The sequence below is a fragment of the Sminthopsis crassicaudata genome, chromosome 2, assembly GCF_048593235.1.
Source record: "Sminthopsis crassicaudata isolate SCR6 chromosome 2, ASM4859323v1, whole genome shotgun sequence".
Taxonomy (NCBI): domain Eukaryota; kingdom Metazoa; phylum Chordata; class Mammalia; order Dasyuromorphia; family Dasyuridae; genus Sminthopsis; species Sminthopsis crassicaudata.
Window position 1 is genome coordinate 34,093,022 of NC_133618.1, and position 144,179 is coordinate 34,237,200.

Consider the following 144,179-nt stretch of genomic DNA (forward strand, 5'->3'; position numbering starts at 1 on the left):
CTTGATTTCATTCTTGGCCACTGACTCATCGATGGCTCCACTAATTCAGAATCAGGCCATGATTCCCTCCAACTGCCATCTAAAATCTAGTAGGGCTCCATGAAGGGATGATAGCCTTCTGGCTACACAGAAGAAATGACATACCTACTACTGGGGTTGTGGCAGTTGCCTGGCAGTCACTAGGGCAGGACAGAGAACTTATAATAGCAGGAATGACAGACGAGATGGCCAAACATTGTTGGAGTAGAGATTCTCATGGCATGAAGTCCTATAAACACCTTCTTCATGTCTACACCTAGGGCTGTGATCTCGTCAATAATTCATTAAACTCTGAGGAGGGCTGTGCAGAAAAGCAGTGAAAGGTAAGGTTCTGGTGTGAGTTCCTAGACTCTACATTGCCTGCGTTGTGAGCTGGACAGATGGAGCTGGACTTCCACCCTACAGCCTTTGGAGACCAGAGCAGCAGCATCTGGCAATGTGTTCACCTGAAAGATACCCAGCTGGGTCAGCACCACAGCCAAAAGCCAGAAGCCTTCTTTTGGTCTCCATGTCATAGCATGTAATCTGCTTAAGACCCAGGGCCATTTCATTATCCACACCCTGAATGTAGGAGCTGGAGGGGACCTCAGGAATCACATAGTTCAAAGGAGTCTCAGTCATACCATATTCCTACCAATGATTGTATGAAGACCTCCAAGGAAGGGGAATCCACCACCTTTCAGGGCTGCCCTTCCACTTTTGGATAGCTCTATGTCTAGAAAGCTTTTCCTGAAGTCAAGTCTAAATACATATCTTTAAAAACCACCCCAGTGATTTCTGATTCTGCCCTTTGTAGCCACACAAACTAATGGTCCCCTTTCCTCATCATAGTCTTTATATACTTGCAGAAATTTATCACATTCCCTTGAAGTCTTTTCTTCTCCAGGCTAAGTCTGCTCCCTTCAATGGCTCCCCATATGTTTAAGGATCCAAGGTCTTTCATCATTCTAATTGTTCTCCTATAGATTTTCCCAGAGTCTAACTAAAAATTAACAGAGGCTAAATTTGAATTCAATTCAGCTCATCTTACACATGAGGAAACTGAGGCAAATACGATTAAGTGACTTGCCCAGGATCATAATCAGTGTCTGAGATCATATTTGAACTCATATTTTCCTGATTTCAGATCTGGCACTGTATCTACTGTATCTTCTAGCTTCAATGCCAGTATAAGTCTGTATTCCAAAGAGATCTGTGATGGCCGTGATAGCACCCTGGATACCTTAGAATCAGCTAGAGTCAGGATAAGCAAAAGTCTTTATTCTTGGTCTTTAGTGGTAGAAGTGAAGAGAATGGATGTGTAGGATCTCCTTGACCTCACCTCCTTGTCTCCCACCCAGAAGTGACCCTGGCTAGTCTCACTCCACCTCCTAGTCCCTCCCACAATTCTCTGTATACAACAAATGATTGGGCTAGCACAGGATAGTGGGAAGGGCCATTTTCCAAGCATATTCTTATAGAGTAATTAGCCTCAAGTGCTCGATTGTCGGACCTCAGTGCATTAACTCAAGAGTTTCAGCCCTTTACAGAGACCAAAAAAAAAGGAGGGGGAAGACTTATTTGCATAAAAATGCTGATATCATTTTTGCAATTTCTTTTCTTTTTTCTCAATATTTTATTTTTCTAAATATATATAAAGATATTTTTCAACGTTCATTTTTGTAAGATTTTATGTTCCAAATTCTTCTCCCTCCCTCTCTTATCTCCCATCTTCCTAAGAGAGCAAACAATCTGATATAGATTAAACATGTATTAACCTCTTGAAGATATTTCTTTTATTTTATGTCATGTTGTGTAAAAAATAGTCAGATCAGGGGGCAGTTAGGTGGCGCAGTGCATAGAGCACCTTGAATTCAGGAGGACCAGAGTTCAAACAGATTTGACACTTAACACTTCCTAGCTGTGTGACCCTGGGCAAGTCACTTAATCCCAGCCTCAGGGGGGGAAAAATCAGATCAAAAGGGAAAAAACCATGAGAAAGAAAGAAAGAAACAAAAAATGGTGAAAATACTATGCTTTACTCCACATTCAGTCTTCATAATTCTCTCTCTGAATGCAGATGGCATTTTCCATCCCAAGTTATACATCTATTTTTGAGGTGACAAAGAATTGGAAATTGAATGACCATCAATTGGGGAATAATTGAACAAGTTATAATATGTGGTTGTGATGGGATACTATTGTGCTATTAGAAATGATGAGCACACAAACCTGGGAAGAGCTATATGAAACAGGAGAACATTGTACACAGCAATAGCAATATTGTAAGAAGGATCAACTGTGGAAGACTTAGCTATTATGATCAAGACATGACTCAAGATAGTCCAAAGGAATAATGATAAACAATGCTATCCATCTCTAGAAAGAACAAGTGAACTATGAGCACAAATTGAAGCATACTTTTATTTTATTTTATTTATTTTTTATTCATTTTTCCAAATTATCCCCTCCCTCCCTCCACTCCCTCCCCCGATGACAGGTAATCCCATACATTTTACATGTGTTACAATATAACCTAGATACAATATATGTGTGTAAATACCATTTTCTTGTTGCACATTAATTATTAGTTGAAGCATATTTGTTAGGATTACTAAGTGAGAACTCAGGTTGTCTGGATGGTGACAAGGTGAGAATTCAGGTTTTCTGGACAATTACAAGGTGAGAACTCAGGTTGACTTGATAGAGGGGGCAAGCTCATTGGCTGGGGTGGTTCTTCCCAGAAGCCCTTGCATTATCCCACGCCCATTCTCTGGGAGGATAAAAAGAGACAGCACTGGGCGCAGAGAGCAGATCGGCCTGGAGAAGGATAAGAGCTGGAGGAGATTCAGAGCCAGGATTCAAGAAGGAAGACTCTGAATTGCATCAGGCTTGACGGGGCTCTCTGCAGGAAGGGAAGTCACTTCTTTGGACAAGAGTTAACAGCAACTACCTGGAGACAACGGTTCACTACAGGAAGAAGAATCTGTCTAAGAGATTTGAGAAGACACAGCAGATCTCTTCCCAGAGAGTGATCCGGCAGCTTCTAGAGACAGTTCACTACAATTGGCGCCCAACGTGGGGCCAGGACCTTTCCTTATTCTGACAAGGACTTATTCTGAGCCTGACAAGAGGAGCTAGACCAGACCATAGCAATTTGGCACCCAAACAGGGACAGACACGGTCCTGATTCCAGTGGAAAAGCTTCCGATCTAGATCTCAGTCTCTCTGACCCAGAACCGTGAGTAACGAGGAAACTTTGTTAAAGATTAAGTGAGCGTGCTAATAGATAAATAAGGAACTTAACTTGTTAAGGGCTAAACCAGGAATCTCTCTATAGTGAAATGGGACAAACACCTTCTGTTCAAGGAAAATGTTTAGAGAGCATCATCAAGGTTATGAAAAGCCAAGGATTGATTATAATTTTAGAGGAGATTACTGAACTTTTAAGAACTGTGAAGGTCATATGTCCTTCTTTTTCTCTGGAAGAAGAATTGGATCCAGATGAATGGGAATTAGTAGGAAAGCAATTAGGTGAACACTACAATTCCAGGCCAAACTCAATTTCCAAAGATACAATTCATATATATAATGTAATCCAATTGGCTTTAAACAATGTTATTCTAAAGGAAGAGATGAAGGAGCAAAATGGGGAAGTGTCAACTAAACTAGGTGAAAAGGATGAATCAGATAACAATGAAGTTAAGTACAATTCTGAGCAACAGCAACAGGAGCACCTCCCATCTCCTCCCTCAATTAACCCTTCAGGGGTGGAGCAAGAAGGAGGAGAGGAAGAGGCAGAAACACAAACAGAATTGTCTGTTAAGCAGTCTAAGCCTATGACAAGATTAGAAAAAGCATTGGTTAAAGCTAAGAGAGAAGGACAGGATATAAGTGATTTTATACATGCATATCCTGTGATTGAAAATACTGATTCTGTAGGTAAAAAAAGGAGAAGATATGCACCTTTAGATTTGAATAAAATTAAGGATTTGAAAAAAGGTTGTACCCTTTATGGGGCTACATCAGCTTATGTCAAAATGTTACTAGATGGTTTGTCTTATGAAGTCCTAACCCCGAATGATTGGAAATCCATAGCAAGGACATGTCTGGAGCCTGGAGAAAATTTATTATGGCTTGCGGAATTTCATGAATTATGTAAAATTCAAGTCAGATGCAATTTGGAAATAGGAGTTAACACACAATTCACTTTTGAGCACTTAGCTGGTGAAGGTCAATATGGAGAGAATTCGGAACAGATTAATTATACCATGACAATATATGAACAAATTGCTAAGGCTGCAATAAAAGCTTGGGGTGTCCTTCCTGGACAGAAAGATCGTGGAGAGGCTTTCACTAAAATACAGCAAGGTCCCAATGAACTTTTTGCAGATTTTGTGGGACGTTTGCAAACTGCTGTCAAAAGAACTATTGGAGAAAATTCAGCTACAGAAATAATGACCAGACATCTGGCTAAGGAAAATGCCAATGAGATTTGCAAAAGAATTATATGGGGATTAGACAAAGATGCTCCTTTAGAGGAGATCATAAGACGCTGTGCTACAGTAGGAACAAATGCTTTTTACACCCGGACAATGATGAATGTGGAAAGACAGGGTCCCTCCTGGCAAGGGCCTTCTAGAGAAACTCGGCGATGTTTTCAATGTGGAAAAATTGGGCATCTAAGAGCTCAGTGTAGGTATGGAGATACAGTGAGAAGACAGGGTGAGAGAAGACCTAAAACCCCATGTCCAAAATGCAACAGAGGACTCCATTGGGCATCAGAGTGTAGAATAATTCAGGGAAATGGGATGAGGGGCCCAGGTCCAGGGCCCCAGGCAAAAAAGACTTGGGGCATGATGGCAGCTGATGTTACACCCAAAGAACCTTTAGAAGGCCAGGACTCTGATTTAATCAATCAGCAGAGAAGCAATCACATGGCAGAAAGGGATTACCCAATCAGTCAACCAAAAGGCAATCAGATTGCAAAAATGGATTACCCTTGGGGAGAATACAGGCCTTTTAAACCAATAGGGCTGTGTCCAGTGCAAACAATTCCAATGTAATTGCCAGATGATGAGAAGAGATTTAGAAAGTGGTAAATAGAAGGTAATTAGATAGGTTAAATGTCTGGGAGAGAGGGTTTGCTTGTATTTCTTCAGCAGGAGAAGGAATCAGATGGGTGCCAACGAGTCATATTCGCCTTGTCCACCAGAGAGAGACAGAAAAAGAGAAAGACCTCAAAATAAAGGAGAAGATCTAAGAAACATCTGACACTGAAAGAGCATGGATAATAAGAAGACTGTTAAAGAACTTTAAAAACCAGCAGGAATCATTGGACTTCCTCACACAAGATGAGACTAATGGACAATGGACTTATGGACATTTATAAATTTTCAATTTATGATTATGTTATATACTTCTAGCATGTGTTACGTTACTATGTTACTATGTGCTTATGTAATTTATGTAATTATCTGTAATACTTCCCATATTGATGGATTTATGTTTCAAGGTCATGACTGTCCTATGTTCTAAATCAAAAGAAAGGGGGAGATGTTAGGATTACTAAGTGAGAACTCAGGTTGTCTGGATGGTGACAAGGTGAGAATTCAGGTTTTCTGGACAATTACAAGGTGAGAACTCAGGTTGACTTGATAGAGGGGGCAAGCTCATTGGCTGGGGTGGTTCTTCCCAGAAGCCCTTGCATTATCCCACGCCCATTCTCTGGGAGGATAAAAAGAGACAGCACTGGGCGCAGAGAGCAGATCGGCCTGGAGAAGGATAAGAGCTGGAGGAGATTCAGAGCCAGGATTCAAGAAGGAAGACTCTGAATTGCATCAGGCTTGACGGGGCTCTCTGCAGGAAGGGAAGTCACTTCTTTGGACAAGAGTTAACAGCAACTACCTGGAGACAACGGTTCACTACAGGAAGAAGAATCTGTCTAAGAGATTTGAGAAGACACAGCAGATCTCTTCCCAGAGAGTGATCCGGCAGCTTCTAGAGACGACAGCTCGCTACACATACTTTTTAAAAATTCAATAGTATTTTATTTTTTCAATTACAGGTAAAGATAATTTTCAACATTCATTTTTATAAGATTTTGAGTTCCAATTTTTTCTCCCTCCCTCTCCTACCTTCCCCCTTCCCAAGACAGCAAGCAATCTGATGTAGATTATACATGTATAATCATTTGAAACACATTTCCATATTAGTAATGTGGTGAAAGAAAAATCAGAACAAAAAGGAGAAAAAAAACACAAGAAAGGAAAAAAGGTGAAAATACTATGTCTCGATCCACATTCAGTCTCCTTAGTTCTCTCTCTGAGAGCAGATGGCATTTTTCATTCTAAATCTATTCGAGTTGTCTTAGATCCTTGTATTGTTGAGAACAGTCAATTCTATCAGAGCTGATCATCACATAGCCTTGCTATTGCCGTGTACAATATTTTCCTGGTCCTGCTCATAGACTTTTACTTTCTTCTTTTTCTTACTTTTTGTGTTTATTTTCTTTTGCAAAATGGCTAATGTAGAAGAATTTTGCATGATGTCACAAGCATAACTGGAATCAAATTGTTTGCCTTCTCAGTGTATAGGGGGGAAATTGAAAGGTTAGAGAATTTGGAATTCAGAAAATTTTTAATGAATTAAAATTTTTTACATGCAACTAAAAGATATTTAACAAAATAAAAACATACTTAAAACAATTTATTTAACACCTATTAAGTGCTAGACACTGTTCTAACCACTGGGAATACAAATCAAGGAGAAAAAAAAAAAGACAAAAATTTAAAAAATAGCTTCTACTCTCAATGAACTTATAGCCTAATGGGTGAGATAAGAAGGGAAGGGAACAAATATGTAATAAGTGCCCATATGTATCACATCCTGGACTAAGCACTTTATATGGATAGAGTTCTTCACATAGATTAAGCTAGATAGTACTATGGATAGAATTTTACTCATAGATTAAGCTAGGTGGTAGCATGAATAGAGTGCTAGATGGTACCATGGATAGAGTTCTACTCATAGATTAAGCTAGGTGGTAGCATGAATAGAGTGCTACACATAGATTAAACTAGATGGTACCATGGATAGAGTTCTTCACATAGATTAAGCTAGATGGTACTATGGATAGAGTTCTACTCATAGATTAAGCTAGATAGTACCATGGATAGAAGGCTACATATAGATAAAGCCAGATGGTACTATGGATAGAGTGCTACACATAGATTAAGCTAGATGGTGCCATGGATAGAGTGTCACACATAGATTAAGCTAGATAGCACTATGGATAGAAGGCTACACATAGATTAAGCTAGGTGGTAACATGGATAGAGTGCCACACATAGATTAAGCTAGATGATACCATGGATAGAGTGCTACACATAGATTAAGCTAGATGGTGCCATGGATAGAGTGCCACACATAGATTAAGCTAGAAAGCACTATGGATAGAAGGCTACACATAGATTAAGCTAGATAGTACTATGGATAGAGTGTTCAGAGAATCAGGGATCCCTGAGTCCAATTCTTGCCATAGACACTTAGTATCTGGCTAATCCTGGGCAAATCATTGAATCTCAGTCTTTCTCAATTTCCTCATTTGTAAAATGGGGATAATAATAGCACTTACTCTTATGGTTGTTGTGAAGCACTAACAAAATATATTTGTGAAGGACGTTGTAAACCTCATAGTACTTACTACATGAAAACAGAAAAATAGAGACAGTTTCTGGTCTCATGGAGGTCACTTTCTAATGGGGAAACAACATTCTTAGGAGTCTTAAGTTTTGGAATGTTTCCATGGTACTTTGGGGCAAAATAGAAAACCACATAGTAATATAACTTCTATGATGTCATTTCCACTGGCAGAACTATATTTGTTTCTGATTTTGTGCTACTTTCAGGACCAAAATGATGTCAGGAGCTTTCTTTTCCAGGTCTTCAGTAAGGAAGCAGGAGCTATAGCTCCTGTCCATTGGTGGTAGTTAGTTGTAGTTGAAAGTAATGGTTGAGGATGTGGCAGGTGCTTGGCCCATCAGGCAAAGAAAGCTTCTTGTATCTCCTGCAGAAGCCCTGATGTTCCAGCTTGACAGGCTGGTGTGCCCCAAAGATGGCAGTTGATAATATGGCTGGTCCAAACCTATGGAGGTTGCTTCCCCAGATACATGGCTTCAGAAGTCTTTGTTTAGAAAAAAATTAATATTTTATTTTTCATAAGTTACATGTAAAGCAAATTTTAATGCTTTAAGTTCCAAATTCTTTCCCTTCCTCCCCACTCCATTCTCCCTACCATTGAGAAAGCACATATGAAGTTAGGGAAAACATTTTCACAAAGGTCATATTGCAAAAGTAAACCTAGATCTTCCCCCCCCAAAAAAAAACCTCAAGAAAAATAAAGTCAAAAAAGCATATTTCAATCTGTATTCAGACAGAACAATCAGTTCTTTCTCTAGGTATAGATAACATTTTTCATCATAAGTACTTCAGAGTAGTCTTGGATCATTGTATTTCTGAGAACAGCAAAGTCATTCACAGCTGATCAATCCACAATATTTCTATTACTTTCTCCAAAGTGCATTTCACTTTGCATAAACTCATGGAGGACTTTTCAGATTTTTCTGAGAACATCCTACTCATAATTTCTTATAGAACAATTGTTCCATCATAATCATATATCACAATTTATTCAGCCATTCCCCAAATTGATGGGCATTCTTTCAATTTCCAATTCTTTGCCCTGAGAAAATCAGGAGTTTTTCTACCTGGACCTATAGATATGGACCCATATGGAAGTGACTATAAAAATGCAGGATGAGTATCTTTTTGTTGCCATAGATGCTGGAGAATGTGACCATCTTGTTCTAGTCACTTTATGAGGCGCATCTGAAGAAAACATATTTTCTGTAACCTCGGAAAATTGAGTGACAATAGCAACCCATACTTGGATATTATTTATATGATTTGGGATTTCTTGAAGAAGGTGCTGGTGTTAACAAGACAATAGATCTTCTGGCTCTCAATGTTCAGATGCAATGTTATAGGTGACAAAGAAGTATTAGCCTTATCTGGTACCAATTTCAGTCTCTGAGATAATAGCAGAATACTGCCAATAAAAAGGTGAAATATGATGCTTGCTTGTTTTGGATAACCATGGAGGTTCCATGAAGACCTATATAGAGGAAGATATCAAGAGGGTGAGGGTGAACATTATAAGGACCCTGGTACTTTAACATCTAGACTAGATCCAGAGAAATTTAACTTCCAAAAATCCTCCAACTCTAGAGGAATAGAGGACTAGTCAATAACTTAGTAAGAAGACAATATGGTAAATTTTCTCATTCTGTAGGTGAGATGTGGGGCATACCCTGGGAGAACTCATAAGATCTAGCTTGCCAAGTCCAGACCATTCCAAGAAAGCTCTAGAAAAGTGCCTTTGTATGTGATGAATGATCTCAGAAAGGACACCTTAAGAATCCTTTAGGGTCATCAAAATATAAGAGTCCCAGTAAAACTTCTGAAGAAGGATGGAAAGTATGTATGTGTAGCCCAGGGATTTGCAAACTTTGTAAAACTTGGCAGGTGAGAATTTTTTCTATATTTTAAAATAAAGTTTTATTGTATTTAAAAACATAAAAAACAAAAACAAAATGACTTCTTAACTCACATATCATACAAAAAAGTTAGTGGGTTAGATTAGACTTTTCCATAGTTTGTCCAATCCCATGACTAGAGTGGATTGGTACATCATACCAAGAATCCAAGTTGTCCTACATCATCTGATAGTCAGCTGGGGGTAGGGTTGTACTAGACTTGTGAGGAAGAAAAAGATAAGAAAAAGATTGCTTTCATCTGTACATGTCCACTTGAGCCTAGATCCCAAGGCACCTTGGAGCCACTTTCCAAAGACTAGTTCCCCATTAGACTGAAAGCACATTGAGAGCAGGGATTTCTTTTGTCTTTTTATCTCTGTTGCTTAGCAGAATCCCTGGCGTATTAGGTACTTAATAAATGTTTATTGATTTTGAGTTCCAGAAAGTAGTTGCATATATAAACAATCTATGAGTGCTGGTATAGCTTGATGATTTCAGTGTCTTTTTTTTTTTTTTTTTTTTTTTTTTTTTTTTTTACTGAAGCTTTTTATTTTCAAAACATATGCAAGGATAATTTTCAACATTGACCCTTGCAAAGCCCTGTATTCCAAATTTTCCCCTCCTTCACCCCATTCCCATTCCTAGATGACAAGTAGTCCAATATGTGTTAAATGTGGTAAAATATATGTAAATTCAACATAGGCATACATATTTATACAATTAACTTGCTACACAAGAACAATCAGATCAAAAAGGAAAAAGAATGAGAAAGAAAAATTCAGGCAAACAACCAAAAAAGAAGTGAAAATGCTGTTGTGATCCAGACTCAGTCCCCACTGTCCTCTCTCTGGGTGTAGATGGCTCTCATCAGAACAAAATCATTGGAACTGGACTGAATCGGCTCATTGTTGAGAAGAGCTACATCCATCAGAATTGATCATTGTATAATCTTGCTGTTGCCAGATATCACTATCTTTAAGAAGACCCTGAATTATTGCTGAAAGTGTTGGATTGACCAACAAGGGGTTATTTACCTGGGGTCTATTAATTTGGTTTAAAAATAATTTGCTAACTATTTCATACAATTAGTTTCTATCACAATCCATTTTATGTAATTGAAAACACTAGGAATTAGAAGACTTTACCAGAGAAATCCTGTTCCTGAAGAAAATGACCTAATGCTTTCAACAGATAAGCATGAATCTTAAATATGTTGGTCACACTGTATCATAACAAGTAAGTCAAATATGTGGATCATAGGGTATTATAACAAGGGATAAATAATGATTCAGACCAGATAGATAGATAGATAGATAGATAGATAGATAGATAGATAGATAGATAGATAAAGACAGACATCCAGAGACACAGAGACAGACACACACAGAGAGAAAGAGAGAGAGAGAGAGAGAGAGAGAGAGAGAGAGAGAGAGAGAGAGAGAGAGAGAGAGAGAGAGAGAGAGAGAGAGAGACAGGGAGAGAGAGACAGGGAGGAAGAGAGAGAGACAGAGAACTTAATTAAGCACTTATGATGTGTAAGGCACTATACTAAGTACTGGGAATATAAATACAATTCGAAAAACCAAGCAGTTTTTGTCCTTAAATAGCTTACATCCTAATGAGGGAAGATCACACATAAAAACCAATGAGTAATGGTAAGAAGTCCACAGAATCAGGAATTGACCCAAGAAAATATCAATGCTGACTTGGACATTTGCTCAAATGGCAGTTCCAAGGAGGAATTTGCCTATCAGAGGAAGGGGCAGCTGTATCTTCCAGGGTAAGAAGGCTACTTAGAAAGGGATGAGAGTAGTTCTGACTTGACCATGTCTAAAAAACCTTTAAAACTAAGCATTTTGCTAGAATTGGGGAATGATACCCAATTTGTTAAAAGTTTGAATGGCCTCGTTCAAGAATATATAACTGAAAAGGTATAAAAAGATAGAACAAGAAATGTAGAGATAGAACTTGCCTGTTGAAAGCTCTTGGAACAGTCCTGTACTAAGAGAATAATGGTCACATGAAACCAATGAGGAAACAAAATTTTATTCACAGAGGCCCTGAGCAACAAAAATGTCCATTATTCTATGAACAATTTGTAGTTTTTACATATAACTCGAGTACTCACTGAAAAATTCAGAAACCATATGTATGGTGTGAATTTGCAATTTTTGTTGTTCAGCCATTTCAATTATGTGTGACTCTTTTGAGTCCATTTTTTGTATTTTAAAACATTAAGAATGAAGGATTTCTTGTGACCCCATTTTGGAGTTTTCTTGGCAAAGATACTGGAGTGGTTTGCCATTTCCTTCTCCGACTCATTTTACAAATCAGAAAATTGAGGTAAAGAGTATTCAGTGGCTTTCCCAGGGTCACAAAAATAGTGAGTATTGGGGCCAGGTTTGAACTTCGGAAGAGAATTCTTCCTAACTACAGACCACCTAATCATCATTTATAAATACACTCTGACAAAAATCTCTATATTCTAGACAATACTAAGGTGGATACTGTTTTTCTAGATGGATGACAGAGCTTACCAACTATAAATTCACCATATATGATCAGCCAGGGGACACTTTTTTCCAGAAAGTGACAGAATAGCCAAAGTAGAACAAACAAGGAATAAAAGCAGCAGGTAACAACCAAGGCGCTGGACTGCTAACAATTGACATCACAGCTGAAGCTTGAAATTTCCACCAGGCAGCATGCCAGTAGCATATGAGAATGTCACTTCATTGAACCAATTTTCTTTACATCCCCTGCCTATACGTGACTGTGAAAAATCTAAAAACTATGTGAGGAAAGGAAAGCCAAGAAGTGAAGGGGTGATGTCAAAGGGCTCAGATGCTAATTTCTCAAATGGATTTTATTGCTGAGACATTGGTAGGAATTGGAGCAGTCAACAGAGAAATAGTATCAGATTGTCACTGATACCACATATGATACCAGAAAGTAGTCGGTGCCTTCCAGGACATTTTGTTCCTTGGCCATAAAGGTTCTATGTGATCACTTTGGATGTAGTATTCAAGAAAGAACTCTAGAGCTCATAATTGATTTTATTGGTTTAAGATGGCAGCAGATGCCAACTTTACACATGTGAGGCTTTTGTTTGGTAGTGCAAAGAAAAATATTACCAATTACCTACTGTAGATTTAGAGAATCTAAGTATCCATAATTCTTTAAAACATCTGGATTGAATTTTTATCTCTGAAGAAATAGCAAGTATATGTCTAATAACTGACCACTTTATAAAATATACCTGAGGACAGTTTCCATAGTTGCTAAAAAATTGTGGGTGAAAGTGATTTTAAAAATTTTGAACCTCTACAAGAGCTTTATGCTCCTAAATTACCAGTATTTAATATGTGATAGAAAAGTAATCCTGGCTGAATATTCCTCCTGAAGAAAGCAAAGGAGAACTTGTCTAGCCATGGCTATCTTAGATCTTATCTTAGATCTTTGATCTTATCTTATCCTTTCCTAGAAGTCAATAGTAATATAACCATGGCCAGCTCCTACTCTCCACAAAGGCAGAAATCAGTCTTTCTTGGAGACAGGGTGGGGTAGATCTCAGATTAGATATTTATCTAGTTCACATATAAGCTAGCAGGTCTATATTAGATATTCTTTTCACACATCTTCCACATTTATATATAAGTATTTACATATTAGAATACCTGATCAAAAACATTGAGAGGCCACCATTCTAAGATATCAAGATCCTTTGAGATAGTTAGTCTGTCATCTGATCTATTAGCTAATCTTCCCAGATATGTGCCATCTGTAAATTTTATGAGCATGTCAGCAAAATTTTGCATCGAAAAAAACATTAAATGCATGGGGCCAAACATAGATCACTGGGGTACTGACCTCCCACCACACTGACATTGAATCATCAACAACTATGCTTTGAGTCTAACCATCCAACTAATTCTTGATCTAAGAGTATTGTTAAGTCCGCGTTTTTCCATCTTTATAAGAATATTGTGAAATTCTTTATGAAAAATTTTGCTAAAATCTACACAAACGATATCTAGAATATTCCCTTCATCTCTTAATTTAGCAATCAAGTCAAAAAGGAAATGGGATAAGCTTAGCATGAACTTGATCAAACTATGATGGCTCCTCATAAACATTGCTCCTTTTTCTAGTTCTGTGCTGATCATCTCTTTAATGAACATTTCTAGAGTTTCTTCAAAAGTCAAAGTCAAACTCATTGGCTCATAATTTAAATACTATTCTCTTTCCTTTTTTAAAAATCGGGATATTTGTTCTTTACTAATTTTATGGAATCTCTCCTATTTTCCATGATCTTTTAAATATTACCATTGGTGGTTCAACAATATTTGCCAGTTTTTTTTCAGGACCTAAGAATATAATTTTTCGGGGGCAGCTAGGTGGCGCAGTGGATAGAGTACCAGCCTTGAATTCAGGAGGACCCGAATTCAAATGTGATCTCAGACACTTAATACTTACTAGCTGTGTGACCCTGGGCAAGTCACTTAACCCCAGGCTCAGGGGAAAAAAAAAAGAATATAATTTTTCTGGGTCAGGTGACTTGAATTCATTAAGGGTAGGAAAGGCTGTCTTATCTCATAACTTATTTTAGGTATCAACTCCCTATTAGTCATTTTTATTCTGTTTTTCTCTAGAAAAGCAACGGTGAAATAAGAAATGGGCACCTCTATCTTCTCTCTGTTGTTAGTTATTTTTGACTCTATCCATTTTTTGGTTGTCCTTTTTTTTTTCCTCCCAGCACAGGCAAACAAATTTTTTTTTCTTTTCCTTAGCTTCCCTCACCAGCTTCAGCTCATTATATTCTTTAGCATCCCTGTCACTATTTTTTACAGAACCATGACAGACTTTTATATTCACTCTCTGCTGTTCCATCTTGCTTTCATCTTCTATGCATTTCTTTTTACTATATTAGTTGCTGGTAAGTTACTTGCTAATCCCTACCAGTCTTTTCAGACAAATCCCTTTTATCTTCTGTATTGAAATTTTTTTCTTTTTGTATTTTTAGAATTTTATTGTTGAGCATTATCCATCTATCCTAGAATAATTTGCTCTGTAGCATTTTAATCCATTGGGATCTTACCTCTCTTTCCTCCGAACCCTTTGAAATTTGCTTCCCCTATGTCAGACTTGAATTTCCTCTCATTTAACACAAATAGAAGGAAGTAAGGTCATTTCCCTTTAAGGTTTTCATCATTTCTACCCAAACAACTAGTTTTCCCCTTGTTATTAAGAATTATATCCAGAATAAAATTTCCATTTTTAAATTCCTCCACTTCTGAAGTATAACCCAAGGAAATCAATGCCCTATGTTGGCTGGAGGTATGAGGAGAAGTTGGGGAGAATGGGAGAGATCCATGCTTTTCAGGCTCTTCAGGCTGCTAGCTCCAAGAGAGAAGATGGACCATATGTTAGTTTTCAGGTTGCTGATGGGTGAAAAAGACTCTGAGAAGAAACTAATATGAAAGGAGCTACAAGTCTTCATCATGTCTCCATCCCCAGCTTTGGAGGAATTTCCCCTTTGAATGAAATCTGATACCCTCTTGGTTGCTTTGCTCCTAGAAGGAGAACTTTTCCCCATTCTATGTTGTGTTTTATATATATATATATATATGTGTGTGTGTGTGTGTATACATATATATATATATATTTTCATATGCATAATTTCTCTGATTTCTTTGTATAAAGTCTAAGGGACTCCATATTTTGATTTTGCTTTTAAATACATAAACAGCCAACCTGCAGGAAAGGGTATTGCCCTCATTAATCCCATTTCCCTGTAATATTGTAATGAAAGAGATGCTGAAGTAGCATTGATCCCACCTAATTATGACATGAACCCAATAAAAATACTTTTACTTTTATCCAAGGGCATGTTTTCCTTGTAAATGGGGTGGATGCTTTAAGAAAATTTGCAGGAGTCTCCAGCAGGACAAGATCTCTGGCAGAAGGAAACATCCACCAAATTATCAAAAGGGAAGGAGGGGGGCAGCTAGGTGGCGCAGTGGATAGAGCACCAGCCTTGAATTCAGGAGGACCCAAGTCCAAATCTGGTCTCAGACACTTCCTAGCTGTGTGACCCTGGGCAAGTCACTTAACCCAGTCTCAGGGGAAAAAAAAAAAAAAAAAAAAAAAGGAAGGAGGCCTTGAAGAATCAATCACTACGTGGAGCCCTTCCTCCACCTTTGCCTTGGCAACTGCAATTGCCAGGAACATCAAACCCAGCTACTGGTAGCATTAAATGAGGTTTCCTTTCACTGACTTCTGATTAGACTTTTGGTTTGATAAAAGAAGAACTGTGAAATTCTTTATTTCTTTCTTCCTCATCAACTCTAGTGAAGTTGGAGATTACAGAGAGAAAGACAGATAAGAAAAGGAAAACTACTTTTCTTCTTTTTCTCTGAGTTCATAAAAATTTGTGGTTTTATAAACTAGACACTAAAATATGAAATTCATGTAATACTATCACTGTAAACTTCCAAATTATGATTTAAAGATTCTTCTGGCTGATAAAACATCTTTGTGGAAGATTTTAAGTCCATTGAGATGAAAAGAATTTGAGAAACTTTGAAATTCCTGTAGTAATTTCAGATAGAAAGTATTTTAGCAAGTTATAATGTTTTGTTCATGCTATGTATATCCTTTTCCTCCACAAAAAACTTAATTTGAAAAAAAGTTATAATGTTTACCAAATAGAAAGTCTTAGAAGCAAATTAGTAGCATGAAATTATTTGAATATAGCATACTAGCATTCTGTCCTTGAAGCATTATTCAAAGCATTATTCATGTCCCAATCCTTACAGTCTCTTGGTCTCCAAAATGAGGGAAATAAGAAAGTGAGATCACTAATCATGAATCTATGAAAATTAGCTAGCTAAAAACAGTGATGAGCTTTTAAATTTAAGCTTATGGCCCTTGAGAAAATGGAGATTTTTAAATGCTACCATTAATAATTACAAATTAAGATTTGATTTGATCTGGTTGAAATTTGTCCTAAAACTAAATTATAATGTGGTCCCATTTAATGTGAGATGTATTCTCCTGTTAGGATAATTAGGGTAAATCAGAATTTAATGCAAAATACATTTGATATTTGGCAATAAGACTAAAATTTGCTTGATTTACTTGGAAACTATAAGGATCAGGAAAATATGAATTCAAATTGTGTGAATCTGAATAAGTCTTTTCACTTATTTATCTGTTTTCTCATCTGTAAAATGGGGCAATAATAGCATCTACCTCCCAGGGTTATTGTGAGGATCAAATGAGAAGATGATTATAAAATATTTATCACAGTTCCAGGGACATGGTAAACACTATACAAATGTTAGCAATTATGAATTTTTATTAAATGTAAGTCCTCTTTTTTTTTTTGGATATGGTTGAGAAAGAATGCCAAACTGATGAATGATGATTTTCTACAGAAGAAGATTTGAAATTGCTTTCAAATGAATTGATTCTATTTGATTAGCAAAAAATTAAAGTTTTGTGCTATGTTTTAAAAATCCCTAATATTGTTTATGTTATTGGTAGGCTTCTAACTTTCCTTCTATTATAAAATTTGGGAAATCTTTGAATACATAATGTTATTTTCTTTAAAAATAACATCCAGAAAGCTTTCAATTATATCATTAGTTGGTAGTTTCTCTTTTAATCTGAATACTATTAGATTATGAACTGAGCTGTTAAAGATTATAGTTATGAGAAGAATTCTGGGAAGATGGTGGAGCAGGTTAGTAAATTTCAAGCTCCACAAATAGAGCAAATTTTCGCCTTAGACGTGTGGAAAATAAAGATTTGGGGCAGAATCTGGATCTTTCTAATCTGAGAAGATCTGAAGAAAGGCCATGGGCTGCCCTGTCTAAGGGCAAACATCTTTTGGGCTAGATCCCCAGAAACATCAAGTGGGACCCCTTGAGCTAGCTAGGTGTGGCTGAAACCTCAGCAGGAACAATAGAGACTTTCACATACACCCCATACTGTTTGTGGAGTCCGGATTTGAGTCCTGGAAGACTGAATGAACCTTGGCTGACTGGGAACGAAGGGCCTGAGATGAGAAAGAGTTAGCACAAGTTTAAGTGCAGAAGCACTGGGGCAGGGACACTGCTGTATGTGGGCCCTTGCAGGAGGGTGGACTTCTTGCTTTTTGAGACTCCTAGATCAAAGAGAAAATTTTGCAAAAAACAAGAAAAAAAAACGATTCAAATATTAGCATACAATTAGAAATGAACAAGACTTATCAGCAGCTACAATAAAAAACTGCTGCAAGTGCTAAAATCATATCTATTAACAATCAAAAGAATTAGGCTTGTGGTCAAAAATATCGTTTTCAGCAAAATTATCTATAATCCTGAATGAGAAAAAATGGACATTCAACAAGCTTGCAGATTTTCAGGACTTTCTATCAACCAAATATGAACTTAACAGAAAATTTAACATATAAAAGCCAATATGAAAAATTAGTTATAAGAAACAACATGGACAAGATGTTTTAACATGCATGAATTATTTGTAAAAAGACATATACCTATATATATATATATATACACACATATACATACACATGTACATATATAAGATTCACATCAACAATAGGGTAGCTCAAAAGAAAGATTGGCAGAATTAAGATAAAAATAACAATCATTTTATACAAATGAGGTGCAGAGGAAGAATAGACTCAGAGGCATTAGAGTTCTAAAACCTTACTCACATTGAGAATGGGTTCAATAAGTAATATTACATATATACCATGAAGGATATAGCACCCTCCAAAATCTATAAAGAAATAAGGGGGGAGGAATGGGAGGATAGAGGAGCAAAGGATGAGGGAAGAAGACAAGGGAGGGATTCTTGGGTACTAATAAGTAATAGCAAGGCAAGTTATAGAGCAGAATTTAATTAAAGAGGCAGCAAAGATAGGAAAAACACTTGTATATGTGGGGTGGGGGTATGTGTGAATGTTGTATGTATCTATATATCTATATATGTATACATAAATATATCTTTTTTTAAATGTAGCTTGCTTGGGAGTGGTGGGGAGGATGAAAGGGGGGAAAAATAAAGTGAACAGCAAAAAACAATTTACAAGGAGGTAAAGAAAAAATGGTCATTCATGAATATAATTTCTTCTACTAATATAGTAATATTATATAATACTGATATAATAATACTAATATAACAATACTAATGAATGAGATGAGGTGAGATCTTTCAAGACAGTTGTGAAAATCGAGTAAGGCTTCATCTACTTCAGAGTTCGAGTAGGCCTGAAGGACTCTGAAGTTCGAGCAAAGGGCATTGCCTTCCTCTCCTATGACATCTCCCTATTTCATCCAAATATGGGCAACTATGTACTTATTGGTCAAGTTCAATTTCATGGGAGGATCTCCCGTTTAGAATGTAAGACTCTCAGCCAATGAGGATGAGGGTCAGTGTTGGGAGGGGGCGTTTTGCGTTAGGGATTAAAGGTGCTGTCCTGCCCACAGGAGGCGCTTCCTCTCTTAGATAGTCTACTCTAAGAGTCTACTCGCGAGAATGTACAATAAACTTTGCTTTTCTCTAGAGCTCTCTCCAGCTTTTTTTATTAAATGGTGTTCCCTCACCATTTCCGTACCACACACTAATAATACTTGATCTGGTAATTTGTTGTTATATATTTTGAATCCTCCCTGGTGTTCTGCTGGGCACATGACAATGTTCTCTTTTGCTTTATTTTGTTTTGTATTTCTTTTCTGTTTTCCTTTTTTTTTACTCTTTTTTTTTTTCAAATAAAAAATAAAAAGAAAAAAGAATAGTCACAATGTTTGAAAACTTAAATATTTAATTGAATATATTTTGCTTTAAAATGAATAATAAGAATTTACTATTTGGGGAAACAATTAGCAAAGGCCTCTTAATTGTCTATGTATTGGGCAGGGTCATAAGATCCTATAATCTCTGTTGACAGAATGTTGTAAAATGCTAAAATAGTGAAATTTGAAAACCGGGACCATTCCAATTGACAGGAGACTTAAAAGTTTATTTATAGTAAAGAGTGAATTTGATCTTAGATTATTTGATCACCTCATAAAAATTATCAAATCATATCTGTTAAAATAGTTTGCACTGAAATTACATATTTGAACCAACTTAGTAAAAATAGACCTCAAATTCAAAAATTTCATTTTCTTTTAGAGATTAATAAGCAGTTGGAAAGTTTATTGTTGTTAGCATTTGTCTATTGTTTTGAACCAATTATCATTTATTTGCTATATGCATAAAACTAGAGAATGTGATTATTCTTAATTTATAAATAAAAGGTAAATAGGACATTAATTGCTATTGCAAGATGATAAAAAAAAATAACAATAACTTATTCCTAAGCTATTATTAGTTAAACTTTGCTATTTGAGACAAAATATCTTGGGACTATAATTTGATATTATTCTAAATTTTGATTTCAAGCATAATTGCCAACTTTAAGCCAACACTCCACCATTTAAGGGAATCTCTGGGTTGCCCAAAGGGAATGTGGTCTGAAAACTGCTACTATCTGCAAAGGTGAGAGGACAGTCCTTTGTAGGTTTTGATTAGGTTTTCCCCATTTTCTAAACAGAAACATTTTCCACCTGGTTAATTATGAACCTGGCTCTGCTGTCCTATGAATAATGTGGAACTTTGCTGCATGATTACCTGTTTACTATAGAGTAATTATATCTAAAGATCGAGGATAGATTTAACATATATTTCTACCATGTTAAAAAAAAAAAAAAGAATGAGAACATTTTAAAAAATATTGGACAGAAAAGAAAAAAGATTGTAAGAGAGTACAGTTAGGGCCAATGATATCAAGAGAGGTGAGGGAATTCAGGAAGTTTTCCTAATCCTATCTGAGAATCTTGACCACAGAGATATACCTGAAAAACCGACAATAAAGAGCTATTCTTGGGGATTTCAGATCTGTCCATCCTCTTGATGAGATCTAGATAAGGTGTAACTAAATGAAATTAGGATTAATTAAGGTCTAGTGGCAGGTTCAGGGTACAGGAAGTCAAATGGAGCTCCCCTGCAAACCCTTTGGATTCGGCACAAGGATACAGAGTTAAATGAGGTCTAGTGGTGGTGCAAGAGTCCCCTGTAAAGGAATTTACAGACCCGAAAACCTAGATTGATAAAAGAGGTTTATTATGGTGTTTGGAAGTAAAGTTTAGTTAGTAAAGTTCAAGGTAGAGATAAAAGGCACCGGAACCAGAGTTCCAGTGGGCAGAAATCCTTTGGCATGGCAGGCATAAGGCTGCCATGTTTGGGACCTCTGCAAAGAGAAGGCTCCAGTTTGGCTCTTTATAGGGAGCTTTGGCTACAAGCTGAAGGGGCTTATGGGTGGAGTCCCAGGTTAGCTCTGGACTGGGTTTCAGCCAGGATTAGAATTTGAATTGAATTCAATGGATTTCGAGACTGAGCCAGATAAACTGTTTGTGCTTAGGGTGGAGACCCCTTCCTGAGGCAGAGTCCAAGAAGGATTTTTCAGAGTTTTGGGGTTTCCTTGTCACTCTGAAAATGAGGAATTGCTTAGAGAACTGGGAGCCTTACTAATCAAAGAAAGCATTCCTTCAGAGAGACTGAATGTCACAGTTAAATCCACAAACTCTATTTTGTCTGTGAGTACGATAGAGGCCATATGTTGCTGAAGACAGATACCATAAGTCTCAATTTGTCATTTTCTCTGAACATGAACTGTTTCCCTCAGGAGAACAATCCTAGACAAGGGTCAGATTGACAAGAGAGGGCCCTGAGCCCTCTGATAAAACTAAGAGATGATTAAGGGAGATAGCTGAAAAGGCAGGGTAAAGCCATGCAGAAGAGAGTCCAGTACAAGCATTAGCAGAGATATTTGAGGAAGAATGGATCCAAAGATCTCTATGCTACTTTTGTCTCTTAATACTGTGCAGAAAAAGGAGAAAAGTGTATTGCGTTTCTATTCATGGTAAAACAATATGTGTAAAGACTGATATGGATAGGCTCCATAGATGCTGAGAATATAAGAAAAATTACAGCATAGATTGCCCTAAGTAGGACAACATCATTACCAGTGCTGAGTCACAAAATTGAGACAATCAGGGTACCATCTTATATTCCTTGCAGGAGGAGAGGACTAAGGAAGTCAAATCTGGTCTCAGACACTAACTGTGTGACCCTGGGTAAGCTACTTAACCCTGTCTGCCTCAGTTTACTTATCTGTAGAATGAGCTGGAGAAAGGAATAGTAAACCACTTCAGTATCTTTGACAAGAAAATTCCAAATGGGGTCGTAAAGAGGCAGACATGACTGAAAACAACAGAAACTGAAGTTCACTGGTCTTTTTTCCTTCATTCTTGAAGACAACTATAACATCAGGGAAATGATGCAATGACATGCAAATGAACTGGATTGGAGTGAGGGAGGGCTGTGCATGGTCACCAGCCTCCCCTTCTCTTCTGGAACCATCTGGGTTCAGGGGCCAGATCAGAATGGTTAGAGATGGCCCTGGATGCAGTAGGAGAACTTAGCCTTTGTAAACCAAGGTCTTTAGCAGGTCTCAGTATGACAGAGGCAATGCCCATTAATGAAGGCTAAAAAAGAATTGGGAGTCAGGAGGGTTAGGGTTAGGGTCATATCGCTAGTGAGCGTCTGAGTGCTAATCTGAACTCAGTTCTTCCCTCTTCTAGGTCCAACACTCTATCAACTGTGCCTCCAGAGTGTCAATACATACATCTATTCTAAATTGGATTCCTGTTTGCCAGCAGTCAAATATAATGTAAACTTTAGAAAAAGCTGACATTTGCATAGATATTTATGGTTTACTATAAATCTGGGAGAGAGGTAGTTCTGTTATTCCCATTTTAAAGATAAGAAAACTGAGGTACTAAAAGGTTAGTCAGCAAGCATTTAAGAAATGCTATATGCCCCCTACTATGCTAAGAACCAAGGGATATAACTAGGAACTTCCAAGCAATCAATAGCACTCTTGGAAGGATTGTTGGAAGAGGAAGGCACCAGTAGCTGGGGGGAGGGGGGAACTAGCAAAAGGTCTGAAGTGCATCTTGAAGAAAGCCAGAGAATAATGGAGCTAAAGAGGGATGGAGCCTTCCTGGTCTGAGGGGCAATCAGAGTCCTTCACAAAGAGAGGAAATGGAGTGGGAGACAAGTCAGTGTTACTGAGTCATAAAACATGTGGAGAAGAATAAGAGGACTGGAAGGATGAGAAGGGACTATGGCAGTCATGAACAGCTTTAAGTACCATTCAAAAGACTCCATTTGATCCTCAAAGTAATAGGGAGCCACAGCAGTTCTTTGGGATAGTGTGACGAGGTCAGACCTATACATCAGGAAAAAAATCACTTTGGTGAATTGATTTGTCTAGGGTCATAAGGCTATTAAGTGTCAGAGATGAGATTCAAGGTCAACTCCCCTGAATCTAGTCTAGCATTCTTCCCATTATATCATATAACCTTGTAATTGTAAATTCACATTTGCATAGGAAGTTAAAGAAGCACTGGATGTCAGAGTTCTAAGGGACCTTAGTCATTCCCTAATCTAATCCTCTCCTTTAACATGAGAAAGGGGAATCCCAGGGCATTGGAATTCAGACCAGTTAGGACAGTTAGTTTTGTCCCCAATTAGGACAAAACACAACATTGTACAGCACATTGGTGACAAGGGTTTTCAGACACTGGTTATCATCACACGTGCTGGAAGTCGTTTGGTTATGTTCATTGCCGGGGAGGAGGGGGAACCCAACAAAGGCAAGACACCCAAGTGAAAGAGAATTCTGAAGCATTATTTTGAGTCTTGGGAGTAAAAGAAAAAGAGGCTTGTGAACTCCATCAAGGATGGTGGGGTTTAAGAGGGAGAGTACTTCAAAAGGTTCTAGTTCAGGCAAATTTTGTACTGAGAAGATAATATAGAATACATTCTATTGTGACTAAACTTGTTTAACCTGTGACTCAGATCCTTGCAGGCTTTGGGCTTATATTGACCAGGTCTAATTGGGGGGAAGAGTTCTTTAGCTCATTGTGCCTCTATTCAGAATATACTTTGGGAAAACCATCCAATATCATTCATGTCTAGGTCTCCACAAAATGGGTAAAAGAGAATCCCAAATCCCATAGAAGCATTCAAGGTAACAATAGTACTAGGTAGAAGGTAGCTTTTTGTCATCTCACAGAGGATGACTAGTAACGTAATCATCTATGTCAACTAATCAACACAATTTTCTTCCCTCTCTGGTGAGTCCTACAGGGTACTCACAGACTGTGTCATTTGGACTCCTGCTCCAGGAAATACATTTTAAAGCTGCTAGTCACTCAGGTGAGTACCTATTATTTACCGCCTTACTCTTCTCCCAAAGACTCTCTAAACACCTGGATTCTCCCAGGAGGCAACTGGGTTGCTTAGCAATCAACCTTTTGTCATTTTCCTCCCTGCACTGTCTGAATTTTTTTTTTTTTTTTGATCTGTCTTGTAAATTAATTGGTATAAGGAACAACCTAGTGAGGAAAACTTCCTCTACCAATGTATGTCAGCACCTACTCTGCAAATTACAGTCTTTGAAAATTGCTCAGAGAGTCTTGTAAGGTAACTCCCAAGAGTGGTAAAGTACACAAAGTTCTGGATCAGGTCACATGGAATGGTGGTTAACCCTTTCTGCTCCATGTCTCCCTGTTACTCTGATTGATGAGTGTTTCATAATTCATGTAGCTTTATAATCTTTATACCCTTCACTCACTTATAATAATAATAACTAAATTGTAAATATATAAGTATTTATATTTAAACATATAATCAAATATTATATGTTTATAGAATCTATAATAAATATATTAATATTACACACAAATTAAATAAAGTAATAAATATTATATATGTGATATATAAATATATAATATTAGATAATTAAATATTCATATGTTATATATTATAATCATTTTGATAATATTATATTTATTATCTATATTTATATTTTAGATGTATTTTATTTATATATATTTATTATAATTATATGTAATTAAATATTAAATAATATAATATGTAAATAGATATAAAATAAATAAAAATAATAGTAATAACTAAAGTCTTTAACAAATCCCAATTTGACAGAGGCAATGCCCATTCAGTAATGAAGGCTAGAAAAAAGAAGAATTGGGAGTCAAGAGGGTTAGGTTGGGTCATATTGCTAGTGAGTGTCTGAGTGCTAATCTGAACTCAGTTCTTCCCTCTTGCAGATTTCAGCACCTCTTATGTGCTGGTTTATGACCTGCGTTTGAGACTTCCACCTCCTACTACACCTGTCTGAGCTGTGAAGAGGAAATGCAAGAGAAAATCTTCTATGTGATTTCAATAATTTATCGGTTTTCCTCTCTCTGCCTTCCCACACCTACTCTATCTATCCTATGATCTCCAACCCCTTGAACCCTCTCAGCTCTCTCCCAGATCATCCAGTCTGCACTAGCCATTCTCTTTTCCCCCCCATCTTTATTCTTTGGTGAACGAGTTCAATTCTATATTGTCCCCTTCCCTTGAATCTCTGCCCCTCTTATTATTGCACTAAATATGTCCAGCCAGACTTCCACTTGGGCAGACTCCCATCTCTATGGATGGTTAGTCAGTCATCAGACAGATCTGTCTCTAGCCAGGCTGTGTTTGTTATTGTTTATTGAACCTCCGTTGTCACTTGGGAGAATGTGTCATCACATGCCCTATGAACAAAAGAGTAGTAAAATAACAAAATAAGAGAAAAATTTTAGTAACATAAAAGGAGGTATTATAGAAAAATTTGACTGTGGTCCCCTCTGAGATCACCTTTTTTTTATGCTAGTTATTTACTTGTGGTCTTCCCTATAAAAGTGAGGGTTCCTACTTTGTAGTTCTTGGGCTTAGAACATCAACAAATACATAAGTGATTAATAAACGTTTGTTGACTCATGGATTCTGAGTCAGGGGCATTACTCACACAAATAGAAATGCACTGACAATAGAATAATCTATCAGTTTTTAGGACAGAAGGATGGGAAGGTGGGAGAACCAGGAAGCAGGGCTGGGCAGGAATCGCTGTGTCCTACATACAGCTCAGTCCTCCCAGGCTTGGAAGCTAATTCCCCCAACATTGTGAATGGTGATCATTCAGTGCATTCAGAGATGCTGTTAGAATGTTTGGAGAGACAGGGAAAGATACAGGGAAGACTTCTTCAGGATAGAGAAGCATGGCTTGTGGGGGGAAAGTGACTTCCCTCTGAGATAAACAGCACAAAACTGCTTTCAAATCAGCTGTGTGATTCAAGGTGTAAAATAATATCAGTAGTAAGAAAAACAAATGCAATTGAGTGGGAAGGGAGAGTTAGTTACTATAGTGGCACAGATGGAGTTTATTAACAATGTGTCCATCTTGTAGTTTCCTATTTTAATTACTTATGCTTCTTAACTAGTAGCCAAATTCAATTGTTTCTATTCTTGTGCACTGGGCTTGGAATCAGGAAAATCTGAGTTCAAATGTTGCCTCAGACACTTTCTATCTAGCTGTGTAATTCCAGGCAGGTTGTTTCATCTGTTTGCTTCAGTTTCCTCATCTGTAAAATGGGAATCATCATAGCAGTTACCTTGCAGTGTGGTTGTGAAGATCAAATGAGATGATAATTGTTAAGCACTCAGTACAGTGCCTAACACATAGTAAGTGCTATATGCTAGATATTATTGTTGTTGTAAGTAAAGTATTAAAATTTTGTAGCCTCTAAATTTTAGTGCACTGGGTTGAAGCCCCTGTTGCCCTGCACTAGTTATAGCTTCAATTCTAGGTAGCTATTTCTTTTATTATTTTATTAGAGCATTTTCCTTATTAGTGGAGTCTTTCCGTCTGTGTGTGTGTGTATGTGTGTATTTTCCCCCCTCTCCCTCTCTACTTTGCTGGGGAGAAAAAGAGGAAAACAAAATCTATAAAACACATTTTTAGAGATAAGCAAAACAAATTCTTTCATTGGCCAGGTTCGATCAATCAAGCAAGTGACTACTCTGTCGTAGGCACTGGGGCAAGTGACTGTCCAAAAAATAAATGTCTTTCTCTTTACTTTGAATGTATCACCTCCTTATCAGAAGGTTGGGAACATGCTTCATCATTTGTTCTCTGGAAGCATGGATGGCAATTGTGTTGGTAAGCATTCTTATTGCTTTCAAGGTGTTTTATTTTTATAGTGTTGCTGTCATTTGTCTTTCTGCTATTGCTTGTTTCATTCTTCTTCAGTTTATACAAGTCTTCAAAAATGTAACCTCAATTGCAAAGTCTACCGCCTGATGGGTGGGACACTGAGTCCCTCAATAAGGACAGAATCCCATACTGATGGGATTGGGGACTGGGGTTAAGAGAGTATAAGTTGTTCTGGTTCTGCTTATTTCAATCAATTACTCAGTAAGCATTTATTAAGCATGTGTCAGATACAGTATTAACTAATGCAGTAAAAAAAAGAGGCAAATAATTCCAGCTCTCCAAGAATTTATATTCTAATAGGAAAAGGAAAATATAAAAGGAAGCTGAAAGAGAATGGGGAGAAATATGGGGGCATTGAGAAGGAAAAAAGAAGTCCAGAGATGCTCTAAGATAGGAGTGGCCATGGCTAGCCTGGAGGCCCTTCTTTTAAATGCAGGTTCTGGGAGGAAATATCCAGTCGGTGCAAGTTGTTGCAGGGACAGAGGGAATTCCCAGTATGAGGAAGCTGCTGGAGCATGGTGAGCATTGCCAGGGTGAGGTGACTGCTTCCTAACTCTCAGGATTTTTATTATTCTTCAAAGCTCTATATAAGTGCAGTTGGTTCATGAAGCATTTCCCTGATTTCTCCAGTTCCTAGATTTCTTGTTGGTGAGAAAAAATGCCCCAAAGGAGTTTATACCTGAATAGGGGAAAGATAACAGATTCATAGCTGAGTATAATTAAGAAGCATAACCTGAAGATCAGGAACAGGTTTCATTCTACAAAACAAGGTAGAATATCCAAAAAGCTTCCAATCTCTAATCTCTTCCTTTTCTACTGATTTCATCTTACCCTTGGGGGAATCTACACCAACCTCTAGGTTCATATAGATTCTGAGGTTTAAAAAGGAAACTACACCATTTGAATAATTTCTGGTAGTATCAGAGGGCAAAATCCAGTCAAGTCTTTTGCTCCTCCATCTTATTCCTGAGCCTCTTCTCCTTAAGAGGCTGGTATTGCCCAGGAATTCCCCACTTTCTTTCTAGACTATTAAGTTTTGGAACTCTTGAAATTGGCCACATGGCAGCCCATTTTTGTAGTGGTTAGAAACTGGAAATAGAATGGATACCCATCGATATTATGGAATATTATTGTTCTATAAGAAATTACCAGCAGGATGATTTTAGAAAGGCCTGGAGAGATTTACATGAACTGATGCTGAGAGAAATGAGCAGAACCAAGAGATCATTATTGTAACAACAATATTGTATGGTGATCAATTCTGATGGACGTGACTCTCTTCAACAATGAGATGAACCAAATCAGTTCCATTTGTTCAATAATGAAGAGAACCAGCTACACCTAGTGAAAGAACTCTGGGAAATGAGTGTGAGCCACTGCATAGCATTTTCAATCCCTCTGTTTTTGTCTGCCAGCATTTTTGATTTCCTTCACAGGTTAATTTTACCTTATTTCTAAGTCTGATTTTTCTTGTGCAGCAAAATAACTATAAGGACATGTATACATATATTGTATTTAACTTATACTTTAACATATTTAACATGTATTGGTTTACCTGCCATCTGGGGGAGAGGGTGGCAAAAAGGAGGGGAAAAGTTGGAACAGAAGATTTTGCAAGAGTCAATGCTGAAAAATTACCCATGCATATGCTTTGTAAATAAAAAGCTATAATTAAAAAAAAAAAAAAAGAAAGAAATTGGCCACATGGTTCCCCCTCTCCTGGGGCTACTGTTATGAGCTGGTACATCTGCAAAAAGCCTCTGTCACTTCCAAGGGAGGTATTTTGCAAACCCTGAAATGTTTTCTGAATGAATGAAGCATCTATTAAGCACTTACTGGTTGTGAAGAGCTGAGAATAGAAATAGGGAAGTTAGAAAGTCTCTGATTTCAAGGGGCTCACAGTTGCAAGCCATTTTAAAGTCCCATGAAGTGACAAAGCAGATATTAAGGCTTCTTTTTAAATGCCATTTCCACCAATGGAATATAATTTTCTGGTACCACTCGACAAGAATTTTTTTTTCTGGGTCTTTACATGGACTGAAGCACCTGAAGGAGCAGTTGGCAGGCTGCATCTCCACAGGGGTTGTGGACAATGGCTAAGGGCACTGGACTGGAAGCATCGCTATTCTCAGGGCTCTTGGCTCTGGGGTCTTGGGCTGACTTCCCTAGTGAGCTAGGCTGACCTATCAGCTCTGTGAGTGGCAGGTGGTTGGCACTCAATGGGCATGGCTGCTCTCATCTCCCTGGCTCATAGCCATGAGGGCTAGGCTAGAAGTGGGATCACTAGTCTGGGGAAAGGGGGTGGTGTCAATCTCAGGGCTCCTGGGCTTAGATCTGCCTCCTGTTGACAGTTGGTTAGCAGTTGTTGCTGGTGATGATAAATATTTCTAAATACAGGCCTCCACCCAGCTCTTGTAAAGGCTCTCTGTGTCTCTAATATCAAATGGTAGAATCATATACAGAGTCACTTAGCTGAGAAATGTGTTTGGATTCTTCAAGTGTATACAGAGGTTGAGTTCCTTTAGTATTTATAAAGTTCCTAGAAAAACTAGAGGCAGCTAGGTGGCTTGGTGGATAGAGTGCCTGGCCTAAAGTCAGGAAGACTATGTCCCTGAGATCAAACCTGGTCTCAGACACTTCTTAGCTGGGTGACCTTGAGCAAGCCACTTAACCTTGTTTGCCTCAGTTTCCTCATTTGTAAAATGAGCCAGAGAAGGAAATGGCAAACCATTCCAATATTTCTGCCAAGAAAATCCTTGGAGTCAAGAAGAGTCAGACTTGGTGGGCAGCTAGGGGGCGCAGTGGATAGAGCACTAGTCTTGAATTCAGGAGGACCCGAGTTCAAATCTGATCTCAGACACTTAACACTTCCTAGCTGTGTTACCCTGGGCAAGTCAGTTAACCCTAGCCTCGGAGAGGGGGGGTGGGGGGTAGGACGGAAGAAGAGTCAGACTTGACTAAACAATAACAAAGTTAGGATGAAAATATTTCAAAATACAAATTACAACATCACTGGAGTTTATACTTCAGCCCTGTTGGTGGATCTAACTTCAGGAGGTGATTAGATACTTTACACAAGCTGTTTAGAATATCCACGTCCCTTTAATCACAAATCCAAATCTAAATAAATAGGATAAGCTTTTATGGCTAAACTGAATTTGGGCTGAGATTCCAAAGAAATTAGATACTTTATGTAAAAGCACTTGAGTAATCTTTTTATTTTTGTAAATTTTACAAAAACTTAACAAAATTTTACAAATTTACAAATATTATCTAATTTAATCCTCATGTCAATGAGAGAAAATAAATGATATTATCATCCCCATTTTATAGATGAGGAAACTCAGGCTGATAGAGGTAAAGGGAACTGCCTAGGATTATAGAATTAGTAAGTATTTGAGGTTGAATTTGAATTCAGGTCTTCCGACTTCAAACCAGGTGCTCTATCCACTGAACCACCAAACTTCCTTCTATTTGAATCAAGGGTGAAAATTCAATGCTTTGTACAAACTTAAAAAAAAGATTTTTTGTTTTTTCTTCTTCAAAAATGGGTCCTTTGTTCCACTATAACTTTTCCTCAGGATTGGGCAGCAAATGGAATGTTAAGAAATAGCCAGTTTTCTGCCCTACAGTATTATGTAGAGTATCTTCATATAGGGTGAACTAGCCCGTCTGGAGTCAGGACTTGGAGGCCTTTGGTGTCCACCTGATTCAGCCAGCTCCCGCCCATGGCTCGTGCAGCAGCCACATCTCAGCAGACTGGGGGGCAATTGTTCCCCAATTCATCAGAGATTTAAGGGAATGTCTGTTCAAGCATGTGAAGACTTCGCTGGAAGAATGGGCTGACGAGAATTTGTTCCACTGGCCATGTGAAACAGGTGCTAGGGAAGGCCTAGAGCTCTGTCAAACTTCAGATTCACCGGGGTCACCCACCGCAGCCTGGGCCATGGCTAGTGTCCAGAGATTGTCTTACCCCTGGACTCGGATGACTCTGGGATAGAGAGTGAGATCAATCGATGACTTGGTCCGGCTCCGACTCCCTTAAATCCAATTCGCCCAGTAGTCAAGCCATCATCCTTCATGTCACTGATCCACTTTGAAAACAAATGACAATATATAGATGTCTTCATGTAAATTAAGTCCTAACAGCACAGCATTTTATATATTTTAGGAGCCTTTGTGAATTTTCTCTGGGAAAGCTATCATTCTTTCTTTCCCTTATTGTAAAAATTCTGTCCTCTCCCAACACTTGTAGTCATGTATTATGCTTCTTTTTAATATTCTAAGTATAAAATATCATCTTGCCAATTTGTTTTATTTTTGCTGGTAAATCTCACCCTCTCTGAAATGTACAGTTCAATTTGGTTTTTTGGAAACATAATGCCTGCTTTTTTGGCATTCAGTACATCAACAGAGCCTTCAGTAAGACTAGTGAGTAAATCTGAATAATTACCTCACTTGTTTTTCCATGTGATACAACTGAATTATTAATAGAAGCATTTGTTGCAACAGCAAGGCATTGTTGACACATCCTCTACCATACATAGCACAATGTCTAACACACATTATGCCATAGGCTTTTTTTTGGGGGGATAATTAAAGATCAGTCATCAAGTTTCAGGCCCATAATCAAAGCACTACATGTAAAAATAATTTTGAAAGGCCTTGTCCTAGACTGCAAAGTCTCCAGTGCTGTAAAAAACCCTGTGGGAAATGGCACTGATTCCCAGGCAACACGGAATGGCTAGAGAAATGGAAGCAGAGCCTTCATTTTACTCCAGACAGCCTGGCAGTCTTTCATTTGAAGATCTCTAAGCTCTCCATCAATGAATCATGAATCTTGTTACTCAGGGGGAAAAGGAGAAGAGGGGGGGAGGAAAACAATCAGAAAGAGAGAGGAGAGGTAAGGGAGATAAAAACAGACAAGGGAGGAGGGAGTGTAGGAGAAACAGAGAGTCAGAGAGAAACAGGGAAAGACAGAGGGGAGAGGCACACACACAGAAAGGCTGCCATAAAAAATCCATCATCATTTCAGAGAAAATAAAACATTTTATACAAAGTATTTGTATCTTATGCTATAATATTTAAAAATTTGAAACTAAAATGCCAAATGGCTAAATGGACCATGACAGGAGATTGGAGATGGTGATTGTATCAACCTAAATAAAAACAAATATGGAAAATATTCTGAAGTGTGTAAAAGTCTGCATAAAATAATGCATTTAAAAAGCAAAGCTACAAATCCTATATGAGCACACAAGCGCCAATTCTGGTTCTTACCACCTATGTGAATTTGGGAAAGTCTACTCCTCTGGCCAATAAAAGGAAGGGACTGGATGAGCTGATCTCTGAGGGGCCTTTTAGGCTTCAGGTTATAATTCTGTGATTCCCACTGGAACATGAGGAAACTAGGGCTCCGAGCAGGAGTGAAAGAACTTCTCCTGCACCATCTGACTGTTAAATGGCAGAACTGGGGCTTTACCTCTTTCCTTCTAAATGACTTTACACAATCTCAAAACAATCATCTCTCCTTCCCTCCCTTGTTCCCCTCCCCCCAACTCTCATGGTTGTAGTACTGAAATGATTTTTTTTCTCTATAGGGTGAACAACATATTTTTAAATGGCTTTTTATTTTTCAAAATACATGCAAAGAGTTTTCAATACTCACCCTGGAAAAGTCCATATTTTTCTCCTTCCCTCCCCACCTCCTTCCCTTCTCTAAACAGCAAATAATCCAATATAGGTTAAACATGTGCAATTTTTCTAAACATATCTCCACATTTATCAGGCTGCACAAGAAAAATCAGATCAAAAAGGAAAAAAAAGCAAAAAAAGCAATCAAACAATAACAACAAAAACGATAAAAAAAAAAAATGCTACATTGTGATCCACATTCCGTTCCCATTATCCTCTGGATGGAGATGTCTCTCTCCATCACAAATCTATTAAAATTGGCCTGAATCACCTCATTGTTGAAAAGAGCCAAGTCTACTGTAATGTTCTAGTTAGTTTTCTGGAGGTCTCTGGACTAGCCTTCTTTTCAGTTGAATAATCACAAGAATAGCCAGGGATAAAGTCCAAAAAATCTTTATTATCCACTTCAGAGTCTTATTTCTTTGCCTGGGGCTCGGGTCAGTTTTCTAGAGGTCCTCCGGAATGTGTCTTGGTTTCTGTGAGGGAGGCAGGAGGACCACCACCAGTCTCTGTCTTGAAGTCTGTCTCAGCCTGAGAGTTTGTGCTCCAACCTCCAGTCCTCTGTATTCCCCCAGTCAGTCAATCTGAGCCCTTTCTGAATCCGACTCTATCTTGGTTTATCTGCAGTATACGAGTATAAACCAATCATATCATTAGGGAACCATTATTTGTTGTAAGATTAAATCAATCACACTGAATTTAAAGAACTATTAATCACCAAGCTAAACTAGATAACCATTATCTAATCAATTCCACTGAGTTAGCACCTAGTAAGAATCCTCGTTTTAAGTACAGAGTTCTGGCCCATAACATCTATCATCACATAATCTTGTTGTTGCTGTATACAATGAGGTCATCAATATTCTTTTTTTCTTTTTTTGCTGAGGCAGTTGGGTTAAGTGACTTGTCCAGAATCACACAGCCAGGAAATATTAAGTATTAAGATTTGAACTCAGGTCCTCCAGACTTCAGGGCTGGTGCTCTATCCACTGCACTACCTAGCTGACCCTAGTTATCAATATTCTTAAAAGAGAGGCTTTCTTTTCTATGCTCCCCAAATTCATAATGAAATTCCAAAATTAACCTGTGGTCTTCCACTAAAAGTTTGCTGGCTTTCAAATAAAATTAGGCTCTTGCCCCTAATAGCACGTTTACATGTTGGGGGATGTTGAGGGGATCTTGATCCCCTAAATTTAAGAATGACCAGTCTCACTCTCCTGGGACCTTGCTTTTGCATAAAAGTCACAGGATCCTTGTTGGTGAAGGAAATGGCAAACCACTCTGGTATCTTTGCCAAGAAAACCCAGAATGGAATCATGAAGAGTAGGATACAACTGAAGAGTGACAGAGACAAAACAAACCTCCAAACCACAGGCTCTTAGATTGAGAGACAGAAGAGACTGAAGGGGCCACCTAGAGCAGGGCTGCTTCTTAAACTTTTTCCTCTCCTTGCCCCCTTTCAGCCGAGAAATTTCTATGCAACCCATGGTATGTAGGTATATACATAGTACACAAATCAAGCACTGATAATAAATCATAATTTTGTGACCTCACATTCAGCTATGCTCCGGGACCCACACTTAAGAACCCCCTCATTTTGAAGATGAGAAACTTAGTCTAAGGAAGATTATATCACTTGTCAATTTCACTTGGCAGGTAGGTCTCTGGGCAGGTTTTGAATCCAGCTCTTTCTTATTTGATCAAGAATATTTTCCTTTATAGTTTTTCCTAAGGTATTCTGGGAGCCTGTAAGGTGAAATTTGGACTTAGCCTTCTTACCTTACTTTCCCATCTTTTTAAATTAAAATTCCAACACTAAAATTCATTCAAAATTGACTAAATGCAAAATGGAAGGAGGGGTTGGTGATGAAGATCCATTATTTACCATTTCAAAAAGATTCCTCCTTTAGAATAGTATTTCCCAATCTCCAGTGCTCCACCCACTGAAGCTCTGGGTCATTCTGTGGCCTGGGGACAAAAGGCGGCAGAATGGGCCTGTACTTTCCGGGCTTGGAATAGGCTGGAATTTGGATGGAGAGGAAAGGGGAGCCCTTGGGTGTAAGGCTGGTGAGGGGACAGTCTTACTGTTTTGTGCTGAGCATCATGGGAAACACATTTGGGTGTAGGAGAGGGAAGGAATCCGCCCGAAGGGAAGGGGTGATGAAGAATGTGTAGAATGAGAAAACACGAATTCTTAGGGATACAAATAGAAAAGCAGATAGTTCTTGTCCTCATTTAAGTGCAAGTCGAAGGGAAAAGGCTTTCGGGCGCCATAGCCGAGCAGATGATGATTCCTCTTCTTTCCATGGATAAAACCTTCCCCACTTCGGATGTTGAACCAGGGGGGAGTGTCAAAGGCTTTTGTTTCCATGTCTTTTGTTCTGGGGTCTCTTAGGAGGAGATATCAGGTCCCCAAGAGCTGGAGGATGCCTTTTTTGGCGGATTGGAAGCAGGAAGTCTCTGCTATTCTTGGTCTTCGAGGTTTTCCGAGAAGCTTGTAAAATAATTTCTTTAAGAGATATGATCAAGTCCTAACTGCAAACCAAAAGAACTGCCTGGAAGAGAAAGTAAAACGGGAGAGACAATAGGATTCGGGACTTGTAGACGTCCAAAAAGATGGAGAATCTTTCTATTTGATAGAAAGGTTCCTCTTGCCCGGTGTCCGACCTGGACCCGTGGGCCAGCGAAGGCCGAGAGAGGCAGGAGGGGGTGGGGGCAAAAAGGGCTCCACAAGAGCTAACAACAGTAGCGTTTATGAAGCGCTTTATAAATAGGATCTCATCTGATCCTCCAACCCTCTCGGGAAGTTATCTCCGTTTTGCAGATGAGGAAACTGAGGCAGGCTGGCCCAGGGTCCCACACCCAGTGAGAAGGGATTCGCACTCAAGTCTTCCCGCAAGTACTGCACTTAGAGGAGGGTGGAAAGCGGCTTTTAAAATTTTTTTCTTCAAACTGAAGAGGTTGAAAATGTCTGTTTGGAGAAATCGAGGAGTTTACTAACAAGAGCGCAGGAAGGGCCGAGGGAGGCGCGGAAGGAAGGGGTGGAGGGCTCGAGGAGCTCTTCTCCAAGCTTCGGGAGCAGCCGCAGCGGAGCCCTAGCAGGGGCTCCTCCCCCACCCCTCCCGCTCCGCGGATAAATACAAACACTCCGGCACATGGAAACCGAAGGAGCCCCGCCTTCCCTCCTCCGCACGTGCGGGAGCCACGCGCCCGTAGGCTCCGCCTCTTGCCTGCGCCTGCGCCTGCGCCCTTCCGGCCTTCTGGAATTCCCTCCTCCCTTCTCCCCCCGCCCGCCGAGCCAACCGGGTTCTAAGGTCACTAATTAATCACAATGACTAATAAAAGCCATTGGCTTGCTCCTGCTGGAGAGCCAATCTCCAGGGGTCTCTTTCCATCCCAGGACGGTTGGTAGGGTCGCATGAGGCGGCGGGGCCTCGGTCACCAACGGGCCCTGGCCAGGTAGGCCACTTCCGTCCTGATCCTAGCTAGGTGGAAATAGAAAAGGAGTTGAGACGTGGTGCACAAGCTTCCTTAAGCAAGGGGCGGTGTTGCTTTTGCCTTCCCGGGATCGCTTTTCCCCCCTCCGACAGCGTGTCGGTTGGTTTGGCCCACTCGACCCGGATTGGGGGAGGTTTGATGTTGCGGTGCTGGATTGGAGAAGATTCCCTCATGACGTAGCCTTTTCTCTAGGCACCGGGCCATTGGTTACTTCTCACGTCGTCCCCGGGGGAGGAGTTAGAAGCCGTTTCCCACTGGATTCGAGCCGCATCGGAGCCTCCCCCCCCCCTTTTTCTTTACGCATGCCCTTTGGCCTGGCAAGAGCGGGGGTGTCCGGTGGTTTCTCCCTCCTCTCCCGTCGCTCGCCTCCTGTGGTACGGCCCACGCTTTAACCGCGGCTGCGCGTGGCCAACCCCGCGCTCGGCACTGCCTGAGTCCCGGGCCGCTGCTCTCTGTGGGCTCTCCGGCCCCCCCCTTCTTTCCCGCGGACGCCCCGTTTGGTACGGCCCGCGACCAAGCGCTCTCTACCCGCCCTCCCCCTCGGGCCGGCGGCGCTTGGTGCAGCCCGGGAGAGAACCAGGTCATCGGTCGGTTCCAGTGAAAACAAAAACAATCGGCGGCGGCCGCAGCCGCAGTAGCAGCGCGCGTGGGGCTGGGGCCGAACCGCGGCCGGGGCGTCATGGAGCCGGGGGACGCGGCCCGCCCGGGGCACCGTCAGCGTCGTCGCCGCCGCTGAGCCGCCCCCGCCGCCACAGCTTTCGCCGCCGCCGCTGCCTCCGCGCGGGAGACGCTGAGGAGCCGGAGCGGGGCCCCGAGCCGTGGGGACGACCCGGCATGGATCAGTGCGTGACGGTGGAGCGGGAGCTGGAGAAGGTGCTGCACAAGTTCTCGGGCTACGGGCAGCTGTGCGAGCGCGGCCTGGAGGAGCTCATCGACTACACGGGCGGCCTGAAGCACGAGATCCTGCAGAGCCAGGGTACGAGCGCCGCGGGCCGGGCCCGGGGGCTGAGGGGGAGAGCGAGGGGTGTGGCGGGCTGGGTGTTTGTGTGTGGCGGGGGCTCCCTGCGGGGGGCGGGGAGGGGGAAGAGTGCCTGGCCCAGACCCGGGGGGGAGGGGAGAAGCGCCCAGCTCGGAACCTGGGAGTGGGGAAGGGGGGGCGCCCGCCCGCGACCCTGGGAATGGGGAAAGGGGGGGGGCGGCCGACCCGGAGCCTGGGTGGGAGAGACGGGGAGCTCCCGGCTCGGACGGGGCCGCAGGGGAGCCTGGAGGCGCGCTGGAGGAGGGGCTCCCTTCTCGGGACGCGTCCCTTGTTAATGTCTGGGCTCCGGCCCTCCTCCTCCGGAGCCGGCCTCTCTCAGCCCGGCTCTGCTGACGGTTCCGCCCCCTCCCCTCGGCCCGGGGCGCGTCCGCGTCGGGCCCGGACCTGACTGGTGGGGGAGCACCGTCCCCCTCCGCCCTCCCACCTCTACAGAGGCGCCCCTCAGGGTCTTCGGGCGGATCCCCCATTTTTTTCTGGAAGTGCTTGGGGGCTCGTGAGTTCCTTCTCTAGGGACCGGCCAGCCCTCTCCGGCAGCCCCCTCCTCCCTTCCTTTTTGCCTCGGGCCAGCCGCCGGGACACCCCTTCTTGCTGCTTCCAGCCCCCCTTTTCCGAGCTCGCCCAGGCCCGTTCTGGGGGCTTCTCGCGTGTGCTGGCTCCCGCCTCGCGGGCCTCCGCGTCCAGGGCTGCCTGCGGGGCTCCGGGGCCTTTTTTGCCCCTGGTTACTGGGAGGCCCGGACACATCTTAGGTGTAGCCCTTTTCGGAGGGAGGGCTCAGGTACGCCCCGTGCTCCTGGCCGGGCTGTGCAGCCCCGAGACCGGGAAGGTCCCCCCCAACTTAGGGGCCTGGTGCTCCCAGCTCGTGACCCCGGGAGTCCTCCCGGTCACTGGGAGCCTCTCCTCCTCCTGGGGCACGCACAGCCCCTTGCCCTCCCCTTTGCCACGAATGCTCGAGGTGGAGCTCGGAGAGCGGGTCGGCTCCAGCAGCGCCTCGGCCACTTTCGCCCTTGCTTTGGTCCCCCAAAGACTGCTCGGAGCTCCAGGAGAGGGCCCCCTCTGCCGCCTGCCTCTTCCTCGGCCGGGACGGGTCTCCTCCCCGGCCCTCGGGGCTCCCCTTCCTCGGTAATTGTAACTTCTCGGGTCCGAGTAGAGAGGACGGAGATTGAGGTGTTCAGTCTGTTTAAAACTTCGGAGATGCAAAGTGGCTTTTTGGAACCTCTTGAATAATTACACGGATCTTTAAAAGTCACTGACTGAGCTCTGAAGTCATTCGTAAAGGGAGTAAGGGGAGGGATGGTTTGTGCGGGAGGTGCCCTGGAAAGGGGAGCGGTGGCCGATTGTGTTGGAGAGCAGGTCTCTTTAAGGACAGTGAGTGTGACAGTTGGTTTTCCTTTAGAAAAGGCAAAATGTTTGGGCCTTTTATTCTTAGCTTGTTTGCTAGTAGTAGTGACCTTAGTAAAAAGCCGCCTCTTAGGAAGGGGCTGCTTTAAGCGGACTCTGCCCGGTCAGCGTGGGCACCTGAGGAGACCGGCACTTTGCCTGGGCAGTGAAGGTGTTAGGAGATCTAGCGCCGGGGCTTAGACCATTGTTTTCTGCCTGTTCGCGTGGTTTCCCAGAAAGCAGAGTTTTTCCCACTGAGTCTTCTTTCCCAAGAACATACTCCCTTCGTTATCTTGATAGAGATGCTGAAAATAAGCCCGGATTGTGCCTGCTTTGGGAATGTTATAACTCCTTGGAAAATGGGGCTTGAACAAGGGGATTTGTTCCATGAGGATCCTGGGGATGGGGCCATGCCAGTGGACTCCCAGTTAGTGATAGCTTGTTAAAAATTCAGGCAACTAAAACTTGTTTAGGCCAAGGGATAAACTCTCCTGATCTTGTTCTCTAGCTTTTCCTAATAGGGATTGGGTAGGTTTCTAAATTCTGCACTTTGCAAGACTTATTCCAGTCTGGTTCAGAACTGAGAGCAGACTGGGGCTCCCGAGGAGTTTGGGTTTTTCCCCCTCTGGTAGCACCGAATCTCGGCCACCTTGCCTCACCAGCACTCAGTCCCATTCCCCATCACTGCTTTCCAGCACTGTTAAACATGTCCTCATTGTATTGTTGTTATTTATGTTTTTAATTTTTTGGCTGTCTTTGTGACCCCATCTGGGATTTTCTTGGCAGAAATACGGAGTGGTTTGCCATTTCACTAGCTCATCACAGATGAGAACACTAAGGCAAACAGGATGAAGTGACTTGGCCAGGGTCACACAGCCAGGAAGTGTCTGAGACCAGATTTGCCCTCAGGAAGTCTTCCTGCCTCCGGGCCCAGCGCTTTGTTATTTATATACTTGCCTCCCTTTCTTGCTAAAGCACACGTGTGGCTTTATAATGGTTGTTGGATCTTCCTTCTAGGGCCAGGATCTTTCTTGTGGAAAAAAAACGTGGGCCTGAGAGACAATAAGGGTTTGTGTAGAGCTATGTGGTGGCGAGTAGGCACTGGGACTGGTGATCAGAGTTAACTGCCCGCTCTGTGTTGCTGTAAGGCCACTTGCTTTTGACCTTTGGAAAAGAAGCTGCCATGTTCCCTGTCTTCCCCCGCACCTTCGCCTTATTGTTGCAGCTGTCAGGAGACTTGGACAAGCTGGGTGGTTGCGAAGTATTTGGAAATTCCTTGTGTGAGTCCATCATGGAGTTATTCCAAAATTGTAGCGTCACCCTGCTGGCCTGTAAGAGTCAGGTAGGGTGTGAAGAAGTTTGGGCTGTGCTTTGTGAGCCCAGAGCCACTTGAGCTTAAGTGGATGTGCTGGACTCAAATAAAATGTCCTGAGGTAGAAACAAAGTGTGCAGCTAAATACCATGAGTAGTATGATATTCACCCTGTCACTTGCCAGAAAGTTTCTATAGTATCTTGCTCTGACTCATCAGATTACTTGCTCTCTGAACAATACTTGATGTTTATACGATTCTTTAAGGGGCAAAAAGTACTTTATGTACAAGATCATCCTAGTTTATCCTTACAAGGATTCTGTGGGGTGGATCCAAAGGAGGAAGCCAAGACTCAAATGGTCACACACCAGGTCCATTTCAGTCCTGGTCTCTCTGCTCTCCAGTAGGGGCTTATTTACAAAGCACACAGCTCCTGGGTGCACTGAGATTGGGACCGTCCGGGGAGCTGTTAGCCTGCTTTCAGGCACCGCACTGCCCGCATGAATATGGTGGAAGGAGGGAGCACAGATCTAAGGTTAGATGACCTTAGTTCAGACTCATATTCTGCTGATTTTATTAGTCCTCTGCTCTGGGTTTGCTGGGTCAGCTCAGTTCTGGGAGCTTTGTACTCTATAAAAGGTCTTTCTTGCATCAGGAATGTTCTGTGAGGAGGAGATTCACACTAGGGTTTTTTCCCTCCGTGGCCTTTCCCATGGAGAACATCCAGATGAACAAGTATATTCTTTAGCATTAAACATATAAATGACTTTTATGCTGGTTTAAATTGAGAGTTCTCTGTTTCATTTATAACTTTGGGTTTAAAATGATTTAACTTAATCATTGATCTGTCATTTCCCCAACCATATAATCATTTCTCCCTTAGGTTTTATAGTACTACAGGTTATTTCCCTAATTAGCATAGCCAGGTCCCAATTAGTGTGACTAATGAATCCCTCCGTGGTTGTATTATTCAAATTGATACAGTATTTTCCCATTGGGCTGGAACTATTTACTGTATTTTATGTAATTAGGACTTCGATTAGTGCAAGATGAATGTGTTTGATAACTTCATTCCTTGCAATGATCAGGACCTTGCAGAATCTAAGTTATGACATGACCGTTGACCATCTTTGCTGTGGGTATTGCTCAGAAGTGGAGAGCATGCTCTTTGGTCCGTAGCCCACCTCGAGTTTGCCCCAGAGGGTTGAGGGTCTTCTTTGAGCTTGCTTGCCATCTTAAGGATACCAGGGGCAGCCCAGAGGCCTTATCTGAAGCTCTAACTCACTTCCTCCATCACATTATCACCTTCTGGTCTCCTTTATATTGAGAATGTCAAGTGGCAGTCTTCCCTGCCTCAGGTGGTAGTGGTACTGAGAGCTAGGGGAACTAAATTCATTGTCCACCAAAAAATTCAGCTGTACTTTATTTTTAACCCTGAATTTATTCCCTCTCTCAACATTGAGAAATTAAAAAAAAAAGTCCCCATTATAAACGTCACCCTGTCTCTTCTGTATCTTCTCTGTGCCTGACTCTGCCCTCTGAGGCCGTTTCCCTCTCTCGGCAGGGGTTAGCTAAGCTCCTGTTTCGAGCTGATCCCCAGACTGGACTGCCCAGTGCCCTCTGCCTTTCCTTCCACTGCAAAGCAGAACAGGGCCCCATAGTTGTGTTGTTGTTTCATGTGTTGCCACGGCCAAAGAGCTCATTCCCGGGGCTGGCCCGGAGGTGACGAGCTTCTCTATATTTAGATAGGCTGGCCTTAGCCGATGGTTGGGATTGTACTGAAAACTCCAGCTTGTGGTCAATAACCTGGGGGCCATAATGAGACCTTTGTAAAGGACTTTAAGGAAAAGGCAGCTAAGTGGTACTGGGGATAGTGCTGAGCTTGGAGTGGACAAGAGCCACCACTTACTGGCTGTATGACCCTGGATGGACACTGAAACCCTGCCTCACTTTCCTTATTTGTAAAGTGAGAATCATATTAATACCTCTCAGGGTTGTTGAGCATTAAATGAGATATTTCTAAAGTACTCTGCCAACCTAAAACATGCTGTAAATGCTAGTTACGATTAAGTGGGGAGAAAACCCCAATGGCTTTTTCTTTGAGAGGACCAAAGTACTGCTATTAAAATACTTAAACTATCTTGGTCATTTTCTACAATGTATATTTTTTCTGATATTCATTTGTACAGCTGATAATAAGCCCTTTGCTTTTTTTCCTTTACTAAACACCTTGTGACATACCAAGACAAAAACAGAAATATCAGTGATAGTACCTGTCCTGGAGGAGTTTGCTGTGTATCTGGGGAAATGGAGGTAGAGCCACCTATAAAGGGTGAAGTAATTAGAGGACAGCAGAGCAAAATGCGTCACAAGGAGTACCTGGTATAATTAGGAGGACAATTATTAGCGTAAACAAGCCCCAGGAATTCAGGGAGGATGGGGGCCAGAATGATCCAGTGAGTCAGTCAGTCACAGAAGGTGTTGGAATGGGATTTTGGCTCAAGGTTGAGAGGAGGGCTAAGAAGTGAATGTAGAAGGAGTTAGAGCCTGTCAAGGAGGGTCCTGTCGGTGAGTAGAGGGAGAAGTGAAAAGGCCCTCAGATTGAATGCCAGGTTAGAGGGGTTTGTGCTTTCTCCTCTTGCCTTGGGGACTTTGGGGCATGACTGCAGTACAGGAGCTGAGGTGGCCGGCATCACGGGCAGATGGAAGAGGGTGTGGGAAGCAGGTGTGGGTGGAGGGGGAAAGCAAATGCTTTTCCATTATACCTTTGACACCAGAGAGAAGTCAGGAAGGAGGAAAAACATAATTAGATACATTGAGTTGGACTAACTGCAAGTGTTATGTCCAGGAGGCTCAGAAGTAGTCCAGCCCCTTCCTTTTATAGATGAGGGGGAAGTGGGTTGGCTGGGTTGGACATTGGTCTTCTAGATGCCTTGCTCCATTTGGAGTTGGGCTGGAGATAGAAATTTGGGAGGCGAGAATGAACATAACAAGAGGAGTAGAGGCTGTGCCAGAGGAGGTTCATGGAGCCCCAGGGATTCCTGGGAACTGGCTTTAAAATTTTGTTGTTGATGTTTTCCATAATTGGTTTCCTTTGCAATTCGATGCATTTTATGTTTTTGGAAACATTCTGAGAAGGGGATCCATGCTCAAGAGGGCCAAGACCCATATGCTTGGGTGTGCATGTGTGCACCTAAAAACACGTTGGAAGAGAAGAGTTGAGGGGCTGAGGATACATGCAGTGCTCTCAGTCAAGAGAAGGCAAAAGAATGCCGTTGACTAAAAATTAAAAATTTGTTTGCAATTTTGCCTTATTATTAAAGGTTTTATTGATGCCTTTTGTTTTCACATGTCATTTTGCTGCTTCCTCCTCTCCCAATCCATATTGAACTCTCCCTTGTGTCCAAAAAGAACAATTAAACAAAACTATTTCATGGATTCTCCATCATCCCTTTGCCTCATAGTTAAGTAATGACGCCTTGCCTTATTACTTGAGAGTGAAATCATTTGTTTGCTCTTCCTTTGTGAAGAGGACCATGAAGAAGACAGTGATATATGGGAGGTGATGCTGTGAGAAGCAAGAGGGTGGGCTGGGCAAAGTCACCTGCCTCACTTTCTCCTCCAGAGCCATCAGGGTCCAGTGGCCAGATAGAGATCAGGATGTCTGGATATGGCCCGGGATGCAGTGGGAGAAGTGTTCAGGCCTTTCTTTTACTGATATTTTCATTTACCTTACTGCTTTGTGCATGTTGTGATCTTAGCTCTGCTTATTTTGTTCAGCTTGAGTATGTACAGTTTTTTTCTGAACTCTTTGTTAGTCCTCTTACCATATTATTAAAATGTTTCATATTAATGTCACAGATTTGTTTTGAGCCGTTTCCCCAAGGAAGGGGAATTTACTCTATTTTAGGTTCATTGCCACTGCAGTGTTTCACCAGTGGCAAGTGTTGGACCGCTCGCTGCTTCTGCCTTTGCCTTCTTTGGGATGAGTAAGCCCCACAGTGTGATTTTTGAGTTGAGATACTGATAGTTCAGTCCCTTTACCCTGCAGAGCTCTTATTGCTATCCAAAGTGGTTGGGCCAATTCACAGCTTTACCATTGGTTCCTCCAATATTGACTAGTTTTGTCTTTTGACATTTTTGTCAGTTTGCATGGTTTGAGGCAAAACATTAGTTACTTTAGTTTTAATTTTTTCTTAGTATCTGTGATTTGTGGCATGTTTTCACATGGTTGTTTATTTGCATTTCTCTTGAAAACTTAAAACTTTTGATCTCTTAATATGAAAAATTCTGTTGTTTATTGTATATAGTTTCTATTGTGTGATGACTGCATTAGCACCCTGGATATCTTAGAATCAGCTGGAGACAGGATAAGCAAAAGTCTTTATTCTTGGTCTTTAGCAGTAAAAGTCAAGGGGAAGGGACACTTAGGATCTCCAAGACATCACCTTCTGGTCTATGCCCCAAGTCCATCTGGCTAGTCCCGCCCACAATTCTCTGTGTACACCAAACGATTGGGCCAGCATAGGATAGTGGGAAGGGCCACTTTCCAAGCATGTTCTTATAGAATATTGTCCAATTGGTAATTACCCTCAAGTGTTTGATTGTCCTGACCTCTGTGCATTGACTCAAGAGTTTTAGCCCTTTAGAATTTTGAATATGTGACTTTGGTGATGATAGTTGGCTATCTTCCAATGTTTTCTCTTTGGTTAAATAATTCTCACTAAGTACAATTGTAAAAGAGTCCTGATTTATCCTTTTCTCTTGATGCTATGATATTTTTACATGGAGATAACATCCATTTTGAATGTATTATATGCCATGTAAGATGATGGTCTAAGTATAGTTTTATCAAAAGCTTTGTCAAAACCAAAAAGTTTTGTCCCAAGCTAAGTCTTTCCCTAAGAAGTATATGTTCTTGGGTTCATCTAACACTAGGTTATTGTTTTGGTGTGCATCTGTTTTTACCTTATCTAGTTCATTCTATTTTTCTGTTCTTTATCCATCCATCCCTTTGTCCATCCTCTCTCTTAGTCATCGTTGGCAAGATTCTGGCTGGAGTCCTGCTTACTAGGCCAGTCTTTCACCTCATTTACCTGAGAGCCAGAGTGGCTTCAGAAAGAGTGGAGGTACATGGTGTTTGCTAGAGAACAAAATGCTGGGAGCAGAATGGGAGTTTGAAGCCCGTCAGTCATGAGGGCTTGTCAGAATTGAGTTTCTTGGAGAAGCTCATCAGAATCTCCCATGACTTCCCTGATGGCCTGCTTGCCTGGTCCTGGACCTGGGGCAGCCCTCGAGTGCTGGAGCGCTGTCAGCGAACGGGGTTCCGAGCACATTCCCAGGCTTTCAGCTTGATGGCTTCAGCCACATGGTCCGGTACTGTAAGGGCCCTTTAAATGGGCGGACACAGTGCATCGGGAGATTGAGGCCCTGAAGTAATTTCTGTGGATATTAGGACTGCCCTTGGGCGGGATCCTGGCCATATTGAGATAGTTTCTTAATGGGTGACTCTCTCGCTGATTGGCTGTGTGTGTGACCTCACAGGCCCTATGTAAGCCCACTGCAGGCAGCAACCGCTCTCTTTAATCTGGCGTTCTTCACCCTGGCTCCCTAGCCTGGGTGGCCAAGCCAAGATGGGTAGCCAAAAGAGGTAAGGGTTTTGGTAGTGAACACATGGGTCTTCTGACCAGGTGTTCACTCGGGAACCCACAAGTCAGGGCATCAGTCAGGGCATTATGTGAGTAGGTATAATAAAGGCTTTTAAGATTACACGTGGCTGTTCTTGAGCATGTTACCGGTTATTAAGCTATAGATTCAAGAGATTGTGGCCAGAGACCTTAGAAGGCCTCAGAGGAGGCGAGCCGGGTAGAGCTCACACTGCAAAGGACATGGTCAAAGGTACTCTGGTGGGTCTAGGACAGACTAGTAATTGTAACTGCCAGGAGAGCACATTACACGGTACCTTCACCGAGAACAGATATCTGCTGCCTCCCTGATGGCAAGTTCTTCCACTTGAAAAGGCTGCAAGCCCAGACCACGGTAGTGTGTTGGTGAATGGTGGTACCCGTGGTGCAGCAGAGCCTGGACCAACTCTGCCATTGGGCTCATTTAGCCCACAGACTGTGTGCTCCCCCAGCCAGCACCACACCATCTCTTGGCTCCATTGGAGCTGCTGGCTGCAGCAGGTGAAGTTGGGAATGCAGTCGATAAGCTCCCTGGCTTTGGCAGTACGCTCTCCAGGGATGTGCACCTTCTTCCGGGAGGTTGATGCGCTCATTGCCAGAACTAATTGAGTTTCTGAAGGAGCGTGATGGGGAGAAGGTAGATTGCCTCCCAAACTGCAGAGCCTTTGACCTTGTCATGTGCCTTTGAAACCTGGACCGTGTACAAGCATCATGCTGGAAACCTTGTCTTAGGAAGGTTCTGGCAAGGTGAGGTTCGGGACACTGAGGTCCTTTCTTGAGCTGAATTGCCCAGCATGGCCAGGTTGTTTGATCACCAAATGCATGTTTGCCTAAAAGATTGCTTTCTGGAGAACTCACATGGAAGTCAGGAGGAGTGATTTAAGGATGCTGTCCAGGTCTTGCTGAAGATTGGAATTGGTTGTGAGACTCTGGAGACGCTGGCCCAGGACTACCCAGCATGGTGTGCCCTGTGAGCAAAAAACAAATGACGGGAGCTTCAAATGAGTGTGAGCTATGCTGATTAGAGAGGTCTCTGTTCTCCTTGTGGGAGATCTTGACTCGTTATCAGCCTGCTTCACCACAGTCAGAAATGCTCCAAGCCAGGGATGTCATTTTGGTCTTTGAGAACAAAATATAACAACCAACTGTCAGTCTGTCTGTCCTATTTCCCTGAACCCAAAAGGTTTTATGAGTGCTGTTTTATGTTATGGTTTGAGATCTGGTGATGCTACATTCCCTTTACTCATACATTTTTTTTCCTCATTTTTCTTAAAATTCTAGACCTTTCCTTCAAACACATTTCATTTTGTTTAGTTATAAAAAGCATTCCTTTGATTATGTGATTGTGTTATAGGGCTAAATCTGTGAATTAATTTTGATATCATTGTTTTTATTATATTGGCAAGTCCCAATCATGCACAGTGAATAACTTTTTGAAATCCTTATTTATTTCTATATAAATAGTATTTTGTAGGTTTATTTACAGAAGTCTTGCAGATCATTTGGTTTGGTTACAATTTTAATGCATTTTGTAGTTATTTTGCTTGCAATTTCTCTTTTTATTTGTGTTTACAGAAATGTTGATGACTTGTACTGATTTATGTATCTGACTACCTTCCTTAAGGTATTAATAGTCTTTAATAGGCTTCTTCACTGATTTTCTAGGTTTTTTCCTTAAGCATTTCCTCTCCTCTGGAAATGTGTTTTCTCTTTCATGTTCAGACCTTTAATTTTGTTCTTTTGTCTTATAATTTAGCTAGCATTTCTGTACCTGTCAGACAGTAGTAAAGGGGAGGGTCATTCTGGTTTGACCTCATTTTTACTGGGAAAACTTTTAATGATTCTCCATGACAAACAAGGTTCGTGCTTGGTTTTAGATGTATACTTTTGATCATATTCGATACCTGTTACATACATATAGCCTTTTTAGGGTTTTTTAGAGATTGCATTTTGTCAGTCATTTTTTCTCTTAACTATTCATTGAAGAAAGTAGAAACCTTTTGTCTTCTGAGTTGTACTTTTTTTTTTCCCCCCTCTTTGTTCCTTTAATTCTTAGAAAAGAGAGAATAGGATTCACAAAGCTGTAAAACGGGGCAAAGCCCAATAAATTATTGTAGTTTGGATGGTATACCTGGCTTCTGCAGGAGGAGCCCAGCTTTCAGCTTTTTGATGTGGTTAAGTAGGAAGACTGTAATTCTTATTAGTTGAGTGATGATGGCATTTTTAGAAGCATAAATCAGCCTTTTTAAAAACTAAAAAGATGCCAGTGGGTGACCTGAAGAGTTGGAGTATGTTTTTGAGAGACACCACAGAGAGCTGGAACCAGATGCTCTTGATATGTGGACCTGTTAAAATCCTCACATGAAAAGTTTAAAGTGTGTTTTGAAAGGTTTCTGTGCTTTTGCCAAGGACATCCAGAACAGGGACTTGAGGTTTTGGAAGCCTGAGGAAAGCACCCCTGATGGGGCCTCATGTAAATGGCTTTGGACCATTTCCTAAGGTCCCAGGACTAGAAGCAGAGGGATCTTGATGCAAGTGCTTGTATCTCCTTTTGAATTTGGTGCCATCTGTACCAGTTGTGTGATCCTCTGTAGCTAATTTGTCTTCTGCTTACCTCAGTTTGCTCAGCTGTAAAATAGGGATAATATAACAGCACCTTCTTTCCTCCCACCTCCTGCAAAGATCAAATGAGGTAATGTTTGTAAAGCTCTTGGCCATGTGGTAGGTGCTGTACAAATAAATGCTTATTCCCCTTTTTCTTCAGCTCCACCAAAGAAGTATGACAACTATCTTTTAACCTGGGATCCAGCCATGTAGGAAGTGCTGTACAACTTAGTCCCATGATCTTGCTTAAAAATACAGGAACAGTTTGCCATGGAGTTGGGAGGCAGCTGGAACTTGCTGTCTCCTTTTGTACTGTGGGGCACTTCTTCGCTCCCTCCACCAGAAAAGGAGGAAGGTGACTTGTTTATGGGTTTATAGTTTTAAGCTCATCAGGCATTTTCTTCTGAGCTCTTTGAAGGCAAGAATTGGAAATCCAGATTTTTTTTTTTTTTTTCCTACATTAGGTTGGTTCAGATTTTGGTAGAAGAGGAAGTTGGGTTCAAATTCCGTGGCCTGTGGATTTTATCTGTCTGTTGTTCCTGATTTCCATTTGTATAAGAAATGGAGACAAAGTCCAAATGTATTCTTGTGGGAGAGGAAAGATTTTGTAAGATTACTGACTTGATTCTTGGTTATTTTTGGAGGACCTCGAAGTAGGGCCCAGACTTTCATGAAAAAGTGACTTAAGTCAGTTTTAAGGATATTATCCTTGTTAATATTGCATTTCCTGCATAGGCTCACTTACTATGACTGACTTGGGTAGAGCCTTACCCTGGTTTGAGCTGGCAAGCTTGTGCTGGCCCAGGTCCCGCTCCGGCAGCCTCTTGGGGCAGGGGTCTCAGCTGCTTGCCTTCTGGGAGGGCCCTTGGGGAAGTGAGAGGTTGTTGCCTTTTCACCCAGGCAGTGTCTCTTATGGCAGGTGTGTGGTGGGTACTGAAGGTGGGGTGAGTGGTTCTGGAACAGATCCAGTGCAAATAGGCAATATTTTGCATGTAGACATTTTATTCTCCTGCTTGGATGTCACGTTCTTCCCTCCTGGTAGGTTGGCCTGCCAGTTAACATAATGGCTAGGGTGTGTAGACTCTTTCCGGGCAGCTCTGTTTTATGAAGACAGCTTGTAGCACTCAATGTCTCCCAATTATTTTCCTTTTGTTGAAGAGGAGTAGGAGAGCAGACCTCAGAACTGTGTATATTCTTCATGGTCCTTGGTCCCTGAGGACAGGGCCTGTGCCTACCATAGTGCCTTGCACACTGTTGTCACTGTTCACTCATTTCAGTCCTATCTGACTCCTTGTGACTCCTGTCGAAATTTTCTTGGCAAAGACTGGCATGATTTGCCATTTCCTTTTCTAGCTTGTTTTACAGGTAAGGAACTGAGGCAGATGTGACTTAGCCAAGGTCACACAAGGAGCCCGAATGTCTGAGGTCAGATAGGAACGTTGGGACAGCAGTTTTTCTGACTTCAGACTGGATACTCTGTGTACAAGTCACCTACATACCCTCCTGTTACATAGTAGGTGCTTAATAAATAGTTGTTGATTTATTTGAATTTATTATTGGGTTGGCCAAATCAAATCTTCAAGCAATATTCAGATAGTAGCAGCTTTCTGAAATAATTTAATTTTGCTTGGGTTGGGTATGGCATTACAGAAAACTGAGACCAGATATAAGTTGGTTGCAAATAATGTGTTATTCCTTTCTATCCACTTCATTACATTCAGTCAGTTGGAAAGATCTATAAATTCTTCATCTGGGATCTCTCAATTCTGTTCTCTTTTCATTCCTACTTAGTTCAGATTAGGGGCTTTGAATGCTAAACTAACGAAAATTGATACTGTGTTAGTATTGAGGAATCTATTAAGCTATATCCCCCAACGTAGCTAGTATTCTATTTTTAGGTATAGAATTCAGCCCTCTACATACCTAGTTCCCCCAGCAAAATATTGCCCATTTTTCATTACTTAGTCTAAATGCAACCTCCTTTAGTATCTTTTTTTTTTCCTCTTTTCAAATAGGATCTCTCTTCTATGAAGTCTCATGGAATCCTGTACCTTTCATGGACTTAGAAAAAATTACATTTGATTGACAGATTTCCTAATGTATCTTTTATTCCTTCCATTTTCAGAGAGCCATCTCTTACAACAAAGGAGGAGAGATGGGAGAAAGTTGTTCAGCAAAACTAATCAACATATTGACAAAGTCTAGTATTGTAGAAAGAGCTTTGTACCAGTTAGTACTCCACCTCTGCCCCCAAAGTGAAATTAGTTTCTCATATCTCTTCTTTAGGGCTTATGGGTTATTACAGTTTCATAGCATTCAATTCTGATGATTGGCCATGGTCCTGAGCTTTTTGTGATTGTTTATGTTGATGGTGTTTTGTTTTTTATTTTAAATCTTTGTTTACTTTACTTTGCATCATTTCAGTGAAGTCTTTCTGTGCTTCTGGATTCATCATTTTTCTCACACTTCTGTGATTTTATTTATGAAGTGTTACTCATTTTTACACCCTTCCCAGAATTTAGAATTATGTCCTAAATATAGTAAGAAGTCACTTGGTCACTAAATGGTATTACAGTGCTTATTGTTAAAAGGATTCAAAGGCCTTGGGCAAGGACCAAGATCACCCACCGAGCTGCTTGGTTACTTTGTCTTCCTTCCCCTCCCCTCTCCTTCCCTGCCTTCTTGCTATTCAAGACTGAATTTTTTTTTTTTTTCTGAAGGCAAAGTCAATGCCTTTAACCTCAATTGTTTGTTTTTTTTAAATTTTTTAAAGCTTTTTTTATTTTTAAGACATATGCATGGATAATTTGTCAACATTGACCCTTTCATAATCTTGTGTTTCAGATTTTCTCCTTCCCCTCTCTCCCCTAGATGGCAAGTATTCCAATATATATTAAACACATTAAAATATAGTTAAATCCAATATGTATAAACATATTTATATAATCTTGCTACACAAGAGAAATCAGATCAAAAAAAGAAAGTAAAAGAGTAAGAAAACAAAATGCAAGCCAACAACAACAAAGAGTGTAACTTCAATTCTTATTCAGCCTTTTGTGACTGGGGGTTGGCTCAGACAAACTTGAGACCTGGCTGAAGATCTTAATTTAAAAAGACCAAGGTTTGGCACTGCCGCCTCAGCCTCACTTAAATCCAATTCAATTGCAGTCAAGACATCATCTTCCTGATGTCATGAGTCAAGGATGAACAAGCCTTAAATATATAGTTTTATTAAGCCCATATATTAAAACTATTTCACATTAAGTTTTTGAAGATAAACTAACTGACCTGAGCATTAGAACAAGTCTTTTTTTTGTCTAATACAGATCTTCAGTTTCTGACCAGAACAGAAAGAATTGCTATTTACATTCACTCTGAGCCATCAAACTCAAAACAATGAACTTGTAAAAAGATTATTATGATTACTTCAAAGACCTGTTGTTGAAAGATTGGATTTGGATTGGGGAAGGAAAAGATAATCAGTATATTGTTGGTTGTATCATCTGGTCAGAAATGAGGGGATTCATGAGGGATTCCTCAGAATTTCATTTTATTGAGTGTGTGAAAGTTGCATTTTAATATCAGACTCCTGGTTTGGGAGATTAGGAGTAGTTATAGGACTTAGTGTTGCTGAGTCTTTTCAGTTGTGTAGCTGCGACCCTTTAGGTGGCATTTACTAAACCATAATTGGAGATCCAGGATGATACCATCCTTATCCAGAAAGAGATTTATAGGTTGGAAATCATTTACATAGAGATGTTCATTAAATTCTTGGGAACTCATGAGGTCACCCAGAAAGTGAGTCAAGAAGAGGACTTGGGCCGGTCAGAGCTTTGGGACATACCCATGGTTATGGGATGTGGATAATCTAGCAAGGGAAGCTGGGAAGAAACAGGAGGACCCAGTCAGGAAAACCTAGAGCCCTTGAGGGAATGCTGAGGGACAGAGAGAGGGACAGAAAAAGTGTAAGTGGCCCCAGAGAACCTGGGCGTCTCCCAGGGCTCTGTCCTGCACACTTCAGGACAAAGTATCAAATCTGTTTGGCTGGAAAGCTTTACGGAATGGTCCCACATTGCCTTTCCAACATGCTTTTATGGTGCTCTCCTTACTCTAGGCCAGAGAAGCCAGACCTAGAACCTGCTTTCCTTCCACAGAAAGTCTTTGTGGATTTCCCCTCCTGCCTTCCAACTGCTAGCACTCACAATCTTACACGTGGCTGGGTCACCTTTTGACCTTTCCAAAGTTCTGTTACAGTCTGAGCCAAAGTCTAGGTAAACCCTAAAAGCGGGGTAGAAATCACCCAGCAGTTGTGTGTCAGGCCTGAGGTGAGTGGGGTCCACAGAGAATGAAAAATGTTCCTTCCTAGCAAGAGAAGCTTGCTTCCATTTTCATGGGAGGACAATGACATAAATAAGCATTTACAGAATACAAGCTAGTTTGGGAAGGGCGGTGATCAGGAGAGAGTGAACCTGAGATGGAGATTCCAGGCAGGGAGGGTCAGGATGGAGCTGAGGAGACTGGAGCTGTGTTTTTTCTGGTTTGTAGAGTCCAGGAGAAGTAATGTCCAATAAAACTGAAAAGATGACTTGAGACCAGGCTCTACAGGAGTTCCTATTTTTTCATACCAAGAGCAGTAGGAAGCCTCTTGAATAGATGAGCTGGGAGATTGACCTGGCAGACTGGGACTCAAGGAAATGTAGTGGCCAAAGGCTGGCCTTGAAATCAAGAGGACCTTGATACTAGAAGCAAAATTAGGAAAGCAAGGAATGGTCTACCTCTAATATCTGAGGAGAAGAAAGGAATTTATGACTAATATGGCGACGGCGTTAACACCCTGGGTACTGCCTTTCCAGGACATGGATTAAGTCACTGCCGTGCTAGTGAAATCATTAACCTCCAAACAAAACAAAAATGTGATCAAATATAAAATTCATGAGAGAGAGATATTTGGGGGAAATAGGGGCAGAAAATAGAGGGTAAAGAAGATAAGTACAGCTTTACATGGAATTATAGAACTTTAGAGCTGAAAGGGTCAGTCGGCAATCGATTTAAGTGCCTACTGTGTGCCAAACACTGGGCTAAGTTCTGGGAATACCAGAGGCAGCAAAAGACAGTTCCTGCCCCCAAGGAGCTCACAGGCTAATGGGGATACAACAAGCAAATAAGCTATGTATTGGCCAAGCTAAAATAATTGAGAGAAGTCACCAGAATTGAGGGGTTGGGAAAGGCTTTTAGAAATGAGGCTTTTATTAAACTCCTTGGATGTAAAAACTTTTTCCCAGTTTTATTTCCCTTCTAATTTTGGCTGCATTAGTTTTGTTTGTACAAAAACTTTTAAATTTAAAATTATCAAAATTATCCATTTTATTTCATAATGTTCTGTAGTTCTTTTTTAGTTGTGAAGGGCTGAAACTCTTGAGTCAATGCACTGGGGTTGGACAATGGAGCACTTGAGGCTAATTACTGTTTGGACAATACTGTATAAGAATACACTTGGAAAATGGCCCTTCCCACTATCCTCTGCTGGCCCAATCATTTGGTGTCTACAGAGAATTGTAGAAGGGACTAAGGGGTGGAGTAAGACAAGCCAGAGGGACTTCTGCAAGAGGGACTCCGCAGTGAGGTCACAAGAGATCATACACATTCACTCTCTTCACTTCTACTGCTAAAGATCAAGAATAAAGACTTTTGCTTGCTGATTCTAAGGTACCCAGGGTGGTAATGCAGTTGCCATGTTTGGTGCCCAACGTGGGGCTAGACATCAAAAATTGTTGGATTTTCAAAACCCTCAGAAATCATTGGAATCCCTGAGACATGATAAGACTGTTGTAGGACTTGAAAACCCTCAGGAATCATTGGATTTCTTAAGAAATGATAAAACTGTTGCAGGATTTAAAAATCTGCGGGAATCATTGGATTCCCTGACACGTGAAGCAATGGACATTAGATTGGTTTTGGACTATCTCTTGGCTGCTGAAGAAGGTGTATGTGTGACTGATGTTTGCATTACCCTCCTTCTAGGATTTCTGGAAATCTTTTACAAGACCCTGTTGATTTATATTGTTTGTATCACTACTTGCATGTACAATTCATGTTTGTTACACCACATCAAGCCTGCACTGATTGTGGGGAGAGTCATCACTTATAGCCTGTGCATTATTGCTATGTGCTTGTGTAATACCTCCCATGCTGATGGGTTTGTGCATATGTGTTTCTAATAAGACTCTTCAGCAATCCCCACTTCCCTTTGGTGCTTTTCATCTCCCTGAGATGTCAGGGAGGGCGTGACCACCTGTGTTCTAATCCCCACTTCCCTTTGGTGCTTTTCATCTCCCTGAGATGTCAGGGAGGGCGTGACCACCTGTGTTCTAAAACAAAAGAAAGCAGGAGATGTGAAGGGCTGAAACTCTTAAGTCAATGCACTGAGGTTGGACAGTCGAGCACTTGAGGCTGATTACCGATTGGACAATACTCTATAAGAATATGCTTGGAAAATGGGCCAGCACAGGATAGTGGGAAGGGCCAATCATTTGGTGTATACAGAGAATTGTGGGAGGGACTAGGAGGTGCAGGGAGACTAGCCAGGGTCACTTCTGCGAGAGATGATGAGGTGAGGCCACAGAGATCCTACACGTCCACTCTCTTCACTTCTACCTCTAAAGACCAAGAATAAGGACTTTTGCTTATCCTGACTCCAGCTGATACTAAAGTATCCAGGGTGTTAATGCGGTCGCCATATTAGTCATAAATTCCTTTCTTCTCCTCAGATCTTAGAGGTAGACCATTCCTTGCTTTCCTAATTTTGCTTCTAGTATCATCCTTTATCTAAATCATGGACCCATTTTGACCTTATCTTGGTATAGGGTGTTAGATGTTGGTCATTGCCTAGTTTCTGCCATTCTAGTTTCCGATTTTCCCAATAATTTTTCTCAAATAGTGAATTCTTATCCCAGAAGCTGGGTGAGGTCTTTGGGTTTATCAAACATAGATTACTATAGTTATTGACTGTTGTGTCTTGTGAACTTAACCCACTCCACTGACCTACTACACTATTTTAGCCAGTACCAAATGCCTTGATGGTTTGTCCTTCATTCGTCAGAGATGTGATACCATAAAATGCAAGTGAATTATATTTAAATGAGGGAAGGCTGGACAGAGTCACCTGCTTCACTTTCCCCTCCAGAGCCATCTGGGTCCAGTGGCCAGACATAGATCACGAGGACTAGAGATGGCCCTGGATACAGTGGGAGATCATGGCCTTTTTAAACAAAGGCTTTCAGTGGGTCTTGAACTAAAGCCACACTCATTCAGTGATGAAGGCTAAATCAAAACAAAACAGAACAAGCTAAATCAAAACAAAACAGAACAAAAAACTATCTGGGAGGAAGGAATAAGACCCTCTGGGTTTCTGGCCCAAACTGAAACCATCTGAGTTCATTCTGAATCAGTCAGGGCTGAGACCTATTTATTGTTGGCCAAGCAATGGGAGCTAAAGAAATTTGAGTTTAAGGCAAGGTCATTATGAAAGAAATTTAACTGCCAGACCATTCCTTTGAGCAAAGCACCTACAAGTTTATGTGGACAGAAGGAAGGGAAAGAAGGAACTAGTTATGTGTCCACTAATTGTGTGTGAGTAGTAATATTTGGGTGGGATGTGCTGGGGAAAGATAATGGGTTCTGCTGGCCAGGTTGAGTTAAAGCTCTCTGTTGGACAGCTAGTTTGAGCTATCTGAAAGGTAGTTGGAGGTCAGCAGAAAAGCTGGGGCAGACTGGGTAGATTTGAGTTATCAGATGGGAGATGATCATTGTTAGAAACAATATTCTGAACTCCCAAAAGGGAATTCACTTGGGATAAGTGAAACAGGCTCCTGCAAGAAGCAATGTGGAAATTCCCATGAGCTCCCATCATTACAGAGCCCACCTTTGTACCCTGCAATCCCATTCTCACTCCTCCTCCTGCTCAAAGTTTCCATTAGAGGACTCCCTTCCGGGGTCTCATATTTCATTACTCTCTCACTGCATGCAGCAGTTCCTCTCCCTGGTCATGCACCAGGAGCAGAAGCTAATAGAGCTAATTAGGCATTCAAAGTAGCAAGAATACCTGGACCCAAGTTTGAAGGGAGGACAGCTTGGACGTCATGTCTTGTGGTTTTTGAATTACTGCTGGTCAAGATAGCATGGACCACTGGGTTGATTCCCCCCAGTTCTTATTCTTGTAGACAAGTTATAGCATCTGTGAAAATAACATAATAATAATAATGTCTTCCCACCATTCCTCACATGGATTCCTGTTGGCTTGGAGTTATTCTTTTCTTATCGTGGCATCTAATTAAATTTGGCTTAATATTATAACTGGTCAAGATTTATTTGAAGTTTTTCAGCTATGGAAAAAAAAACTTTACAAATATAATTTACTTTTCACATTAAATCCACGGGAGTTGAAATAAAGTAGTATAGAAGAAGAACGGAGAGCCCAGGACAGGGTCCTGAGGGACGGCTATGGTTAGGGGGTGAGATATAGAAGGAGTTTCAAAAAGAATGGTCAGAGATAGGAGAAGCCAGAGTGGTGTTCTGGAAGCCTAGAGAGAAGGGACAAGACAGTGACCCAAGTTAAGTATCAAAACTGTAGCCTAATGAAGGGAAATGAGGATTGAGAAAAAACCACGGAGTTTAGCAACAAAGAGATCATGATGTTGGAAGGAGCAGCTTTGGTGAACTGACGGGATCCCAAGAGCCAGAGAGGGGGAGAGGAGCTGGACGGAACCGTTTTTGTAGGGACTTTAGCTGCAAAGGACTGAAAGGAGAGATAGAAGGGTCAAGGAAGGGGACTTCAAGCCAGAGGAGACCTGGGCCTGCTTTTGTAGGAATGGAAGGGAAGAGGAGAGGAGGTGGGAAAACGGATTGGAGGTCAGGGGGAGGGTGAAGAGTTGGGTGTGGTACAGAAAGACTGGAGAAGATGGACAGGTCACACGTAGATTTTAGCCTGATAGCAGGGCTTTGGAAAGGGGGCCTTGTCATTCAGCCAAATGTCTGACATACTAGGAGACTGATGCTCAAGGAAGCCAACTCAGTAAAGGAAAAGTTAATCCAGGTGGAGCTTTGGTCTCTAAGCCCCCTCCCATGTAGCTGCTAAGCCCCTGATGTCTGCCTTCTCTGAAGGGGGAGGACTTGTCTGAACAAAGCTGTTTAATATCCCACTCCTGTGAGAGCTTGCAGATAGAGTGCCAGAGTGAAGTGATGGACTGTGACGGTCTCCACACCTGCCAGAGCGCCTGTTCCTAGTGGACTCTGTGCACTTGGCTCATTCAGAAACTGTCCATCTGGGAGCTTCTGTAGTCTGGGTCTGGGGTGCTCTGCCTCCCTAGTCTTCAGAGGAGGGAGGCTTCCTGGAGAACCTTCTTCCTGTTGGTGATGCGTATTTGTGCCTTAGTCTTGGGAAAGTCTTGATTGTGACGGCCTTGAATGGAAGTCTCCATGCTGGTCTCTTCTAGAATAGGGCACACTCCAGATTCAAAAGATGCTGATTTCTTTTGTTGTATCTTGGACTTCTTTGACTCCTGAAACTTGTGGCACCCTTCTCAGAATTATATTTTAACTACATTCAATAAAAATAGAATCACAAAAAAAAAATCAGTGTTGATGCTACTGCTAATAAATAAATAATAAATTATGTGATAAGTCCGTTGCATTGACTTCTTAACTAATTTATCTCATTTGTTTTTCACTACAGCCTTAGGAGATAGTTTTTTTTTTATTATCTCCTTTATAAATAAAGAAATTGAGGCAGCCAAGTTAAATGATTTGTTCAGGGACACACAATGAGGAGGTGGGTGGGGCTGAATTTGAACTCAGGTTGTTTTGATTCCAGGATCCATTGCTCCGGTTGAGCTTTATTTATTTATTTATTTATTTTTTTAATTGAATCTTTTTATTTTCAAAATATATGCAAGGATAATTTTTCAATACTGATCCTTGCAAAGCTTGTTCCAATTTTTCTACCCCTTCCTCCTACCCCCTCTTCTAAATGGCAAGCTTAGTTCCAAATTACTCTCCAGAATGGTTGTTCCCTACTTATTTTGAAATAGATGAGTATCTTCTTCCCTCCTAAAAGTTCTAGGCCCTCCTCCAAGTGAGGGTTTGTTACTTGGAATCACCCATGTTTCAAGTCACAATAGTGCTTGAACATTCATTTTTGTTTTATTTTGTAATTTTGTTTATCTCTTGTTTTAAAAGTCACACTTTCCCTAAATATATCCTTTCCTTCCCTCCTTGCCCAAGAGCCTTCCCTTAGGCCAGTAATGATGAAGCAAAAAGCCTGTCGCAGAACCCAAGCCTGGCTTGCCTGTGTTGGAGAGATAGCACATGTTTCTTACTGGAGTAAAAGCAGGGCGGGAGGCACGTTTTCTCCTTCCTGCTCTGGAGCCCAGCTTGGCTGCTCTACTCACTCCTTGGCTTTTGTTGCCTTTCACTGACCTTGTCCTGCTGGGTGGTGTTGGCCAGGTTTCCCTCATTTCTCTGAATCCCTCATTTGTGGTCTCTTACAGCACAGTGGTATTTATTACCTTCTGTTTATCTGTCACTTTTTTTCCATTCCCAAATTGGTGGTGGCCCATTCTGTTTCCAGCTTTTGCTTACCATAGGATGGGTTGATGAAGTAGTGGACTAAAGGTACAGAAGGCCAGTGTCCAGTGCATTTTGTTTTGGTTATACTCCTTACAAGTGAGAGAGTTCTCTTTGAGGGAGAGAGGGAGACTTGGTGGGGGGAGAGTTAACAGAAGTTAGGGAAATTGCCAAAGGAAACACCAAGAAAACAACCAAAAAAACCCCAACAAAAGTTGAAAGTTCATAAGAGGATACAAGTTGGCAATTTGCTTAACTAGTTTCAGTTTTGAAGATGTAATATAATTCACTTTTTAAAAACCTACATAACAAGTTTCCTCTATTTTAAGGGGAAAATATGGCTATGACTTTTTGTATTTGTGGGATGGCTTTGACCTCTTTGGGTCATATTCCTGTGGGTTGGGATTCCTATGGTTAAAGAGCATGGACTTTTTTTGTTTTAATTGTTTTGGGGGAGCATAGGGATGGGGGAGTAATTCCCAACTGCTTTCCAGTGGTTGGATGGGTCCTAGCTCTCCTAACAGTGAATCAGTGTGGTGTGTTCCTATGTCATCTTGGCCATTTTGCAAGAGCTCACTTTCAGTGGTGGAGCAGGTTTCCTAAGTTTCATGTAGCCATATTAAAGCCACTACTTTGATAGTAAGGGGAGGGAGGAGTTGATGATAATAAAACTGGAAATATCAGCTCTTTTTTGCTTTATTTCTACTCACTACCTTATTCCTTCCTTAATCCACCCCTCGAATGGTTTTTTCTTTATCTTCTCCCCTATCTATCCTCTTGCCCTCTTTATTTATTTCTGAATTTAGGAGACTTTAGTTTCTCCCTCCTCTCCGCTTTCTTTCCTTCTCCCTTTTTTCTCCCTTCCTCGCCTCTCCACTCCCCTCTCTTCCTTCCTTCTTCCCTTATTGCCTCCTTTCTCTCTCTTCCTTATCTCTCTCCCTCCCTTCCTTCCTCCTTCCTTGCCTCTCTCCTCCTTCCCTTCTTCCTTCATTCCTCCCTCCCTCTCCTTTCTTCCTTCCTTTTTCTCCCTTCTCTCCACACCCACCTCCACACCTTCCCAGCTGCCCTCTTCCTTCCTTTACCTATTGCTAATTAGAGTAAGGTTCTAATCCCTCTCTCCCCAGCTTCTCCTGTATCAGTTTTTTCCTTTCATGCCTCATTTATATGTGGTAATTACTCTTTGAATCTTTCCCTACAGTTTTATTTTTTTAGAATCATACCATCATACTCAGTTCAGCCTAAGCCTTTTTTTCCCCACACTACCCAAGTAATGACAACAATCCTTGCTAATACCTTAACATATATGAAGCAAACAATTTTACCTTATTGAATCTCTTATAATTGGTCTTTCATGTTTACCTTATATTTGTCCTGGATGTTATATCCCTTAAGTTTTAGAGTTATTGTCACAAAGACCTGAAAAAAGTCTTTCAAATTGTTAAATGCCCTTTCTTTCTCTCCACACACCCACCCCCCTGTTTAGGATTATATTTTCCTGTGTAAGTTACTCTTGGTTATAACCCCAGCTCTTTTGCTCTATAGAATGTAGTATTCCATGACCTTTTAGTCCTTTAGAACTTAGTCTCTTAGTCTTTTAGACTTAGCTGCTAGGTCTTGTGTAATCCTTATTGTAGTTCCTTGATATGTAAATTGTGGTGTTTTGGGTTTTTTTTTTTTTTTTTTTCTTGTTGCTTTCATTATTTTCTCTTTAACCTGGAAGCTTTGAAACTTGGCTATATTTCTGTAAGTTTTCCTCCTGGGATCTCTTTCAGGTAATGATTAATAGATTTTTTTTTTTTTTTTTTTTTTTTTTTTTTTTGTATTTCTACTTTGTCCAAAACTTCAGGGCAATTAAAAAATTTCTTTTATTGTATCAGGTTTTTTAAAAATCATATTTTTCAGGTAGTTTTGAGTTTTCTTATCTCCTTGATCTATGCTCCAGATCCTTTGTTTTTCTCATGAAGTGTTTCATTTTTCTAAAAAAAAATTGTTTTATGATTTCTTGGTTTCTTAAAACATCATTAGTTTCCCCTTACTTAATTCTAACTTAAAGTCCTTTTAAAACTTTTTGTGCTGGAGAGCATTTTGGAATCATTTGATATTTCTCATTGAAAAAAGAGTGGCTTTTTTAGTTCCATTATCTTCTTTTGAATGTGCACTCAGGTTTTCTCTGTCCTCTAGAACTATCTATGATTGGGTTCTTTCTCCTTTGCTTATTTATCTTTATTTTTTTATTTATTTTTAGCAGCTATTACTGTGATCAAATAGTGGTCCTGAGGTATGAGGAATGATGCCTTGCCTCAGGGCCTTCTTACTGTTATTTTCTGAGTCGTCCTTGGGCCCAATGGTGGGCCCCACTATTAAGCCCCAGCCATACTGTTCTGCAAATGCTCTGGAACTGAAACCAGGGACTCTGTTGTCCTGCAGGGCCCAGAATCAACAGGGACCCTGCCCCTTGCTGCTGCACCCCACTGGTCCCTTGCAGTCACAGCCTGGGCACATCTGGTTAGCACCCCATGCATGGTGCCAGTATTGGTCCTTCTTTGGACTTTGTTGACCCTCCCTCTGCAAAGTTTCTAAGCTAGGCTGCCCCTCTCCCCAGCTGCCCCAAGACTCGTAAGTTAGTTCTGCAGAGTCCCCAGGAGGGTCTTGCACTTCACTGGCCCAGCCTCTGCCCCTGGAGAGCCGGTCTTTCCTGGGTCCTTCTCCACTTGTCTTAGGAAGACTGCTGCTTTCTCATTTCCACTGCTTTGAGGTTTGGAATTAAATTAGGTTTAATTGAGGTCTGGTGGCAGATTTGGGGTACAGGGAGTCAAACAGAGCTCTCCTGCAACCCCTTTGGACTCGGCGCAAGGATACGGAGTTAAATGAGGTCTGGTGGCGGAGTGGAGTCCCCTGTAAAGGAATTTATAGACCTGAAAACCTAGATTGATAAAGGAGGTTTATTATGGGTTTTGGAAGTAAAGTTAAATTCTAGTTAGTAAAAGGTGAAGGTGGAGATAAAAGGGCACCGGAAATAGGATTCCAGTGGACAGAGATCCTGGGCGTGCCAGGCGTAAGGCTGCCATGTTAGGAACCTCTGCAAAGAGACTCCAACTTGGCTCTTTTATAATGAGAGATTTAGCTAAAGGGCCTGTGGGTGGTGTCCCAAGTTGGCTCAGACCAGGGTGTGGGTTGTGAGAGCCCTGATCTCCTATTGGAATTCAAAAGGCTGCTTTTGACAGGATTTGTGAATCAAAGGTCCTAGCTTCCTGAATTGATCTGCTAGGGGAGGTTGGGAATCAGAAAGGAATAAATCAGTCTGAAAGGATTAGTTTCTTAAAAGGGACCACAATCCACATCACCTATAGTCCTCTTTCTGAATGCAAATGGCTTTCTCCAATGCTCATCTATTGTAACTGGCCTGAATTTTCAACATTAAGAGCATGGAGGGAAATGGAGTCCAAGTCTTGTGACTTCAGAAGTGCATCTTGTTACTGAGAACACCTGGGAAGGCTCCTTGGAGATTGTTGGGTTGGATGGCGGTTTGGGGTCTCTTAGCCAGTGGGATTTGGAGGCGGGGCTGGGACTCAGGCAGTCCTGCCTGGAAGCTCTGGGCCTCTGCACCCAATTAAAAAGCAAGCACTTTTCTTGGAGGTGGTAGCCTTAAACACATTGTTTGCTATTGTAGATGCTCCTCCCCCTGCAGAGGGTGCCAGGGATGATTTGGGTTAATTGTTCTGCCCTCCTTAAGTGGAGGGAGTTGTCGCCTATGTCTGGTTTTGCTTTAATAACTCATTTTCTCTTCATATAGGCCAAGATGGTGAATTATCAGGGACACTGTCACTTGTTTTGACACAGTGCTGTAAAAGAATAAAGGACACAGTCCAAAAACTGGCTTCCGATCACAAAGACATCCACAGCAGTGTCTCCCGGGTTGGAAAGGCCATTGACAAGGTAGGTTGTTTACTGCGTGACTCCTTCCTTCCAGATAGAGGCCCTGGGGGGCTTTCCTCAGTGACCAGGGCTTCTCTTTTCAACAACACGTGACCCTGGGTCAACCTGCACCTCAGGGGCCCCTTTGGAGCTGGCTGCTGCACACTAGCCTTCTGGTGGAAGGTCTGTTCTTCTTTGCAATCCCAGCTCCAGCCTTTTGGAGCTAGCCGGAGCAATGAGGTGCCCTAGGGATTGGTTCTCCTTCCCACCGGACCCCAGGCAGCGGATCCGAGCTCTTGATCCTAAGCCCTTGGAAGCCAAGGAAGGCACAGTTGGGTCCTGGGTGACTTTCTGTCCCGAGGCCCTGTCTGTACCTGGATTTTAGCTGTGGCCCTCAGTAGCCTCAGACAGCCCTGGCGTGACATTGGCCTTCCCCTTTGGAGTACTTTGCCTCAGGACTCCCTTCCCCCCACCCCCCACTCTCCCAGCTTTGTAGAACAAGATTGAACGTTTGCCCCCATGGACAGAGCTGTCCCGCACCCCCTCTGCCTTTGCCCTCACTGCCTTTTGCAGCTGGCAGGCTCTTCCTCCTTTTCTCTTGTAATTACAGACTCGAAACTGGGCTGGCACTGCCTCCTTCAGTGTCCCCTGGGGCACCTCTGTGCTCCCTTGGCCACATTGGAGTGGATACTCCATGGGGGCAGGACTGTTTCCCTCTGTGTCTGTTAGCTTGTGCTTGGCTTAGCTCTGGGTTGGACCCTGGACCAGGGGTATATGAGCTGGAATTGAGGGGTCACAAGAGCCACAGACAGGGCCCTGGGTGGGCACTGAGCTCCTGGGGCAGACTGGACAGGGAGGACGGAGCTGGGCCTGGGGTCAGGGAGATCTGAGATGGGATGTGAGCCCATTTCCTGGCTGTGTGACTGGGGCAACTCTCCTCCCCTTCTGGGTTTCTTTCACTGTCACATGGGTTAATGGCAGCATCCACCTCCCAGGGCTGCCATGGAGATCACATGAAAGCTCAGTATGCAGGAGGGACCATGAACACTCTCCCCAAACAAAGGGACTGCTCTTTGTTCAGCCACAGAAGCTCATGGAGGGCTGACACGGCCATACCTGCGTTTTAGATCAGTTATATCTGAGTGGGGAGAGACATCAGGCATGAAAACCCAGATTATTGGAGCCTCTGGGCAGAAGGCAGGGAAGCCCCAGCCTAGGAGTCCCGAGAAAGGGCTAAGACGCTGAGAGCTGAATGAACTGAGGGCGGTTTCTCTGGAGAGGGACTAAGGCTTTCCCCAAGGGCTCACCCAGTGCTAGAGGCTTCTCCATCCAGCCCATGAACAGGAGTGAAGGAAGCAGATGGTGAGAGCTATCCAGGTTGGGACTTAGCAGGTCATGGAGGCGCAAGAGAAATGGGTGCTGTCGGGTTGATTCAGTTAGGAGGGAGAGAAGAGAGCAAGTGGTGGAAGAGATGGAGAGCTGTGGGCCGGAGCTTGGAGTGGGATGAACAGGGATGACCAGGAAGAGGAATTCCTGAGTTGTGACTATGTGGGAAAAGCTTTCACAGGGTCAAGGATGTGTGCCTCTCTGTGGGGCTCAGGGAAGTTATGTTGTGGGCCTTAGGGTTGTAGTGCTGGACAACAAGGAGATCGCAACGGTTATTAATCAAAGAAATTCAGCACTTTATTCTCTGCAAGGATGGATGCTGAAACCGAAATACCTGGTCACATAATGAGAAGACAGGACTCAATGGAAAAGACCCTGATGTTGGGAAGACTGAAGGCAGAAGGAGAAGGGGAAAGAAGAGGATGAGATGGGTAGAGAGTGCCATGGAGCAACAGATATGAGCTTGGCCAGACTTTGGGAAGAGGTGGAAAGAAGGGGGTTGCATAGGGTCCTGGGGCCACACAAAGTGGCCAACTAAATGGCAAGATCCAAAATATTAGAGCATTCCTCTTTTGAAGGTAGAAGATGGTGAGAAGGGACTCTAAGCCAGGCCTGGAAATTCCTTGGGAAAGCAGGCAGATATCCTGGGAGTGGACAGAGAAGGCCCACCAGGACCGGATCGGATAATCACTGTGGTCAGTGCGATGTTTGAAGCAGAAAGCATTGAGGGAGAAGCAGTGACAAGCACAGTATACCCCACTTCCTCTACCAGGCATCGGGGTGTGAGAGAAAAGCCTAGCCTATTATTGTAAAAGAACTTTGCCCTGGGGGGTGGGAGCCAGGCAGTCTCCAGGAAAGGGAAAGGCTGAGGAAGACCTAGGCTGACAATGAAAGCAGGTTTGTTACCTCGAGCAAGGATTCCAGAGACCACAGGGGAAGGAGTGAGCAGATCTGGAGGAGTAGCAGCATTGAAGAGTTGCTGGAGGACCTGGGAGACTGATGTTTTGTTCAGGATCCCTGAGAAGGCCTTGGAAACAGGCTAACCACTGAGTATAGTGTGCTGGGTGGCAGGAATACTTGAAGACAAGTTCATTGAGAGAAGCAAGCTTTTAAAGAGGTCTGCAGTAGTGAGCGCTCTTTTTTTTTTTTTTCCCCCCCCATTTCTTTTGACCCAACACATCTTTTTAATGCCGTAACGTTCTTAGATCTAAGACTGTATTATCAGATGTCTTACTGATGGCTGAAAGATGGATGTGGTACGTTACAAAGAGACGTTTTCAAAAGGCCAACCAGGTGTTACATTTTAGTTTGTAATGAATTTTTAAAATTTGATTTTTAAAAAAATTTTAAAATTTTATTTATTTTTAGCTTTATATTTTCAAAATACTTGCATAATTATCAACATTCACTCCTGTAAAACCTTGTGTTCCAAATTTTTTCCTTCCTTTCCCCTACCTCTTCCTTTGACAGCAAGTAATCCAATATGTTAAACGTGCAATTTTTCTATATATTTTTCCACACTTATTACACTGCATACAAAAAATCAGATTAAAAAAAGAAAACAATGAGAAAGAAAATAAAAGCAAATTGTAACAAAAAAATTGAGTCCATCTCTATTGAAATTGGCCTGAATTATCTCATTGTTGAAAAAAGCCAAGTCCATCACAGTTGATCACATGATCTTGCTGTTATCTCTTGGTTTTCCTCATTTCATTTAGCATCAGTTCATGTAAGTTTCTCCAGGCTTCTCTGAAATCATCATCCTGATCATTTCTTAGAAAACAATAATATTCCATAACATTCATATACTACAACTTATTCAGCCATTCTCCATCTGATGGGTACTTACTCAGTCTCCAGTTTCTTACCATTATGAAAAGGGCTGCCATAAGCATTTTTGAACATGAGTCCAAATTGCTCTCCAGAATGGCTGGATGTATTCACAACTCCCACCAACAATGCATCAGTGTCCCAATTTTCCAGCATCCCCTCCAACATTTGCCATTATCTTTTCCTATCATCTTAGCCAATCTAAGAGGTGTGTAGTGGTACCTCATAGTCGTCTTAATTTGCATTTCTCTGATCAATGGTGATTTAGAGCATTTTTTTCATGTGATCAATTTATAAAGAATTTTTGCCAAATTTTAAAAATGTTTGGAGAAATAAATGATTGCCTGCTTTGAATAGAGAAAGACACTAGGTGATGTTATGGAGACATTTGCAAGATTATATCTGATATAAGTGCTTAGGCCCAAGGAAGGCTGACTGGAGGAGAATGTATTATTTATTTTCAAACCTGTTTTGCACATGGTGCTTCATCTGAAAAGAGAGGGAAATAAGCCTCATGTAATGAGGATACACTGTTAGTAAGTTAGAATGGCTAGGTGCTAGTGGTTTTTAGCCTGGTTGATCCCACTCACCTGTGTCTATGATCTTTTTAGTCAGCACTCTTTAAGGCTTACAATACTGAATTGGCCCTCTTTCTGAGTCAGTAAACTGGAAGGAGCCAGGTCACATCCTTGGTAATGTCTTCAGAGTAAAACCATGTCATTTTCCTGCTTGTGAAAGAGCTTAATCATAGTGTGTATTGTCTCTTGAGTGTGACAATCTCTAATCAGCTTAAGATTTATTTACCTTTGAGAAGGGGTGCAGTGTAGTGTTTTAATGGGGTTTACAACAATACCAGAGAAATTGATTGAAGACCCAAGTGACTTCAGTTAATGAAGAGTTTTGAAGACCATTTGAGTGGGTTTCCAGTTTTGTTTTGTGTTTTTTCTCAGTTTGTCCTTTCAGTTGAACACTGAATGACTCAACTTTCTTATTTACTGAATTTTGGATTACAGTTCAGAGCTGTAGAAGTTATCCCATGAAGCCATTCAGAACAGGTGGTGAATAAGCTGACCCCATTAGCTTTTGGTAGCATCAGTAGCAGAAATAATGGAACCAATTATAGTAACAGAAAACAAGTGATGATTAAAGGGAATTTTTATGCTAGTGTGTCCTGCCAGATATGATTTTTAGTTTAAAAGGCTACCTGGCAGTAAGTTCTAAAGGGCACTTCTCAATATTTAGTAAAAGACTCCTGATCTTTTCCCCCCAAAATGGAAGACCTGGATTCTTTTCACTGAATTCCTTTACTTATTAATGGTAGACAAAGTCCTGAAGGCAACATGATTTGCTTAGGCTTAGTACCACCATTCAGAGCAGGGAAATTTATTTTTCCAAAAATCCAATGAAATTATGCCCATAAGCATTTATGATCTATTAACTGCACTGTTTTTGATTCATCAGGGCAGTCTTGTCCCCTGAAATTCGAGTGTTATCTATCTGTATTTACCGTGCAGCCTCCTAAAAAATCACATACCTATCTGTTTTTGATTGTCTTTCTGTTCTCATTCAAGCAGCAAACATTCTTTTTTTTTTTTTTTAATTTTTAATTTTTATTTTATTCATTTTTCCAAATTATCCCCTCCCTTCCTCCACTCCCTCCCCGCCGATGGCAGGTAATCCCATAGCAAACATTTATTCAACACCTACTCTATGCCAAGCTAGTTAAGATATTGAGATTCAAAAGACACAAAAACTGCATCTCTGCGGTCAAAGAGATCCTATGGGGAGGGGGTTAGGGAACAACATGTACAAATAAGTAGATACAAGAATCATTTGTCTGGTGATAATAATTGAGGTCCACAATACAGGTGCTGTATTTTGGAGTTGGGCTGTGACTGCTGAATCAGTTCTGTGTTCTTTCTACATATGGTAACATTTTTATTGCTCTTCAGAGTTAGAAGGGCTTTTCAAGTAATTTTTATTAAATTAAGTTCAGGAAGAAAAAACTGAGGAGGGGGGAGGGAAGGAAAGATATAAATCCAAAGTAAATGGGAAGTTCTAGCCCATTCCTCGAAATTGCTTTCATATTATATGTAGGTATGCAGAGGGTGCTGGCAAACATAACAACTGGCTTTCCAGAGTGGGGATGGGGAATTTATACACAACACATTTTTAAGTTTAATCTGCATAATTATCATTTCCTCCAATTTTTTAGGTCTGCGGCTTATAGATCTAGCCTGACATTTAGCGCTATCTAAATGCTCATTCTCAAAAATATAGCCTTGTGTTGGTTTGGGTTCCAGCACCAAACAATTCTGCCATGAGAAGAGTGATGGCTCTTAAAGACCTTATTGTCCAGAGAAGGACCTCCGGAGGTTCCTTCAGGTGAAGCCCCTGAGCTAGTACACAATTGGGAAGTTTGTTTTAAAGGGTAGAATTTTGTGAATTAGTATTGAAAAGAAATAGGATGAAGTTCATTTGATCTTGAGCAGTGATGGGGGGAACATCATCCTCTAGTCTATTGAGCAAGGGAGCCAGCATGGCTTCTGGCAAGAAGGAGCCAAAGGCTCCTTTCAAAGCTACCTGGACTTTTGAATGTGCCCACTTGTTGGGCGGTTTGCCAAAGTATAAAGCTAATGAATTTCTACCCCTTAGTGTTTGGCTTCTTAATTTATTTCTCCTCATTTGCTCTTATAAATTCTTTTAGTTTTTGTCATTTAGAAATCCTTTAGGCAATTTTGCCTCAAAATAAGAAGCCAATGATTTTTATACTGGGCACCAAGGCATTTCATGATCTTTAATTATTATAAAAGGGTCATAAAGCACAGTCTGGCTATGAATTGGTGCCTTAAGATGTTGACTGTTTTGGAGCAAATTTGATCATAACCAATTTGAGTTTTTAAAATAATCTGTTTTTTGTTTATTGTGAGACTTTATTTTAACTGTGGCACAGGGTGCATGTGGGTAATTTCATAATATTATATGATGTTCAAGGCAAAATAACAGGCTTGGGTATGTTGACTACTCTGTTATCCCTAGTTCTGAATCTGGTTATTTGGATGTTGTCTTACTTTGGACTCAGCCAATCAAAACATTCATGTGAGTGGAGCTGTTAGAAATAGCCAAATTATACTCACTATTTTGACCTTTCATAGCATTTCATTCATTCACCTGTCACTTGTTGGGAGGAAAAAGCAAGGAATTAAGTAGAGAATGATCATGTTCTCTGATTCATTATGTTAGGCACATTAACTTGGATCTAGAAGGTTTGTTAGGGAATTTTGAGTCAGATAACTGTAATGGGCCTTGGAAGCCAGAAAGAGATATTTTGATTTGGTATCATCAGCAGTAATGGTTCTTGAGGGGCAGCTAGGGAAAGAAAAGAAGATGGAGAATTGTAATCTGAAGGGCCAAGTGGTGAAATCCAGATTAGGAAGATATATAAATGTTTGGAGAGGAGAGAGAGAGTCATAGGAAAGGGAAAGAGGGAATGAATATATTAGTAGAAAATTGGAAATCCAGATCACTGGAAGAGATGAAGTTAGTTTTATAGAAGAGAAAGGGGCATCTAGAGGAAGCAGTAATAGATTCATCAAGGGGCATGTGTGGAAGTAAAGACGCCAGAGTGAAGAAGCCATTTGAGATTGTTTCTGCTTTTTTGGTCATGAATTTAATTTAAATTTAGAGTTAGAAACTAATTTTATTTGACTCTGGCAAGGGAGAGGATTGATGGCTTGAAAAAGTCTAGGGTGAAGGTTTAAAACAATTCTCAAGATGGGGATGAAGTTACATGGTAGCTTTACCTTGTAGAATATAAATGAATATATTTTGAACCTTGATTTAGGCACAGAGCACCATACCCAGTGGTAAGAGTATAGGAGTCTTCTCACTCAAATCCTGAAGTCTCTTCAGTGGGCTTATTTCCTGTGCCTCCACCTTTCATCTACATGAATCTGAAATTTTGAAATCAAAAATCATGTGCAGGTCACTATTTGCCAGTATCCCTTTTGTTTTTTTTAGGTGCCACCTATGATTTCTTCTTTTCCCTTCTGTTCATTTGGAATCTTCTCCACTTTGAGATCTTCTTAAAATGAGATATTGGCTTGGAATGAGGAAGACCTGAGTTTGAGTTCTGGCTGAAACATTTACTGGTTAAGTCATCCTTCCTTAGTCTCAGATTTCCTTGTTGTGAAATCAGGATTATAATGTCTGTCCCACAGTGTTAGAATCAAAAGAGATAATGTATATATGAAACATTTTGCCTAGTGCTCTAGGATTTGTTTGCAAAGAGTAGCTGTTATTATTTTTCTCATGACTATCATTACTTCCCGGAGCCTTCCCTGTATCCCCACAAAAACTTCCCTTAGAACTAGGAAGTCTGGTTGTGCAAAAAACAACCCTGCAGCTCCTTCCTTGTCTGGCAGGGGACAGGACATAGACTTGGGGAGGGGACGGGAGGTCCCAAAGTCGTCGGCACCCAGGGGCTCTGGCTCTCTAAAAGAAGCTGAATTGCTCTTGTGACTCCAGCATTTTCTGCTGTCCTGGCCTTTGTTCTAGCCAGGTCTGGCTAACCCAACAGAGCGCTGATGGGGAAATGGCTGGCAGTTTTGTGGGAGTTTAAGCGTTTTGAGGTCATTTGTTAAGTCTTTATGTTCAGATTTCTCGAAGTCACTGTTCAGAGATGCACAGGTGAGAGGATCTGAAGAGCCATGAAAGCCCTTTTATTTCTTCAAAATTAAGCCACAATTTCCAATGTTTTTCACTATCCTCCTCTCTATGTATCCTCCCTTCTCATTGAAGTTCTCAGTATCAAGCTGTATGTTGAGTTGATATTGAGGACTTCTTTAATTCTTCATACATTTCAGCAGATTATAGGATCATAAGTTAAGAGCTGGAAGGGACTTCTTACTCCTCTGGGGCCAAGGGAAGTCAAAGACTTGTTGCCTAGAGTATTGATCTACAAGTGTCATCTTAAGCCCAACAGTCGACCATCAGAATAGATTATTTCCAGAGCTTTGACATTATGAAAGTGCAGCTTATAAGTATTTTGGTGTGTATGAGATGAATGTAGTGCTTAGTGTCCTCTTTCATATATTTTACCTATATTACCATCTCTTCTGAAAGGGGTCACACCACAAAGTGAAAACAAATTAGAAATCACCAGGTGGCCATCCTTATGATGATATGAGGATTTTTAAAGCACAATTTTTGACCATATATTTGTCTAATGATTTATGCATTCTATTTAGACTTCAGATAGTATGTTGCCTTCTAATAAATAATCAATTTATGATGGAATGCTTTGGTCATTGGTGACTTTCAAGTAAATCTCATGTAAATAAATATACTTTATGGATCTGTGAAAAAAAAAACAACCCTAAACAACTGTAATTAGTTATTGCTTCAGCCCTTGGGAGGGTGTGGGAATTGCCTCAAATCATAAAGTAAAAATTATAATCAAATAAAAATCAAATCATAAAGTCTCTGAGGTGATATTTGACTAGAAGTTTGAGCATTTTTATCCAGGCTTTAGTGAGAGGCTCCTGATAGATAAGAAGTGAGTGAAATCCATAACAAATTAAAAGAATGATGAAGAACAGAGTGGCAGATGTCATCAAGAAGAGAAATGATGGGCAATGTTGGTGGGCTAAATAAGTGAAGGAACAAATAATGGGCACCCCATGGCTCTCCTAGTGTCTTCATAATTTTGAGGGAAAAAAACTAGCCAAGGCAGAAGGGGTGACTCTCACCTGTGGCGGATTCATGTAGGACATAGTCCAGGAGTACTATGGGATGGGCAGGTGGTTTCAGTCTGTGTTGTGGGAGTGAATGTCCAAACCTAGAAGATTAAACTTGTATGTATGGCATGTTTGTCAAATTATGATGGCAGCTGAAGAGTTCAAACAAGTTCAGAATTTGGATGTTAAAACATGAGGCAGAGTTGAATGGAGAAAATGTAAAGTCTTGACTAATATACCAAAAATCAGCTTCACAGGAATAGGAGAAAGATGGATATGAAGTAGTTGTCTGAAAAACATCTAAGGCTTTCTATGAAATTCTGTAAATCATATATAGAAATATCTGGAGCACAAGTATGAAAGGAGTCAAGTGATATGGTAACCAAAGAGAGAGAAAGAAAATGTGCAAAGTTGGGGTGGAGGTGGGATGACCTATTACTCTATCCTCTACTACCCCTCCATTTGTTATTTTGAGATTTTATAGTTCACTGACCTCATATTTGAGAGTGTTATTTTATGTGATGGCAAGATACATAACCTCTCCATGTTTTTGGAGATGGTTTTGTAAATTGCTGTGAACAAAATTATTAATTAATCAGCTGGGCTGGCTTCTGGTTGGCAGTGCTACAAGAATGTTACTGGTGAAATGGAAGTAAAATTTTGATCTACTAAACAATGGAGACTTTTTTACTTAAACTTTCTATATTTTAAAAACCCTCAAATTTATGATAGTACATGATATAAAGGTATTGAGGTAGAAAATAAAATTTTTTGTCATTGTTATTATTCTCTTAATAGTTTTTATTAAATATTGGCAGCTTTCCCTACTGTTTGCATCTGTATATTACATAGTGTAAGAAATTAAAATGTATGTAAGATAATATATTTTTTTTAAAGAGAGTTTTTAATATTTTATTTGAAAGGGAGAGATTTACTGGGACCAAATGGATTCATGGTTTTGTCTCAGGACTGAATGAGACTATCATCTCCAGCCAATAATATATTTTATGTAATATTATAAACATGAATGTTAATATGTAATATCATGTATTAGGTTCTACTTTTGGGATCTCTATTAGGTTTTATATATAAGTGTATATATAGTTGTTGCTGACTACAGACAGTTCTGACTGTTTTCAATTTTGCTCAGACTATCTTTGTTTTCTGTCTGGAAAAAGAGTTTGGGGAGGGATAACATCAAAAAATGTAGGTGATTTTAGCATTTCATTAAAATTTATTTTCAAAATATATGCAGTTTTCAACATTCGCTCCTGCAAAACCTTGTGTTTCAAAACTTTCCCCCTTTTTCCTCACCCCCCCTTAATAAATGGAAAGTAATCTAACATATGTTAAACTTGTGCAATTCTTCTATACATATTTCCACAATTACACAAGAAAAATCAGCTCAAAAAGAAAAATAGAAAAAAAGCAAGCAAACAATAAAAAAGTGAAAAACGTGGTAATTAACACTTAGTCCCCTTTAGTCTTTTCTCTGGATGCAGATGTCTCTCCATCACAAGATCGTGGAATTGGCCTGAATCATTTCATTCTTGAAGAGAGCCACATCCTTCAGAATTGATCATCATATGATCTTGTTCCCATGTACAATGTTCTCTTGGTTCTGCTCATTTCACTTAGCTCCAGTTCCTGTCAGTCTCTCCAGGCCTCTTTGAAATCTTCCTATTGGTTTTACGGAATAATACTATTCCATAGCATTCATATACCACAACTTACTTAGCCATTCTCCACCTGATGGGCATCCACTCAATTTCCAATTTCTTGCCACTACAAAAAGCGCTGCCATAAACATTTTTGCACATGGAATACAAACCCAGGAGAGACACTGCTACATCAAAGGGTATGCACAGTTTGATAGCCCTTTGGGCATAGTTCCGTATTGCTCTCCAGGAAATGCCTTCCAGAATGGTTGGACCATTCTCATGGTGTCTATCCTGCCGAGACCAGGGCATCCTAAGGACCTCCAGAAAGTTAGCCTAAACATTACAGTTTGTGTAAAAACTCTTAAACTTAGTATTATCAGAATTATTCATTTTGTATTCATAATGCATTCTAGTTCTTCTTTGGCCACAGATTCTTTCCTTTTCCACAGATCTGAGCAAGGTAGACTATTCTTTATTTTTCTACTTTGCTTATAATACCACTCTTTATGTCTAAATCATGAACCTATTTTGACCTTATCTTGGTATAGGGTGTTTAGTGTGAATCAATGCCTAGTTTCCTCTATAATGTGGCTGATTTTAAAGAAAGAGACTAATAAAAATTTGTTAAATTCTAATAAGCTCTACATTGACTTTTTTTTTGTTTTTAATGTATTTTTATTTTTGGCCCTTCCTATACATTTGAACCCATTAGAATTTTGAGTTGTATTAACATAATGAACTTGGACATTTCTGGCATATTCAACTGTTATGTTCATGGACTGCTTCTCTAGTTATTCAAGTTTTGCTTTGTTTCATATATAAATTCATTAACTTAGTAATAAATCTGACTCCACAATCTGACTTGCGCTGTAGAGGTGGCTTTTTTTCAGTGTTTTATTGATTCTTCAAAATAAATGCATATTCTTCTTCCTATACTATATTCTAGATAAATTGTACTACTGGTTCTTTTCCTGATTTCAGAATCCCTTCTTACCCAGTTTCACATATAAGTTTTCCTCAGTTTCTGGAATGTATTCCCTTTTCATTTTTTATATCCTTACTAGCCATAAATTGGTTAATGACTTTTTTTGTTTCCTAAAGTATTCCATTGTATTTCAGTGTATTGATATTTTTGAAAACAGTTTATTTATATCTGAGCCCTTTGTCGAAGTTTGTTGACAGAAATATATTTGATATGATTGAGACACAGTATCTATCTGCTGGTTGTTTTACATAAGAATCTTTTCATTATGTATTTTTTAAGTGCTATATATATATTTTTTAAAATTTATCTTAATGTTATATTTGGCCAAGTCTGAGAAAGGAATATCAAAGTCTCTTTTGCTGTTCAGTGGTGTCAGACTCTTTCGTAACTCCTTGGACTCTGTGGCACACCAGACCCTCCTGTTCTCTTTTATCTTTCAAAGTCTGTCCAAGTTTATGTTCACTATTTTCATGATACTGATCTCCCCATCTCATCTTCTGCCATCCTCTTTTCCTTTTGCTTCAATCTTTCCCAACATCAGGGTCTTTTCCAGTGAGTCCTGCCTTCTCATTATTGACCAAAGTATTTAACCTTCAATTTTAGCATTTGATTTTCTAGAGTTAATATGAATTAATTTCTTTAGGCTCTTTGCTATCCAAGGGACTTTCAGAAGTCTTCTCTAGCACTTGAAACTTTGATTCTGTGGCGGTCAGCTTTTCTTATAGTCCAGCTCTCACCAATGTACCTTGCTACTGGAAAAATCATAGCTTCTCCTACATGGACTTTTGGCATGGTTAGATCTCATAAAAAAGGAGGGTTTGAACCTTCCCTGTCTGCAATTTAGTCCCACAACATGGCCTGGCTCATCTGGAAGAGAGCTTGTGATGTTTCCTTCAGGTTTCTCCCTCTGCTGCCTTTCCTCCAGGCCACTTTGGGAAGGGAAAGCATGGCCTCTCCCCTTTGATCTTTGGCCAGACAGTCCATAGACGCTTGTGGGTTGATCTTTTGTTGACTGATTGCTTCACTCCTCCTGGATCATCCAGAAGTCTTTCCCAAACCCCTTTAGTTTCCATCACTTCCTTCCTTTGTTTACTTGGTCTCTTCATTCCTACAATGTCTCGCTCAGAACTGAACCTCTGATTAGAAGTAGATGGGGCTGGAATTGGGGCTTTCTGCTGGGCACCCTTCACTTTGGAGGCCCTTCGAGTTGTCCTCTGGGCCTATAAGAGATTGCAGGCCATTAAAAAAGTGTCCTGTCTTTTCCAATGTGAATATGTCCCCACCCTATTCATGTAAAATTGTGTTTATGAAGTAATTTGTCTGAGCCTCTTTACAATTTCAGTGACCCTCAGTTGGGATTTTGTGTTATACTTCCACCTCTACTTGATTGCATTGGCAAATTTAACTCTTATCTTTCATTTCTATATCAAGAAAAATGGAAGTAACCTCCAAAATCAAATGTTAGTGAGAATCTCTGTGCACTATAAAATGTGATGCAAATGTAAGGTACTATAGTTCTATGGAGAGGCTGGTTGGAAACTGTCTGGGACAGATGTACTTGACCTCTGATCACCAGAGTTGTATTTTTGAGGCATCATTAAGAATCAAAGATGAAAGTGGTTTACACTTCCTCAGGTGAATGTCTGTGAGCATCTTTGTCTGTTCCTAAGATCTGGTTTCTGAGGTCAGTTCTTCTGTGCTCCATGGCATCCTTTATGTTTATCATCAGTCTAATTTAGGCTCTCAGCCACTCTCAAATGAACTGTGGTGACACTTCCAGATCATTGTCACTACAACTTTGTTTCTCCCCAACTACCAGATTGATATTCCTTAAGCACAGGAATAACTCTATCCCAGACACTTTGAAGGATCTTCATTTTGACTTGTTTTGCTGGCTAAGTAGAGATTGAACTATACACAAATATAATTCTCAATAGAGTGTAAGGTTGGACATCAAATCACAGTGATTGAACCTTCATCTAGTTCCCTCAGCATCCATGCTTAATTATAATTTAAATGACTAGCTGCCATATCAGTAATTTAAATATCATCCAAAGGCTCAGTGGTTTTCCCATTTTTACATGTATACATAATCTGATAATTAAAGGGTTTTTCTTTTCTTGGTTAGTAGTCCTTCCCTGTTCACATGGTAGATGCCTAATAAATACTTGTTGAATTCACTTGAATTGGTAGAAAGCTATAAGATTTGGTTTAATACGTTTTGTCAAGCTGATGGACTCATGACTTTTGTCATCTGTTATCACTAAAGTTTATTTCATTTCATTCTCATGGAAGAAAGAGTTTTTAAACTCATTGAAGGAAGAGAAAACATTTTTACTAGTACTATTTAAGTGGGAACCAAGAAATTCACATTTGGTTTGGTTTAGATGATGCTAAAGAGTCTCTCTGGCCATCTAAGCCTTGGTTCGTGCTTCTTGCTTACTTTTTTTTTTTTTTTTGGTGGGTGTTCTAAACCTCTTTGCCCATTTGTGTTACAAACCACTGTGTCCATTTGTAATACATGCCATTGTTCCCTTTCCACACACCCCCTCCCCTTTCATGTGAATGGTTCTTTGTCCTGGAGGCCAGTGGGGGGAGAGGACTTGGGGGAAGAGAGGTTGGACTGTGATACCATCTTTTTCTGTTCCCAACACTTGAGGAGTGTGGGGAACGAATCCATTGTGGGAGGTTGGGGGCGACTACGCTGTCACAGAAAACAGAAAGATGGGATAATGTGTTTGAAAGTATTGAACTACTATGCAGAATCTGATAAGCTGGAATGGAGCTCCCTTGGCCCAGCACTGCCAGCCCCCTCCAGGCCTGGCTGACAATAACCGCTTTCTCCCATTAGTCGCTGGGTGCTTTGTATCAATTCATTTTCGTAAAGTAAATTAATACTGAACCTTTAAGAGAGATGGATGTCTGTACAGAGAAGACGAATCAACAGAATGACCAACAATTTGTGTATTTTCATATTTCTGCATATGACTTTTACAGTTACATCTTTTGTTGTGTTGCCATTGTTGTCTTAGACTACTGACTTGGCAGTTATATTCAGGACAGTCATTTCTTTGTGGGTTTTTTTTTTTTTTTTTTTTTAAGCCATATTAAAAGAATGAACCTTTGGGAGTTTTGGAATAGACTTCTTTATCACTCTCATGTAGAAAATGGCCTTTTGAATTTAAAATCTCGTGGGTAAATTGATATGTCCTGGATAATGAAACTGCTTTCAAGAAGGAGACAATGGACGGATGATGTTCTAATGCATCATTCTGGACCTTTGGAGGGAGCTTTTTTTAGATGGCTGGGTGGCAAGCAAATAAAAACATAACTGAGCAGCAACCACATTGCAAGCGACTACTACTTCTGAGGTGATGTTCCCTGGCCAATTGAATGTTCATTTTTCCTTTCAGAATTTTGATTCCGACATCAGTAGTGTGGGAATTGATGGCTGTTGGCAGGCAGACAGCCAGCGGATCCTCAATGAGGTGATGGTGGAGCACTTTTTCCGACAAGGAATGTTGGATGTAGCTGAGGAGCTCTGTCAGGTAATTGGGAAATAGATGAGCATGTGGTGAGAAAGGAATACACTCAGTGCTTAATCATTCCAAAGCAGGCTTCAGATCTCTGCTGACCATCATCCATTTATCCATTTATCTATTTATCTTTTTATTTATATCTTAAATTTTATCATAATTATTTCTATTTTTAGAACTTGGCTAATCATTACTGGAGGTTACTTTTTAATTTTAAAAAATTATTTAATTAAATACATCCCAATTAAATGTAAAATTTTCAAATAATCATTTTGTAAAATTTTGATTTCCAAATTCTCTTCCTTCTTTCTCTTCTCCCTCTTTGAAAAGGCAAGCAACTTGATATTGATTGTGTGAAGTCACACAAAACTTTTCCCTATCAGTCACATAGCAAAACAAAAGACAATATAAAGCAATAACAATAAAGAGTTTTGAAAAAGTATGCCTCACCTTCTTTCCAATCAGACTTGTGGATGTGAGGGATCCCACCTAGATTGAAAGAAAAATAAGATTATTGGTAAGACTTCCCCCCAGTATCTATAATTTTATTATATAATTCAGTGATGAGTGGTTACATTACAGAAATGATTAGACTGGTGACTTAATTTCTTTTTCCATTTTATACCTTTTAAATACTTCTTAAAAGTTAAAACACTTAAAAAAAAACATTCCTTAGCTTTATTCTTTATTATATGGAATGGCTCTGTGAAAAGGGGAGGGGAGAAATACAGTGAGAAATTTAGGCAACATATAAAAGACATCAATAAAAACTTACTAAAGAGAAAAAAAAAGTATTCCTCAGTTTGCAGCTAAGTGTTCTTCATTTCTCTCTTTGGAGATGGATAGTCTTTTTCATTATGGATCCTTTGGAATTATTGCCTTTATGGGTCATTGTCTTGATTGGAGGAGCTAAATCTTTCACTGTCGATCATCCTTATGGTATTGCTATTACTGTGTTCAGTCTTCTCTTGATTTTGCTCACTTTGCTTTGCATAAGCTCATATAAATCTTCCCAGGATTTTTTGAAACCATCTTGCTGTTCATTTCTTATAACACAATAATATCATAATCACGTAACAACTTATTTAGCCTTTCCTCAGTTAATGGGCATCTCCTCAATTTCCAATTTTTAGGCAAAAAAGAGTTGCTGTTAGTAGGTTATATCTTAAATGAACATGTCTTCGTAGTATTATGAAAATCATTTTGATCTTCTGGGCCCTTCCTGAAATGATATCTGAGAGGAATCCCTAGACCACTGATTTAGGGAGCTTAAAATATTTTAAAAGCTAGAGCATACTCTTTATTTTCTAGATGGGAAAAGTATAGACTAAATTATTTACATAGAATGGAGCTGCAAATAACCTCTTCTAAAAATGGAATGTCACATTTTGATCATAGCTTAAGCCAAACTTAGGATTGTCCCTTCAGGCACTTGGAACTTGTGTTTATGCTCCTTAATTTGTAGAGGAATACATGCTTTTTCAACAGAATTTTTAAAAAATTCTCCCAAATTTCTAATGCTAGATTTCTTTTCTTTTAATGCCGTTTCATAGCTCTGACTAAAGATACCAAAGGAAATTTTCTGGTTTTTTTTTTTTTTTTTTTCTTTCAGGAATCTGGACTGTCTATAGACCCAAGTCAAAAAGAACCATTTGTGGAATTAAATCGAATATTGGAAGCATTAAAAGTCCGAGTTCTGAGACCTGCTTTGGAGTGAGTGACTAAGCTTGATTGCCTTTGAATATCTTGAGGGAAGGAAGTGTTATGTGGTACCTGCCTCTGGGCTATAGGCCAGCGTTATGGGTTTTTTGGCTGATGTTGTCTCCTCTGACTGTCTCAATGCTCTGGGAGGTGGGACCTGCCTTAGTACCCTTTAATAGTGAGGAAACAGTCAGAGATGAAGTGACTTTTGAAGGTCACAGTCAAGGCAGGCCAGTGCACTTTCCCCACGTGCTATCAGCCACAGCACTGGGAGGGTTTAGGTCCCTGCCTCTGATAAAAAATGGAGCAGATCGCAGGCCCAGGCTGTTCTGGCAGGCTTGGATCTCGAGGGAGGTGCCAGGCTGGCTCTGGAGCTGAACTGGTCTGGAGGAAACTGATTGGAAGAAGTGTTAGATGCCAAGCTGTAGGAGGGCAGGGACATCATAATTTTAGCCTGTGTGCCAGGGCCTAGCACACAAAGTGTTTGATAGGAGCTGGTTGGTTCAGATAAGTGGACATCTCCTGGGACAACTTTTGGAAACACTGATCAAAATGGGACTATTCGGTTTTAACTGAAATTTAGACAGCTTGGGGTGGTAATAGAGAAGACAACAGCTGGACCCTGATCTATATTGTATTTTCATGAGAACAAAACTTTGTTCTCTCTGTTCATGGCTTCCTTGTTGTCCTCTTAATGCCCCTAATACAAGGCTCTAGGAGAGTCTTGTTAGTCTTCAGCCTGTGGGAATCATCTGTCTGCTCCCAGGACGTTTGCCCTTGAGATGCTGAGTCCTAGGATGCCCTTAAGGACATTTGTATATGACCCAGCAAACCTGTGCTTGGGGGGAGGGGGCTGGATGTCCCCTGGCATCGTCCTCATGGGAATTTACAACTAAGGGGCTGGTGAGACTCCTGGTTGATGTAGGGAGGATGTGGTTTGGGACACTGAGGCAGCTGAATAGCAGCTTCTCCTGGAGCAGATCAGTGCCTCAGGACTCCTAGACTCTAAGTCCCAAACCCAGCCCTGCCTCATCTCTGGGTACATTCCTAGGCTCAGCGTCAACTTGTTTTGTTCTTGAAATTCCCATTTTCCTGCGATGGGCTCTGGGGCTCCTGCCTCCCAGGGTGCTTCCCACCTGTGGCACCACTTTCCGCCTCCTCTCTATTTACTTACAATGTGAGGCTTGAGCTGGCCCAGGCAGCCAGGGCTGAAGTTCTGGGATTTCCTCCCCTCACATAGCCAAACCCAGCGACTGGAGTGGAGGTTCCCAGAGCCTCTGGACCAGGGGACCCAGGTGGGTGGTCCTGTGCCTGTCCCCTCTCCCAAAAGTCCTTGTCTCCTATCTCTGGGGAGGAGCGCCCTTGTCCTCCCAGCTCCTTTGATTGTGTGGGCCCATGTGGGAGAAGTAGAAAGGCTGGTTTTGGGGTATCTGTCAGCTTTTAATGGGCGCTTGGCCTTTCTCACTGATCAGTCTGGCCAAGCCAGCAGTCTCTACCAGATATCTCAAGTCTCACTGAGCTTCCATGTTATACTAGCAGAGCCCTCTCCCAGCCTCATCTAGCCACTCTCAAAACCCAGGGCTCCCAACTCCCTCCGGGGGAGCCTTGCCTCCCCACCATGGCTTTGTATTCGCAGGGCTGCAGTCTTAGGCCCTTTCTCCAGCTGCTGGTCTCAGAGTTGGTCCTCCTGAAGTCTTCCTGGCGCATTTGCGCAGTGCACAGGGGCGTGCCCCCCAGAGCCAGGGTTTCCTTTGTGTTTGCTTTACTTTATACACAGCCAGATGGACCGCACTCCTGGATCCCACCGGCCTCCAGATGGCAAGGAGCACTGCGTGCACTGTGTGCCAAGCCAGGGGTTGGCCAGCCTTTCTCAGTTCAGATCTGGCCTAAGTGAACCCTCTTTACTTTGGTTTCCTGTCCCATAAAATGGGGATTCTGCCTGGCACATAATTAACTCTCTTACTAAGCTTTTACCATATCTGAGAGTAATAGCCACTGTCCTCTGGAGACCTAACCTGTCAGTCCAAGCAGAAGTTTTTCTACCTCCTCCTTTTCCTATCTTCTCCCTCCTTTTTTCCTTCCTTTTTTCCCGCCTTAAAGCTGAAAAATGTTTTTTGTCTTAAGTGGTTTTCCATTTTTGACTTCTTGAAATACAGCCCTGGGAAGGCAGACTTTTAAAAGACCATTGGGCTTCAAATGGAGCTGCTTGACCCCCTGTCAAGCCTAGATCCCTCTGCCTTTCCTGATTCACATCTCTGTGGTTCCTGGGTTAGCTTGTGAGGGCTTAGTATGTATGTAAAGAACAATTGTTTTCTGGTCTATTTTCTCCTAGCTTTCTGCCTCCTGGGAATGACCTCCATTTAGGAAGGCTCTGGTCTTCCTGCACTGCGGGGCCTCCCTTTGTCCCTCTGCTGGACTTGTAGTGAGTCTGGAGGAGGCCGAGACTGGTGATTCTGCCCCACTCCTCTCTAGTTCATCTGCAAGTCAGGGCATCCCTTGGATGATGGAGGAGGGATGGACCACAAACCCTCCTTCCTCTTTTTTATGTGTTATGAGAAGAGTTTCCTGAGAGCGGGAAGCTTGCCTTAGTATTTATGTTCCTGACCCTTGGCACAAGTTCTCTATGCCCACAATCTCTGCACGTGGAGACCTGCCTTCAGCCTCACAGTAATGTAGTGCTCGAGCTCCGGGGCCAGCCCGCCGGCTCTGCCTGCCTTCCTGTGTGCTCCTTATTCTCCGGCGCTGTCATTACCCAAATGTCCATTCAGTATTTCTTGTCTAATTGAAATGCACATGAACTTCCCCCTCTTAGCTGTCTGGGCATGCCGGGTGCTTTAGTGGGCAATTAGGAGATGGGGCGCCTCCACAGACATCTGGGAATCCCCCTGTACTACATATGCCGATGACCTTTCCTGCTTGGTGGACAGGAAGTTTCCTCCGCTGTCCAGTTCTGCCACTGGAGACAAACCGAAGGGAGCTAAGCCCTCCTCCCTATGATAGCTCGTCAGGACTCCAAAGGGTTCCCCTGTTCTACCTGATCCTCCACACTCCTTTCACCATCTTTGTGGCCTCCTCCTGCACCCTCCAACTTATGAAAATGTGAAGTTAGAAAGCAAAGTGAGCAAGGTATGTGGTGTGTGATCTGCTGTGCACCTGGCAGATGGTGGATTCTGGTGTCCTTTCCACTTGGCCAGGAGCTGCAGTGTGACTAGCTTCAGCAGGACTGAGAAACAGGAAGATGAGGAAGATCTTATTTCTTCTTCCTCCTCATTAGCTTCCTGATTTAAGTACTTTTATGACATGAAAGGCCTTTTTCTTGGCTTTTATTAGCTGGGAAATGTAGTTCTTCTGCTAAGGTCACTTGAGTTTTCATTTTCATCCTTTATTGTGATATTATTGTAGTTAGAAATCTATTTATAGCAAATAAAGGGGACTAAAGAATTATTCACCAAAGCTAACAAGATAAATGGAAGCCAGAAGATTAGAATGATAAGAATGATTTTATGGCAGTTTTAGAATTATCTTGAAATTAACTCTGAAAAATATCAGTCCACAAAGACCAAATGGTCAAAATGTTCCAGACTTAGAACAAAAGGTTAGCCTTCTTAGAGTGGTTCTTGAGCTCATTATCTTGGCATTATCTTTTTTTTTTTTTTTTTTTTTAAGTTAAATTTTATTTTTAATCTGCTCACTGAATGAGCAGATTAATTCAGATAGGATTGTCATTTTTAGACCTTGTCTGGAATCAATGAGAAGGCGGAATCCTGAAAGAAGGAAGAGGTGGTTATCAGGCAGGAAAGCGTCCTCTGCTGCCTGCTCGGACCCATGGGATGGGAGCTGGGGAAAGGGCTGGAGTGACCTGCTGCTGCATGCAGGTAGTGCCTTGGGCTGCGTATGTGAACATCAGCCTTCTTTGATTTATTTCTACAGTTGTGATATAGGTTTGCTTACAGATGCTTTTATAAGGGACCTGAGGGAGACACAGCATGGACAGGGGAAAAGTAATCTGGGGGGGGGGGCTGGTTCTTTTATCTGATTGGAAATACCAGTCTATGTTCCTCGCAGAGAGGAAGAGCTGAGGGAAGAATGATGTACGGCTCTTGGAGACCCAGGCCTGGGCAGGGAGCATGGCGGGTCTCTCTGGGCTTTTGTTTGGCAATTTATCATCACTCTATCGTCTCAAAGCCCTTGGACACTGCTTTCTGGAAACTCAGGGCTCAAGGGAGCATCTTTTGGGGGAAATAGAAATAGTCCTAGAGACCCCTCCCCCAAGAATGTGGCCCTAAGGAGGGTTGGAAAAGGGGGTCTTTGTGAGCCATTGGTATAAAAATTAAACTGAGAGCCTCAGGAAGAGATATCTCAGTGTTGGGAAAAACGTACACTTAAAATTGAGAGGAATTGAAAAAGTTCTCTGAGTGTGTGTGTCTGTGTCTCTGTCTCTGTTTCTGTCTCTCCCCCCCGCCCCCCTCTCTCTCTGACACATATACAGAGACACACAGAAGTGAATATGGGATTGTTAATCTTGGAGGGTGGGAGTGGAGTCTCATGGATGTTCCTGGCACAGAGCTCCCATTTCCCTCACTAATGGCAGGGGCTTTGAAACCTGTGCTGAGTCCTGCCTCGGTGTCAGGGAACCTGGGAGTTGCCTTGAACTTCGTCATAAACGGGAGGCGTTTTCTTCTCCCTTGGGGACAGCACCTGTTGGCAAAATGGAGGAGCCGTAAGCAAAGCTCGTTCCTGGTGACGCCGCTGACCTCTGGAAGGTCGCGCCCTGGCCCTGAGCCCCGGTTGGCTCGGCTTGTGGCACTGGGGGACCCGCCGTCTCTTTGGAGCTTGGGGTTTTGTGTATGGTGAAATCTAGATTTAATCACAATAAACTTAGTTAGGAGTTAGGAGGGTTAAGGGAAGAGTCCTCTTAAATTGTAATTAAGACTTGGAGAGAAGGAAGGGGAACAGATGTTTTTACAGTTCTGGCTGTGGGCCAGGTTCTGTGTTCAGCGCATCACAAATATGGTCTTCTTTGATCTTCACAGCAACAAATGGAGGCTAGCATTAGGGACCCCTTACACTTGAGGAGACCGAGGTAGAGTAAAGTGGTTTTCTGGAGGTATTGTGGACTAATAAGGGCTTGAGTCTAAATTTTAACTCAGAGCCCTACTCCAGGAGGGCGAGCTGTGGGACTGAAGGCCCTGGGGAGGCCGCACTGGGCTTCTTGGTCCTTCTTGGCCCAGCTTGGAGTGTGGGGGAGGTGCTATGCTTAATTCTTTAGCTCCCAGCAGCCCTACTGCCACCATGTTGTATCTAGCCGCAGCAGAGGCTCCTCGGACCATTTCTGGCTCAGGGGTACGTCTCCCCGGCCTGTGTCATTGTTGGGGCTGCCTGTAGTCCTCAGTAATCGCCTGAGGCTTGGGGTCTCTGGGGACACAGCTCAGCAGCCTTCCTTGAGTGCACAGTTGGGGAGAGGGTTGCTGCCTTCTCTGCCTCCAGCAATGCCCGCCAGCCAGCGGGCTCCATGTCTTCAGACTCCCTCTCCCTCCCTCCTGCTAGCCCCTTCCCCCATGCCCTTCCTACACTCCCCCCATGAGAGCAAAGCTTGCTTAGTCTGTGCCTTGGAGGGCCTCGCCATTAAAGTGATGGCGTCCTCCACTTGGGGAAGCACTATATGCAGGGCACCGCTAAGGGCTTATTACTCCCTCTGATCCGCATGACAACCATGGAACGGAGGCGCTGCCAGGCTCCTCATCTTACACCTCTGGCAAGGATGAGGCTGGGGGGGAACCCCGACCTCCCTAACTCCAGGTCCCCCCACCCCCAGCTCCCAGCAGGGATCCTCAAGACTGTCCTGGCTAATCCCTTCATCCTCACAGACTTGAGAAGACTGAGTCTCTTTTCTGTGGGCACAGGGCTGGCAATTGACCAAGAATTGGAAAGACTACCCCATGCTAGTCTGGCCTCTGCCTCTCAGGCCGGGCACTGCCCTGGGCTTCGGGTGCTTGCATTTGGCAGGCAGGTTCAACCCTGCCTCTCTCACAGTCAGGTGGCCCAGGCATGTGTGAAAGGCTCCATGAAGCTCTCCTGTGGGCTGCGGTCAGTCACTCACCCCCACCCTATTTACCCGGTGCCTTCCCAGTACCTCCAGGCCCCCCGATCTCACGCCCCCACCCCAGCAGATCCCATGTTGTTTTCAGGACTCCACTCGGAGGCCGCTTCAGGCAGGCCTTGCCTGGTCCTGGTGAGATGGCAGGGCATCCTGGAAGCCTCCTCACCTACACCCAGGCCGCTCCGTGCGCCCCCCCCTCCCCCCACACTGACTAGAAGGGCCTGGCAGGGGGTCACATGTCTGGGACCCTCCGCTTTGGTGTCCGCAGGGTTGACAGCCATGGCCCTTGGATCGAATGCACTCGGTGAATGATGTCCTCTCACTCAGAAGCGTTTATTGTGGTGGAAGACTGCCAAGGAGTGCGTTCTCGCTCTTGTTCCTGTGGGGCTTTTTAAGGCCTTGCAGCTGTGCATGAGCCCAGGGCATCTGCCCTAGCCTAGCAGGCCCTGACCTGATGCCATTTATTCCAACCCTCATTGTGCACGGGCACCTAGAGGGGCTGGTGGTGGACAAGGGTACCCACTGTGTGCCAGGCCCTCCATTGCCTGGTGGTTCTAGCACGCTGAGGGGCCGTGTCCGTTCTGAGCGTTGTGCTTAGAGCTGGGTTGGCCTTCGTTGCATTTGGCACGTTTCCTATCATGGAGGAGCAGCCTGGTGAGGAAAGGTGGGAACAGGGCTGGAGGGGGCCAGGCTCCCTGGGCCTCTCAGCTGCTCAGTGACCTCCTGGGGGGCACGATAGCAGGTGTGGGGCTTCCCATGCCACCATCTCCCGTGCCCCTCCCTCTCCTCATGGGGAGCTGGAGCTGCCGTGGGCTCAGAGGAGCCGCCGTCCTCGGGCTTCACAAGAAACCAGTTCCAGGAATTGGGCTGGCTACCGAAGGCCCCACTAGGTGGCGGGGCAGGCCCTTCCTTCCTCCTAGAAACTCCGGTGGTGGCTTTGCTGTGGAACAGTTGCTGTGGGTGCAGCCCAGTGATGGCTCTTCTTTCTCCCTTTTCTCCAGATGGGCGGTGTCGAATCGGGAGATGCTCATGGCCCAGAACAGCTCCTTGGAGTTCAAGTTGCACAGATTGTACTTCATCAGCTTGTTAATGGGCGGGACCGCAAACCAGCGGGAAGCTTTGCAATATGCTAAAAACTTTCAGCCATTTGCTCTAAACCACCAGAAAGGTAAGTGGCCCCTTCGTTCCCAGGGTGGAAATGTGGGAGGTCTGGCCGAGAAACGGACGTTCTGGAAAACATTGGATCTGGACCCCTGAAATTGCTTCATGAAAAAGCACCACAGCAGCATTTCTCACTTCACTGAAGGGATCGAGGCCGTCGGCCTTGGAGGAGCTCCCTGCTTCCTTCCCCTCCTCTCCCAGAGCTCGGCTGTCTTCTGCCACTTCCCCGATCTCGGCTAAGGCAAGAGCGGGGCCCATCTTCTTGCTCTGGGATTCCATTCTACCCCGTCTCTTCCCTGGAGCATCGGCCCCCTCATCTTCTCTGCTCTCTCCCCAGAGTCCTTGGGCTTGCAGCAAGCTCTCATTGCCCACCTTCTAGCCATCAGTGTTGCTCCTCTCCACAGACTGTCTGCCCCCGGGACCCCCAGCTCTCCTCTCATCATTCTCTAAGCCTTTTGAGAGCTGGCCTTGGAGCTCCCAAGGCAGTGGAGATGGTCTCTGGGGCCTTTCTCAGCCTCCTCCTCCTCCTTGACCTTTGGCACAGCGAGTCACCCTCTTGTTTTGGCTCCTGCCCACGGCCCTCTGGGTTCTGCCCCTTTCTGCCTAACTCTGATGCTCACTGCAGGTAGGCGTCCCCAAAGGCTCGGTCCTGCCCTTTTTTCTCTCTCTTGACCCTCTTGGTCAGCGCTCAGTTTGCTGCAGGTGAGGCTCTCTTGTCATTTAATCTTCCATCTCCAGATGCCTGTTGGACCTCTTGAGTTAACTATGTCTAAAACAGAAATCCCCTCCCCCCAGCCCCCAAGCAGCCTCCTCTCTTTCCAGCTTTCCTGTTACTCTCCCTCTTTTACCTAGACTTGGCTCTCCCCTCCTGTGGATTCTCCATTTGTCCGTCCCCCAACCTCGGCTGCCTCCCTTCAGGATCAGGTGCAGAGCTCCCCATCTGGCTGTTTGGATGCTAACAACCCCCTCTCCCCCCCGCCTGCCCTTTTGGTCCCTGTCTAGGGGTCCTGTACTTGACCAGCAGCACTGGCCTGAACGCTGACTCAGATGCTATACTTTTCAGTGCCTGGGCCTGGCTGCTGCAGCCTCCCTTTCTCCTCTGCTTCCTGGCTCCCTTCAAGACCCAGCTCGATTTCCATTAGCTCAAGAAGCCTTTCCTGGGCCTTCTTTGTTCTCCTGTCCTTCCCCCCTTAACGCCAGGACCTTCCCTCAGATTATCTGCCATTGACACTGCCCACATCTTACATGCCTACTCTATTGCTTGCATGTTCCTCCTCCTCCCCCTCTCCCCCTCCCCACGAAAATGGAGCTTCTCAGGAGCAAGGACTGTGCTTTTTGCCCTTTTTTGTGTCTCTGGCGCATAACATGGTGCCCAGCACATCGCCAGCATTTAACAAGTGCCTGTTGACTGTCAGAGATGACACTGTTAGGTGTATTAGAGAGCCTGGTAACCTGGTCACTGAGATTGAAGTGTAAGAGAAAAAAAGATGAAATATTCCATTGCCTCTAAGAAAACATGAAAATATATGTTGGAAGATGCTTTGAGCTACTGTCTTAATCTAAAGCGGACTCTTGAAGTGGCCAGATGATTGTCCCCTTGTGGCAGCCCTTCCTACCCCATTTTGCCTTTTTGATGAAACGGGGTTGGTGCTAGAAAGGAAGGGGGTCTGGGAACCTCGTGATCCTAATACCCACACGGAAGTTTGGGAGCCAGTGCACTCCCCTCCCCCAGTAATGTACACAGTTATTGCATTCGGTGATGTGCAAATTGCATGTGCAAATAAAACCTTCCTTTTCTCTTCTCTGTCTGATCCACATTGAGGCACTTGGGACTCATTTTTTGCACAGGAAAGGGAGGAACATCTCTGCATGAACAGCATTATTTTTAAAAGAAATGATTGAGGGGGCAGCTAGGGGGCGAAGTAGATAGAGCACCAGCCCTGAAGTCAGGAAGACCTGAGTTCAAATGTGGCCTCAGACACTTAACACTTCCTGCTTGTGTGACCCTGGGCAAGTCACTTAATCCCAACTACTGCCTCAGCAAAAAAAGAAAGAAAGAAAGAAAAAGAAATGATTGAGCAATTCCAGAACACATTGATTAGTTTTTGTTTTTTCAACTGTCTTTTCCCTTTTACTTTTTTCCCATGAACGAAGGAGAAAATCTTGATCCTTTATAAAGTTAAAATTTTAGTTCTAACCACACTGCTAACTAACTTGATTTTTATCCTTCAGATATCCAGGTCTTGATGGGAAGCCTCGTGTACCTGAGGCAGGGCATCGAAAACTCACCTTACGTTCACCTGCTTGATGCAAACCAGTGGGCGGACATCTGTGACATCTTCACTCGGGACGCCTGTGCTCTCTTGGGGCTGTCCGTGGAGTCACCACTCAGTGTTAGGTATGGCGGGGTTACTGCAGTAAATGCTGGTTCTGTGGACGCCCCCTCCTAGGGGAAGGTACCTGGCTAGTGTTTTGTTTGTCTTCCTCTTATGCAAAATTAGAATAGCTGCTCTCTCTGTTCTCCAAGCTCCTCCCCTTCTCCTCCTCCCCCATTCTTTTACGATGCTGTGTATACCACTACATAGGCCTGTGGGATGATGTCAGGGCCACTCTCTGCTAGCAGAGTCACTTCTGTTTCCTCAGGCTCGTGAGTACCAGTCAAACAAGTGGGACTTTTGAGGAGTCTGGTTGTCTTTGTGACGTGGGAAATCCCTCCCCCTTTCCTAGTATTTCATTCTTACTGTAAAACAAAGGGTTTGAAGGAGATGGTCTCCGAGGACTGCTGGTGGTCTGCTAATCCCTGTGAAGGTCGCCCTGGCTGTTACTGTGGTCCTTTCTAAATGGTAGGAGCTCAGTGAAGTTGGTGTGGCCTACTGTGCCACCATTAAGAAATGGTTTGGGGTTGAGTGGAATCTCCGTCCAGGTTCTCTCATAACAAACTGTCCTTCCCTTTTGTGCCTTGGCTGGTAGGGCGGAAGGCAGAGCTCCTTAAAAATGACTCTTCTTGCCAGATCTTGAATATATTCCTTTGTTTATGTTTAGGCCAGTGTAGCAAAGAGAAACGGGGGTCCATACTGTGTACAGTCAGCCATTGACTTAGTGGAAAAAGTGAAAAGTTATGGATGTTTATTTTGCTGGAATTTCCCACTTCCATTTTGTATGAGCTGCAGTTGGCAGCATTGAGGGTGTTTGACATCTCTGGTTTAGACCCCTTTGTTTTCTTACTTTAAAAGTGGAACTGGCTGAGAACCAGGGATCTCCTGAAGAGAGTGATGGTGCCCTAGTAGTACTATCAAGAAGCAGAGCTTGTCCCTGTAGAGATCTAGCCAGGCAGGAAATCTTGGAGCTTGTTGGTAAATGAAAGTTGGGATCAAACTTTCATAGATGCAGCTCATTATGGAGGAAAGAGAGTGGGGCAGATGCTTGGTGCTTAAACAAAAAAAAGTACACTTGGTAGAGATGGGTTGACATTGCTTTTTAGTAACTGGAGAAAGCACATCGACAAGAGTAAGTGAAAAGCAAAGGGCATTGTGGGCCCGTGGGAAGAGGCTCTGTGTTGGGAGATTTGGTTTCCGTCTGAGCCCAGCCACTTGGTACAAATCCCTTACCTCTGATTGTGGCCTTCTATTTTCTTCTCTGTAGAATGTAGAGGTTGAGCTAAATGACCTTCAGTTCCTTCCTCTGTAGAAAAAGGTTAACAGTAAGACGGATCTCAGAGGGTCACTATGAAGATTAAATTAGATAGATACTGTCTGTTAGCAACTTAGTCAGTAGGAACTAGTGTCATCATCACTCTCATTTCTCTGATTAAAAACCTGATTGGTTCTCTTGAGTAGTTTCCAAATCTGATATGAAGAACAGTGTGAATTCTGTATTTCCTTGGGTTTTCTTAGTATTTTGATCAGAGGTGACAGCAACAGTGTCTGAAATTGAGTCTGATTTTTTTTTTTTTTTTTTTTTTTTCCTCTTCCTCTCCCTCTCTCCCTGCCAGTTTCTCAGCAGGTTGTGTAGCCCTGCCAGCTCTGATTAACATCAAGGCGGTGATTGAGCAGAGGCAGTGCACAGGCGTTTGGAACCAGAAGGATGAGTTGCCTGTAAGTTAAGGGTCAAGGGATAGTTTTTCCCCCTCTGCCAAAGTACACAGTGACTGGGGATTGCTGGGGTTCGTAGTAGCCGATGCCAGAGGGTGTGCTTAGCCACGGGTCCCTTCATTGGACTTCTGGAGCCTCTGATCTTGGTGATCCACCACCTCTGGACTACATTCCCTCCCTCACTTGTTGTGAAGCTGCTCTCTCCTGGCTTTCCCCTGCCTGCCCTGCTGCTCCCTCTCTTTCTCCTCTCTCCTTTCACATCTTTTCCCCTCTAAGCTTCCACCTATTGCTAAATCTGCATGTCTTCCTCTCCTTCCTGCATTCACAGCTCCCATTCAAGCTCTTAGCCAGACTCCTCACACCAGTCCAGTTCATCCTCCAAAAAAGGATGTGTCTGCAATAGTCAGTGACTGTAGTAATCTAGTTTGGACAAACCCAAAGATCCCACTTCTGGGGTAAGAACTTAGTATTTGACAAAAATTGCTGAGAAAATTGGAAAATAATATGGCAGAACTAGGTAGGCATTGACCAACATCTAATACCTATACCAAGATAAGGTCAAAATAGATTCGTGATTTAGATATAAAGAGTGATAGTATAAGCAAATTAGAACAAAGTATAGTCTACTCTCAGACCTGTGGAGAATGAAAGAATTTGTGGCCAAAGAACTGGAGTCTAGTATAAAATGGAAAATAGATAATTTTGATCCTATTAAGTTAGAAAGTTTTTATACAAACAAAACCCATGCAGACAAGATTAGAAGGAAAGCAGAAAACTGGGGGGAAATTTTTTACATCTGAGAGGGTTCTGATAAAGGCCTCATTGCTTTTATAAGAATACAAGCCATTCTCCAGTTGATAAAAGGTCAAAGGATTAAAACCATTTCTAGTTATATGAAAAGGTGGTCTAAATCACTATTGATCAGAGAAATCCAAATTAAGAGGTACCACTACATGCCTCTCAGATTGGCTAAGATAACATGAAAAGATGATGAATGTTGGAGGGGATGTTGGAAAACTGGGACACGATGCATTGTTGGTGAATTGGTTGGATCAGTTCACAATTCTGGAGAACGATTTGGAGTTATGCTCAAAGGGCTGTAAAACTGCATCTCCTTTGATCCAGCAGTGTCTCTACTGTACCTGTATCACAGATCATAAAAGAGGATAAAGTACCCATTTGTGCAATTTGTGATGGCCCATTTTGTAATGCCAAGGAACTGGAAATTGAGTAGAATGGATACCCATCAGCTAGAGAATAGCTGAATAAGCCATTTATATGAATGCTATGGAATATTATTGTTCTGTAAGAAATGATCAGCAGGAAGATTTCAGAAAGGCCTGGAGAGACTTCCAGGAACTGATGCTAAGTGAAGTAAGTAGAACCAAAAAAACATGGAAACACGGATCAACAAGATTATGTGATGATCAACTCTAATGGACTTAACTCTTTTCAAGATAGTTCCAATAGACATCCAATAGGATGGAGAGAGCCATCTGCATCCAGAGGAGAATGATGGGGAATGAATGTGGATTACAGCATAGTATTTTCACCTTTTTTGTTATTGCTTGCTTCCTGGGTTTTTTTTTTTTTTTTCCCCTAGTAAATTTTATTTATTTTTAATACACATTGCTTTATGTATCATTTGGGGGAGAAAAATTAGAACAAAAGGGAAAAATCATGGGAGAAATTTTTTTTTAAAGTGAATGTAGCATGTGCTAATTTATCAATCTCCTTAGTTCTTTTTCTCGCTGCAGATGGCATTTTCTATGCAAAGTCTTTTGGGATTGCTTTGGATCACTGAGCCACTGAGAAGAACTAAGTCTGTCACAGTTGATCATCAGACTTTCTTACTGTTATTGTACAGTGTATTCTTCATTCTGCTTGTTTCTCTCAGCCTCATTTCATGTAAATCTTTCCAGGTCTTTCTATAATCTGCTTGTTCCATCAATTTTTATGGAACAATAATATTCCATTACCTTCACACTGAAAACTCATCTCTTGGGATTACTTGTTTCTCTAAGGTCCAAATTGTAGGAATTTCACCAGTTTGATTTTCTTTATCACGGTCACTGGTTTGGTTTCAAATCCTTACAGATTGGCACCAAAAGCAATCACATGGTTTTAATTTTGGAAGTTTATTAATACTCCCTGTAACATTGTGGCAGAATCTGAAGAACGTGTCTCAGAATTAGAAGACGACTTGGAGTTGCAAAGTCACATTTAGATGCTTGATAAAAATCTTTGTTGCATAAAGTAGGCAGAAATTTTAAGAAAGGTCGCCAGCTACTGGTATTAATATGTTTGTTTATTTTTTTGTTAAAACAGATTGAAGTGGACCTTGGTAAAAAGTGCTGGTATCACTCTATATTCGCTTGTCCCATTCTTCGTCAGCAAACAACAGATAATAATCCACCTATGAAATTGGTCTGTGGTCATATTATCTCAAGAGATGCGCTAAATAAAATGTTTAATGGTAGCAAGTAAGTGTCATTTAGAGCTTTAGCAGTTTTCCAAAAATGCTTTTAGAACTTGGAACATTTGGGGCATTTGATGGCAACAAGGGAGAAGAACGAAAGTTAGCGTCCCATCTTTGAAGGCCTAGATTGAAATGTAATAAATAGTGTGGCCCATTGCATAGAGGGCCACGCCCACCCTGATCTGTTCTCTGTGGGGCCTGAGCCAGGCCATTAACCTTGCAGTGCTCACCTGCATTGTTGGAGGTGGTTTCTGTACTGGGAGGGATGAAATGTTAGGAAATGACAGATCTGCCATCTTCTCCCCCAAAACCAGACCAGGCCTACTCCCTGTGGCTTCTTTTGGTAAAAGTGTCAGCAGAGGGGCAGCTAGGTGGCGCAGTGGATAGAGCACCAGCCCTGAAGTCAGGAGGAGATGAGTTCAAATCTGGCCTCAGACACTTAACACTTCCTAGCTTGTGTGACTCTGGGCAAGTCACTTAACCCTGATTGTCTCAGGGGGGAAAAAAAAAGTGTTAGCAGGTGGAGATGGAAGGAGTAAGATCTCCTTGTAGCAGAGGCCACAAGTAACTGGAGCAACTGCACTCTCTATTAAGGCCTTACCCACACTTTGAAGCCAATATGCGGCCATACAGAACCCACCTCCAGCCGTGGCTGGCTCTGGGCAATGGGTTTTTGCCGAAGTTGGTCCTTGACCTGTTTTCACCAAGTCCAGTGAGTTAGGTCAGGAATGGAGGAGGGGCTCCCCTCTTCTTTAGCTCCTGGGAACAAAAGGGTCTCTGGCCAGACCTAGGCTCCCCTTGTATCTCTTATTGATCTTTGGTGGAAATGCTCTTAGCTGCCCAAGATTTCCTCTACAGAATCCAGGCCTTTTGGAGGCATCTTATTGCTTTGTTCATTGAAAACACCAATTCTACATCTTCTCAAGGGTGGGAGGAGAAAGTTGGCTCTCCCCCCACCAAGGTGCCCCTGAGTTGTTTGACAGTCAGTGTGCACGGTGGTTTGAGGCCTTAGCTCAGTCCCAATTGCCCTGGGCAAAGCCCTGCCTCTCTACCTCTTGGTGGGTTAGCCTCAGGCAAGGGCCTTGGCTCCCCAACCTGTGCACTGGAAGGGCTGAGATTGCCTTGTCCTGCCATGGGGACCCCAGGGCGATGACCGAGGAATCGAATCCTGGGGATGGGGATTGAGAGAAAAGAATGCAGGTTAGCAATAGGGTCACCAAAGGGAGAGCAAAAGCTGCTCCCTGAGATCCTGCCTGGTGTTGACAAGCATTCCAGTGTCTTCTCTTTGTCTCTAGATTAAAATGTCCTTACTGCCCGATGGAACAGAGTCCAGGAGACGCCAAACAGATCTTTTTCTGAAGAGTCACTCCGACGCCGCTTGTAAGTGATGCCTTGGATGGCAGGCGCCTTTCAGAGGACAGTACTTGCTGCATTTGCCCCACAGACTGTGGGCTTCCGGGCTGCTCAAAGCAAAAGCGTCAGAATCTTGGTCAGCGTTTGAGTGTCCGCGTTGCGGGCAAGTGCTCCGGGATCGATCTTACCATAGGGCTTTATTATACTCTTGGTCTTCATTTCTGATCAAGTAAATACACCAGCAGTTGTCATTCAATGCCGGTTTTTGTACTTAATTATATGGTGATTTTTTTTTTTTTTTTACTTTTTAAGAGCAGAAACGAGAAATCACCCTCCCCCATGTGTTGAATATTTCTCCTGCTTTTATTCATCCTCTTCTTGATGATTTTCATCCTTGAAGAATGTTTGTGAAAAAGTTTTATTTCCTGTTATGTGTACATAATTAAAAATACTTCAGAAAAAGTTTGATAAATTGAATAGTGGTTATAAAAGTAATTTGTATTTTTTGCTTAAAGAAGAAAACAAGCTGTGATATATTCTGAGTCTGTTTTCATATGTTTCCCTCTGCCCCTTCTTGCAGCTCCTCTTGAAGCCAGACACATACACATGCACACATGGACACACACAAACACACACACACCAGACACATGCACATGCATAGACAGATATGCAGACACACACACATGCATATGCATACAGACACCCATCCACACACATGCCTTAGACAGACACAGGCAAGCGTACACAGGCACATAGACACACATACAGTCACATTCATACAGACATACACACACACATCTGGCTGTGGCCCTGCCCAGGGCTGGCTGCCTCAGTGACCACTGGAGAGAATGCAGCTGGCGGCCTTGTTCTCTGAGCAGGCTCAGTCCACACTCAAGCCCTTGGGGGCCTCCTGGCCTGGGGGCACTTTGCTCCTGGAGCTGGCAGGCCATTGTTTGCAGGCGGACTCCAGGGTTCCTCGCTATCTCTGAAGGTGCACAGTGTAGCTGCAGCCTGCAGTTGTGAGCCTGTGTTGTCTCGTCCTTTAAGCTAGAAGCTCGCTCACCAGTCCCTCAGAACGCATCTGCTTGTTGCCATTTGTCTGTGCTGTTGTGCACTCAAGCTCTCCTCCACATGGGGATGTCTCCTCATTGCTCGCCTCTGATAAGATTATTCCCTTTTCTCTTGAATGCATTGTCTCCAAGGTCCCCGTACGACACGTGCAAGAACCTTTCTTTGTCTTGTGAACTCTGTAGAGAAGAGCTCTTTGGAGAGAAGGTGCCGGTGTTGTGCCTCATAGAGAAGACCATGATTGGGAAATCCACCTTTTTGAAACCCCATTTCATTGGATTTTGGAACTGGACACAATATAAAAACCCTTCATGAGGTTTTTGGAGAAGACTGAGCAGGAGGAGGAGTTTGAGGTTTCAGGATGGAATCTCCAGGGTTGATTTGGCTATTAAAAACATCTGGGATGGGGTGAACTGGGTCTCAGGCTGAGTTACCAGGTGAGCAGCATTCCTTCTCTGGAGGAAGATTTGGATGACGAGGGCAGAGAGAAGGCCAACGGGGATGAAACACAAGACGCTCCTTGGGGGACTGAGTAGGTTTTCCGGATCTTTGATTTACTTGGTTCTCGTGTTAATTTGGATAAGATCTAAAATAAGAGGGTTTGCTTCTTTTGTCCTAAATGTTTGCCTGATGTTGTCTTCTGCTCACAGCTAGAAACTGCCATAAGTCACTTGACAACCAGCAGATTGTGGGCCAATGTTGGAAAGAAGCAGTTTCAAGGAATTCTTGTCATTAGGGTATTTATCAAGTCTGTTTTTTCCCTCCACAGATTTAGCCCCCTGCCAAGCTAAATTTAGTTCTGTACTAACCATATCCTATTCTTTGAATTTCCTATGCCTATATCACACTTAGAATTTATGGAAAATCTTAAAAATACTTAGAAAAAAATGTGTCAGTGCTTGGTGGGCCAGATATTTCTGAAAGCAAACAGGTGCTGTTTGCAAGACCATAAGCCATAGAATTGCTATAAATTTTATTTATCCCAGTGCTAGACATTATGTTAGATTTATAGTTTATTAAAAATATATAGAGAGAACATGACTTAATTGTAGCATTTGGACTTGACTTTCTATTTCCCTAGGGCAGTGTTAGGGCCTTAAAATATGAAATTAAATTTGGGGGTAGGTGATGACTTAGTTTCCAAACCATTTTGTCTGAAGACATGCTTTAGAAAGCACGGCGTGTGCCGTGACATTGATTCACTTAAGACTAGATGTTTCGGAGAAAAGTATTTGAAGAGACCAGGGGCTGAGCTTTTGTATATGGTAACCAAAGAAGATGACTTTCTGATTCCGGTACTATTTCACCATCGCGTGAGATGGCTTGTCCTCACGGTAGCTGATGCCCATGTCCGAAGGGCACAGAAGGGGGGGGCGTCCGGTCTCTGTGTCAGACGCTAATGGGACTGTCAGGGTTTTTTACAGGGTGAAAACAGCAAACCACAGGAATACAGTGTGAAGTCAAAGTCATTTCCAAGTGATTTCTCCAAGTTTTGAGTTTGAAAGTTTTCTCATGAGTCCTGGTCATGGGCAGTGACCATGGGTGATGATCACGGACTTGGCCCACACGTCTAAGCTAAGCCAGTTAAGACCTTACTCTTCAAGTGCTGGGCCGTGACCGGTCTTGCTCTTTTTCCAGTTGAGTTTTCAGGTGGCTCGGGTTGTCTTCGCCATGTTTGCTTGTATGCAATCCCTTTGCGATGCCATTGCTTTTGCTTTCGTGGTGATCATCTGAGTTACTTTTAAAGGTGAAAGATTTGTCACATAAATGAACGGGTATTGGTGCTTCTTGGGACACAAGAGCCACCTCACATTCATAGAGTGTGTGAGTATATAAGTGTGTGAGTATTTAATTGAAAATATGCTAGAGAAACACAGCCTTTGTTGTGATTACCTAGAGCAGCCCCCTCCCCCCCAAAGCCAGCTTAGCAGAGTTGGGGCCGAGAGCGCCGCTGCCACTGGGGCCGGGCATTCCACGTGCCAACCTCTTCAGCGTCTGAGCTCGAAGGGGCCCTTTCTCAACCAGGAGAGTTTGCTCAGCCTCATAGGACAAGCTGCTGGTGCCAGTCATTTGGGTAAAGTGACAGCCAGTCAGTTTGTTTAACCAGCAAACTCGGGTATCTTCAAAATGGGGATGGGGTCAAGGGGGGTGGGAGGTTGCTCAAGTTCATCAGTAGGATGGAAGCCAGATCGCTTGGATCACTCGCGGGGGCAGTCTCTGACCGCACTGATTGCCAGCTCTCTCCAGGGGAGGCTGGGGAGCTGCCCCCAGGCTGTGTTCAGGTGTGGGTGAGTCTTATACATACAGTAGTACATTCATGTTTACCTTAAGCAGGTACAAGAAACCTTGGTATTGAATTGTAAGCAGGTAGATACCAAAAATGGGTAGAATGACACATGTATTTTTAATAGTAGATGAGTCGTTTCTTTTGCAGTATGCATTTTTACAGCTGTTCTTACTTCAGCACCAGGGGAGAGACTGAGTTTTGTTTCTAAAACATTCTCTGTCCCAACCCTGCTCAGCTTTCGCTACAGAAATCATATCGTTTATTTTCTCCCAGGAGGGAATGAAAAAGGAGAAGGTAGTTGGCTTAGCAGCCTTTCTTTTGTCAGCTCTGTCTTGTAGTTAGTGGGAATGTGCACTTGCTAGGGCCTCTGCCTCTACAGTTTCTCTTTCCCGACAAGCCAGGTATGGGATTCCCTAGCATGCAGTAGTGCCTCTTGTGGGGAGAGGGTGGGGTGAGTGTGAGAAGTTGGATGTGTGTGTCAGGGGAGGGGGGTGCACACGTGGACCGGAAAGTAAACGGGATGACCTCCGGATTCAGGTCTGTAGGGAGGGCCTCGACTTGGCCATACAGTTGCCTCAGGATTGCCAGCAGCATGCATGTGTGGTGTTTCCCCCACCCCTAGGTCATCCAATCATCTTGTTCAGATGGCTCAGGATTGTATTTCTTTTGCTTTTGTGCTGTAGGGTTCGATAGTCTTTCTATAATGATGTAACAGAAATAGTGTTGCACTGTAATGTATCATATAGAGCTATATGTATGAAATTTGATCCGTTTTTTAAAAAAAATCTATGTATCTTTGCAAAGGCACAATAAAGCTGCATCTTAGAGACTATAGGCAATAACGCTAACAATAAACACTATTTAACACATGAATTGTGAAATATTCTGTTTGATGGGAGCGGGGGGGGGGAACTTGCATATTTAAGAGACTTCAAGGATTCAATTTAATCCTAATTAAATCTATAAATTTCACTCTGAGGCATATCATATATACATTTTTGGGAAATATGCAAAAAGTTGTTTGAGTTCATATGTAAAACATATGTTTCTTGTGGGCAGGTACTTAAAAATTTTCAGGGCTTTCATCTTTTATGGATTGTCTGTGGACTAGTCCTACATTTATGCACAAAGTGACAAGTCTAAGGGAGAAAGCCTGAAGATTCTGGTAATGTCTTTGGAAGCAAAAACAACTTGGATGCACAAAAAAAAAAAAAAAACTTCTTCCCTGGCAGCTTATGTATAATTTATTCTAAAAGTTTTTTTGTAAAGTTTTTGATAAGACAGCTCATCAAAAGCTTCTAGTAATGATGAGAGTTTCCCCAAGTTTTTTGTCTATATCACCCAGGTCTTTAGCTATACAACTGGTATTATGTGGCCCATCATTGAATGAGGGAAATTCTAAAACTTTCAAAAGATTTAGTATCTGTGTGTGTGACTGTCTGTCTCTGAAAATATGCAGAGGGACCAAAATTAGACATTGTTAGTCTTCACTACAGAGAATGAATTGTACTATTAGGTAAATTGGGCCCAAAAACCTCTAGAAAAATATAAACACTTGGATACTGATGACTTTAGTGGTGAACACAGAAATATTGAAGAACCTGGTTTGTGGTTAAGCGAGGAAAAAGAGTAACCAGGATTGTAGATTACCTGTACATCATGAGAATTTTCTTTAAGGAGAAGTCTATGGAAGGTCCCAGAGTATTAGAACAAGTGAAGTTCACTGTAATGATAGATGGGAAACAACATAGAAAATCAAAAGATAATGAAAAAGGCTGAAAATCAGACATTAGCAACCCCACATTACCTTTTTAAATGGATTCTTGATTCTGAAAAGTGAACAAAAAGTGAACAAAAAAGACTCGACTTCAGTTTTTTTGAGAAATGAAACTGATTCAGAACATTCAAAAACAAGTTCCAAAGAACCTAGAAATCTTATCCAATGAACATTTGGATTGTCTGCCTTGTCAAAATTTTCATTAGGGGTGATGTTAGGGTGTGAGTTCATTTGCCAAATGGTACACAGAAGGATGATGGAACATCATCTTATAATATAGAACAATGAAGCGTAGGTGAGGGGCAAACAGCTGCAGAAAGTTGCTTTTTGTGGCACAGTTGTGCCAGATGTTCCTGAGAACATTTGTTGGAACAGGAAGGATGACAAATAGCTTTTAACTGGAACAGATCAATTGATGGTGATGAAGTAAACTTCAATCATTTGCAACATTCTTGGAAATGTGTACAAATTGAATTAAAGTGTAAAGCTAATGTGTAGACATGGGACTGGAGGTGAGTAGTCTATGTGAGGTAGACCACTACTAGTTAACATGGAGGAGAATGAAAAGGACAGGGACACTTGAAATATTATGTTATACAATCACTTTTTAATATGTGTGTATGGTTCTGTCTTTTTCTATCGTATCTGAGTCGTGTTGACCCTGTTTGGGGTTTTCTTGGCAAAGACACTAGAAAGGTTTGCCATTTCCTCCAGCTCATTCTACAGACGAGAAAACAAGGCAAATGGGGCTAAGTGACTTTCCCAAAGTTAGTCAGCTAGTAAATGTCTGGGGCCAGATTTGAACTCGGGGAGATGTGTCTTCTGGACTCCAGGCCTGGCACTCAATTCACTGTTTCCTAGCTCGCTCTACCACCTCCATGCCTTTACTTACCTAGGCATTATCTAGCTCTTAGAACCCTTAATCTCATATAAAAGTTTATCTGCCACTCCTAAGACCGATTACTTTGTTGTTCCCTCTCTTCTCAAATAAATCTTAATTATATTTGGTGTACTTACGGGTGAGCCATTGATTTGAAGGTCATAGAGGGCAGGAAGACATGAACTGCCTTGATGTAATTGCTGTGTGACCTGGATTATCTAAGTCTCTTTACTAATGAGTTCCCTATCTGTACCAGTGGAGGGAGCTTCCACATTAGGGGTTTGCACCATGAGTGAAATGTGAATAAAGCATTAAGTGCAAATATGCCAGGTACTGAACTCAACAATTGAGTTTCTCCGTCAATATACATTTCACTGACTTGAACTTAATGGCCAACCCAGTTTGAAAAGAAAACTCCAGCTATATGTTATACTAAACGAGAAGACACAGTCTCATATTTATGGTGGCTGGTCATGGAACAAGGGTAAGAGAAGACAGAGAGGGTGGCCCAAGTGCTGTCCCGAGTCTCCATGAAGCATTACCAAAGCAGGCTTTGTTTGGCTCCTTTATCGGAATTTACAGAAAGACATGGACAAGATTGGTTCAGGATAAGAAGATGTAATTAGTTTAGGAACTCTACTCATACAATCATTGTTGTAATTCAGGCCTACATGACTGCTACCTTGGGCTATGACAGTTAGCCTTTAAGTCTTTCTGACCAGTGTAGTCACCCCTTCCAGAGTTGCCAAATCGACATTTTAAAAAAATTTTATCTTGCCTCAGAAATCTTCAGTGGCTTTTGTCAATAGGATAAAATGCGAAATTCTCACTTTGATAAGTTTACTCCTATCTACTTTTCGCATCTAATATGTGTACTTGTTCCTGTCTAAATGATCTTAATTTATACACCATCTCCCTTATTACCTGCCATCCCCAAACTTGTTTTACCTTCACTTCACACCACCACCTTCCGGAATTCCTAGCTTTCTTCAAGGCACAGCTCAGGTGCTAGACCCTCCTTATTCTACAGGAACTTGCTTTGTGACCATGTTGTGCCCTGCTTCCACCAAGGTCTTCAGGAGAATATAAGCTGGTGGGCAGCAGCTTCCAATTATGTCATTGCATTTCTGTGCCCTGGCACATGGAAGGTACTGGATTAATGTTGATTTTGATGTTTCTTCACTGTATAGAAATGTAGGACCTTCATCTTCAGATTCCCTTTCCTGCTGGGCCATAAATACACCTCCTGCAAAATTGATTCCGACCTGTTTTCTGAGTCCTAACTCGGCTTATGTGCCTTACGTTCTGCCTACAGAAATTCAGTATTTGGGATAAAAAGCAAAACCCTGCAAATGCAATTGGAGAACCTGAGTTTCAAGTCCTGACCATGCTCCTAAATTCCTAGATTTAGACCTAGAAAAGAGCTTGAGCCCAACCCATTTATATTATATCTGAGGAAACCAGAGCGGTCAGTTTTATTTGAGGTCTCAAGGGAGACTGAGTCAGAGCCTACGTCCAGTCCTTCAACCCTCATAGTTCTATACTGCAAGAGATTCAGAGTGTGTTCCCTTCTCCAGGCCTCAGTCCTGATCTGTAAAATAAAGGCCCTGTATGCACTCAGTCTTTAGGATCCCTTCCAGATCTTAAGCATTTTCTGGCTTTGTTCTGCTCCTCAGCCCCTTCCCAGCTTGTGGGTGATGAACTTCCCCACTGTATTCAGCACTTTGACCCAGCACCAGAGAACAATGACTTATCTGTAGCCATAAGCTATGTTGGATCCCCTGGGTTTGGCCATTCTGAAGCTAACTGATGGTGGAGGAGCTGGCTGTTGACTTACTACCTGTATGACCTTGAACAAATCAATTAACTTCCCTGGAGATTGTTGCTCTCATTTTTAAAATGAGGATGTTGGACAAGGTGGCTTCTGGTGTATGACACAGATTTGTGATCCTAAGGAAACAGGTCCTGGACCTTGCTGATCTTACAGCCTAGGACAAGAGAAGAGGCTTGGACACAAGTAACTAGGTAGCATAAGTTAAATGAAAAAAAAAAAGTGCTGGGACAGATTTAAGGTGGGAGAGATCCCTTTCTGCTTGGGTGTGTAGGTGTGGAAATCTGGGAAGGCTTCATAAAAAGAGATGAGCTGTATCTTGAAGAATGATTGGGACCAAGTACCAGCCTCCTATGAACAGGAAAAGATGGAGGAAAGGGAAAAAAATCCTTAGATCTAAGGAAAGATGGAGGTCTTATCCCCCTGCATTTTTAATCTATGATATTCTAGGCAAAAAGAGTATAGAAAATAGGAAACAGGCTGCATGGGGCACTTTGGATGGGCTCCTAGCTTTGCTTCCAACCATTAAGTCCCTTCAGAGTTTACAAAATGCTTTAAAACATTCATTTGGATTTCATGACAACCCTGTGAGGTAGGGGAGAATTACAGCTGTCATTAAGTAAAGGGTGATGGAATTGCTTTGCTGTTATGTTAGTTCCTTTGTTCTTTGGGGCAGGCACTCTATAACTATCCACTTTACTTATGGTTCCTGATCCAGTTCAACTTCATTCTGTAGTCTGTGTAAAAGTGAAATCTTGTCAAGTGATCCTGAGAACAGGGATCCCTGGTTTTGGAATCCTGGATCACCCACCCAATGAGTGGGCAGTAATTTTATGTCTCGGGTCATCATTTTTCCCCATCTGTAAAACAAATGCATTGGACTGGGCCAGTGGTGTGATGGCAAATATTTTAATCAGTTTTTTTTTTTTAAACAAATAAACACATACATGTATCACATGAAACACTTAAACTTGATTTGCATTATCAACATTTTCAGTAATTTGATACTTTCTTTTTTTTAAATTTTTAAATATAGTTTAAAATTCTGCTGCTAAAAATAAGAAATAATAGTGATTGAAATTTCAACAAATTAGATTTAGTAATAGAGAATTCAGTGACAAATTTATTTTTTTTCCTTTTTACTTTAAGACTAGACAGTCGACAAAACAATGAATCAAGACTCGATTTCCCCTCCCCCCTTCAATTTCCCAGATGTAAATGTTCACAGTGAGAATTTTACCATTGGCCTTTTGTGAGCCTGTGTGAGCTGGCTCCAGTACATCCATTTGTAAGACTTCCAGCCTTTCCATGACTATGTGATGGGCACAGCCCATCATTTTGTGCTTTCAAATCGGGCACCCTCACAGTACTCTCCTGACTGGGCCCCTGAAACAAAGTTCATTCTTCTTGCGATTCTCAAAATAAACAGAAAAATGAACACTCTCCCACACAGAGGTATTTCCCATCCCTACCCCCACCCAACCATGCCTCCAAAAAAAGGAAAGAAGGAAGAAACGGAAGGGGGAAATTGTTGCTAATTTATACAATGAAATATCTCAGGTAACAGCTCTGTAGTAGCCACGATCATGCTTGTCGCTGCTCCGCATCCACCAGCTTCATTAAACAAATCTCTCTGGTGGGCCAGACTTTCTTCCTGGTCTGATCAGGGGCCTGGGGAGTGGGAGGAAGAAGCATAATATTTCATAAATAGTCCGGTAAATGAGTACCACAGCCAGAGAGATTAAAAGAAGACCCATTTGCACCAGGACAGCTAAGAGCAAAGCCCCAGAAATAACCCGGGGCCAGATTGAAGAACAGCTGAATAATAACAGCATTTCTAGATTACTTTAAGGTTTGCAAACCACTTTACAAGCATTATCCACTTGAGCGTCACAACTACTTTGGGAGACGGTTTTGTGAGAGGCGAAGTGATTTGTCCAAGATCACTCCAGTCTATGCTGCCAAAGAAATAGTAGCTACGAAGGATGCAAAGCTAGGAAAGCTTTCCTAACGTGATTTTAGGATCTTGGCTTTAGAGCCTCAAGGAACCTTAGCAGCCATTCTGCCTAACCCCTTCATTCACAAATGGGAAACAACCCAGAGAAATTACTCAAGGTCCCACAGGGAGCAAGTGACACAGGCAGGATTTCTTGCCTCCCAAGTCCAACATTACACCCTCTGGACCCATTATCACCTTGGAAACCCATGTGTTTCCTCATCTTGGGCCACTGGACAAAGCTGTTGGAAAGGTGTGGATAAACCAGAGAGGAAGGGCCTGGGTGGGCTTAGAGTAACTAACCAAAGGGTCCTGGGAGGCCCGTGGGGGAAGTAGAGGTGGAATGGGGGAACAAACACAGGAGGATGTGGGGACATTAGAAAAGACCTCCTTGCTTCCATAGTTTTGTGGCTTTGCCTTGGGTGGACTCCAAGTCACTTGAGGGCCCCCTCATTTGCCCTAGAATACACGAATGAAAGTTAAGCAGATGGCATGTTAACCTTCTTCTCAAGGGACTCTAAAAAAGAAGAAAAAATAAAAGGAGGGGGAAAAGAGGAAATGATGGTTGAATGAAGGAGAAATGGTGAAAATGAAGAAATGAAGGGAAAACAAGGGAATAATGAGACCCCAATATTTCCTTAAGAACTTTTTTTTAGAGTCAAGCTTTTTTATTTATTTTTTCATTCAGGAGTTGGAGTGCCAAGTTGGGAGGGCAGCAGACAAGTAGCCAGCAGACAAGATGGGTAAAAATGCGTGAGGAGACTGAATTATGTCCACTCTGATCTACCCCAGCTTTGGTGAAAACCCCCTTTAGTGTTTCTACAGGAAGCCAACATAGATCAGAGGGGAGGAAAGGGGTGGGTTAGGTTTTGGGGGAAGGGGGCAGGATAGAAAGAGGGGCCGGTGGGGAAAGCAGACCCACCTTGAGCATTTACTGCCTTGAGTCAGCGGATGCTCAAGCCTGGAAGCTATTTACTGTCTGAAATCGAAACTCCGCCTGGCCCCATCATTGGAGGAACCAGTCTCCAAACGCAAGAAAGTGGGTAACCAGAGGAACAGAAGATCAGGCCTCATTTTGTAGAGAAAGAAGTCTCATCCCTCTCACTGACTGTTTGCATGTGGGTCATTACAACAGGATGTACCAGGCCAAGAATAAAACTTCAGCACATCTAGCAAGTGAAATTAGGAAGTTGGGACTCGGGCCTCAACCTCCTCATCTACAGCAAGATTGGTCTTGATGATCTCCAAAGTTTTGACTAGTTTTGTGATTCTGTGACCATACGATGCTTCAAATTTAACTCTGCCCTCCTTGTGGTCTGAGCTGTGTTTGCAGGAACAGCTTTTTATTGTTTGGGTCTGGAGATCAATTGGCCCAAGAACTACTGGGAGTCACCTTGTAATCCAGCCCAGCAAAAAAAAAAAAAAATCATGGGAACAATTAGCAGAGAATGATGGGGAAGAAAGATGAGGAAGGAAGGGGCTATTAATAAAGAAGAGTCCTTCTATTTGCTTAACATCACTTTTTTAAAAAGATTTTTTTGCCGAAATATGAGGAAACAGCAAACATCAGCAAGACATTCTGAAAAAGCCAAAGCAGACCTAAAAAGAAAACTCTTCAAACCACTAATTCTGTTGTTCATCCTTTGTTCTCGAAAAAGACTTCAGGAGGGTGTTTCTTAATGAAAAGCCAGAGAAGAATTGAGGCAAAAGATGACCTAGTTTGTCTTCACAAAAGAATCAGTCTAGGAGGGTAAGACTGCCTGCTGAATTGAATTAAATAAGACCTAAACGAGAAATAAACTAGGGACTGGTTTCCTCTCCTATGAGGTCATAGTATTCAGTAACTTTTATGGGCAATTAAAGAATGACAAAACAATGTACAGAACTGTATGGAGAAATAGACAAAAGTGTAATTGTAATAGATCTCACAGCTCCCCTCTCAGAATGGGTCAAAGTAAGTAAAGGATTGAAAAAGGAAATAGAGAGTTTGAAGGATTCATTAAGTATGGTAAAATTAGTTAGCAGATGTAAGGAGAAGCATTTTCTTTCCAAATCTCTATGGACTAATCACAGAAATTGATTATATACTGGGATACACATAGTCAAACTTAGTGAAATTTTACATAATTTATTCTCAGCCCTCAATATAACAAAAGTTAGAAAACAAATATTATTTAGAATTTCCTCACCTCATGGAATTTTTTTTTTTTTTAAGGCAACCAGATTGCTAAGATAACACTGGAATCAGAGAAGAAACCTATAATATAACACATAATATTTTAAACCAACAAAAATACAGAAAAATATTGTTCAGTCACCTTTAAGTTGTTTCCAACTCTTTATGACCCAATTTGGGGTTTTCTTAGCAAGATACTGGAGTGGTTTGCCATTTCCTTCTCTAGCTTATTTTATAGATGAAAAAAACTAAAGCAAATAGGATTACGTGACTTGCCCAGGGTACACAGCTAGTAAATATGTGAGACCAGATTTGAATTTAGATCTTTCTGACTCCAGGCCTAGTACTCGATCCATTGCAGATCCACCATTAAAAAAAAAAAAAAAAAAAAAAGCTAAAGCTATTGTGAAAGGTTAAAAAAAACTTTAGAGAATATTTATCATGTTTTAGGAAATCAATTACATTTCCACATGTAAAAGTGATAGCCAAAGAGAAATAGATGATTACCTATACCAGCACAAACATCCTGAATAGATGCAAGAAATGGGGAATATGACTAGTTCAATAGCAAAAATAAATAGAGAAGCTTATGAAAGAATGCTAGATTTTTTGTGGGGAGAGGGGGGGAAAGAAAGGGAAAAGAAAAGATACTTGATTTAGATGAAATTAGATTCTCTTGTTGGAGAATTTTCTTAACACCTCAAAGAATAGCCAGATTGGTCAGTGGTGGAGAGCTGGAATTCCTTTGTCCAAATACTCAGACATTTACCAACTGTACTGTCCTGGTCAAGTCACTAAACCTCTCAGCCTTGATTTCTTAACCTGTAAATAGGGATGATAACATCTTCCTTATGGGGTTGTGAGGATTAAATTAGCTCTTTGGGTTCACTTTATAAATCTTCAAGGGCTAAATGCCAGCCACAGGAATAACTTCAAAACATATATGGTTGTCTTCCAAAAACCGGACAAAGATAACACCAAAAAAGAAAATTTTCAATTGATTTCACTTATGAATTCAGATGACAAAAATCTTAAATGAAATCTTAGCAAACAGAATGCACTGCCACACAGAGCTCTAAGTAGCAATTTTTGAAACTCAGGCAAACAACCTGAACATTCATGAAAAGTACCTTCAAATCAACTTTTAAAGGCAAATTCAAAGGAGTGCAGAGAGAAATACTAGGATGCCTGGGGTCTTGTCTTCACATGGAACATGACCAGACAAGATTGGGGAAAAAAAGAGGCCTGCTATTTCCATTTTTAACTAAAATGGTTAAAATTTTAAATTTTTACCTAGTGACACTAGTGTCCTCTAAGTTTTAATACTGGGCAAAGCCATAATGACCCCATTAATATTAAATCAGTCAACAAACATAAGGTTTGTATGACGTGCCACAGGCACTGTGCTAATCTCTGGGAACACAAATATAAATAATTATTAAAATTCCATTCAGAATAACCAGGACCAAGTGACTAAGTAAAATGGCTATTTAAATCTGCCTCTTGCTTCTCTAGTTGTATTCCTATATTCTACTGTCATAAGTTGAAAATATGAAGAAAGACAAATTTCACTCATAATAACAACATGAACTTGAAATAGTGGAAGGTTAATCTAATGAAGATAGATTTATTAATTAATCTAAATGCAAAGTTACTAAAGTTACTAACAAAGTTACTAAAAGAAAACTATGAAACCATAATGGAAGGAATAATAAATAATAATGAAAAGCAATGATTCTGAAACTTTTCTGGTCTCTGTACTCTTATACTCTTAATCAGTATAGAGGATCCCTCACTTAAAGTGTTTTTATGTGGCTTATATCTAGTAGAAATTAAAATGTCAGCATTGTTATAAAATTAGTTTTTGTCTCAAAAAACCTTCAAAAGAATCTTGGGGACCCCTGCTTCAGGTGATTACTATGTAGCTATGTAAAAGTTATTTTATGTTCAATTTCCATATTTGAAAAAGGAAGATTGGACTCAAGGACCCTCTAAGATCTTTTATAGCTCTATAATTAGGGAAAAACTAATTTGATAAGTTGAAAGATATGTCTTATTCCTAGATGGGAACATAAAGTTAGGATAAGTGAGAAATGTCCTCATGGACACACAGGTAGCTCTCAGATTTATTATGAATTATGTTGCTCCATCACTGACCAAGGACCACTTGGAAACAAATGGAAACAAGAGTTTCCCTACTAAGAAACAATATGATACATTGTATCTAACATCAACAGACTTGTTTTCCAATCCTGACTCTCTCCCGTTACTCTAAAATCAATGTTCTCACTCTCATCTCTACCTTTTAGAATCCCCAAATTACTTCAAGACTTAGCTTAAATACCACTTTCTGTAGGAAACATTTACTAGTCTCCCCTCCCCCATCTTCTAGAGAGAAAGCTGTCTTCCACCTTCTCACTTAGGTATATTTTATATATATCTAATTACACACGTTAGTCTCCTATTAGAATATAAGCTTCTTGCAGCAAAGAGTGTCTTTAACTTTGTCTCTATCACTTAACACAGTGTGTATCTTTAATAAGCACTTAAATTCTTACATATTGATTATGTTTCACTTTTTTATTTAATGCTAGTTTTTGGATGTAGTTATATACTCCTTATAATAATATTAAGCAATTACCTCCATCTATCAGTGGTTGTGTTATAGGGTTTGGTGAATATTTATGATTTGTGAAAGATTTTTTCTTTCTACTTCTATTGATACAATTTTGTGGTTTTGTTTTTAATATGATTTATGTTAATTTCCTAATGCTATCCTGTTATTTCATCTCTGGTAAAATATAACTTGATCATTATCAATTATTTTTTTAGATCTATTGCTATAATTTTTTTTTTTTTTTTTTTGTTTTCGACTAGGATTATCCTTCCCCAGTTTGTGTGTTAAAACCACAACTGCCTCATAAAACATGTTTGTAAAGTGTTTTCTTTCTCAGTTTTTCAGGATGTAATTTGTGTTGCAGAGGTGTTACCAACTTTTAAAATGTTTGATAGAATTGATCTGTAAATCTGTCTGACTAGAGTGTATTTCCTTTGTAATCAGTTCCATTTAATATTTATTTCTTCTATTGTGATTTTTCTTAGTTCATTTTGTATTTTCATAGTTTGATTTTCTTCTCTTTAAAAAAAGCAAGTTAGCTAAAGTTTTATGAATTTGCTAATCTTTTTGAAGAAGTGGTCTTTAGTTTTATAAATTCTGCAGTTTTTTTGTTTTCCATTTTACCTATTTCTTCTCTAATATTAAATTTTTCTTCAGTTTTTTGAAAATTTATTTTCTCATTTTAACATTACATCTTTTATTCAATAACCGCTTATTTTCTATTTTGTTAATGTATTTTTTAAGAGTTGTAACTTTATGGTCAGATTTAGCTGCATCCCAGAAATTTTGATGTATTGTCTCATTTGTCTTATTTCACATTTTTATTATTTTTATGATTTTATATTAATTTTTCATGTTTTGCTTGTTTACAAAATTATTTTTTGTTGTAATATTATTTGAAAAGATATGTTCCATATTTTCTGCTTTTTAATATTCAATTATAATTTTGTTCTAACCTCTCTGTGCCAGAGTTCATGACTTGGAGTTTTTTGTTTTTGTAAAGGTACCATGCAGTGCTGAGAAATATGTATATTCTTTAATGTTCCCATTTGGACAATGTCATAAAAACGTTTTCAGTCTTATAGTTTCCTTCTTTGTTTTTCATTCTATCAGATTCATTCAGTTCTGAAAGAAGAATATTAATGTCTCCTATGATTATTGTGTTATTATTATCCATGTATTTTTGCAATTCAGTTAACTATTGCTTTAAATTTGTAAAGGAAAAGTTATATCTCCAGTATTAATATAGGTTCATAATCTATGATTTCTTTAATTGTAATATAGGTTCCCTGTTTATTTCTTCTGAAAATAGTATAACAGGGTCCATGATATCATGGGATAAGAAACTACTCAGTGAGGAAATTCCATTTGCTGAGATCGGTTAGTACTTTCTCTTCAACTTAGTTTTAGAGTTGCCTAGAACATGAAGGGGTTAAGTGACTTATGTAGGAACACATAGTATGTATCAGAAATAGGACTTTAACGGAGGTCTTCTTGGCTACAAGGCGGGGTCTTTTTTTGACTACACCAGGTTTTGGTAATACGCATTCTTCTTTTAACTTTGTCTCTTAGCATGATCACAACTACTGTTTTTTTTTTTTTTTAAACTGTTTTGTGTTTTTCACCCTATGCATAATCAATTTTGTTCCAGTCTTTTTGAATTTATTAATTTGAATCTTTAACTACCACTAGCTATGTGATACTAGGCAAGTCACTTATATCTCTAAACCTCAGTTTTCTCATTTGAAAAATGGGGGCAGCTAGGTGGCACAGTGGATAGAACACCAGCCCTGAAGTCAGGAGGACCTGAGTTCAAATTTGGCCTCAGACACTTAACACTTCCTAGCTGTGTGACCTTGGGCAAGTCACTTAACCCCAATTGCCTCAGCTTAAAAGAAAGAAACAAAGAAAGAAAAAGAAAGAAAGAAAGAAAAATGGGAGGACTAACATAACTCATCACAGGTTGCTGTAAGGATTAAATTAAATAATATGCATAAAATAACATGGTTAAAGTACTTTGCAAAATCTTAAAGTACTCTCTTTCTGTATCAGCCATTTTAAATGCCAATTCAGGTAATTTTACAGCCTTGGGCAGTCTCTTAATGCTTCCCAGTTTCTGTCAAAATACTTTTGCCCAGAACTTAGGAAAAGGGCTCATGAGTTGTGAAAGGTAACCTCAAGAAAGAACCTTTTGTTTCATAGCCACAAATGCCCAAGGAGTGGGGATAAGGATGGGAGTGGTGGCAGAGACTGGAATCAGTTGACCACATTCTCAGTCCTTTCCTTTACCTCAGCAACTTGGGTGCTGGAAGATAGCCAGTCATAAGAGTCTACCTGCCTCCTCCTCCCCCCCCCCCCCAAGTTCTTTGTAGCTTCTTCTCCTTAGAGGAGTTAGACACCAATGTGGGCACAAGACACTCTTGTTGTAAAGCCTAGGGATTTTTGCTGTCCTGGTTGAGCTGCCTTTTCAGGCAGGTAAGCCCTTAGCAGTGGGGTTCAGTGGAAAGAGTAATCTCTCTTTCTGCAAGCAAAGGACCCAGGGCTCAAATTCCATCTCTGTCTGATCCTTTCTCCCAATGTGACCTGCCCAATGTCACACTTTACTTCCCATATGCAAATCAGTGAAGACATTGACCAATGATGGAAAGGAGGATAACCGTGAATCTAAGGAGGTCAAATAGGTATTAAATTAAGTTATTCACTTTATTTTAATAATTACTACTAAATTATTAATTCACTGCTCAATCTTCCTTGAGAAGGAGGGGGACAATAGTTCGGTGCGTGTACTTCTCCAAGAGAAGAGAGAGGGAGAGAACATAATTGGTCCCTCTTGTTTTGAAAAGATCATTTGTTTTATAATAGCTAGCACTTATTTATAGCCCTTTAAGGTTTGCAAAGTACTTTACAAATATTTTCTCATTTGGTCCTCTTAACAATACTAAAAGATCCATAATTTATTTTACAGATAAGGAAATTGAGACAGGCACAGTTTAAGAAACTAGCTTCAAATCATATAATTAGTAGGCAACTTAATTTGGATTTGAACTCAGATCCTCCAAGTCTAGCCTTCTGTGCACTGTACTCCCTAGCTGCCATTAGAGCTAGAAGGGACTACCACTTCAGTTTTACAAATGAAGAAATAGACATAGGATCACAATCCAGTAAATGTCTGAGAGGGGACTGGAACCCTTGGCTTCCTGATTCCCAGTCCAGAACTCTCTCCCCTATATCAAGCTGCCTCTCACAACTCTGCTCCACAGTTTTGCCATCTACCAATGGGTTAAAATAGAAGATAGCAGAAGTTTCCTGTCCCTCAATGCCCTAAAATACCCACAGACTCGATTGGCTCATGAGTTCCTTTATCAACTGGCAGTCCTCCAACCTCTTGAGGGCAAGGCAAGGGTACACCAATTATGTGCCCCAAGAGGGAAATGCAGAATGGAGATCACTATCTGTATATTTTAAGCTAAAATTACAGGGCTTCACATATACTAGATGCTTAAATCTATTGTATCGGAAAGAACTTTTTTTCCCCTCCTGAAACCACCAGATAATTGAGATAGAAGGTGGTGGCAGGTTTTGTTTTATTTTGTTTTGTTTGTTTGTTTGTCATTACTATTGCTTTCCTGGATTAGTAGATGACTTCACTACTTCTTTATTTCCCTGGGATATATTTTCAAGATTATGATTTTAGACGCCCCCAAAACAGGTACCACTTTAGACATTTTGGCCATAAGAGGCCTTTCAATATCAGACAAGTCAGATGTTGGACACTGTTTTAACAAAACAAATACAAGTCCCTTACCACCAGGGGCTACGACCTCCATTATCCTGTATTTATTTGTATGAATTTAGCTCAATCCACATTGTCTCCCCTAGTAGGGATTGATTCATGTCTGTATTTTTTATTTCTACAGCACTTGGTAAACAGTGGGTGCTTAATGGATCCTTGCTCCATTGATACTGAAACTTTTTCTCTGTGTCTTTTTTTTTTCTTTTCTTTTCTTGCGAGGCAATCAATATTAAATGACTTACCCAGAGTCACACAGCTAGTAAATATTTTGTATAAGGCCAGATTTGAATTCAGCTCTTCCTGTCTCCAGGGCCAATGCTTATCTACTGAGTCACCTAGTGACCCCACCATGCCCCCCTCGTCTTTTTTACATTTTGTGAGGAAGGACAATTGCTGGGGGAAAAAGAAGGCTATACATGCTATAAAATAAAAAGATAACAAAAATATTTAAAATCCCCATTCACAGGCAATTTACTGTTAGGTTGTCCGAGCAGAAGATCTAGGAGTCCAGAGGAACTGATTACTCTTTCTTGCATAGCTGTGCAATAAGAAAGAACGAAGGCGCAGCTATTCTGAAGTAGGAGTCACTTGGATCTGTCTCCTGCCTCTGATGCTTATTCTCTGGGTGACTCCGACAAGTCCTCTTACTTCCCTGGGGGCACTTAGTGGATAGAACACCCGGTACCTGGAGTTAGGAATACCTGAGTTCAAATATGGCCTCAGACACTTAACACTAATCCTACGTGTAGCCCTGAGTGTGTAACCCTAAATCACAACTCCAACTGCCACTCAAAAAACAAAAATTTCCCTCGGCCTCAGTTTCCTTTTCTGTTTAAAAAAAAAAAAAAAGAGGATTGGACTAGACGGCCTCTGAGATCCCTTCCGGCGCTTGATCTATGATTCAATGGGGCGACCTTGAGGAATACATATATACAAACACTTTTTCGAGAATCTCTGGATTCTGGCGGTTGGGTCAGGACCCAGGCAGCCTTCCCTGTTACACTTCCCTCCCCAGGACCCGGATTCTCCATCTAGTTCAGTTCCCAAGATCGAGAATCACCAGTTCTTGAAAGTTTCCTCCGCCCTCTCCCCCACCCCCCATAACCAGAGCTGCTGGTTTCCAGGGCCGGATCCTTTCACACGCTGCAGTTCAGCGTTTATTAAATATCTGAAGGCTCTGTGATTGGGTCTCGGGAAGAATTCGAAGCCCAGAAGTCCTCATTCCAAGCCCAGTCAAACACGTCCTGCGTAATAATCAGGAATGCCAGTTAGAGCGATCTCACCCAGGGGAGACTTACCGTGGACACCGGCAGACTCGTCTTCGTGACCCTTAAAAAAATTAAAAAAAAAAATTTAAAACAGCAGTAAGAAATGACGTGTGTCCTTCCGAGTGCTGGGGAGGAGGCTCCGTATTTTGCCTTTCTCGGTTTCTCCAGCCCAGCTCAGGGCCGGTGAAGAGCCGGCACTTTAATACTAGTCCCCCGACCCTCTGCTCCTTGGACAGTTTCTTCCGTTTAAACGCCAGTCCCTCATCCAGAACAGCGCAGTCCTAAACTCCCGTCTGCGCGCCCCTCTTCCCACGTTACCCCCTCCCCCACCTCCTCACTTGCTCCTTTGCTCCTGGACATCCCAGGCTGACTCCAGGCCTGGGACTGCCTTTCTCCTCCTCGCTGACTCTTGGAATTTCATTCCCATTAAGGCTCTGTGTAGGGGCCACCTTCCAGGGTTTTTCCCTCTGATTCCTCCAGCTGGCCCCACCCCAATCCCTTTGTGTGACCCTGTCTGATCTCCCCCTTCTTTTCCTGGAGGGCAGAGGCTTCTGTTTCCGGATCCCCCAGGACTGGGACGTAGGCATGGGACTAGATCTATAATCTCGATCCCAGCTGAGGAGAATCCCTCCACAATGCTGGTCACCAGATCTCTGCACTTTAGTCTCCGAGAGCCACTCGGCCTGGATGGGTCAGAGGCTGAATTTGAACCCCACACGTTCCTGGCTCTCTGTCCATGTTCTAATGCTGCAGATGCTTTTTTGATCGATGCCCAGGCAGGTCCTGCTTGGGTAGGTCATTTCTAAACTGGGTGGGTCATTTCTAAACTTCTCAGGAAGGCTCCGGCCCGATAAAACCTTCTCTCCCACTGCTGCTCCCTGGGTTTTATCTCTTTAGCTTTCTATCTGCAAAGAGCCCTGGTTTGGGGATCAGAAAACTCGGATTTAAATCTCAGCTCCCATCGGTTGATTAAGTTGGGGAAGATGCTTTAAATTCTTGCACGGCAAAGGGAGGGGTCGTTATGGACGGGAATGAGCTGTTGGGGGATGGGTGAAGGAGTCTCTCTACCTCTCTGGGCTTGGAGAGACCAGACAATTACTCAGGCCGAAGGGATTGTGGTCTGGGGCGGAGAGGAGTAAGGAAAGAAGGGTTGCCTCTTACTCTGGCAGATGGTAATGGCAATGATCAGAGCCAGAAGCAAGACAACGCAGACACCGGTCAGGGGCATCCAGATGTACAGGTCACAGGAGAAATCCAATCCCTTCTTTCCTGTATACATGAAACAGAGGGAAACTCAATGAGGCAATGGCCTTCCTGACCATGTGGGGAAGTTGGCCGGCAGAGAATTCTGGAAAACATTTCCTATCTTCATCTGCTCCAATCTCCCTCTCCCTTCCAGGCCAGCTCAGAAGCAATGTCTTCCAAGAAGAATTTCCTACTTGCCTCTCCCCACTCTCTACTCCCAGAAGCCATTTGTCCACCCCCCTCCAATATAGCCCTCTGGGGAGACCTTACCCTTGTACTAATCCCATTCTGATTTGTATCATAACGATGATATAAAGAACATAGCTAACCCTTCTCTCCCCTCACCCCAAATAGATTCTAAGTTTAGCACCCAGTGTTTTACTCTTTGCTGCCTACTGTGGCACTTGGTACATAGTGAGAACTTAATAAAACATTTGTTGAGATCCTGCTGCCTTCCATTGGGGAGGGTCCTTTGCCTATTGCTAGGAAGGTTCTGAGCATGGGGATAGGAGACAGGAAGTGGTGAGCAGCTAGAGGTGAGGGGTGGGGTGGGGAGTGAAGTCCAAGTTTCTGGGCCCTGCAGGGTTTCCCACAATAGTGCTCTGAGAGCATCACCTCCAAGTGCAGGGACACTTGTCAGGGTTAGGCTGGAACTCCCCTAAGAAGCTGGGGACAGGGAGGTAGGAGTCATTGCCTCACCTTGGGAGCTGCTGATGGGCTTGCATTTCCCAGAATTTGCTGAATTCCAGATGGGAGAGCTGGTGGTGGTCAGAAGAGTGGTAGTCTTGGGCTTGGGTGCAGGGGTAGTGGCCTTTACTGGGCAGAGAAAAAAGGAAAGAAAGTGGACCAAGCTGGTTGGGGGAGCTCCCTGACTTAATATTTCCTCATCCTTTAAAAGGAACAAATTATTCTTCCTCTGATCTTCATCCCCAGGCAAGAAACACTCTTTCTCTATTCTCAGGTGAATGTAGAGATGCTGGGCTATTATCCTTCTACAGAGACACAGTCTTGATCCAGCTCAGGGGTTCCCCTAGGCTCCCTAACACTTTCCCTAGGCTGGGAGCAGAGGAAACATTAGCACGATTTCATCAGTCAATAGTCACGTACTCAGCATTATTCGTTCAACAGAATTCTGCCCCTGAGCCAGTTCTTGCAGAATTCAGTGGACAAATGGGCACTTTCGAAGGATGGAGCAGGGTATCTGTGTTTCTACAGGTATAGAGGTCGATTAAAAAAATTGAAATTAAAAAAACCAAAAAGGTTTATGGATGGGTTATCCATATATTTTTGGTCCACAAATCTGTCCTTATGTGTTTAAAGACCCATGGGCAAAGTAATTTCTCAGTTATTACTAACTTCTAACTGAAACTTTCTTTCAATTATGAAAGTAGATACCAAGCATCGTTAAAAGGATTCCATGGCCTTTACAAGGCTGCCCGAGAGGCCCATGACACCAAAAAAGTTCAGAACTCCTGTTCTAGAAGATCATAGATTTAGAGATGGAAGAGAAGCTTTGAAGGCATGCTCTGGGAGCAAGAAGTAAGAGGTATTTAGATGAATTTTGGCTCAGTAGCCGGGTTCTAATCTGAATTCTGCTCCGAGCAAAGTAGTGGATCATTTCTGGGTCTCAAGTCTTCCTCTATGAAGAATGGACAAACCATTTTCTGACTTGTAGTTGAAGCTCCTCATTCCTACTGTGCAATCTTGGAAAATCACATAATCTCTAGAAGTCTCAATTCTTTTAAAATGGGCATAATATACCTCGGGCAGTTATTGCCAGGCTCACCTGAAATACAGGAAAAATGCTTTCAGATCTTTAAAATACTTAGACAGAGATGAGCTCAACAATTTAGAACTTCAGCTTCGGTGATGCTGTTTATAATACAACCCATGGCTACCCACCCTCAGTCTCTCCCGTCCTTGTCTTTCATGAAGACTCCCCCTCAACAAGCTCTCTCTCTATGTGGGAAGGGCCTCAGATCTAAACTTTAAAGGGCCATCCAGGTGTCAGTTACTTATCATTATTGGGGTTATTGTGCAATTTGAAGAGCGTGTTCGTGGGATGTGAGTCCCCTTCATGCTAATGGGTGCAGGGAAGAGGATGAGGAGCTACTGAGGAAGGCTGGATTACTGATGATCTCTACTAATAAGTTAATAATAATTTAGGGTTCCAAAATCTTTTCCGTGCATTAAAGGTCATAGATGTTTAAGTACAAGGGTCTTTAGCTGGCCTTCCTTATCTCCCGGAGGAGGAAAGTGAGATGGGTCGATTCTCAGCGCCCAGGATGTTTGAAGTCATCCAGAGCCCAGAATGCTCTCTGTGGGGCTTGGGCTTTCTGGGGCAGGGTCACCCACTGCGATCGTGGCGCAGTTCCCGGGAGGCTGGTCAGCCTCCCGGCCCTCCTCGGAGCGCGCGCGGGGGGTTGCCGGGACAGCTCCCGACGCGCCGGGTCGGTGCCTGGCCCCGGGGATAGGGTAGGGACAGCCGGGGCGTCGGGGTGGGGCGAGGGGGTGGGGCTGGGGCTGACCCCGCGCCCTCCCAGGACCTTCACAGGGGGCCCGGACCCTGACCTGGTAGAAAGACGGCCACGAAGGGGCTGAAGTACATGAGGGAATTGCGGGTGACCACGCAGAAGTAGTAGCCCTGGTCTTGCGCTCCGAAGTCTCGCACGGTCAGGCGGTAGGTGGAGTACGAGAGCCTCTCCCCCCCGAATCGCGCGGCGTCCAGGCCGTCGGCCAGCTTCACGCTGCTCGTGACGCTCGAGATGTAGAGCAGGAAGGTGGGGGTCAGGGCTCCGGGAGCCAGACGCAGCCACGAGCACCCCGTGTTGGAGGCGCTCAGCGCCTCGCACTGCAGCCGCACCTGCTCAGCCGGCCGCACGTCCAGCTTCTCCGCCGGGCTCATCCGGAACCGCGGCTGCGCTGGGGACCCGAAGGGCTCTGGGAAGGAGACAGCAAGAGCCGGGGGCCTGAAGGCTAGCGTCACGTGCTCCTCGGCCCGGCTTACCCCCTTCCCGCCCCCCCCCACCCCCCCCCCCCGCACGGCGGTCCCAGCTGCGCCCTCCCTCCCTGGCTGTGCCCTCGGGCCGCGATGCCCTCCTCCCTCTCTCCCTCCACCTCCGGCCATCGGTCCGGATGCTCCGGGCCGGACCGAGGCCGGGGTCCCGAGTTCTAGGCGCGCTGTGGCTACTCACGCAGCAGCAGGGCGAGCGGCAGGAGCAGGGACCGGACGGCGGAGCTGGAGCCCATCTTCGGCTCCCTTGGTACCTCCCGCCCCGTCCAGCAGTCTCGATGGAACCAGATGGAACCGAGTCCCGGTAAGAGGAGGGGGCCCGGCTCGGTGGAGGGTGGAGAAACTTCTCTGTCTAGCCCGGTGGAGATCAAAGGATGTGATGTCACTTGATACCCCCCACAGAAAACCCTCCTCGAGGTTGGCCACCTCCCACCTGCGAGTGGTGAAGAACTGAGAGAAGGAAAGGAAGCAGAGGAGAGGAGCCTGCAGATGCGGACGAGAACCCTTCCCTGCCGCCCACCGGGTCGGGGCATCCTTGGTGGCCGCGGGAGAAAGGCCCAACGGGTGCCTCGAGTCATATGTGGCGGAAGGGCCCGCACAGGCCTAGCCTTAATTTGTTAATGGGTTTTTTAGAAAGGGAGAGAGGAGATGGTTTAATCCAACTGACTATTAATAAAAAGCAACTCTATATATTCTGGAGGTTAGGAGACCAGGGTTCAAGTCTGTTCTCTCCCGTGTGAGTGAGTGTGGATCTGTGAGCCAGGAGGAGAGACCTTTCTCACAAAGTCTTCTAGAGGAAGAAGGGAGAAGACAAGAAAAAGAGATAAGAGTGGACAATGGTAACACCCGAGTGGAGCAGAGGCTCTCAACTGGGGTTCCTGGGTAGATTTCAGGCCATCCATGACCATGAGTGGGGGCAAGGCAAAGTAATTTCTTAGTTATTACTAACTTCTAACTGAAACTTAGTCTTTCTTTCAGTTATGAAAGTAGATACATAGTTAAAAGGATTCCATGGCCTTTACAAGGCTGCCTGAGAGGCCCATAACACAAAATAGGTTCAGAACCCCTGTTCTAGGAGATCATAGATTTAGAGATGGAAGAGAAGCTTTTAAGGTTTCTGCTAGCTCTCCCCATTTTAAAGAGGAGGAACAGAGGCCCAAGGGTTAAATGATTAGCTCAATCACAGAGCTGATAAGGGTGGGATCCCCTGATTCCCAATCTAGTCTTTCCACTGCATTATATTGTGTCATTGGATGATATCCCATGAATATTTCTTAGGTACCTACTATGTGTTTCCCCATAGAGACAGAGAGACAGAGAGAGAGAAAGGAGAGAGACAGAGACAGAGACAGAGAGACAGAGAAACAGAGAGAGAAAGGAGAGAGAGAGAGACAGAGAGAGAGAGAGAGAGAGAGAGAGAGAGAGAGAGAGAGAGAGAGAGACAGAGAGACAGAGAGACAGAGAGACAGAGAGAGACAGAGAGACAGAGAGAGACAGAGAGAGAGAGAGACAGAGAGAGAGAGAGAGACAGAGAGAGAGAGAGACAGAGAGAGAGAGAGACAGAGAGAAGTATAGGGATGGAATGACCAGTACTTTGTATGATTCTTTTCAGGGACACTGTAAGGGCTTGAAGGACTGAGAGAATATATTATATATTAAGCTACTACCATGTACTAAATGTTGCCTTCATCTTTAGAAATATGAATAGATAAATCAAGGCAGTCCTTATTCATAAGGAACTCACCTTTTAATGGGGGGAGACAACACATTTGGGAGATTTTATTTGCAAATCAAATAGAAAGGCCACAAAATCCTTCTGGGTGATGATGTGTCTCCACTAATATCATTTCTATGGATAAAAACCATATCCATTTTTGATGCCATTTGACATTTCCAAGGACTTTGGTGGTGAACTTTCTTTTCTGGGTCTTAAGTAGCTGTGATTTCAAATAGAATACTTGTCTGTTTTGGAGAAAAGTCAATTAACTGTCGTGTGTGTGTGTGTGTGTGTGTGTGTGTGTGTGTGTGTGTGTGTGTGTGTGTGTATGTGTGTATGTGTGTGTGTGTGTGTAGATCTGTAAAGCCTGCAGATGTTTTCTGTCAGGTCGAGAAACTCTTTCAGGAAGGAATGAGAGGGAGGCATATTTTTTTTACCAGAGCCTGTAGAATTATGGGATTATATCAGATTACTACTAGAATGGGCTTTTTCCTAAAAGGAATCTGGGAAGATGAGCTAGAGCCAGATTGTGAAGGCCTTATGATACCACAGAGAGGAGTTTATATTGGATCCTAGAGACAAGAGAAGAACTATTGGAGATTTTTTCTTTTTTTCTTTAAATGATCCTGTGTTATTTTTAAAATAATATTTTCCCTTGCTTGCATGCAAAAAACAATTTTAAAAATGTGTCCTTTTTGTTGTTTACATTTTGAGCTCCAAATTCTATACCTCTCTCCTTCTTGACCCCCTTTCTCTGAGTACTACAATAAGTAGTCTGATATCTGTTATACATATATAACCATGTGAAATATTTCCATATTAATCATTTTGTGCAAGAAAATTCAAAAAAGAAGGAAAGAAAAAAGAAAAGAAGGAAGAAAAAGAAAGAATGGAAGTGAAAAATAGTATGCTTTAGACTGTATTCAGATTCAGTTCTTTTTCTGGAGAAAGCATTTTTTTTTTCATTATGAGTCCTTTGGTATTGTTTTGGATCGTTGTATTGCCGATTTTCTCAGTCAGTTGAGCATGAGCAAGTCATTCCCAGCTTTTCCTACAATGTTGCTGTTACTGTGTACAATGTTGCCCTGGCTTTGTCCCCTTCACTTTGAATCAGTGTTTGCCATTGAAGTGTCTTGAGCAAGGAAGTCGTATCTATGCTTTAGGAATATATCCTTTTACCTCCAGTGTGAAGCTGAATGGAGAGGGGAAACCCTTGAAGCAAAAGAGTCCAGTTAGGAGGTTATTGCCATAGTTCAAAAGAGAGGTGATGAACTAGAGAGATTGAAGTGTGAGTGATCAATATGAAGGTTAAATAAGATTTATCAATCATTAGCTATGGAAGGTGAGTTGAGAGAAATGTCAGATGGCTTTAATATCTATTATATATAGGTCTTAACTTTCTTGTATTATGTTATAAAGTCTTTAAGGACTTATTTATTTTGCATCTCTCTCAGTGCCTAGCTGGGAACACCAGGAATGTTAAGTGCTTAATAAATGTCTATTGATTGAATTCATAAATGAATAATTGAAAACCCTGGTGATTAGAAAACCATTTAACAGCAGTTTTTAATAGAGAAACTAACCAACGGCAAAGTCATTGGATTTCCCCTTCTTCAAGGACCACATTTGTCATCAAATCCGATCTTTTTATTTTACAGATAAGGAAACGAGCCTAGAGGAATAAGTGCTGGAGGACACAAAGATAGTAAAGAACAGAATCAGGGCCTCTGACTTAAAATCCAGGATTCTTTTTTTTTTTTTTTTTTTTTTTTTTTTTTTTTTTTTTTAAACTCTGCAAGGCTGCCTTCAAAGGAACAATCATTGCTCACATTTACACGGGGCATTAAGTTTTGTAGAACACCGGACATACATTATCTTATTTGATTCTCAGGATAACTCTGGGAGGTAGACGCGGCTGTAATCTCCATTTTAAAAAACTAGGAAACTGAGTTAAAAGATTATGGGATAGCTACTAAATCTCTGAAGCAGGATTAGAGTTCAGGTTTTCCTGGCTCTTAGAAAAATCAGTGTACTCTTGGACTGCCTTTTATAGGGTTTAAGGAACCAAGCAACAAGAGTCTGAAGTTGCCAGGGGCCCTACAACTGACTTGATTCTGTTTCTCCTCTGAAGAACATGGCTGCATCAAACTTGCCAATGAAATCTATAAGCTAGATGGAGTGGAGCAATTGGGATTCAGTGTTTACTAGGAAAATGATTTACCCGAGATCAACAATAGTGTAAAGATGAAGACCCCAAAGAAGTAAAACTCTGTAACTAATAATCCCCATCCTTGATCCTGGAGCCCCAGGGAGGAAACACAGCTCTCTCTTTTTGGTGGAAAGGAGGAGAATTTGGGGGTGAAATCTGGTATCTGAGCTTGCACTTGCTCTCTTGTCAGTTGATTTCATTAAATTGTTTTTCTTTGTAAGAAGAGAAGCTCATGGCAGTGGTGGGTGGTAGATAAAGAAATGACTATGATGTAAAAACAGAAAGCAACAATAACAGCTTGGTTTTAGATAAAACCTGAATTGTTTTTTTCAAATCAGTATTGGGTGGTCTCAGTCTGGAAATTCCCTCTCCCAAATGTAGATCTCATACTACTCTGTGACGTGAAGACTTAGAAAGTTGCCTGAAAGTTGGCTTTTCTCGACAATGGGTGATTCAAAGCAGCTCCAATAGACTTGGAATGAAAAGTGCCAGAAAGAGAATTGTGGAGACTGAATGTGGATTGAAACAAAGTATTTTCTTTTTATTTATTTCTTCCTTTTTAATTGCTTTCTTTTTTCCCCTGGTGATACATGTAGATTAATTTTTTAAACACATTTATTTATGAATCACGTTGGGAAAGAAAAATCAAAACAAAAGGGAAAAACCATGAGAGAGAAAAAATAAGAAAAAGAGAAAAAAAAAGTGAGTAGGGCATGTGTTGATTTACACTCAGTCTCCATCGTTCTTTCTCTGGATGCAGATGGCATTTTCAATCCAAAGTTTATTGGAATTGCCTTAGATCATCGAACCACTTAGAAGAAGCAGGCCTTTCATAAGTTGATCATCGATAAACATAGTAATTTCAAGTGTTTGTTTTTTTTTCTTTCTCATGGTTTTTTCCCCCTTTTGGTCTGATTTTGCTTGCACACCGTGACAAATATGGAAATATATTTAAAAGGATTGTATATATTTAACCTGTGGCAGATTGCCTGTTGTCTTGGGGAAGGAAGAGGTTATGGAGGGATGGAGAAAAATTTGGAATGCAAAGTCTTACAAAAATGAATGTTGAAAAGTATCTTTACATGTATTTGGAAAAATAAAATATGGAAAAAAAGTTGCCTGAAATCCTGAGGAATAATACTTCTCCATAGTTTTGGGGTTATCAATTTAGAGATAATCGGTCCCAATTCTATCATTTTAGAGCTGAGGAAACTGAAGCACAGAGCAGCTTGCCCAGAGTGCCACAACTAATAAGCACTTGAAGTAAGATTTGAGCTCAGGTCTGACTCCAAGTGCAGCACTCTACTCATTATCCCACACTACCTCCCTTTATATTTAACACTCCACTGCATTTCCACAAAATGATAACTAATTAAACTTACTTTTTTTTTTTTTAAAATCAAGATTCTTTATGATACCTAGGAGTGAGAAATGGGGAGGGGATGGTTTTATAATATGAAAAAGTAGGTATCCAAGTGTCAGCCTGCAGGAAGCCAGCTGCAGCTGGCTAAGGTTTCTTCCATCCTTTGAGCTCTGAACCTGGGCAGACTCTTTGTACTGAGCGACACTGAGGGGGCACAATTCGAAGGGTGGGTGTCAAACCCACCCAGGTGGTTTCATGACCCCAATGATATTTGTGCCGATCTCAGTGGGATTTCGACAAAACCACAGTGACTTCCTCCCTTCGAGAAGCAGGCAGAGGCTGTTGAGTTGTGTGTGCATGGAGACCCTGACACCCTGCAGCCCAACATGTGGACTTAGCTAAGTCTTTTAGTTCCCAAGTCAGAGGAGCTCAGGAGACGCAGATGTGACCACAGACTCAGTGTGGTTGGGAAACAAAACCAAACCCAGTCGCATTGAGGCAGATGGTGGCTTGGAAACATTCAGGCCAAAGGAGAGAATCACAGAACCCCAGAGGTGGGAGCTACTCGAAACTAATCCGAGGTATCATGGGGCACTGGAGACCACGCAGGCTCTGGGGATGAAGATCTGGCTTCTAATCTCAGCTCTTGCATTTATCAGCTCTGTGGCTTCGGGTAGTTCATCTCCCCTCCATGTGTCTCCATGTTTTCATCTGTAACATAAAGTTGGACTCAATCAATCAATCAATGTGTATTCAATGCCTTTTATGTGCCAGACACCATATTGAGCAATTTGGATACAAAGACAAAAACGAAACTCCCCCTCATCATATAAGCTCTCCATCAAGGGCTTGTATTCTGATGGAGACACAAGTATTATAATGATGTGAAACTATATTGAGATAAAAACATAATGGGGCAGCTAGATGGCACAGTCAGGAGGACCTGAGTTCAAATCCAGCCTCAAACACTTAACACTTCCTAACCATGTGATTCTGGGCAAGTCACTTAACCCCATTTGCTTTACCAAACATAATAATAACAATAATAGAGAGATAAACACATAAATACAAGATAATGAGGAAGAGTAAGTGCTAAGTAACTGGAGGCATGGAGAAAAGGTTCATATACAAGGCACAATGACTTCTTAGGGCCTTTTGGCTCTGAAGCTGTTGTCCTGTGCCTTCCAAGATCATCTTTAATTTTAAACTTCATGATTCTTTTTAAAAGATATTTTTAATTAAAAAAAACTTTTCAGCAGATTGTCGTTGGTACTATTCTAGTTCCTCTGCACTCTAGCTTATGTTTTCTTTACACACAGAACTGCCTTTTTGCAACTATTGAACCACCAACTAATTGTCAACCAACTATCAAGCCATCTTCAGGGCTATGTTTTGAATAAATGAATGAATTAAAAATAATTTTCCTTTATTTATTTATTTATGTTCACTGAATAACCCATGTAGAAAAGAAAAAAAAGTTTTTAAATTTAATATTTTATTTTCCCCAGTTACTTATAAAACAATTTTTTAACATTTGTTTATAAAACTTTGAGTTCCAGATTCCCTCCCTTTTTTTCAGAAAAACAGCTATATACATACAAAAATAGCCATCATACTCACCAAATTCTCTAGGTATAGCCAGAGATCTCTGAAGCCATCTAGTTCAACCCCACTCATTTTAGGGAACTGAGGCAAACAGGGTAAAGTGACTGTCCAGGGTGATACAGCCATTAAGAATCTGAGGCTAATTCTGGAGAGTAATTTGGAACTATGCCCAAAAAGTTATCAAACTGTGCATACCCTTTGACCCAGCAGTGCTACTACTGGGCTTATATCCCAAAGAAATACTAAAGAGCGGAAAGAGACATATATGTGCCAAAATGTTTATGGCAGCTCTTTTTGTTGTAGCTAGAAACTGGAAGATGAATGGATGTCCATCAGTTGGAGAAAGGTTGGGTAAATTGTGGTATATGAAGGTTATGGAATATTATTGCTCTGTAAGAAATGACCAGCAGGAGGAATACAGAGAGGCTTGGAGAGACTTACATCAACTGATGCTGAGTGAAATGAGCAGAACCAGAAGATCACTATACACTTCAACAACAATACTGTATGAGGATGTATTCTGATGGAAGTGGAAATCTTCAACATAAAGAAGATCCAACTCACTTCCAGTTGATCAATGATGGACAGAAACAACTACACCCAGAGAAGGAACACTGGGAAGTGAATGTAAGTTGTTAGCACTAATATCTGTCTGCCCAGGTTACATGTACCTTCGGAATCTAATGCTTATTGTGCAATAAGAAAATGGGATTTACACACATATATTGTATCTAGGTTATATTGTAACACATGTAAAATGTATGGGATTGCCTGTCATCAAGGGGAGGGAGTAGAGGGAGGGGGGATAATTTGGAAAAAATGAATACAAGGGATAATATTATAAAAAATATATAATAAAAATTATTAAAAAAAAAAGAATCTGAGGCTAGATTTAAAGTCAGAGTAAGGCTTCCTGACTCTAGGCCAGACACTCCATCCATTTTGCCTTCTAGTTACTCAGATATCTAACCATTACATGAAATTAATTAAGAAAAAAAAAGTCTGTTCTGTTAATCAATAAACATTTATTAAGCACCTACTATCTTCACAATACTTAGTGCCTCCATATATGCCTCTACTCTGAATAATGCTCATCATGATAGTGATGGGAGAGAGTGGCAAAGAAAGAAAGATTTAATCAGGTTAATAATCATGTTACACCTTAAAGTTTGGAAAACACTTTATCTCATTTGATGTTGGAAGTCAGTGCTATTATTATTTCCATTTGACAGATGGGGCTTGCTCATAGCTAGTCAGTGTTGGAGGCTGGATTTGAATTCAGATCTTCTTGTCTGTTCCAGTGCCCGTATTCTATCCACTGTGTAACTTATCAGCATCATTACTTAAGTCTCATGAGTTTCTTTAAACACCACACTTACACAGAGATTAAACTCATAGTTTGTAGCAGCCAGCAAGCATTTTTTAAGCATCTGCTGTATGCAAAGAGGCAGCCCTGGGCCTGAGTCAGATCCTGAGCCAGAGTTCAAATCCAGTCTCAGATGTTTACTAGCTGGGTGACCCTGGGCAGGTCACTTCATCCTGTTTGCCTCAGATTCCTCATCTAATAAAATGAACTAGAGAATGAAATGATAAACTGCTCCAGCATCTTTACCAAGAAAACCCCAAATTGGAGTCGTGAAGGGTTGGACTGACTTATCAGCAACTAAAAAAAATGCAAGGCAAGGGATGCAAAAACACAAAAATAAATCACTGCTCTCAAGGAGTTCACATTCTATTGCAGGAGGTTGCAGTGCTATGCAGAAAACGGGTAGCTATGTGGTAAAGGGATGGAGCACCAGCCCTGGAGTCAGGAGGACCTGAGTTCAAATCTGGGCTCAGACACTGGACACTAGCTGTGTGACCCTGGGCAAGTTGCCTTATAAAAGATAAATAAATAAATAAAATTTTACACACTCACACACACACATACACACACACACATGCCACAAAGATAGTGCATAGTTTCCAAACTAACAAACTGGGTCCTCAGAGGTTGACCACTCTATCTTCCCCTCTGTGCTGTAGGGTCTTACCCTTGTGGGGATTATAATTGCCAAATCTTTAAGAAAAACCACTGAGGCAGAGCTCTGAGCCAGTGGCACTTTATTGAAAGATCCATGGTCCCTTCTCATGAAGTGGACCTCAGATCTTCGTCATGATCTGAGTTTCTCCCCTTTTTTTTTTTTTTCAGGACCTTATTTTTATAAAGTTGTATCTCGATACTTGAATACTCTAAAGGGTTACACAAAATATAGGTTGATATATCTTGGTTTGCAAGCTAGAAATAATATTTCAGCCAAAAATGGCATGTCAGCAGGAGAATCATAGGTTGGGCAAAGCATGGAGCCTCTCTACTGACTAAGTGGTCATAAGATATTCACCTGCTCCAGTTGGACAAGAGAGAATAGTCTGGAAAGCTGAAGGACTTTCCATTTAATTGAGTTATCTCCACCATGCTGGTCTCCATCACTATATAAGGGGGAAAAAGGTGGAAATCCTCCAGTTAGCTTCCTATGGTTAAATAAGTGAATGTACAATATGTAGATAACAGCTCTGAGGCTTAAAATTCAAGACTTATAATTACTACCCCAGTGGGGTAGTATTTAATTCTGATTGGAATAGAGTAGGGGTCCAAATGAATCATTTCTCATACCTAAAGGGATGGGAAGTATCTTTTCATTACTATAGTTCATGAGCTTTAACCATTGTGCTTTCTTCCCTACATCAATATCAATTGATATAAATTAGCCAACCAGCCTCAATTAGTTTTTAGGAGGAGGCATTTACTGAGGTGATTGTGGAAGAACAATCAATACAAAGCATTTCTCTCCTGTCCCCCCAAAAAAGTCTGTGACATGTTCTCCCCCAAGTATATTCAGAGACAAGGGAAGGTGAGCTCAAACTTAGTAGGGAGTTCATGTGCCAGAGGGCTAACTCTCTGTTCCTGACAGCTGAACTTCTTTTTCTCCCTTTTGTAGGGTTTCTGATGAAGTCTGCTTTAGAATTGTAAGTTTTCTTTTGGGCACGTCACAGAGCTTTCCTCTTCATGTCCAGCCCATTCTCATCTCCTAATGTGGCCACTCTCACCAGCTGCTCCTGGTGACATATTGAGAGGATGCCAGTGGAGGCAATCAAATCCTCCAGCTCTTGGGAAGCTCATAGTCTTCCTCAGTTGAGTTGGCAGCAGAGGAAACCAAGACTGAGGATGAGGGGGTCTGATTCAAGGCAACTATTAACAGACTTGTGATAAAAGGTGCCATTCATCCCAAGAGAGAACCATGGAGACTGAATATGTATCAAAGCATAGTATTTTCACCTTTTTCGTTGTTGTTTGCTTGATTTTTTTTTTCTTTCTTGTGTTTTTTTTTCCCTTTTGGTCTGATTTTTCTTGCATAGCATGACAAATATGGAAATATATTCCGAAGAATTGCACATGTTTAATCTATATTGGATTGCTTGCTGTCTAGGGGAGGGGTGGAAGAGAAAAAGGGAGAAAAATTTGGAATACAAGGTTTTGCAAAAATGAATGTTGAAAACTATTATGTATTTGGAAAAATAAAATATTATTTTAAAAAAGACAGTGACTACACATTTTCATATTGAAAACAGCAATATCTTACACACTTACATTTTGCTCATCTTTTCTAATGACTACTTGCACTGATTATAGGAATTTGTTGTGAGAAGAAAAATCAGGGACATGATTATTGAAGGCTAAAGCATTCTTAGCTTTCTTTGACTTCAGGTTAGTCATAGTTGACAACCAATCATGCAGTAACAATTCTACCTTGTAGCCAGACTTGGGAATAAATAATCAGGTGAGAAATGAGCCAGAAGGATCCCACTTTAAGGGAATCCTAAGGTGGTTTTCCCAGCTTTTGCCAAGATACAGACCTCCACCTGTAAAAGTTCAGGATCACACTCTTCTGAGTAGCTTATGACATTTCTTTGGAATGGTGGGTACTGACTTGATGATCCTCCAGAAAATCACACCAGAATTCAAAACTCAAAAAACAGTTATAGTCTCAAGAGATTTTCTCCCAAATAGCAAATCTTATCATCAGAGCTTTCAAGTGGGTTCCGCTCTCAAGGATGCAATGGGGAGGAGATTAGGTTATCATAAACCAAAAAGAAAAAGCTAACCATTTAAACTCAATCTGACATAAAGACCAATTATTAGAAATCACCTCTCTATATAAAACAGACTTGCAAATCCTCAGCAAGCCAAGTTCATTATTTAGGAACTCCATAATCTAAACCATTGCAATGCTGCCGACCTTGCTCTTAAGATGGTTAAAGAAACCTGGCAAGTTGAGATGAATGCACATTAACCGGAGAGAAGGGTTGGAGCCTGTGGCTCTTGCCTGTAGGGCTGCTATTGTCTGTGTTACCCTGTGAGAGTGGAGAGGAATAGACTAATTCTGATGAATGCCCTCTTACCCTAAAGCAAATTGCTCTGAATGAGCAGGATCATCAATTTTATATTTTAAGATTATGACAATTATAAGTGACAGCTACATGATCTCAGCCATAACTTCCTTTAAACTTACAAGCTGAGGTGAAAATACCTATTTAAATGGCAACTACAAAGTACACTGTAAAACAGGGTTAACTGAACTCCACAACAGTTATAGCTGTTGTAGCTCTGGGAGTTCCCTGGAGGAAGTTAGCTTCCCTCTCTTGTTCTCTTTGTTTCCCTTTTGTTTTAGGGAAAAAATAAGATAGAGAAGGAGAAAGAGAAAGAAGCTCTCATCCTCCTATGCTTTGGGATTCCCTATTTTGGAATTCCATTAATTATCCATCAGGTGTCCTTAATTGAGTTGAATACACTTCCAAATTACCTTACATAGAAAATCCTTTATCTCAATATAGGCATTATATGTTGGTCACATGTACAAAATCTTATACAGTTATCAAGCATGAAGCAATTACATCAAATAGAAGAACATTCGTACAGTATTTGCCTTATCCCAAGCACTTTTACAGTCATGTGATCCTCAGGACCCTGGAGTGGAATAGGGAGTTTCAATTATCTTTTTTTCCAGTGGGGGGGAGGGAGTTTCAATTATCATCTCCTTACAAAAGGCAGTGGTTTGAATATAAGAGTGGGGTTTTAGATTCTCTCAACCCTGTTAACAGATTACAAAAGGCTTGTCTGCCTACTTAATACATTTTTTGGTTTATTTTGGGAGAATAGTAATTGATTTTTATTTATTTATTCTAAAATAGCATTTTATTTTTCCAATTACATGTAAAGATAGCTTTTAATATTCTACTATGTACTTTTTTTTTTCAATAAAAACATAGTAGGCTTGCCAAAGATAGGCTGGCTGCCTCCTCCACCTCATACTGCCATGCTAGTTACTGCCAAGGATACCCAGACTCTCTAAGGCAGCAGTTGGGCAGAGGCTTGAGGATGGATGGTGTATGGATCTCCATTAATCCACACCCCCTTCCATACATGGAGTCAGAATAGAGGAGAGAAGGTTCCCCATCTAGAGAGAGCTTGTGGGCCTGGGTCCCTAAACAAGAGGGTGACGGGGCCCTAAGCTAGCTCAGGACCCTAAGTTAGCAAGTTCCCTCAGTGGCCCAAAACTCCCCCACAAAATCTACTTGGGGGTATTGGCAATAAGGAGATGAGTTTACCTTGAATTAGAAAGGCCCCAGAAATGTTGGGGATATCTGAGCGTGGGTTACAGCGTCATCTCAGAGAATTTAGGCTTGAACCATCTCCAAATCAAGCATGGGCATTTATTTGGACACTTACTTAGAGTAAAGGGTGAATACCCTATGAACCTTCTCCTTAAGGGAGAAGGGTTAACAGGCGGACATGGACTGTCCTTATTTTTCCTAAAAATAAATTCTACAGAGTGGTAACTAAAAACTTTTTTCAGAGGGGGTAGGAATTCTTGGAATTACCCCATAGTCTCAGGGGCTCAATCCTGTAATCTCAAAATAACTAACTGCCAGTCTCCTTAATGATTACTCTTAAAACCTCTGAAATCTGTTAAGATGTTTTTAGATTGTTTTAGATGTTTTAAATTCAACTTTAATTATCCAGCTTTATTTCTGTGGCCCTAACTTGGTTGAGACTACAGAAGGCTTTTTCCTTTTTTATTTCCTTTAAGGTACAAAATAGAAAGATATTGATGCTAATAAATCTTTCCCAATATTCTTAAATTTTTTACAATTTATTTTCATTACACATTGCTTTATGAATCATGCTGGGAGATAAAAATCAGAGCAAAAGGGAAAAACCAGGAGAGAGGAAAAAAAAAAAAAAAAAAAAAAAAAAAAAACAACAGAAAAAAGAAGTGAATATAGCATATATTGATTTACAGTCAGTCTCCATAGTTCTTTTTCTGGATTCAGCTGGCATTTTCTGTCCAGTCTATTGGAGTTGCCTTGTATCGTTGAACACAGTTTATCATTGCATGTTCTTGCTATTATTGTATACAATGTATTCCTGGTTCTGTTGTTTCCCTTAGCATCAGTTCGTGTTAATCTTTCCGGGCCTTTCTAAAATCAGCTTGTTCATCATTTTTTATAGAACAACAATATTCCATTACTTTCATATACCACAACTTGTTCAGCCATTCCCCAATTAATGGGCTTCTACTCATTTTCCAATTCTTTGCCATCACAAAAAGAGCTGCTACAAACATTGTTGCATGTGTGGGTCCTTTTCCTTCCCTTGTGATTTTCTTGGGATACAGACCCAGTAGTGGTACTGCTGGGTCAAAGTCTCCCAGTGTTCTAACTGCCAACTTCAGAAGTTTCTTTAGGCAGGCTACATTTTCAGAGGTTTCAGAATCTAGCTCACTAGATATAGACATTCTGCAAACACAAACTCTTCTTCTTCTTCTTGTTCTTGTTCTTGTTCTTGTTCTTGTTCTTGTTCTTGTTCTTGTTCTTGTTCTTGTTCTTGTTCTTGTTCTTGTTCTTGTTCTTGTTCTTGTTCTTCTTGTTCTTCTTGTTCTTGTTCTTCTTCTTCTTCTTCTTCTTGTTCTTCTTGTTCTTGTTCTTCTTCTTGTTCTTGTTCTTCTTCTTCTTCTTGTTCTTCTTCTTGTTCTTCTTCTTCTTCTTCTTCTTCTTCTTCTTCTTCTTCTTCTTCTTCTTCTTCTTCTTCTTCTTCTTCTTCTTCTTCTTCTTCTTCTTCTTCTTCTTCTTCTTCTTCTTCTCCTCCTCCTCCTCCTCCTCCTCCTCCTTCTCCTCCTCCTCCTCCTCCTCCTTCTTCTTTTTTTTTTTTAAAGGGAATCAAAATGCCCTCTTATCTTTGCCATAAGCTAAAAAAAAAGCTTCTATTCCTATATGACCCCCATCCTCTGGTGTTCTCAAAGGGAAGTTTGCCCTAACTGTAAGTGTTCCCCAAACCAGGCGTTCCCAGCTATAGGATGTATGCTGAGCATAGAGCTCACTGAGCTGGCTACAAGCCTTATCAGGTACTTGGGATGCCCCAGCCATTGGAAAATGACAAAGCAAAAGGGGGCTTACCTTGAAATGGAGGAAGGAAAAGCCAGACTGTCTACCAAATGATGGAATATAGAGTAACTGTCCCAATACAGGGCCACCAAATGATGAGGTACCAGGATGACTTTTCCTGTGTTGGAACTTGCCATTAACAAGGGAAAAGATGCCATAAAGCAGGCAAAGTTTAACTTGCTGCCATAAGGCGAGCAGTTCCTAATGAACCTGCAAAGAAGTGGGAGATTACGCCATTGACTGGTGGGGCTAATAATAAAAAGAAGTTAGAGTCCTCCAAGGATGTTCATGGCAGCTCTTTTTGTGGTGGCCAGGAACTGGAAACTGAATGGGTGCCCATCAGTTGGGGAATGACTGAATAAGTTATGTATATGAATGTTATGGAATATTATTGTTCTGTAAGAAATGACCAGCAGAAGGATTTCAGAGAGGCCTGGAGAGACTTATATGAACTGATGCTGAGTGAAGTGAGCAGAACCAGGAGATCATTATACATGTCAATAAGACTATACAATGATCAATTCTGATGGACGTGGCTCTTGTCAATAATGAAATTATTCAGACCAATTCCAGTGATGAAGAGAGCCATCTACACCCAGAGAGAAAACCATGGGAACTGAATGTGGACCACAATATAGTATTTTAATTCTTTTTGTTGTTTGAACTCATTTTTTGTCTCTTTCTTATTTTTTTTTTCCTTTTGGATCTTGTAAAGTGCTCACCTGGCAGTTACAATTACTAGTCTGTCCTAGGCCCAACAGAGCACCTTTGACCACTGTCCTTTGCAGTGTGAACTCTACCCGGCTCGCCTCCTCTGAGGCCTTCAAAGGTTTCTGGCCACAATCTCTTGAATCTATAGTTTAATAACCCATAGCGCCCTCAAGAACAGCCACATGTAATCTTAAAAGCCTTTATTATACCTACTCACATAATGCCCTGACTGATGCCCTGACTTGTTGGTTCCCAAGTGAACACCTGGTCAGAAGACCCACGTGTTCACTACCAAACTCCTTACCTCTTTTGGCTACCCATCTTGGCTTGGCCACCCAGGGTAGGGAGCCAGGGTAAAGAGCGCCAGGTTAAAGAGAGCGACTGCTGCCTGCAGTGGGCTTATAAAGGGCCTGTGAGGTCACACATACAGCCAATCAGCGAGAGAGTCACCCATTACGAAGCTATCTCATCATGGCCAAGATCCCACCTACAAGGCAGTCCTAATATCCACAGAAATTACTTCTGGGCCTCAATCTCCTGATGCACTGTATCCGCCCATTTAAAGGGCCCTTACAGGATCTAATTTTTCTCGGGCAGCATGATATTTGTGGAAATATGTGTAGAGGAATTGCACATGTCTATTGGATCACTTGCTGACTGGGGGAGGGGGAGAAGGGAGAGAAAAAATTAGAACACAGGGCTTTGTAGGGGTAAATGTCAAAAATTATCCATGTATATATTTTGAAAATCAAAAGCTATAATAATAGCAAAAAAAAGTTATAGTACTAATAAGCATTGACCCAGAGTATTTTCTGTGTTCATAGACCAATCCCAGGTTTTTTTAAACGTACAAATAATAGGTTACAGTCTTTCCCCCCCCCCCCAAACACATGCAAAGATAGTTTTCAACATTCATCTTTGAAAAACCTTGTGTTACAAATTTTTTTTCCTCTCTCCCTCTACATTTCCCTCCCTTAGACAGAAAGCATTACAATATAGGTTAAACATATACAGTTCTTCTAAACATATTTCCATATTCATCATTCTACACAAGAAAAATCAGATCAAAAGGGGGAAAACATGAGAAAGAAAAAAAAACAAGCAAAGAAACAATAACAAAAAAGGTGAAAATACTATGCTTTGATCCTCATTCAGTTTTCTGTGGATTTGGATGGCTCTTCTCATCACAAGTCTATTGGAATTGCCTTGAATCACTTCATTGCTGAAAAGAGCCAAGTCCATCACAGTTGATCATCACTTAATTTTGTTGCTGCGTACAGTGTTCTCTTGGTTCTGCTCACTTCACTTAGCATCAGTTCATGTAAGTCTTTCCATGTTTTTCTGAAATCATTCTGCTCATTATTTCTTATAGAACAATATCTGTTTCACTTAGCCATTCCCCAACTGATAGTTATTCACTCAATTTCCAGTTCCTTGCCACTACAGAAACATTTTTGCTCATGTGGATCTTTTTAATTTTTTAAATAATCTCTTTGAAATGCTATCCCTGGCTGCTGGATCAAAGGGTGTGTACAGTTTGATAGCCTTTGGGTATAGTTCCAAATTGTTCTCCAGAATGGTGAATCAAATTCACAATTCTACCAACAATGCATTAATGCACATTTCCTCCAACATTTATCATTATATTTTCCTGTCATCTTAGCCAATTTGAGAGGTATGAAATGGCACTTCAGATCAACCCCAATTCTTTTTTGACATCAGTATCACCATCTCAAAAAGATTCTAAAAATAAATGTGTTTTACTTTCCTTTAAATAAAAAGGTAATTGAAAGGCTATATGACATAGTGGATAGAAAGCTGACTTTGTACTCAGAAAAATCTAAGTTTAAATTCCTTCTTCTGACAAATACTGGTGGTCAAATGATGGGCCAATCACTTAACCCCTCTGTTCTCTATGGGGCTCTATAAATTGCAGAGAAGGTACTGACCTGCCTGCATTGGTAAAAAGGAAGTTTCTTCTTCTGGGAGTTCATGAAATCATAGTTCTGGTCTCCATTCCCTCTCTCTTGAGTACAAATATTAACTATCTTAGATGCAATTTTAGGTGAGATCAAGGAGGGATTATGAAAATAGCCAGTGATGGGAAATACAATTTCAAAAGTAACTTTGGAATCCCAACAAATAAACAAAAAACAGAAACCCCATAGTTCTAGGAAGTCAATATACTCTTCCTTGGCAATTTTGAACCTTGGAGAGTGTGGTTATAAGCCTTTTAGAAGTGAGCTGAGTTTGGAATGAGAGTAGTTTTAGAACTTGTCTCAGTTTTATTTCAGGATCCAGCAGGTTCTCCTTTATATTCTAAAGGAGAACCCGTTCTTCCTCTCCATGTAATCTGTACTATGTTGACACTGGGTTCCTCTGTGAAGCTCATTTTCCCTGGCTGTCTCAAATGTCTGGTACAACCTTCCTCTTCATCTCAGCCTTCAGGCTTCTTTGTCTTCCTTCATATCTCAAATAAAATTCTATCTTTTTTGTAAAAGCTTTTATGGTATTTTTTTTTTTTTTTGCCACATATGAATTGTCATCCTAATTATACTTTCTTATTGTTGCATCAATTCATGGAAGGCTTCACTATTTTAGTGCCTTCCTCTGTGATCATCTGCAATTTGTCCTGTGTGCATCTTGTTTGTTATTTGCATGTTGGTTCCCTCATTGTACTGTGAGCTTTGAGGACAGGGGATGGCTTTTGTTTTTCTTTGTATCCCCAGTGTTTAGGACAGTGTCTGGCACATAATAGGTGCTTGACAAATGTTACTGATTAAACTTGACTTGTTGGCAGATATTTCCATCTATTCTAAGTTTTGAAAACCAGTTACCTGGGAATATTCTTTTCCACTTTTAGAAACATTAGCCAAAATCTGCTCTTTTGACCATGATATTCCACATGACGAGTCTGTCCATCTTTGCATTTGGCTGCTCCTTAGCTTATTAACAATCGTTTCTTTTCTATAGATTTTTTTTTTCTGTCGATTCCTTCCTCTCACTATTTCTTTATGTCTCATCAATTTAATTAGAGTATATCTTCATAGGAGCAGAGACTTTTAGAGCTGGAAGAAGGGTTGTCACAGATCCTAGCCCAGCCCCCTTATTTTACAGATGAGACCAAGGGAAGTTAAATGACTTATCTTGAGGTCACCCAGTGAGTCGGTGGTGGAGGTGGGACTTCCTGACTGTAATTATAAGATCTAAATCTTTACTGAAAGAAGCTTTGCCTGCATGTAGAATTAAACCTCTAGGACTCTAATTACCTGGAATTTCTGAGTCTCTCAATTTTTGTTAGGAAAGAAGAAAATTAGAAGAAACCATTCAAAGATGGTTGTCAAAGATGACCAAAGATGGTCAGTAACTCAAAAGACTTTGTCAAATGTGCCTTCTACAGCTGTATCTATATCTCTAATGCTCTACAAAAAGGTTTCATCCCCAGAATGATAAACTTCCTGTAAGGGAGATGCACAGAGTTGTTAGAGTAGAATAAAATGTTTACAAATAAGCACTTGATAAACTTTAAAGAACTCTATAAATACCTGTTATTATTACTGGTGTAGACCAGTTAAGAAACGACATAAGCACTTAAAAGATTAAATAGTTCTTCTTTCTTAAGCATACAGGAAGACTGCAAGACACATGTTAATTATCCAGCAAAGGAGTTTTATTAGCCAAGTGGAATGCTTGAATTATTCATTAGGGGGCACTCTAATTGACTTAAGAGACCAAGCCTTGTCAGTTAGTCTCCAGCTCAGTGAAAGGGAAGGAAATGAGTCCATTTTCTAAGAAGCGATATTATCCCTGTGGCCACTAGAGAGTGCTCTGCTTTCACATACCTAGGCTACTCCCTCAAGGAGGAAGACTTGCATGATGTAAAAGAAGCTTTATTAATTCCTTTCTGACCAAATCCCAAATTAAGCTAGGGGATGAAATGAAATATTAAAATGTGAAAACTATATAAATATATTATATAATATAAATAATAATATAATAAAATATGAAATCTACTACTTGGATCTTTGGATCTCCTCCTTCACCCAGGAAATAGTTTACTTTTTTAGTTCTTTTCTTATAATATTCACAGATCCAGACATTTCACTATTTTGTGATTAAAAATGTGAAATTCAATGTAGAGAAAGAGATAAATTCTCCTCATCTTGTCGGTCTCTTCCCAAGATTGTCTGCAGGGATGGTAGGAAGTTCCCAGATCATGTGCACCTGTGGTTTAGAAAAGGAAGAGATTAAACTTTCCTTCATCAGAGACAGGTAGGTGGCTCAGTGACTAGAGAACTGGAAGACCTAAGTTAAAACCCTGTTTTTATTCATTCTATCTTTGTGAATGGACAAATCACTTCACTTCTGCCTGTCTCAGTTTCCTCAACTGTAAAATGAAGATAATAATAGCATCTTCCTCCCAGAATTTTTGCGATGATCAAATTACATTTGTAAGGTACTTGGCACAAAGTAGCTTCTCCCTCCCTCCCCTCTTCCTTTCTCCTTCTTCTGTCAGGTTCATAACTAAAAGAAATATGATGGCTCCCTTGTTCTCTACTATCAGAGTTGCATTGGGTTCCCTCAAGTTTCTTAGGACTTAGGGATCAGCTGCTCTAGCCTCTGCCTCCAGTTCTTGCATCTCGAATAAAATCCCAGACCAAAGTAAGAAGAAGCAGAAAGAGAAGGTGAGGAAACACTCCTTTGCCTCAGGTGCAAAAAACCCAAAGAAACAAAATGAGGGTTATTGTGAATTCAGATAAAAAAGTTAGAATAATTAATTTTCCATGGCAGGGTCATCATCCATGACTTGGCCAATCTTTGATTCCTGTTTTGTGGTTGCAAGTAATATAAAAATGCCTTGAAGGAGTAGGAAACACAGAATGTTGAGTCAATTGAACAGACGGATGGAGAAGAATGTTTTGAGAATATGGAAGAACATGAACAAAAGATTACATGGTATGTTTGGGGGACCATTAAGCTAATTTATCTGGAGTGGAGAATTTGGGGGGATGAATTATGGAAAAAAGACTAAGAAGCTTGAACCTTGAATCAAGTGGAAATATTTAGTAAGTAGATGGAGGAATAAGATTGAAACCCAAGTGAGAGATCAGGGCTAGAGATAAAGATTTGGAAATTAGCTGTATGGAGGTGGAATAATAGGAGTGAATGAGATTATGTAGGGAGAGAATGAATCTCCCTCTCAAGGACAGGGAGATGGTATATTTTGCCTATTGGGAAATAACAATTGCATCAAATTTATGTAATAAATAGGTAATCAGATGATATTAAAATTTTTATATTATTGATCTTTTGTTTATTCATTACCTTTCCTTCCAAAACAATCTCTCTGTCCCCAAGAGTCACCTTTGTAACAAATAATAGAAAGAGAAGTGGGATGTGTGTGTGTGTGTGTGTGTGTGTGTGTGTGTGTAAAGCAGTTTGGCAAAATTAATCAACAGATAAAATGTGTTTGACAGCATATATGATATTCCATATCCATAGTCTCTCACCTCTGCAAAGAAGGAAAGGCTGGACATTTTCTTATCTCTTCTTTGGGGCTAAACTTGGTCATTATAATTACGCAGTATCCTACAATAGATTTTTATGCTCAAACTTCAGTGCTTTTTTAACTGTGATTTTTAATTCTTTTCTACTGATCTATCACTCTATTTCTTAGCCTGTACCAGATTGTTTTGATAATTACCATTTTATAATGAAATTTGAGATTTGGTATGACTAGGCCATCTTTCTTCACATTTTTGCTCCATTGATTCCTTTGATATTCTTTACTTTTATTCTTCCAGATGAATTTTGTTATTGTTTTCTGGGGAACTCATGTGGCTATTTTTCTAAATGACATTCTGAAGATTGCTGCCATTTAACTCATTAAATGAACTCAGGCATCCCCATAGATCCACATTCTCTTTTAAAAACTGCAAAAAATAAAAAATGCACACACATGAAACAACCCAACAAACAAAAAACTCCACAAAAAAACACAAAACAAACCAAAAAAACCCCAACCCCCAAATACATTTTTAAATGTTTTTTTATTTCTTCCCTTCCACTAGCAGTAATTAATTGATCCTTACTGTTTTCTCCTCCTCGTCCTTCTTGTCCCTTTCTCTTTTTTCCCTCCTCCTCTTCCTTCTCCTCCCCTCCTTTCCTCTCCTCTCTTCTCCCCTTCCCTCTTCTCCTTTTCTCTCCTCTCCCCTCCTCTTTCTTCCTCTTCTCTCTCCTCTTCCCCTCCTCTCCTCTCCATGTCTGATTATATAGGCTCAGAACTGAACACTATGTGATTCTAATGGCCACATTTGACTTACAGGAAGAAACTTAAGAAAGAACTTCTTTTCTTTCTTTGCAAGAAATGGGATGGGGGGGGGAGTGACTATTGATGTAGAATATTAAATATATCATCAGACTGGATTGCTAATTTATTTAGTCTTGTTGAATTGTATTTTTCCTTTCCTTTTTGTTTTTTTTTTAATTCTTTGATAATAAGAATGTCTCTCGAGGAAAAGATAGGGATACATTAAGAAACAAATGAAGTTAGTGTAAGAACAAAAAGTATCAATACTATTTTTAAAGATAGTGAAATTCAACACCCCCCCCCCCAAGAGCCACGAGGTTATTTTGGGGAACTTTGTTTTTCAAATCTGCTTTATTCTTGTATGCTTTTTTCTTTTTAAAATTGTCTTTTTAAAAAAATTTGTAAAAAAATGTGCTTTCCTTACTAAGTCCAGTGGGAAAAAAGAGAAACAGATCACTTGTAGCAAATATAGGTAGTCAAGTAAATCAAAATTCCCACCTTATTCCTCTCTAAGAAATAAATGGTTCATCTGCATCCTGAGTCCATCCCCTCTGACTGGAAGTGGGTAGCAGTACACAAATTTTTCAGGTCATTTAAATATGCCTCATTTTTATTTTATAATAAAATTTATGATATTTTATAATAAAGTTTGGTCAGACAAAATTTAACTCACAACTGTACTAGAGGAAATGATTTTTTTTCTAAGTGTAAATATTTTCCCTGAAATAGAAACTGAAAAAAAATACACACAAGAAAACAGAATTATCGTTGAAATGTACACAAGACAAAAGGTGTCAGAATCAACAGCTCCTCTATTTTGGGTTTCCTTTAAGCAGAGCAACCTCATTTGAACCAGAAAGATTTCCATTCTCTCTTAGAAGCTTCTGTGGGGTGTCAGGGATCCGGGCTCACCAGTTACTTAGAACAACTGGGTTAAATAGGGGAATAAGCGATGGTGGAAACAGTAGCTGAGGGAGGCAGGTTGTTTCCATGACCCAAAGGGATCAGCTTGTAAACCACCATCTGTTCAATGAAAATAGCTGTTGGGGCTGAGCAGGGAGAGTATACACAAGCAGAATGGAAAGAGTTTTGCTGCTTCTCCCCCTTCTCTCTACTCAGTATCAGAACTCTTCTCTTTGAATCTGGATGAAGAGAAAGATGGAAAAAATAGAGAAAGACGTAAAGATGGAAGGATTGCTAGAGGGGAAAGGAATCTTAGAGACATTTAGGTCAACCTGCACATCACCTAAACTGTGGCTAAGTGGTAGAGTGAATAAACTGCTGTACCTGGAGTCAAAAAGTTCAGATTCCAGCTCAGAAGCTTCCTTTGACCAGTGATTTTGAGTGAATCATTTAATTTCTCTCAAGCCTTAGTTTCTTCATTTGTTAAATTAAAAAAATTAAATTAAATTAATCTAAATTAATTTTTAAAAAAATTTTAAAAATTAAAATATTTATTTCATAGTGTGATCTTGAGCAAGTCACTTCACTGCCTCAGTTTCCTCATCTGTAAAATCATTTGGAGGAAGAAGTAGTTAAGTATTTCAGTGTCTTTGCCAGGAAAACCCCAAAAGGGATCATGAAAAGTAGGACACAACTAAAATTACTGACCAACAACAAAAAGCTTAAAATTGCACTGAGATTTTGGAAATAACCCTGAATAGAACACAAATTAGTTCATTAAGTAATGAGTCCCAGAGAACAGACCCTTGAGGGAATGGGTTGAAACATATCCAGGAAGAGAGTCAGGAGCATGGAGTCTAGTGGAGGGGACTATTGGGGGTTGGACTGGATGGTGTTTGAGATCTCTTATAACTCTAAGTTGTTAGCATCTGGATTCTGCTCCCATAACCCCTCCACTCCTTCTAGCCTCTGAGAGGTCAATATTTAGCAGGAGCTAGCTGAGTCCCAAGAGGTGGGGACATGCCCACAGTTTTTTTTTTTTTTTTTTTTTTTTTTCTTTTCTGAGGCTGGGGTTAAGTGACTTGCCCAGGGTCACACAGCTAGGAAGTGATAAGTGTCTGAGATAAGATTTGAACTCGGGTCCTCCTGAATTCAGGGCTGGCACTCTATCCACTGCACCACCGAGCTGCCCCCAGGGTTTTGAGGCCCTTCAACTTGGATGGGGGTGAGGGGGAAGAGAGAGAGTAATACAGCTTATTATCATTACAGGGGGAGAGCAGGACTAGAGAATTCTATCCTGACTCATAGTTTGACAACTAGGCCATCAGGAACAACAAAGAACATTAATTGGATGACAAACTACTCAAAAGAGCAGGACTAAATCAGTGCACTAGGGGGTGCTGCCTCTGTTTTTTTCACACAGGGAATTTTTTTTTTTCAACTCAATTGGGCAGAAATGGGTGTAATGGACAAGGGATGTCCCTTGGGCAGATTTTGCCTTTGGCTCTGCTCTTCACCTCCCCTGCTGCCCAGCACGATGCCCTTATCTGCCCTCCAGCTGACTCCCATCCTCCTCCTGTCTCTAACCTCCCACTCAAGTCTTTCCCTCTCCTTCCCCAGCTGCAACCAGAAGACACCCAAGAAAATAAAGTTCCTTAAAGTATGGATAGGTGATTATAAGTGACGCTGCTCAGGGTTATTTGAATCCTACTAGGACAACCAAGGTAAAAATTTTCAATCGGATAATTTCACTAAAGGTATGGGGAGACATTTTAAATTAAAGAATGGATGAAATGATCACCTATTAAGCATTTGCTATGTGTAAAACACTGTGTTATTTTGGAATGGCGTTGTCCTTTTCCTGCCACTTACTTCTCAGGTCTTCTCACCCTCTGTAAAATGAGGGGGTCAATTAAATGACTTCTAAACTCCAGGATCTATGGTAATTAGTATGCTTATCGATTGTTTATCATGGAAATTTCCTGTACAGAGCAGATGTAGATGTAGCAGAACAGTAGATGTAGCAGAACAGAACTATCCACCATTTCTCTTATTTGTTGTTGTTGTGTTGAAGGTTTTTTTTTAAATTTTTATTCTCATTTGAAGGTTTTCTAATGATGGTTTCCAAGTAGTTTTTGTCATAGAAGGAGTTCTGGTCCCCAAAGCTTAGATCTTTCAGTTTCTCAAACTAGATTACTATGGTCGTTTGTGCAAACCATCTAATCTTTTCCCCTGTAACTCCCCCGGCAAAGCATTTGGGCTGTTGAATCTTATCCCCGTTTGCTCCCAGTCCCCGGCTTGCCTGCTTCCCACTGTTACATGGCCATGATGAGGGGAGCAAGCCCCGCTGATAACGGCCACAAAGTCGAGCCCACGGTGCTGCTCCAGGGGCGCCGCTCTGCAGGAGGGAATCCTTTCTCTACCTGGATCCTGCCTGCTAGACTCTGATAAGCATCTGTTGAGCATCTTCCTTTGTTTGATGCCTCCTTCCCCTTTGATGTTGATACATGTCATGTCCTCGAACAACACAAAGTTGTCTCTTTTGAAAGATTCTTTCATGTAACCTGTACCCGGCAGACAACTGGCTCAGAGCGCTCGCTTACCAAAGGCTGGTTAAAAGAGCAGCAACAACAGGCAGGAGGTGGACTCTGTACTCCTCAGAATCTGTGATTATGTCACAGAGTACAGAAGGGGGACTTCTGATGAGAAACGCCAGTGGAAACGACTTATGCTGTGACAAAAGACAAACAACTCTGAGAGACCCTAACCCTCATCAACGCAATGACCTGCCATGATTCCAAAGAACTCCCACTGCCCAAATCCAGATAGAGAAGTGATGGTCTCAAAACCAAGATATTCTCTCTCTCTCTCTCTCTCTCTCTCTCTCTCTCTCTCTCTCTCTCTCTCTCTCTCTCTCTCTCTCTGTCTCTCTCTCTCTGTCTCTCTCTCTCTGTCTCTGTCTCCCTCTCTCTTCCTTCCTTCCTTCCTTCCTTCCTTCCTTCCTTCCTTCCTTCCTTCCTTCCTTCCTTCCTTCCTTCCTTCCTTCCTTCCTTCCTTCCTTCCTTCCTCCCTCCCTCCTTCATTTCTTTTTTTTTCCTCATTGTGAGAATTTCTTTTGCTTGACTATACACATTTATAATAAATTTTGTTTTTCTTGTGTTCTCAATTGGGGGAAGTGAAAGGGAGATAATTCAAACCTGAAAATAAAATAAAATTGAATTTAAAAATACTAGGAAGCCAATTTCATTTCATGGTGACTTATTATCACAAGATGATATGCAGAGGCACTTGGTAAAACATATCATATACTTGTTGGTCTCCTTC

General features: G+C 41.5%; 2 protein-coding genes across 2 annotated transcripts; one reads left to right on the top strand and one right to left on the bottom strand.

Moving 5' to 3' along the window:
• Window positions 1–36,465: 36,465 nt before the first annotated feature.
• On the top strand, window positions 36,466–98,829 carry RMND5A (required for meiotic nuclear division 5 homolog A). Its single transcript, XM_074285673.1, has 9 exons — window positions 36,466–37,009; window positions 62,462–62,604; window positions 77,597–77,731; window positions 79,332–79,432; window positions 86,522–86,688; window positions 88,914–89,079; window positions 90,673–90,775; window positions 93,101–93,255; window positions 94,547–98,829. The coding sequence occupies exons 1-9, from the start codon at window positions 36,868–36,870 to the stop codon at window positions 94,608–94,610; spliced, it is 1,176 nt and encodes a 391-aa protein (XP_074141774.1). The 5' UTR covers window positions 36,466–36,867; the 3' UTR covers window positions 94,611–98,829.
• Window positions 98,830–103,380: 4,551 nt separating this feature from the next.
• CD8A (CD8 subunit alpha) lies at window positions 103,381–118,924 on the bottom strand. Its single transcript, XM_074285674.1, has 6 exons — window positions 118,737–118,924; window positions 118,114–118,482; window positions 116,242–116,358; window positions 115,459–115,566; window positions 114,328–114,358; window positions 103,381–104,118 (listed from the first exon to the last, which is right to left on the bottom strand). The coding sequence occupies exons 1-6, from the start codon at window positions 118,789–118,791 to the stop codon at window positions 104,067–104,069; spliced, it is 732 nt and encodes a 243-aa protein (XP_074141775.1). The 5' UTR covers window positions 118,792–118,924; the 3' UTR covers window positions 103,381–104,066.
• Between the last annotated feature and the right edge of the window lie 25,255 nt (window positions 118,925–144,179).

Bases quoted from the DNA above. Each gene is read 5' to 3' on its own strand.
- CD8A (XM_074285674.1), bottom strand. From the start codon at position 118,791: ATGGGCTCCAGCTCCGCCGTCCGGTCCCTGCTCCTGCCGCTCGCCCTG. The intron at 118,483-118,736 runs GTGAGTAGCCAC...TCTCCTTCCCAG, and splicing joins GCCGCTCGCCCTGCTGCTGC to AGCCCTTCGGGTCCCCAGCG. The intron at 104,119-114,327 runs GTAAGTCTCCCC...CCCACTCCCCAG, and splicing joins CGAGTCTGCCGGTGTCCACG to GCCCCTGATCAGACCAGGAA.
- RMND5A (XM_074285673.1), top strand. From the start codon at position 36,868: ATGGATCAGTGCGTGACGGTGGAGCGGGAGCTGGAGAAGGTGCTGCAC. The intron at 86,689-88,913 runs GTAAGTGGCCCC...TTTATCCTTCAG, and splicing joins TGCTCTAAACCACCAGAAAG to ATATCCAGGTCTTGATGGGA. The intron at 90,776-93,100 runs GTAAGTTAAGGG...TTGTTAAAACAG, and splicing joins ACCAGAAGGATGAGTTGCCT to ATTGAAGTGGACCTTGGTAA.